General features: G+C 46.3%; 3 protein-coding genes and 1 long non-coding RNA gene across 7 annotated transcripts in view; 3 read left to right on the top strand and 1 right to left on the bottom strand.

Moving 5' to 3' along the window:
- The first annotated feature begins 15,851 nt into the window (after positions 1 to 15,851).
- Positions 15,852 to 47,081, top strand: LOC105417991 (uncharacterized). Of its 2 annotated transcripts, none has more exons than XR_003886748.1 (12): positions 15,852 to 15,866; positions 16,418 to 16,526; positions 17,262 to 17,366; positions 18,373 to 18,472; positions 22,972 to 23,067; positions 24,483 to 24,573; positions 25,519 to 25,649; positions 25,756 to 25,863; positions 32,432 to 32,493; positions 42,444 to 42,499; positions 43,056 to 43,115; positions 46,952 to 47,081. It is a non-coding gene; the product is annotated as an uncharacterized lncRNA (long non-coding RNA). The 2 variants fall into 2 exon arrangements; XR_003886747.1 differs by having other exon boundaries at positions 15,854 to 15,949.
- An 11,069-nt stretch (positions 47,082 to 58,150) lies between these two features.
- On the top strand, positions 58,151 to 100,032 carry lmx1bb (LIM homeobox transcription factor 1, beta b). 3 transcript variants are annotated; one of them, XM_029830223.1, is made up of 10 exons: positions 58,151 to 58,424; positions 58,542 to 58,630; positions 58,731 to 58,853; positions 59,156 to 59,342; positions 93,529 to 93,761; positions 95,521 to 95,693; positions 96,110 to 96,187; positions 96,545 to 96,611; positions 98,043 to 98,204; positions 98,996 to 100,032. In XM_029830223.1, the coding sequence occupies exons 3-10, from the start codon at positions 58,784 to 58,786 to the stop codon at positions 99,151 to 99,153; spliced, it is 1,128 nt and encodes a 375-aa protein (XP_029686083.1). In that variant the 5' UTR covers positions 58,151 to 58,424; positions 58,542 to 58,630; positions 58,731 to 58,783; the 3' UTR covers positions 99,154 to 100,032. The 3 variants fall into 3 exon arrangements, with proteins under 3 accessions (XP_029686083.1, XP_003974512.1, XP_029686082.1); XM_029830222.1 differs by having other exon boundaries at positions 58,152 to 58,424; positions 58,603 to 58,630; XM_003974463.3 differs by lacking the exon at positions 58,542 to 58,630.
- A 21,630-nt stretch (positions 100,033 to 121,662) lies between these two features.
- Positions 121,663 to 132,830, top strand: zbtb34 (zinc finger and BTB domain containing 34). Its single transcript, XM_011615201.2, has 2 exons — positions 121,663 to 121,952; positions 125,436 to 132,830. The coding sequence occupies exons 1-2, from the start codon at positions 121,935 to 121,937 to the stop codon at positions 126,996 to 126,998; spliced, it is 1,581 nt and encodes a 526-aa protein (XP_011613503.1). The 5' UTR covers positions 121,663 to 121,934; the 3' UTR covers positions 126,999 to 132,830.
- A 5,638-nt stretch (positions 132,831 to 138,468) lies between these two features.
- Positions 138,469 to 144,179, bottom strand: part of LOC101073704 (angiopoietin-related protein 2) — a 9,247-nt gene continuing 3,536 nt past the window's right edge. Inside the window, exons 2-5 of the mRNA XM_011615202.2 lie at positions 142,686 to 143,586; positions 140,352 to 140,545; positions 139,416 to 139,686; positions 138,469 to 139,195 (exon numbers count right to left, since the gene is read on the bottom strand). Of these exons, the coding sequence (XP_011613504.1) occupies positions 138,996 to 139,195; positions 139,416 to 139,686; positions 140,352 to 140,545; positions 142,686 to 143,562 (1,542 nt within the window). The 5' untranslated portion in view covers positions 143,563 to 143,586 and the 3' untranslated portion in view covers positions 138,469 to 138,995. The remainder of the gene's footprint in view (positions 139,196 to 139,415; positions 139,687 to 140,351; positions 140,546 to 142,685; positions 143,587 to 144,179) is intronic.

The following is a 144,179-nucleotide window of genomic DNA, read 5'->3' on the forward strand; positions in this document are numbered from 1 at the left end:
CAAAAAGTCGTTGGACTCACACTACTTCCAGAAGAGACTATGGTATCTTATGATGTCACGTCACTCTTCACGTGCATCCCCACCGCCAGCGCCATAGACACCATCCACAAGCACCTTCTATTGGACAAGAATCTTACAGAAAGAACAACCTTAACACCGGCCCAAATCTGCACCATGCTGGACCTGTGTTTGAACACCACCTATTTCCAGTACAGAGAAGGCTTCTACAGGCAGAAACATGGCTGTGCCATGGGCTCACCAGTATCCCCTATAGTTGCCAATCTATACATGGAGAAGGTGGAATCCCAGGCCCTGACATCCTTCACAGGAACTGCGCCAAGCCACTGGTTCAGATATGTGGATGACACCTGGGTCAAAATTCAAATACAAGAATTGGAAGCGTTCTCCGATCACCTCAACAAAACAGATGAGCATGTAAAATTCACCCGGGAAGAGGTAAAAGGAAACAGTCTGGCCTTTCTGGACTGCGCAGTCAAGATCACTGAGGACAGAAATCTCACCATCGAAGTCTACAGAAAACCTACACATACCGACCAGTACCTCCAGTTTGACTCTCACCACCCACTGGAACACAAGTTGGGAGTGATCAGAACTCTCCAACACCGGGCCAGGGAAATACCCACCACATCCCAAGGCAGAAAGAAGGAACAGAACCACATTAAGACAGCTCTCAAAACATGTGGCTACCCAGACTGGGCCTTCACCAAAACCTCAAGAAAGCAAGACCTCAGCAAAGGAGAGGAGGAGAGAAACAAACGCCGCAGCGTTTCCATCCCCTACCTGTCTGGAGTCTCGGAGAAGTTTAGGAGGATCCTCCAGAAACACGACATACCGGTTCATTTCAAACCCAGCAACACTCTCAGACAGAGGTTAGTACACCCAAAGGACAAGACACCAAGACCCAAACAAAGTAATGTTGTTTATGCTGTACAGTGCCAGGAGAAATGCAAGGAACTGTACATTGGGGAAACCAAACAACCTCTACACAGAAGAATGGCACAACACAGACGTGCCACCTCTTCGGGTCAGGATTCAGCAGTCCACTTACACTTAAAGGAGAGTGGGCACTCCTTCGAGGACAGCCAAGTACGGATACTGGCCAGAGAAGACCGCTGGTTCGAAAGGGGGGTCAAGGAAGCTATCCATGTTAAATTGGAGAAACCATCCTTAAACAGGGGTGGTGGCCTGAGGCACTTCCTATCACCCACATACAATGCAGTCCTCCACTCCTTCCAACAGCAAAACAAACATTCACACCATTCCAAGAGACCCAGTGACTCATCACCATGTGACCCAGCAGACAAAGGGGAGACATCTCAACAGAAACTAGGTCAACGACCCGACCAACGACCCTGCTAACGACTCTCAGGTGACCACCCAGATCAGTAGCATGCTAATGGTCCACAGGGGCTATATTCTCAAGCTCTCTCCCCAGCGATTTCAGAACTGAAGAAGCCTTCTGGATAGAAGGCGAAACGTCTTCAAGAGAAGAAACCCAGTCCAGTTGACAGAGAAAACTACCTTGGATACAATGACCTGGATGACTGAGAATTTACACAGACAAAGGGTCTAAATGTTTGTTTGTAGATCTGAGGAGTCACGGAGGATCTAATTAATTAATTAATTTGAAATTGTTCCTTCTCGGGTCTTAATGGTCGGTTGATCCATGTTTGGAGATTCATTTTACATACAGGTAAGAGCAGCAATAAAAGTGTTAGATGTTGGCAGGAGCCATGCTGACAGGTACAGTTTGTTGGTGTAATGACAATATCGTCTTTATTCCCCTGGGAATGTTGGCAGGCTTTTCCGTAGCCTTGCCAGCATCTCGAGACAGTGACTTGCTATTGATGCTATATAAATAATCCAGACTAAATTATTCCACAGCCACTTTCGCTCAACAGTCTGTGTCAGCGAGTGGCAATTAGATTTATTTATTTTTTTTTTCTGATAGAAGGAGGAATGCAGTCGGGGTAGCAGTTCCCCGTCGGGTTCCGGAAGACGGTGCGTTTGGATGGCCAGGTAGAGGCGGTGTGGGATGGGTGTTGTGTGTCGCGGTGCCTGGTTTATATCTGTCTCTGTTGCTGAGGAGACAAATGGTAAAAAAAAAAAGTGACCCAAATGGCCCAACATCACAGTCATGGTAGGAACATGTCCTAACAATGTGGAGCTGGGAGGGTTCTCCCAGATCATTACCAAAGATGAGGCTGCAATTAATTCCAGCCCTAAATGAACGTCTGCTGCTCGCAGCCTCTCTGCGGCGTTAGATTAATCCTGCAAAATAAAGAAAAGAATCCCACGATCACATTGCACTCATATAAAATGTTCATTTTTTGATCAACATTTCCTGTTGGCATCTCCAAAAGCCGGCTTTTTTTCCAGCCTTTATTGTATAAAATGGTGTGATCTTTCGACTGCCCTTTGTCTTGGAAGAAAAATTAATTCTCATTTGCATTACCACATCTAAATGTCAGCCACCGCTATTTTGTTAGACATTAGTAAAGCTGGCAGCGAGAGGTGCTGGATAATTGCACTCAGCCTAGCAGAGGGATTTACATAATTTCAGACAGCAATTAAAGAATCCTTGGGAATTTTCTCTCTGGCCCCTCTCTCTCTCCCCCTCTCTCTGTCACTCTACCTCTAGAGCGGCACAAAAGAAGCATTCGTTTACATTAAGCTCCGTGCTCCTTGCTGTTCATTTGCATGAAATTAAAGGTTTTCATGATCTTGAACAGCGGGGTAACATTTTAAATGCTGTTTTAAAGCCCTCACCTTGGAATAATGAAAACCTTCAATGTTTTTCTTCCTTGGGAGGAACTCTGACTTCACTGACTGCCCGCCAAACTTTTTTTTTTTTCTTTTCCGCTTTCACTTTGCAATGTAGGATGATAATTGTTGGAGTTAATAACTTTGGCTGAATAAATTGCAGCTGCTTCCTTTTTATAGCTAACAAAAGCCTTCTTAGCTTTGGTGGCACATCTGTTTACCCAGAGTGCTTTGGGAGCCCTTCTATCACTAAACAGAACAGTTTAGTTGCGTTCACACTCTAACGCCGTTGTGCACGCAGACATGGCCAAAGTGAAACTGCTCTGATTTTCTAAATAATCCTAAATAATAAATGATTCCTCTCTTATTTGAACCCATGGGATTCAACCCTCGGTCATATAGCATGTGCAGGTGCCCCAGTGAAAGTCCATGATAGTTGTTGTTTAGTAAGGGTTGGTTAATTTAGTAAGCTTTCCCATATGTGTTCAAAGAAACTTCTTGCGTGATACTGGAATCTGCTGGCTGGAGATGGAGTTTCAAGGAATTTGGCTGTCTAAAACTATCCCTGTCCTTCGAGACGTTTGGGTAAAACGTAGATACAAATAGATCCACATAGGCGGTGTTTCTGGGAATTTACTATGTTTTTTTTGCTTTTTTTGTACCACTCTGACACTACCAGAGCCAGAATTACCACTGCATTTCACATCACCCTCCATCTTCTCCTCATCTCTGGCTCTCTAACCTCCATCTTCCCAGCCCCTCCGCCACCTGTACATCCATCAGCGTGCTGTCATGGTGGCGGGACTTCAATGCTCCCTCCTGATGCGGCCATCAAGGCCCTCCATCTAACACAAGCCGACACATCATAATAACAGTAAGAGGCCTTTCCTGTCCGGTGTCATGCTTGGAGAGATTAGTTCCTCTCCACAAAACCAAGATAATTTGCTTTTGCTGAAACACATTTGTAGATCGTATTTTTCCAGGTTAACTAGTTGACGGGAGGAGATGAGACACTTGGTGCGCAGTGTTTGCTCCTATTCTGCTTTTATTGCTTTCACCTGTTTAAAGCACAAAGCAAAGAGCTTTTCTAGCAGGTAAATGGTGTGTGTGGATGCTTATATCTCTGGAAAAAGTTACAGAAAAGCCACAGGAGTAAAACTTAATGATTAAAAATTAAATGACATTTAAAAAAAAAAAAGAAATAAAATGGTCAATATGGTTAAAAATGAACATGGGAGAAACTTATTTTTGCCTTTTAAATTGCCTGATTTCAGTGTAAAATACTACGATACCCATGTGCTTATACATTAGAGTTGACCAGCGAGGGCATCTGTGTGTGTGTGTGTGTGTGTGTGTGTGTGTGTGTGTGTGTGTGTTAGTGTAGTAACCTGACTGGATGCCTTTGAGTTAATTTCTGTAGGTCTAATGTCTGTTTCATTCTTTATTAATCACAGAGGGATGCTCCCGATTCCCTGTGTGTATGAAGGGGCTGTGCTTCCTGTCTTCTCGCATTTGCTGCACGATCATATTTCATAAACACCGCATTTGAATTTTTATGTACAGAGTATGCAATATTCATGATAAACTGAATATGTAAATAGGTAACCTTTATTTATGAGCCCCTGCCGGCGTCGTACTCTTAAGTATTAGTGTGGATGATAAGACGTATGGACAGAGGTCTTCGTTATGAGGCATACGTGTGTAGCTGTGCAGTGATTGATAATTAACATCTTAATCTATACAGGTTGGACCCTACAGAGCTGTCCTGCTTTTCATTTTGCAAAATAAATGATCCTATGCTTTATTGAGGATGGCAAAATTCTACTTTTAATCCTGAAATGCCCCGAATGCTGCTTACTCGCTGAGGAGCATCAGCAAATGCATTTGAATGAATCCCCTTAGAAATGGTCCCAAATCAAACCCGTCCTGCGCCTAAATACCCACGTTTAATCCTAATTCTGCATTCCATTACGTCTCCAGCCTGTAAGTGCCTCGGAATTACATGTTCCATCCTGAAAGAGTCCTCTCTGCCATTGTTTAGAGAGCGGTGAGCATGCCGGGGATGCTCCAAATACGATTTTACATCCACTTATGGAAATCCATTGTTCTTTGAACAGTTCCACATATAAACTAATGTATGCCTCTCACAGAGGTCTGAGACCTCAATTACATCAAAGGCAGTTTGTCTGCAGCGGCGCTGCCTGCTGAAGGGCTCAAACTCCTGTGTCAATGCTACCCCCTTGTGACCACACTGAGGCAGAAGCGTCTCCTTCACTGCTGACACAAACCATCCGCAACACAGACCCCAAGTTTACGCGCCTGAAATCAAAAATCACGCACTCTTTGGCGTTCACGGTGCAGGGCAGTTGTCGGAACTCAAAAATAGGCAAGAATAAAGATTAAAGGAAAGTCGGAGACGTTCAGTTCACACAGTGGGACTGAGATGTGTCATCCTGGTGCAGGTGCAGCTTCCCTCATCCCTTTCATTAAAACCAAAGGTGTCTAGAAAGTTGCGATGCTGACGCGTAGACAGATGTGCATGTCAGACGCATGAGAAGGAATATTTTGGAGGGCACACTTCCTGCTATCCTGGCAGCCGCGGCATCGTCGTCTTTCATTGTAAGAACTTGAAAAGAAATAATTAGGCACAAAAATATATAATCCTGAAAGGAAGGGGGTGGGGGGGGAGCTCCATGACTGACTTGTCATGTGGGAAGGAGAAAAAAGAAAGAGGATTCTGTGAATTGCAGTTTGCCACAGGCCACTACTTTTATTTGCTCTATCTTCAAAGAAAACTCTGTGTTGGAGAAGTTGGAGCTCTTTTCTTCTTTGCGGGGAATGACGATAATCACATTTTGTTTGTGAAAATAGATGTTTCATGGTCAGCCAAGCAACAGTTGACCTCTTCAGACAGTGGAAAAGCGCCAGGGTGGTTGGACTGAAGGCAGGAGGACGGCACTTTGCTGTTTTACCTCCTGCTGTGGTGTTGCTGGATTATCCAAAGGAAGGGAGAGATTCTCAGCACTGATTTAGGCAGCATGTTTGAGCCTCACAAGTTTTAGATGCTGAGAAAATCATGGGAATGACAGAAGGGGCAGAAAATGCAACGTGGCTCCTGAAAAAAACCTTCCAGACTTGATCGTTTTGCACCATAGCTGAAATATTTGCAGTTTCACACACAGATCAGCCGGATGAGTTGTCTCACAGTCTTGGGAGGCCTTATTTGGGTGGGGGGGGGGGGTGCACACTCTGCAGACAGCTCATAGAGCCCCTCAGGTTAGGCCATGTCCATCACAGGTGAGTGATTGCAGGAGTCCCTCTCTGCCCTCTCAATGACGCCACACATTGACTTTCCTTCACGCAGATCTTTGAGCCAGACTTTGCAAGGCTTCGACTTTTGTCCTTCTACATTTTGTCTTCCACTAAAATGAGCTTCCTGTGTGTGACTTATGACCTTCTCTGACCCCGGGTCCATGCACGTAAGCATGTGTTATCATGCCGCAGAACTGTTATGGATGTCGCATTATCGCTTCCGACTAATCGGGAAGCCGGTTGGCACACAAACGTGACCGAAATTCATATTTCGCTTTATTTGTCTGCAACTGTCCAATAAAACAAATCCTTTGCATTTCCATCTCTGGGCTTTAGTCCCGGTGGGAGTTGCTGGCTGAGAAATGTTGTGCTTTCAAACTTCAGGGAGCAGCTATGTGAGCAATGTTCAAGGGAGGGGGGAGTGCGGAAAAAGCGGTGGGTTGTTCTACAAAGCAGGTTTGGAGCTTCTTAAAGCCTCTGAAGGCAGAACGTGGTCACAATCATCAAGTTCATCTCAGGAGAATCTCAAACACTCAATCTCTTTGTTTCATTTCCCCCCCACCTTCTTTCCCTTCCCTGTCTGCGGCATCATCATTTTGCTTTTTCAGGTTGGTCCATCTTTTAATGCTCAAATGAGCCATCGCGGGAAGAAGCACTTTGAAATACCCAAATGAGCCTCAGTTATGTCATTCTTACTCGTGGAAATGAAATGTGCAGCGCTGTAATGAAACAAGTCGATAGTAAAAGCAGAGCGCAATATTTTATGATGTGCTTATGAAGGGAAGGAGGTATGTCTCCGTGGCCTTCGGCGCCCTGTGAATTCTGTCTTCATGTCCTCCACACATGCTTTAAAGGTGTTTGTGGCATCCCCTCTACGACCGCACTCAGAAATGAATCATCCAATAAAATCAGCTACTCAAGGACTGGGTGGCTTTTACAAAATTGTGCAGTAGTGGAAAAGGGTTAAGGTCGTTTCATAAAGCCTCCATAAACCGTGAGCTTTCCCAATTACTGGCTGCCAGACAACAGAAAAAGAGACTAGAAATGGAGCTGCAAAAGGACGGAGGGAATTTCACTGTTAACCGCCGTAGTAAAATGCGCTTGATGTATATGTATAGTCTTGTTAAGAATGTCATTACAATGTCACCACATCTCCCTTAAGTACATCAGCTCGTATTGAGAATATTCAGTTAACTGGGTCACACTATAATTGATTTAAAGTCCATTTAACATTATTGCTGCACAGAAGATGAACAACATCAGGGAACACAAAGCAAAAATAGATCACAGCTCACCAGAAATCGTTTAAAATGACCAAAATCTTGCTGCCAGGAACTTTGTGTTCAGTTATGTCCTTTAAAAAGCTGCTATTTTTACCTCTAATCCGCTCATCACTCGGGTATTTAACAGTGTCTGTGCTATTTGATGTTAGTAACAAAGGTATACGTAACAAAGGTGACATTAGTAACAAAGGTATACGTAACAAAGGTGACGTTAGTAACAAAGGTGACGTTAGTAACAAAGATATACGTAACAAAGGTGACATTAGTAACAAAGGTATACGTAACAAAAGTGACGTTAGTAACAAAGGTATACGTAACAAAGGTGACGTTAGTAACAAAGGTGACGTTAGTAACAAAGATATACGTAACAAAGGTGACATTAGTAACAAAGGTATATGTAACAAAGGTGACGTTAGTAACAAAGGTGACGTTAGTAACAAAGATATACGTAACAAAGGTGACATTAGTAACAAAGGTATATGTAACAAAGGTGACGTTAGTAACAAAGGTGACGTTAGTAACAAAGATATACGTAACAAAGGTGACGTTCGTAACAAAGGTGACATTAGTAACAAAGATATACGTAACAAATGTATAGAGTAATAGGTCATTGAAGTATTGTGAGCCAGCAGATATTACATCTGTGGTTTGTTTGGCAGCTGCTCCCTGGGTGTCAAGAATATCGGTTTCTCCCGCTTTCTGTAATTAACAGCGATCAAGAGGAATTATAAATGGCGGTTAACGAGGCTGGACTCCTCAATGACCCTGATAGATGGTCAATTATAGTGATCAGGTCATGGCGTTTATTGGATTTAAAGTGTCAGCGATGGCCCCTTTTAGCCCACTGTGGCTAATTATCACATTTATGCATGATTTAAGGTGACAGTGTCGAACCAGAAAGACTCGACTCAAATTTAATCATTTTCTTATCTATGTATTTATGCAACCAGTAGATGACCATGAGCGGAATATTGCAATGAGTCTGCGATTAGTATGATATGAGAGGAGAGCGCTACAGTACAGCTGCTGTGCGGGGAAGAGCTCAGACCCTGACACGATGCACGACTAATGCCCAATCTGATCGCAACATCTCTGGTTTTTCTCTCGCGTTGAAGGGTGTAAATCTCTGCAGCGTAGCGTTGAAAACGTCAGATATTCTGTCGTGGCCTCCACGCGAGTTACAGTTTTCAGAATGCTGAAAGTAGAGCATCTTCATGGTCAGCATGCTAGTGCGAGCAGTGGGGAGCAGACGCGTATCACAGCTGTCAATACGGTTCTTTCTTCTTTCCCATCATCCCTCATTCTCTACCCGCTCCCCAGAAAAAGGCATCTCGACGCTCCTGCTCAGGTATCCAGACAGCTTTTCTGAATTCAAACGCCTGAATATGATCAACTGGAAAGCCGCTGCTCAGCTCCTCTAGTAAGGGTGGGAATCCATCAGTGCCTCGTGTATTTATGTTTCCCAACATGCCAGAAAAGGTCAGAGTAGGAGGATTATACCACACAGCCTGAGAAGAACTCCATAAAATCCCAGCATTGAAAACAGTATCATCCATATTTTAAACAGTTGGTACCAAACAGAGGGAGTCTTACACTGGGGTGCCAATTATTCCACTTCTCAGGGTCTTTTTGTGGTAAACAACAGTGGCTCAGGTGTATCTGTGGAATAAAATCCCTATTTCAAAAAAAGAACAGTACAGCAAATACCATTTAAATATGATGTATTTTAATCAAAGCAATGTTGCAATGCTGATGGATCAAATGCAGATTTAAGAGCACATAGTTCTCAGGAAGCAAGCGTGTTTCATAGTCTGGCTCTGGTTTGTTTTCCCTCTGTGGACTTATTAAAGTCAGCGCAGCGCCGTCTGAGCTCTGTAATTCTGATGTATTATTAATCATGCCTTCACACACACACACACACACACCCCAAAAAAAGTTCCCTTTTTGATTTTGTTTCCAGCCAAGTCCGGGATGACAGGATTTTTTTTTTCACCTGTATATAGAATTCAGAGTAAACACAACAGGGCCATTGTTTTCTATTGGATTGTACTTGGCACAACTTTTTAGGTGTGTGTGTGTGTGTGTGTGTGTGTGTGTGTGCGTGCGTGTGTGTGTGTGTGTGTGTGTGTGTGCGTGTGTGTGCGTGCATGTGTGTGTGTGTGTTATTTATGTATTTGAATGTATTGAAGTTCTGCTAGCTAAAAGCTCAACATTTGAAAATACAATGTGTTTGAATAAAAGTGTCCCTATTTTTCTTCAAATCAAATCCAAATTAATATTAATTTAAATGTAATTTGGCTTGTTTCTACTTAGACATTCTATTTGATAGTTTATTCGTCCCCAGAGGAGGGGAATTATTGTTTTTACTCATGTGAATATCGAGGTGGGAAAACTGCTCGGGACAAATGCTCGGTGCACCTTGGGGGTTTGCCGCCTTGCTCAAGTGCACCGTGGCAGTGGTTAAAGAAGCTTCCAGGCACCTCACAGCAGGTTTTCCCAGCCCATTACCATACAGATCGTGCTACTGCGGCCCCCAGATGGGCCCGTATGGGGTTTGGATCTGTGACCTTGATTAGTTACTTTGGTTTGTTTGGTTGTTGCCGTGGGAGATTGTCAAATCTACCCCATGATTGTGGCTGGGCGTGCTGAGGTTGGTGCATGTATATGTGATATATACAGCATGTTATCAGTGTGGCAGTCCCACCCTGACATCGCTGCAGGTGCTCATGGCGTCTTTTTCCCTTGCTCGGGGAGGATGATGATCCCAGCCTCGTCCACTGACAGACTGCAGCATGATTCACTTGGACGGTGACTGACTGCACGTCCAATTTGTTTCAACTCCGGATCAGCAGCTTATTATCTGAAATGCATGAGATGTCTGTGCGTGAGAGGCGTGATCAGCTGGGGCGTGCGCCGGGGTTGCCGGGAAAGTAATCAATAAGGGATTGTCTCTTGCAGTTTAGGTCCAGCCATTCTGACAGAGCTGAAAATTAAACAGGCAGATATTAATAATAATGGAAATCAAAGGCTGATGGGTGACGGGGGGGGGGGGGGGGGATGGGTGAAGTTCCAAATATGTATCATGTATGTGGATGTATCGTGGCTGCTGATGTGGGATGTTGGAGATAAACACAAAACACTGCACTGAAGTAGCAGTTACGTTCCGTGGGCTTATAACGAAATAAACGTGTGAAGGATTAATTAAATTGAATAATTCTGTTGCAGCTATTAATGACATCAAGAAAAGGTACCAGCAGAACTGGATATTTGGCAGATTTTACAGTCTTTCTGTCTGAATCCGTTTTTATTTTTCCAGACAATAAACTGTGTGGTTCCTTATGTGAGATGAGATAATGTCGCCAATCAAATTCTTTAATGGGTGAAAAGTGCACCTGTGTCAGAAACAAACATCTTTACAGTTGGTTTTCCTGCATAAAGGTGATCAGTAAAGGCGTGGATGTCCAGCTCCAGGTGCGAGGGACTTTGTGAGGGCTGGGTTGTAAAGTTAAACTTCCAGCCAGGTAGCTGCAGCAGACAGCTGAAGAAAGACTTCCTGCCTTGTCAATTAGCCCCAACAATCCATTTCTATTGTTTGAGCAAGGAACATAGCAGTCAGGGCGGGGGTGAGCCCAAGCAAAGGAGTTAACAAACTGCATAACGGGCCATTACAGATGCAGTGTCATTGATTATTCATACCCTTATAAAATGGCTGGCTCCCCGGTGGACCGGGCTTGCTTGGCTGGCTCTGATAAAATGTTCCCTCTAAATCACCCCAGCAGGGCAAACAACACATTCAACTCCATGAGAGAGCTGAGTGACAAAGTCCTGTGAGTATAATAGATGTGAAGCTCACTGTATCAAGACCAAGAAATAGAGATGTTATGATAGCTAAAGCCTATCGCCGCGTCTTATTAAACTAATAACTCTTTTGTTGCCTTTTTCCCCCCCTCGCTCTTTCGCATACATGTGTGATTTGATTAGTTTTAGATGCTCCTGCTTGGGAGAGAAATTAGACAGTAGATCACTTCCCTCCTGGAGATTTCTCCACTGTGGATATTTTGCATTAGTTAGCAGGGGAGCAGATGGCTGCGGGAAGCTGCTCTCCTGCTCAGCACTTTCGATTTTTTTTTTTTTATTTATTTATTTTTTTCCAACTTTCATATCGTAGGTGTCTGTGTTGGAGCAGGACCTTCTCCAACTGGTCACCTCACCCAGGGAATAGTCCCTCTCAGATATTAATGGTTGTCCTTGCCAAGGCAACCACCTCAGCATAAAGTCTGGGATGGAGCAGCAACCTTTCCAAGCATTACTTCTTAATGACACGACATTGTAGCGCCTTTGGAAACCCCCTGAATAACACACATCACAGCCATTTCACGTTTGGCTGTCCTGTTTTTTAATCGTCACATTTTCCATGAATGGGACACAAGCAAACTAAATGCCAGATGTCCAGAACAAGTGGGGAGGGGGGGGGGGGGATGCAAAGCAAGTCGAGATAGTGACAAACGGCTGCCAAGTGAATTGCAAAGAGGTAAAGTAAGTCCATATTGGACACACTTCCCAGAGCACAGAAAGTATGAAAGAGAGGAAAACATCTTGAATCATCTATCTTGTTTAAATGCCTAAACCATGACAAAGTGGATGGAGAAATTATGATAAATGATACCAGGTATTTAGTCAATATCTGCGATTCTCTTTCTTCACTCGACCGTGGATTTTTTTTTTTACACGGTTTAGCTGGAAAGACACACTCATTTAAAGCCCCGTGAAGGCCAGATAGTGATCAAATTGAAGTGGGCATGGTACGTTTTTATATCAATACTTCCATCCGGGAGATAGATTGTCAAGGTGCCTTTTTGTGAATTGAGATCTTATTTACATAAAGAGAGACGTGTAGCTGGATGTCGGATTCTGCGAACGCATGCGACACAAATGTGCGTCAGTGGCAGAACTGTCTGACCACATTGTGAGCGCGATTTTTAAAGTTTTGTGTGGTTGCAAAGAAATTAAAAGAAAATTGGAATTTTACCTTCTGTTCCTTCTGTTCTGTATCCTTTTCTCTGCATTTGTTAGATTTATGTTCATTAAAATGGGAAATGGTCTTTAGGAATGAGCTTTTCCTGACTGAGGACACAAAAATTTGCATCCTACATCAAAATGTACAGATCAGCCAAGACTGAGCAGCAGTTAGCAGCTAATTCAAAGGTGTTATTTCACAACTCCATTATGGAATACTGATGCTACTTTATAGCTGCAAAACAACTTTCTGTCCAAAGTCACACTTGACAATATGAGTGTTATTGTGCATTTGTGTAGTTGAGAGTGAAAAGGGGCACAGTGCCGCCTCCTCATCATGCTCCTTTAGTTAGTCGTTAACCGGAATCCACCTACCCGAGTCTGAAGGTCTTAGTGTTGGGCTGAGGCTCCTCACAGACAGGCCACAGAGGACTCTGCCTCCTCCAGATGAACACTTCATTCCAACGACTTCTCATTTTATTTACTGATATGTACAGTATGTATGTGCGTGTGTGTGTGTCTATACAAGACGGGTTTTCAGTGCAAATGTTTGGGAAAACTAAGAAAAAGAAAATAATTGTGTGCTGCCTCTAACAGACACGAACGGGAAGATTCTTGAATGCATTGCCGGAGAGTGATTTTCATAGGAGATAAAGCAGATGTAATGATGTTCCAGCGTTGCCGGAGCGATCCGGGCTCAGGTTTTAATGTAGTGATTACAAAGAGTCCTGGCAGGGATCCTGAAAATGAGCACATCAACATTCTGCATTCTCCTTAGTAAAAGGACGTCAAGACTTTAATACATCACCGCGTGCCCTATAAATTATATTAATCAAGGGAGGGGTCGTGTATATCTACGCATTTGGTACAATTATTGAAATTAACCAGGAAAAAAGCTGATTATGAGCCCATCACAATGCAGCTGTACATCTCGTCCTGTGAACCTACGGGGTTCCGCGCCCACGGCCCAGTTAAGGTGAACGCTGTTAAGCTGTTGGACGTTTTCAACGGCGAACAGAGTGAGAAGCACCTCTGGATACTGAGAACCTGACAGGAAGATGAGTGAGAAGGGTTACGCAACAGGACGCGGCATCGCAGCCCCGGAGGAGAACGCCTCGTAATGTGAGATGTCTTGTTACCTGCACACACCTCACCCACCTGCTCAGAGACCATAAAGTATCTGCCGCACCGGAGAAACATCTAATTACAGGACTGAAGAATGACTGAGGAGCGAAGTAATGGACTGAATGGTGATGCTGTGAAACACCTCGTTACAAAGTGCTTCCTCGCCGCCATCCGTCACAATGCAGGAGGGAAATATCGCAGCAACAGGTCGCGGAAAGCGCAGCCAGCGGACCTCTCGTCTCCTCCAGCCTGTCTATAAGAAGGACCAAGTCGGAAGGGCAAAATGGAAGGATGGTGCAAAATACAAGGGGATCGCGGTGTCCAAAAAAACGTTTGCGGGGTCGATATTAAACACCGTTGTCGAGGTTACTATTTATCTTATGCCAGCCAAGTTGGCATGCACATCTGGCGCCGGGTACTTAGTGCAATTATTTATGATTTCCTCCAAGATTTAAAAGCTCTTCGCCCGGCCTTGTAATGCAGTAACTGATTGCACTGCTAATGTAATTAAGGAGAGATTATGATGTCCACGTGGCACACCAGATGGTGGCATTCACAGCGATGGGGGAAGGCACAACTGGCACACCACTGCACAAGGGCAGCGAGGCGCAGTCAGTCGGAGCAGTCCAGACTCCCCACCAGACGGAGTAGACGCGTACACGCACATGTTTGCGTGGTGTGTCGGAGGATCGTTTTGCGGAAGCCATATGATCTATGAAAAACACCCCCGCGCAAGCTACAGGACGGTCTCAAGATGTGCAACACCGGCTCTCCCGACCATGCTAGCTGCTGATTGCCGACAGATTTGTCACAAATGTTTAACTGTTCTTAAACTTGTTATCTGTGTCGCTCCAGTGAGGAGGCTTTACTTCCCTTCGCCAGAGCTACTCAGAAAAATCCATCATTTTACTTCTATCGAGCGACACATCTTGAATTATTAAATTGAGTTTTTTCACGTGAGAACCATCTGGCGGTGGCGGAGCGTCATCAAGTGCAGCCTTTCGACAGATCCAAGGTCCAGGTGCTGAACTGTAATGCTAGCTCACAGTTAGCTGAGTTAGGCCATCCTTTGTGTAGGTTCCACGTTGTCATCGGAAACCTGTAGGGAAAAGCAGTCACGTCTGTAGACGGCATGGCTAAATAGCATAGGGCCAATGCAGCCATTTATGGGGTTGGAAAGAAAAGGACATTCTCTTAAAATATGCTTATTTCCTAAAAACAAGGAGAGGTAAATATAGCGCAGGCCGACAAAATGCATGTTTGACTTCGGCACATCTGCAGGGAAAACAGTCGGCAAGTCAGCTCGGCGACGGCGTCTTACTCCAAGACATTTTTAACGAATTGCCGTTCGACCAAACTGCCCTTTAATTGGGAAGCAAAGAAAAGAAAAAAAGAGGGGATATTGTAGAGCTTTTGCTCCTACGGAGCACTGAGGGTCGACTTCTTAAAGCCTATTATTATGAGCTATTCAGGAGCCACGAGGTTTTTATGTGTGGAGAGAAAAGAAAAGGGAACGGGAGGGGGGATAAGGGTCACATAAGAAATGAGACCTGCTGGTTTCTACACAGCTCATAATGGGTTCACAGGAGTGACGCTAACGTCGGGGCACAGTAGATTTCCCAGGTTGAGATAGAGATATTATTACTCTCAGGGTGGCAGCGCAGAAATCTCCATCTTCAGTCCCCAGACTAGTGTCAGCAAATTACAAAACACACAGAATGACCTTTAGACACGGAGGGAAAAACGCATCTGTTTTTTTATCACTTGCTTCCAAAGACATTCACTGAGGTATAATTTTGGTCCTGGGGGCTCTTCCGTCATCCGCTGATTACCCCTTCACAACTGCAAAATAGTGAAAACGTCCCGGAATGTGGGTGATATTGTGCCCACGATGTGATGATCCGGCATTTATGGGGTCGCCTGGAACTGAGAGGTGCCGTAAAGCGTAAATGAAACCAAGCCTGAGCAAAGAAATCCCAGTTTTAATGAAGCTTTTCAAATGCCAGCTGCACAAGGATGCGTCCTACGTTGGCCTCTCCCCCACAGAATTCTGCCACAGCCATCATTCATCTTCCCCCTCGGTCCTCAGCATGCAGCACGCCGCGCATTGCAACACTGTAATAGCTGATGACTTTCACAGTTAGCATGTGTTGCTGATATCTCCAGACTGCTGATGAGTGTTTCATCACCTATTCCATAATTAGACCATTACTATAGCAGGTGTACCTCTTCTCAGTCAGAGCCTGCGATGTGATATTTTTTAGTCGTTTTTTCTCCCTCCTGCTGACACCTGAGATTTTATCCTTGTTGTCAACGCTTTGATGTGGAGGCACGCGAACGTGTGAGGTGGGTGGCGGCGGCGGCGGTGATAAGCCGTGTTGCAACTCTCTCGATGATTAGAACTTCAAATCCTCGTCCACCGTGCACACGTAAATAACTTGGAGACAGTTTATTTCTATAGTTATCATGCATTTACCAGCCACAGCCTCTAAATTTGCCAGTGTTTTGCTATGTAGATCCGAATGTGGTAGAAAATTGCTGCACACGGTCGTCGGTTCTGGTTCTGACTGCCGACACCAAATAAGGACAAAGAGATTATTGTAGTTGTTGTGGATTGGTGCATTTTTCTGAATTTCTCTGAGTACAAAGTTGGGAAAAACGATAAAAATGGTGTTTCCAGGCTCAATTGTAAGCAATAATCAGTGATAACGAGGCTGGAAGCTGTAATTACAGCCCAAAGCTGCATCCACTAAAGTGAACTAATCTTTAAATTTCAGATGTTTTTCAATAGTTTTTAGTTTAGTTATAGTTAAATAGTTTAGGTTTTTTTTAGCACACGGCTGCAACATCACAAACGTGTAAATGTCATCTCACTGTATTTAACAAATATATGTCAGTCGTTTCAGGTCAAAGTGTCGCTATTAAAATCCAAACGGAGGTTTCAGAATTCCAAGAAGAAAACTCAACATGAACTCCTGAAGTGTTGGAAGTTTTGTCACTTGAAAGGTTTTTTTTTTTTTTTTTTTAAATGTTCTCAATATATTCATAAAGGGTAAAATGGAAATGGAAATGTAATCACATGCAGGTCTATAAAGACGTGTCACAGTGTGCGGCTCCAATGAAGACGCCACGTTGGCATATGGCACCATGTCACAAAAAAAGCAACAAGTCTTTGATCCGAATAAATTAGGATAATGGTCTCAAAATGCACTCATTTTTGATTGGTTTGATGAGGGTTGAAATAATTAACTGGGGTGGTGGGGGGAGCATATGTTACCCCTCGCTGTTCTGCACCGTTTACAAAGAGGCTTTTAGGATTTGTGTGCTGGGAGACGTAGATTCTAATGTTACCACCGAGATCATCCGTTTCTCTTTATCTGACCTTCATCTGATTATACAGCAGTAATGACATGTGATGATTGGAGAGAGAGGCAACTGTCAGAGGGCGTGACCCTCAGATACATCCGTGTAATGATCGTCGCTCAGTGAAGCACAGCGGTAATTTAGTTACCGCGGCTAAATTGGATCTCAAAGGTTATTGCAAAGAAATACACCCACAAGTAGGTGGGGGCATTGTTGGTCGCGTTGGGAAACTTTTCCTGGTGTTGAATGCATCGTCAGGGCACAATAATAATCTTAATAATGAAAACAATAAAGATATATTATTAAATTACAGCAAACACAAGTTTCATTTAGAAATTCGATTCCCAAATAATGGCTGAGTTAATCATTCATTTTCAGTGAGGCGTCCGCCGCAACGTGCTTACTTCCTGTTAACGCGAAAGGTCAAAGTCCACAGCGGTGGAGGCGACTGGAGGAGCGGACCAGAGCAGCTGTTTCAACCAGGTAAACCAAAGCCAACGGTGACCACGGTGGAGCTACCGCCCACAGCATGATACATATTATGGTGGAGTGTGGTGAAGTGCTCTGGCTGCCATCACGTTTGCTCGCAGCTCTTTGGGAAACGTTTCAGCCGTGCCTGAACTGCCTGGACGGACGGAGGATCTTCTGAGGACGGAGCGTTCTGCAGGGTCTACTGAGATATACTGGAAACACTACTGTGCACTCTTAAATTAACGTTGGTTGATGAGGCGATTTATGAATAAAACTGGCTCTATTTGAAGTACTAAAGTACTACCACAGTACTCCAGGACTGCAGTAATGTAGTAGAGGAGCTATGGAAATATTCTAGAGCAGTGCAACTTTACTTTCTTGGGCTGTACTAGAACAAATCGAAATCCTTCATTCTATTAGCTAATTTGCCTCCAGTTTCATTTGAATAAGTACGGCTAGCTAACATTTGTTAAAGAGGGAGAGCTCTTTCTAGACTAAATCCTCTAATTTGATCAGCTTAATTGCAATAGATTTGGTAAACATCAAGATTGAACGCTGCAACTTTGTCCGTCAGTACAATAATGCTTTAAACTTAATCTAATAAATTTGCGAAAGGGAACCAGTGCAAAGCCACTTACCCTGTAAAAGGTTTGCATGGCCATTAGGGGAAAATTCCCTCAGACAGGAATTGATTGGGACTTCCTTGAAAATATGTGATCGCTCCTTCTCATTTGTGCATTGGTGCAGTCATTGAGTGGCCTCGGAACACTGTTTGCTCATTGGTGGGACTCGTCGTTCCATCAGCGGCTTCTTCAACATCCATTCCTCCTCAGCACGTCTGAACTCATCTGGGCCAACAGAACCTCTGTCCCCTGGTTGTAACAACTGCAGCTGTAACATCTCCAGCCTCAAATGTCCCCTTTTCTCATAACCCTGAGCTGTTCTCATATCCATGATCCATAATGAAGCAAATGCGGGTTTGTAATGAAAACTGCGGCTCCACTTTTTCTCTCTGCAGCTTCAGAATGTCAGAAGAGAGCAGCCGGCTGCCCGCTGAGCCCATTTCTGCAGTTGGAGTGCTTGCTTCCATCAGCCAGGGCCCCGACGGATACTACGTGGTGAGTAAGACCGCACAAACGCCCGACGAAGCCTCCCGTAATGAGGGAACGTTTGATGACACGCTTGTTTTTGGAATGAAGCATTGTTAAATGGTGTTATGGCAGATCATCTCTGCCAAAACGGTTCGTAAAATCCATTAAATCTCTTTGTGTTTGCGCTCAGATCATTTAATTAAATGTACAGTGATGAAAAATTTGACATACTAAACCAATAAAGAGTTAATCTCCGCACTGATGAGTCACATTTAGGTTTATTTTGGTCTGTTTACGCTGCTGTCAGGTTAATTGAGCCATTCTATTTACTACATTAACTCCTTGCTTTTATAATATCTGCTCAGCTATAATTTGGTGTAATATCTTCAACTTGGGTATTTTTGCCAATGGAACTCCATAACTACTCATGTAGCAGCGCCTTTAATGGTATTTTAAAAGGTGCAGAGATGGAAAAGGCACTTTTTCGCAGAATTGTACAAGATCATTAATTTACTGGTAAAAACCATGAAATATTCTTTGCTAATTAAGAGTCTGGTCCACAAACCTTGACATTGTGCTCCGTAATGAATGACAGAAGCGATTGAATAACCAGATTTTGAGCCAGGACTGAGGCAGCTTTTTGGTCGGAGGTGTTGGATAACTTATTCATAAAGTTTACTTTGATGATGAGGATGATTTCCTTCCTGACTTTGTTATTGGTTAGCACCACTTCTGCCTGAGGCCAGGTTTTAATGATGCCGGCTTTGGATCTTCCCCAACACTGGGATATTAGCTTCCACCATCCTTCTCTGCATTGTCTCTCATATATTCACTGGTGAACATAAAGGCTGGTTTGTATGACTGGTTCAGTCGTGAGCGCTCAGGAGAGGGTTAAACACAGACGTCGGCATGTGAGTTGAATTCAGAACAATAGCAGCTGCGGGGCAGAAATCTCTTCCTCTCTCCTCTCTTCCTCTTCAACTGTCATCCTTTTTCTACACCCCCAAACCCTCGCTGCTCCCTCAGATTCCGTGTCTTCCTGCTCCACCCTACAAACCCAGATGACGGTGAGTTGGCATCAGAATGGAGCCACTGGTGGGGAAGCAGCACACGTGCTGGTGATAAACCCTGTCAGACTTCTGCCTCTGATGCTGCACTGGGCCGCTGCATTTCTCTCTGTTCACCATGCAAAGCCCCTTTTCCTGGCTCCCAACTTAACGTGAAGCTTTCCCATTTTGAAGATTATGGTTTTAATGGAATATATCATAGCAGTATTATATTAATTTTCTCTTGTGGCCACTTCAGTAATAACAAATGTTAAAAAAATAAATCAAAATCTGACTTATTTTTGGAGCTTTTTGAGAAGATCAAGAGGTTTCTGCCTTCAATTGATGGTTTCAGACCCGCACAGCAAGAATACCAACATTAGCCATTAGCCTAGCATTTTCTCAAAAATGTCTTTACTGTCCACATATATGTGTGGGTCCAATTTTTGGCGTATATACTGCCCAGTAATGCAATGTCATTATTTTCCATCTCTAATTAAAAACATGTTTCTGGAAGATACTGAAGGAATAAACCCAACAGTGAAATTAAATCAAGTTATTCTGACTTTATTTGAAGGGCATTGTCACGGAAGGCATCTTTTGTCGGTGCGGTTGCTGTTTTCTTTACAGATTTGACGGATAGCCGTGTTCTGAGTCAGTGTTTTAATGCGGGGCTGCTGAGGGAAAATCTCAGGGTATTACAGCCTTATTGATCCCCCCCCCCCCCCTCCCCTTTCGTACATTTAGAATAGCTCTTTAAAAGCGCCTGCTAATGCTCCCGATAGTTGATACACAGCAGATCAAAGTGCTGATTAACTCTTTTGCTCTCGTGCCTCTGAACTTGAGCAGGTTGTGCGCAGACCTGGATCAAACACGGTTCCACTGGGATCAGGAGCTTTGCTGAAGCACCAGTAGCTCTCCGACATCAAAGACTTGGAGAACGTTCACACCCTCTGCAGGAGGGATCTGACTCAGTATCTCACGTGTTACGCTCAATGCGGAGTCGGCTCATCGACGGAAGAATAACCGACTGCACCCCAAATAATCAGGAGGATGAGTAGAGTTCTTTAAATCTCCTGACCAGAACCAGAAAAAATGAACAGAAAAGTCCCATTTTAAATCAGAATGAGCGCAATCAGGGCGAGAGACACCTGGACTTCTCAAAAGCTCCAGAATTCTTCTTCCTTTCCCCCCTTCCTGATTCCTCGTCCTTTAAAGGAAGGTTCACATCTTGGTTTGATCCCTGCCTTTAATTCAAGCACGTGAGACTCTGACCTGGGAGAACAGCAGCCTGCATGGACGTGCACTGACGCTGGAGAGCCCCAGCCTGGCCCTGGCATGAATGCGGAGCCATGTGGGAAGTTTCACCTTCTCAGCTGAACTCTGACAAGTTCGACACGTTGTCAGCAGTGTCCCTCCAGGATCTGTCTGCAAAAGTGCACGTAGGCTGAGTGTGTTGCGTGGAGATTGTCACCGCCGGGCTGCAGGAAGCTCTTCTGTTCCCACGTTTGTGGTGGGTTGTAAAACAGAGAGAAAACAGGTGGACTGTGGTCAAAAAGAGGATTCAATCCAGAAAGACTTTAAACAATTCAAGAATCTGCTGCTTCTACACTCAAAGAGCTTTTTTTTGCCACCCTAACAGTGTTGAACTGCAGCTTTTGTAATATTTCGCAGTCGTTTATTCTCTTTTTTTGGTCTTATTTGAAGGTTCTGTTTTTTCCTGCCGCGCCTCTCATATCTTGCTCCACCTGGTTTTGCTCCCCGGAGGTTTTTGATTGTATGTTTTTACATCTTTTTACTCACAGCTGTGCCTCTCCCTGCTTCACAGTGAGTTGTCTGTCTCCAGAGATGCTTCATAGGCTTCCATACACCCTTTCCCAAAAGACCTGTTTCACAGGTGGGCTTTTAGATCAGCGTAAGCTCCAGATTTTCAGAAGTGGCAGTCGAATCTGTCACGGAGCCGTATATCAAATGATGCGCCCGTAGATGAACATCAGAGCTGTGATGTCTCTTATCAGACATGTGGCATTCTGGGAGCCGCACAGCGGCAGATTTGAAAACGCCGAGACAGGATACGGCAACTTTCCCTCCGCCGTCTGTGCCGAGGCGGCAGAGTGTTGCACATACAGAGTGTGTTGCGTCCTCTCTGCCGGCAGCTGTGGCAGGATGATGCTCGAGGTGCCTCCTGTGAGGGCCGTGCCCTCGTTACTCCTCAGCTTGACTTTGGGTTTCACAAAGCAAGCCCTTTGTTTACTCTGACAGGATGCGCTGGCTACTGACCTGGAAAAAGTGCCCAAGACGGCCTGTCTTGTACAGAAGAGGGAGGCTGGTGATGTATAGGCTCGTTCTGGGACCTCTCATGGAACTGCTGCTGGAGACACCTCGCAATCCCTCTCTCCACACTTCCTTTTCCCCCCCTCCCTCATCCCACCATCCATCTCTCTGCCCCCGGCCCAGGCTGCGCTCTCATCCCGTACAGTCGGCGGTGCTTTTGTCACGGATGGCCCCCGTGCCGCCCCCCCCACCCCCCACCCAGTCGCCGAGGTCATTCATCATTATTGTCACGGGGGTAATGCGTGTGGGTGGGAGCAGAGATCTATGACTTCTTCATTTAAATGAACCTCATTAGATTGACTCTTCTTTGTAAAGGATCCTTTTAGAAAATAAGTCTGGCAGTTATTTAGGCGATTCTCACGTGATAGCCAATGGAACATGACGGTTCAGTCAAGCATATTTGCTGCGAGGATGGGGAAGTGTGCGCGAGGGAGGCTGCTGGTTATATGTCTTTGTCTGTCTGTCTGCATACTTACATTTACATAACAATGCGGCGTTGGACCTTGAGTTTGACTCGTCATGCCCTCCTGTCTTCACTCTGATGCAATCTATAATTTTACTGGCTGCTATCATCGTTTAAAATACACACAAATCTTTGTTTTTTTTTACCCAATATTTAAGAACATATAGGCCATATTGTACACTTGAAGATTTTTTTTAAATTAAACACTCAATTCAGCAAAACAATTCGAAATAAGCTAAGATCCAAATGATCAGTTTGCACTATAAATGATGGAAATGATCATCATTTCAGCCTGGCTCATTAAATAACACATATGCACTGTTCTCACACTATAATACAGCAGAACTTTCAGAGATAAGATTCCGCGTTTAACCCAAATATAATCCCTGCTTCTCCGTAAGAGCGTAGCGGAGCTTTTTTATTAACAGACCCTTGTCAGTGCATCTTTAATCAGCCCGGTCCCATGAGATGTTATATTTAGCCACCTTTTTTTGGAGGCACAGACTTTACCCACACAGAGCACTAATGAGATGGAGGCTGGTGTTGGCAAGCGTTAATTAAGGCTAGTGTGCAGGGGAAGAGGCGAAAGAACACACTCATGGCATACATACATTAACTTATCCAGGCTTCTGTGTATTTTTTTTTCTTTCTGTCTCCTATTTTTGTTTTTTTTGTTCATGTAGGTTGCAAAAACAACAGATGGCAACGACGCTGACCTGTGGAAGGACGGCATATTCAAATCCAAGGTCACACGCTACCTCTGCTTCAAGAGAGAAAATGTAAGCGGGAATGTAAACTCCCGGCACGTCCCTGTTCTCCTCCGCTTCTTCTCTGCTATTTGCAGCTCGCTTTTCTACTGCTGGCAAATGGTTGCGCTTCTCACTTTGATCAGTCAACCTCCCATTAAAGAAGCAGAAATCGGCGCTGAGGGTTGAACTCTTTGCGCACTTATTCCGGATGAATAACAGGGTTTATTTTTTTCATGCTGTACATCCTCGAGAGGACGTATTTTATGTTTATTCATGAAATAACAGCGAGCTTTGCCTTGACTATTCTAATTTATTCAATCAACAGAGGCCACGTGGTTTCTGAAAGTCACGCGGCCGTTATTTTTGAACAGGAAAACACAACTTTCCATGTGGAGAATTCCTTCCAAAGAAGGAGCTGTTTTTTCCCATAATGCCGTAAGAGTCTTGCTTCCCTTCTGTGACGAACCCGATGACATGAACAACCTCCAACAACTGTTTTTGGGGGGTTTTTCTGAATTTTTTTTCACCCCAGATTGAAGCTGCAATCATTATTTAAAGAACGCATCCTAAAAACCCATCAGCAGCTTCCGCCGGACCGAATTCAGTCGGCTCCTCGGCGAAATAGCACGCAAATCGCCTCCGTCCAGCTCCTGTATGTTCCCTCAAAATGCACGTCCGCGTTGTTCTAAAGAGTTCTGACACAAATAAAACATGACAGAGCCATCAACAAAGGCTATTTTGTCTGCCAGTCACTGGCGCCTGTACTGTAATTGTCTATGACAAAAACAGATTCTGTAAAATTAGCCCTTGAATTACGTGCAAGGAAGTAAATAGTTTGTGATTTATCATAGTCCAGGTTGGAAGAAGGGTTTGTCAGGGCCTGATTGAAGAAATCTCTCCAGTAAAAGGGGGGGAAAGGCAGTAAAAAGGGATTCCATGTATATTAATAACATTCATCCATATTCCCCTTTAAGTCAGAATAAAAACCATGAATAAAAAATGCCGGTAACAGTAATGACTGTCGGGCAACGGTCGCAGCATCAAGTCACGGCTGGCTCGCCCCTCTCTCCACCGCCACTGTGTGTTATTGCAATTTATTACAGGGCAAAATAAAAGTGTAATGGAAGGCAGGGAAGAGCGCGGCGTGTCTCTAACCAGAGCGGCGTCCACAGATTAGATCGGCCGGTCTGTCTCCCATCACGCCACAGCTCAAGACAACGATAATAACTTTAGACGCGTCTCTCTCATTGCTGCAAAAAAGAAAAAAAAAAACACAACAAGAAGCTATTAGGGCGTAATTACTTCAGCTACTTTGTCAACCGTTCTTTTGGGAGACTTCATGAGCTTTTAGTAAATCATTGACCGCTATTATCTCTACATTATTTCCCTTTCTGGCTCTGTCCTTTTGCAAAAGATACATTTGCATTTGTGCTTTTGTCCTTTAGGGCCCCGATGTTGTTGTGGACATGAGGATGATTGACGCTAAGGACGCATTACCACAAGGATTCACACCTGTGGAAAAGACCGAGGACACCGGTCAGGAAACTGGCTCTCCTCCTTTTTCTTTGGGTTTTTTTTGGTTGGTGTTTGTGGGTTTTTTTTTGTTTTTTTTTTAAATTCCGCGTCCGGCTCAGGCCGAGGTCCTCCGAGGCAGCTTTGCTGGAGATAAAGAATGTTTTATGGGTGCAGGTTAACTTAATTTATGGCAGGCAGTGAGAATAAAATAAGCATTTTGCCCCGGAGGTGGAGGGAAGAGAATCATGAGTCATTGTTTATCTCAACTGGAGCTGTGCTTTTCTTTATGAGGGGCTTATTTATTTATGTATTTATTTGGGGAGAGGACGAGTGGATGGGGGTTATCTAATATTAATGAAATGCATTCCCCAATGCTTTAGTGCTTTTTGAGTGCGACGTATCCCCCCACACTCTCCGCTCCTCGAAAATGTAATAATATTTTGGTGTGGAGAGAGAGGACAGCTTGTTTATTATTTTTATTATCATTGCATTTACACTGCACTTTCTGCAGGGGAAATAAATGAGCGAAGCTCGGATGCAATATAGGAAAACATGGGAATGCCTCCTTTTGCCGGCATGAGGAAAGGAGATTATGTTTTGTTTGGCTACGCTGTAATTTAATGCTTTATTGCTTCATGTGAATCCATGTTTAATGTATACAAGTGACATTATGCATGAGGACGTGCATGTAGAATATCCAGCTGAAATCCCAGTCGTGCACTAAAGCTGATGGAGGATTCACTTGTTCTGTCATGTCGCAGCCTAAAATGATAAAAATGATAATAACGTGTGGATTTTGTTGCTCCTCTCTGTCCACTCGTTTCCTGTAATCCGGGAAGCGATATGAGCTCATCTCTTATTTTGAGGCTGATCAGGACCAAACAGCATTTAGTTTTAACAGTATTTAAACAGTAGCGCTGCGCCGTCTCTCCTCAGAGACTGACTCACCTGTACCTGACTCCTCAGGTGAAACCGCCATGAGGAAGAGGAAACTCTGCGTGAAAACCAGCCCTCGTGCAGCCTGCGAAGACTGCCGTTTATGACATCCAGATCACGGCAAAGTCCAAGTACCAGCTTATAGACTACAAATGCTTATGGTAAAGAATAAAGTGCCATTTTAATACAGTCTGACTACCATTAAATATTATGAACTGAGCTTTTTAAAGCCCGACACTTTCGTGCCTGCTCTTTATATCTGTACAGTGAGATGAATAACATGGTGATCTGGTACCGAACGGGGGATGTTCCTCAGCCATCGTCCCAAGAAACCTCCATTAAAGTTCAGTGTGACGGACAGGCCCCCCCCGTAAGGTAACGTGGGATGAGGTTTGCGGGGCAGTGAAAAAGTGATAAATCCCCGGGAAAGAATATTCCAAATTCACATATTTGCTGTTGTGTTGAAACGAATGAAGGATTAACAGTGACTAAGCCAAGGGCAGGTTCAAGTTGTTCTGATTCACCGATGTCACAGATGAAAATATGTCCTTTTCAAGCTCTGTTCATAAAGAATTCATGGATTATAACATGGAAAAGACATGTTTAAACATAGAAAATGAGGTAAATCATTCACAAAATACAACCCCCAGTCTAAGGGACTGCTCAAGCCAAGGCACCAGGATTGTTGTTGTTAGCCTGGTGTGCTACAGGCTAACTGTGCAGATTAAATCCCTGTTGTGACGTCCTACTACTTCCATGATAATCAAGGTCCTGTTTAACCAGGATGAATGGAAAATCCCATCTGGATTCATTATCAAAGCCCTCAGTCAGGTGTGTTTCCTTTGCTAGTATTTCTACAGGCGGATCTTTGGTTCTTTATTGTACGTTGGCTTGCATTTCCTTCTTTTATTCTTCCCGATCACCACTCATCATTTATTCATTTATTTATTTTACAGCTGACTGCAACCGTTAGCTATGTTAGCGAGCTCGAACACACTGTTGTTGACGCGTACTGTTGGACCTTGTTGCATTCTGCATGCTGGCACATCTGATTTTAAAGGAAAATGGCAGGAAGAGCATGTATGACATGAGCGCACGAGGGCTCTTTATTGGGAGGTGAAAACAACAGGAGCCATGGGGTCAGGAATGGGCTGCTGGATCTATTCTGGTTGCCATGCTAGCTTCACTCACATTTTCCACTATTATGCTCAGTTAATGCACTAGTTATTACTACAGGTACAATCAATGATTGATGTCACCAGCTAAAAATTCCCTGAACTCCTCTCTGCTTTCATCCAAATCTCCTGCTCGGAGCTGTTGTTCCGTTCTCGTGCCGGCTGTACCGCGGCGAGACACGAGCAATTGATCACTCCCACTCAATCTGCCATAAAGGTTGTGGCTGGACAACCAGGTAGCGAGGGTGAACCGGGGGAGGCGGGCTAACTAGACAGGATCCCTGAACAAGAACGGGAGTTCAACGAGGGCTAAGCTCGTGCTGCTGGCAGCGTCTCCTGGGAGGGAGGCGCAGGTTGCCGCTCTGACTGGTGCCGGTGGTGGTGCTGGTGGTGACAGGACTGTTGCGGCGTGCAGACAAAGAGGAGGAGATGCAGCCCAGAGAGCGAGCGACAGCTGCAGAGGAAGGGGGGGTTAGAAGGGAGAGTTCCAAGATCTCCGCCATGCTGGAGTGGTTGTGTGTTGTCCTCACGTGCTTCCCCTGCCTCGGGCCTTACAGTCGATGGAGAAAGCCTTTGTACCGTGTCCAGATCAAACAGCTCAATTATTTATCACAATGAAGTATGGGGGGATTTCCAAAGCAAATTGTAAATAAACAAGCGGGGCTGTTTCTGTGTGGCGCTGATGTGGAGAGGGAGACTTGGCACAGGGCCGCCGATGGCTTTGCCAGCTTGAATCGCCATGTTCTGCCATCCTCTGCTGGGCTGAGTAATAGCCACTTAAAAGCCACAGCTGGCCAAAGCTAAAGATGCCAGCAGGCGGATTCAAAACTGAGCTTTTTCCTCACACGGCCGCTCGGGTCGGGAATACTAAAACGGGCGGCCACGGCCAGAGTTCCAACCGGAGTTTTGTGAATCGTCCATATTTCGGTGAATGGTCAGGAAGCTTTGATGTTGCGGAGGGATGCCGGCCGCCCCGGCTCGAGCCTCCTCCTTCCCACCTCCCGCCCGCTCCTTCTCCCGTCTTTTGAAGCCCCACTTTCAAGTCGGTGAGGCTCAGAGGTTGGAATAAATTGCACCTCGGAGCGACTCCCACTCCCCTCCTGATGCCTGCTGAGATCACAGCCTGCTGTTTTTGTATTAACATTAAAATTCATTCCACAGTCAGAGTCTTCTTTTCAGAGTATTTCCATCCATAACGCGCTGACACGTAAGGACGCCACTCTGGGCAATTTAGACAGCAGCAGCTCTTTGAGTATTTCTCTGGCATCCCTTCAGTGTAGCTACATGCACTTTAGACAAGCATACATCCAGCTATAAATATTTCTTTAAAGTCACACATTAGACAGTTTGATGCATTGATTTATAAACAGCTCTTCAGCCCTCGCTGATTACTTAAGTAAGCACGGTGTAACTGTGTCATATCGCCCCCGTACACTTTATTCATCCTGAGCAGGAGACAATGTTCTCCTCTGTGCCTCCTTTGCTCTATCTATAACAGCCTCATGGCCTTTGGAGAATAGCGCCTCTTAAATTTAAGTGCTCTGTACGTTCACTGGAAGGGATGCTTTAAATACACTCGCTAATGTGTAAATTTTTAATGGCCTGTATCATTTTTAAAGCTGCGGTCCTGCCTCGCGTATGTTCGAGCTGCCTCGGGCGTCCAGGGCTTGTTAGAGTTGTGCAAACACAAACTGCCAAGGATTTTTGATTTTTTCCCGCCTGTTTGGAGACATTATTGGAGACATGTTCCCTTTAAAGGTGTGTTGACTGGGCTCAGGCGGCAACAGGCGAGATTGGGGTGCGATTGCCGTCCTACGCTGCTGTAGATGGTTGTTTAAGCTAAAGAAGTGTCGCATGTGTCCACGGTTACTTCAGCAATGTCAGCCTGCCGTTATCAAAGATAAGCAAAGTGCAATTTGGGGTTTTTTCTCTTCTCAACCGCTGACAGTTTCTTCATCACTGGTGTTCTTTCGTGGTTGGGGGCTCTTCTGAACTGAAACGCTGGAGCTCTTTACCAACCAACTTTCCCCAGCTTTTGAAATTCCTCTTCTTCAGTCTCTCCCTCTGTATCTGTGCGTTTAAGCTTTTTTGAGCTTGTCACGGATGTTGTTTCTTCATCACGGCTGTGGTCGAAGCGGCTCCGCTTGTTTTCCCACCATATCAGCTCCTCTCTGACTTTTGAATGTCTGTGCAGGCTTTTCCTCCCTCCTCCTGGCCTGAGCTGTCATTTGTTCTCCTGATAAAACTGTCATTGCAGAGGCTCATATCTGACCTCTGCCGTGACTGCTAGCACAAATTAGCCTTGTGTAAATATTCCATTTTTTGACGTTTCCCTTTGAATAATGGGCCTTTGTACACACGGGCACTTCAAATCAAATCAAATCACACGGTGATAAAAAAAAAAATGTCACAGCCAGGTATTTGTTTTTCCTCTCATTACATCCTGTAGTTTGCTCTTCCTTTGAAGCGCAGAGAGTCATCAGTGTCTGAACTGGCGAGCATATCAATACGTTTCGGATTGCTCTGTCTTCACCCCCGTGACGCTCCAGGCGGCTGTCATCCCTCGCTGGTTAACCAGTTCTTCCCATCGCACCTGACTGCTGAGGAAAACAGTCACCGGGACTGTCGACGTCTCACCTGACACGTCCCCCATCTGAAGAACAATCAACCTGCAAGCTCAATCCCACTCATTACTTTATCGTGTACACAAAGGTTGCCAAAGGAAGTGGGAGATCAAGCAACGGGTGCCAGGAATGATCAAACCCCCGGGTAAGATCTGATGTCACTCAGGCCGCTCAATGATTCGCCCGCCACGTTGGGAAAGAGTGATCCTCTTTTCGGTAGCTGACACCTAGCTTAACGGCAGATAGTGACGTGCGAAGAAGCTCCCACAAAGCAGCGCTGTTGTCACCCGGAGGAAGGTGTGCAGAGGTTGTCACGGGACAGGCTGGATCCGTGTCAAAGCAAGAGGAGCGTGCTGTGCCGCTCCGGCTCCCCCTGACATCACAGTACGGCTGCTCCCGCTGCTCCGTTCTCATTCAGATTCACGGAGGCATTAAACCCAAAACAAAAAACGCCCGCGTTGGAATTCTACGTGTTCCTCATGAAAACCATCGACGACGTGGGATCGTCACACATCTCTACCAGAACACACAAGAACTGGATTCCCATTCCCAATTGAAAATTTGCACATTTAATCTATTTTGAAGCTTTCCCCTGTCTTCTGTCCGTTATTTTCTTAAAACTGTGCGTATGGTTGGAGGTTAAACTCCGGCTTGATCTTCTCTTTCGACGCTGTTTTGTATCCTGCTGTCCGTTATGGAAGAGTACGATCTGCCATCTCCCCCCAAAAAGCCTGGAGTTTTCCCACTTTCTCATGGAAACGGGCTATTTTTCCCCAAACCTTGGAATAGGTCAGATACAGATTAGCATTAATCCTCACAGCAGGTCCCCAGACTAACGATGCTAAGTAGTCGTTTACTGTCTGATGCTGGATTCTCAGTCTCTAATTGGACCCGCTGCAGAAACGAGGCAGAAATCTGCCGCGGCGAAGTTTGTGTTCTGAGTTCAATCGTAAAACTACACGCGAAAAAGATGTCCGACACTTGAAGGAAAACTTAGTGAACTTGTTCTTTGGGAATCCTCAACGTCGTGCTTTGTTTTTCGTCACTAATAGAATTGAGCAGATTTCGGGGGAACACAACACTCTTGATGTATGTTGTAATTGCCTGTGTCGTTCAGGCCATGTTCCCAGTTTTGCTGTAATTTGATGAGGAACTGCAGCATAATTGAATATTCAAATTAGGAATACGTGTCAATATGGCTCCCCTTGGCTGAAATGAGGATTAATTGTTGTCAAAACTCCAGTGGCCGACGTAATACGAGCCCCGACACTGCGTTGATTAGCAAACACACTTGCCATGTTTTTGTTTCAAGAATTAGCTTTCTAATTGATTTGCCATATGTTAGCCTCTCCGGTGCACCTCAAATTGTATTTAGAAATCAGCGATTTGGAATGAGGCAGTTTTGATTTTCAGGCAGATGGGAACAGCAGAGGTCCGCCTTTGGGAAAAATAGTTCTTTGAGACAAGGAAACTACAGTCGCTCCAAATTAATAACGCGGCTAACGGAACAAAGTCCGACCTTTTTGGAAGATAGTCGCTGCCGACCAACCTTTTGTCCCTTTTGGGACAGTATAGAATCTAAAACTCATTATTGGTTTCCTTGAAACTGAACTGTAAAGACTTGATGTTCAGCGGAATTGAAGGAATAAAAGCAACATTAACCTTTTACCACTATTAGTTCCTTCCAGACTCCGTGGAATTCTTGTGTAACGATGTCTCTGTCAGCTGAACGGTGGATCGCTGCCGTAAACAGGCGCTGATCAAAATGTTGGGAAGAATATAGATCATGTGACCACAGCTGCTTCCTCCAGTCAGAACTTCCTGTGATGGCTTTTGTCTTCCTCAGTGGCTTTTCTAAGCTGTGCTCGAGGTTGAAGTTTGAAAGTTGTCTACGCTCCTCACTCGTGGCGTCAACCCTTGAGAGGTAAAAGAACTCCTCGCTGCGTATGGCAACCCTTCCTGCAAGATTGATGCCAACCTTTTAAAAATTCACCGTTGGCCTGGATTTAACACGGCCAAATGCGGATGTAAATGAGAGGAAGAAAAATCGGCCCTTTCGTCGCAAATAAATCTGAGTTGTAGCCCCCAGCTCATAAATACCGCAGCCTATCAGAAGCCTTGTTTTATTGCTGATGATGGAAATTATTGCATTTAATTTCACTCCCAACTTCCCGCCCGATTCCTCTGAAATCCGTCTTGCTTTAGAATTCCGCCTGCATTCGCGGGCTTTAACAGCAGCCTCATGCATTGTGTGTACACTAATCAAAGTGATTCCTCTTTAATGATAGCGCCGACTACTTTGCATTATCATTATAAGATCATTTATTTTATAATGCCATCTCAGAGCTCATTTTACCTCCCGAGCATGTCATGTTATGCAGCTCTGCTGAATTCCTGGCCGCTGCTTGGCTGTGGATTTATCGATCCATAGGGGTGAGTCACAGGGTGTGATTCATGATAGCTTGATTGATGAGGATTTCAATCTTATATGGTTTGTTAACTTCAACTGCCCACAAACTGCATTTGCTGCTGTTTTCTTTAATACAAGGCCATGAAATTGGAGAGGAAAAAAGCAGACTTCCCTTGAATAATGGAAATCTCTCAGTTCCTCTAGAATTAACAAGATCCAGCTCCAAAGCCCGGTTAAAGGTCTGCCGAGGCCCCTGGGCAGCTGAGGCACGGTTTAACGTTTACCACATTTTTCATCTTCACATTCAGCCTGTAGTTTCATGGTTCAGGGTTTCACAGACAGATAAAAAGGCTTCATGTAAAGAAAGGTGGAGTGTTGGAGAGTTTCCACGCTTCCAGACGGAATCAGCTCTTCTGATCTACCCTCCCAGCATTAAGCTTGTCTTTACTCTTTTCTTTTTTTATTTTAAACACACAAAGCATGCAGTTATATTGAGAGTGTGATCCAAACCAGATGTGATGATAAGAGATTTACACTTACATGTGGCAATTATCAAGACGTCTTTTCAGGATTTTTTTTTTTTTTTTTACATCTAAAAAAATCTGCAAAATCTGCGTGTGTATGCGTGTGTGTGTGTGTGTGTGTGTGTGTGTGTGTGTGTGTGTGTGTGTGTGTGTGTGTGTGTGTGTGTGCGTGTGAAAACAGTGCTAACGTGTTTTTTTGTTTTTTGACAGGAGGAGGAACTCCAGCAGGCCGGACTTACAGCACCAAGGAAGTGGAAACTACACAATGACGGGTAGATCTTTGATTTCTTATTCATGCCAATCAGGTGTAATTAACATGGGCTATTCCAAATCTGTACGTTATCGAGCAAATTTGATATTTGCAGTTGGTAAAAACTGTTGCGGAGTGGAAGGATGAAATAAAATACCCTTCAAAATGTGCCGCTTTAGTCGACTTATTTTGGATTAGCTAGCTTAGCTTCTGTTATTACTCAATGTAATAACGTGTTATTAGTGTTCTGCAATGCTCCTTTGTCAACATCTGCCTTGTAGAAACCAAACTAATCTCCTTGTTCAAGGGAAATGCAGAAAATTCAGGCATCTTTCAGGGAAAAGGATTCAGCCGCTGAGCTTTACGTGGAAACGGGACCTTTAGACGTAGTGCCCGTGCTCCGGAACTCAAACAGAGTCCAGTTGTAGCATCAACAGAGCCTCAAGGTTAGCGGCGTCACGTGATCCACCCGAGGAGCTGAGCGAGGCATGCAGCTTCATATCCAGCTGGAGAGAGACACCATGTGGTGAGGATTCCCGCTGCCGTGCAAGCAGATGCAGGCACACCCTGGACAAAGCCATCATCCGCTCTGAATGTTACCGCAGCAGATGGTGAAGAACAAACTGAACCAGCTCAAAGAAGGAGCACTTTAAAAAAAAAAATCTGGGCGTCAAAAGGCAGGAAAACACGTGAGGATATGACAGCTTTAGGGAAAAGCAGCCAGGACGACTGTGCAGAGTGCGGCCCTGATGGAGCAGATATTAGCACACAGCTGAGGGCTTCATGGCACTGGGCATATGACTCCTCCACTGGGACTGAGTCTGAGTGACAGTGAAGAACATGCACATACTGTACAGCACGCTGCCAGCACTCATCCTTTACCTGCAGGAAACGCTCCTCCTCAGCTGCACGCCCTCGCCGTCCCTCCAAAACCCGCAGATTATTACAGAAAAGCGGATAAAAAGCCGGGAGGGTCGATTTCTCCATCCCAGGCAACCTCCCGTCAACAGTAATGTGACCAAGTGTGAGGTCATAGCCAGCAGCCTATTTGTGTTAATTGTTAGGAGTGGTAACTCGTGTGTGCGTGTGTGTGTGTGGGTGTGTGTGTAGACTGACAGCTGGCCAGGGTTCGAGTTGCTCTAAAACCGTGTGCGCCCTGTCAGGGTTGTACTGGCGCCTTCTTTAGGATTGATGAATTGCCTGTTTTCTTGATTAAACCCTCCGTCACAAAACAAAAAGCCCAACACACACACACACACACACACACACACACACACAGAAAGCACCAAAAGAGGAATGAGTGGAGAGGTAACGTGTCTATCTGCAGTCCCGTCATGTACTGATGTGATGTGCAGGCACTTTGACATTTATTACCAGAATATTAAAAACTAATCCACGTCTATTTTGCAGCTGACACATCAGGCTCATTGGAAGAGTTATCAAGTTTCCATCTCAGTTCCTTTCTTTCTTTTTTCTTTTTTTTACCTTTTCTGCTTTGATCCACGCCAGATTCCTTCCCCAATTAGGGCCGTTGTTTGCGTGTTGTGTCAGAGAAGCAGGGAATTTTTTAGCTAGCTAGCTAATTCAATTTACATTGATGAAATGGTTCCGCGAGTTCTAAGCTTCATGAAAGGCGAATGCAAAAGTGCCGGAGAGACCTGTAAAGCTGCATCACCTTCAGTCCTGATGTGACAGAGAAACCTATAGTGTTCATAAAAAGGTAAAAAAACAAACAATGCATTTGCATATCTACAGCATGAATCAAAAGCTAAAATCTGACATTGGCCCTGATCTAACATAATATGGAGAGCAATTATTTCCCTACCCATTAAAGCGCCTTCAATTAACGGACGGCAGACAGTTCATCCTTCAGAGATGAGGGGCAGAAAAAGAAGGCTCGAAAATGAACTTGGGTTTGCAAAATATCTTGGCAGGATGACAGTGATTTTTGATTTTCAGGAAACAATATAAGAATTCTCATTAAACTAGGTGCATCTGCTTTTAATTTGCTCCAAATAATTGGAAAATGCAGCAGAGCCTTCCAATTAAAGCTCCACTTTATGCTGTTTAATAATACCCTCATAATATTAGAGCTTATGAAATGACAGGTGAGTTGGTGTATGAATAAAACATAGAGCCTTGTAATAAGAGACAGGGCAAAAAAAGAGAGGGAGAGAGAGAAAAACGACAGTTGTTGGGGGCTTTTAAAGGCTTGACATCATTTGCATATATTAATCTCCTCTTTTCAGCCTTATCAAGTATTCCAGTGTATTTGAAGTTAAAATAGTGGTGACAGGCAGGGGTATGCTTCGTTTTTCCAAGGATTTATTACTTGTATAATTCTGGATCTTTAATAAGCCAATATGACTGATCCGCCGAGTTCTGTGGAATTTGGTTAATTGTTCCAGATGGTGCTCGCTGATTATGCAAAATTACATTCTTTCCCCTCTTTTGTCTCCCCCCCCCGCCCCAACTTACACCACTTCTTGATTGACTAACACGGGGGGAAAAAAAGATTATTTTTGGTGCGGCGCTTTCATTAAAAGGGTTCTCATCAGGTTTCAAACAAAAGTTCTGTCTTATCTCTGGGTGTAGTTGGGGGGGCGAGGCTGCTGGGAGGGAGGAGATCTGCCCACTTTTATCTCCCACTGTGATGGATCTCGACTGCCGCCGCACCAGTGGGGTTATATTTTAGAATAGCACAATTCTTTAGGCTGAGGGATTAAAAAACACAACCTCTGAATAGTGACACAAAGTTATTATTAGTGTCTCTTCCTCTCTTTTCTCTTCCTCTCCCAGAGATTGATGGAATTAGCAGCAGGGCTGGTCCTCCAGCAGCAGCACGGCTCCCTTTCTGTCCACGAATCGCCAATATTCTGTTTTGCATCAGCTAAACGGAGCTGAATGAATCATTTATGGAGGCGTTGTGGGGAAGCGTGGAGCAGATTTACTGCCGAGCTTTTGCTTCGGATGGAGCGGGATTTCTATGAAAAAGATCCCGATGTGTGAAGCCGTGCCAGGGCTCGCGTCGAGACATGAAAGGAACGCTAAAAACCCACATTTTGCCTCTTAATTCCCCTGGTCAGCACAGAGGCAGCGAGAGGGGTTCAGCTGGTCATATTTACACATGCAGTGCGTCGAAATCCTTAATAATTTAAAGGCTCCTAAATTACAGAATTTAAAATGGATTTAATTTAGTTTGTATTTAAGTGGAGCAGTTTGAGCATTTTTAAACAGTTTTTCGGTTGAAGATGCGAAAGGGGCTTTTAAAACGATGTACAAACGCCAGCAGATGCAAGTGGTCGGAGCAAACACGAGCGCGTCGCACACGTGCGACTGCTGGAGCGGATGTGGGCTCACAGCAACACAGAAAAAAAGTTGGAAAACCAGTTCGGCGGCAAAAAAAACTTCCCATCTGAGAGGAAGGGAATAGCAGTGTGTGGGTCAGCACTGAGACATTTGTTGCATTAATTGTTCATATAAATAATTAAACAGCGGTGATTAAAAGACGCGAGGCATTTTAACAATAAACTTCCTAATCCTCGTAGGAAATGTAGATTTAATGAGTGGAGAGGGCGATGCCTAAGAGAACAGCAGGCGTGGATGAACCAGATATAGCAAAAATGCTAATTTCCATCTGTGGTCCTACACCTACCAGACTGTCGTGACACGTGGCGTAAAAGACATTTTATTTCCACTAAGTTAAACCCTGTAAGTCAAATGTTGAAGGGCTTTTTGGGCAGAACTGTCTGTCATATAGACTTACGGTAAATAACAATAAAATGGGATCACACGCATATATAATACACACCCGCGTTAGCTGAGCTTTAGCTTCTGGCAGAATCTTTGATCCCACAGTCGCTCTTTCCGTAACATTTTAAAACTGTGACTAAATCCAGCAGCACGGCGTCAATTAGCATCCGCTGTGAGTTCTCTGAAAGCAGAGCAGATTTGAGAAGCCCGCCCTGCCGACCTTTGGCGTGCTGATGAATTACACCTCTTATTATTCTCTTATTTTCAGCATTTGATTGACCAATGCTGCCATTAAACTCTTCCTACATTCCTGCAGCTCAATCCCAAACTACTCATAATGGACCTGGAATTTGTGTGACTGTTCTCAAGGGCCTCCAGCGTTTCTGGACCTCTATTACAATCAAATAAGAGACTTGAAATGTCTTTGCATTCGGAGGCCAGACTGGACTCTGGAGCCTCATCCTTCATTGCTTTCTATCCATCCCTGAGAAGGAAGCCATGCTCCATTAGTTTCAGTGTCCAAACGTGGACGGCCTCAATGGATGGTCCTGTCACGGCTCCCTCATTTGCCCCATGTACAGCGGGGTTTGTTATCGCACATCTAATTAGGATTTGATCAAAAATATATATATATATTTCACGGATTTCCAGTCATTAAATATAGTTTAAGGAGATTTATGGTCAAATATGCCTTAAAGATCTTTTAATGGCTCTGCTGACTTGTTAAGTTTGTAATTAATGGTCTTCTAATACATACTGGGGTGTGATTTAAAGAGCACAATGAGATTCATGGGAGGAAGTCGCTTTGGAAACGGGCAGTTGGGGCTCCCAGAAGCTGCATTAAATAGTTCTGTTTGCTGCAAAGTCAGATGTGAAAAAGCAAATCACACCAAACGGAGTCTATCAGTCGCTGCAGCCCAAAACCCGTCGCTCTCTTGTCCTCTAGTCTAGCGTGTGTGGAGAGGGCCGGGCCGCGGGCTTCAGGTACAGGGCAGAATCCAGAAAATGCGATACTAATAAGCGAATGTATCAAAGTGTAAAGTGCATTGTTCCAATAACAGTCGCCTCTTTTATCGGGAGAATAATGGCGTCCTTATTAGCATAATTAATGACAAATGGCAGCGGCGGTGGATTGGTTGTAGGGGATGATAAATTGTTGGACGTCCAGGTTAGCGGCTGCCAAGGAGGCCTCTTTGGCTGTCATCCCTCCTGCTTCCACTCTGGCACAGTTCATTACTCATCATGTGAGATGCCACTTTACATTGCCTGATACTGTGAGCAAGGAGGACTTAATAATACCACCCAGAGCCACAGAGGCCCCGGTGCTTTACCCACAGTCCAGAGGGCAAGTTGCTCATCGAGGATCAGGGCAACACGGGAGGCGACTCTTGATCAAAACAGATTGCTCATCAGTCACTAGTTAAGGTAGAACCTGGGCTTATGACCCAGGCGCCGGTGTTAGTCCATGCTTCTTGTTAGGATTTCTGGGGCTTGTCACATCTCTTGCATCATTACGGGTTAGTTTGCCCACAGAACCGCTAATTAAGAGGGGATTTGTGTAATTGTGCCTTCTGCTGCATCCCATCCGGCACATGCAATTTGCTGTCCGCCCGCTGCCAGATCTTGCACTTGCCCAGAGAGGCGTAGCCCATTTATACACACATTCTGCAGCACGTTTACCAGCAGCCACAGCTGGGGATCAACACCACTGCCATGGCAATGTCTTCAAAGACACCGCGCTGCTGATTAAAGTCTGATTGTCCATTTAATTTTGACGAGCATCCGCGACAGCTAGCCAGGTCCCGTAGTGCGTCTCCGGCTCTCTGGGCTCTAGCTTAAATTTGGAGCATCGCATCTGTATTGGAAATGAAAGGACAAAACGAAAATAACGCTGACGCGGAGCAGTATTTGTGACCAGCTGACCATAGGTGTTGCTGGCTCTTCCTACGTTCCTGGAGGACCGGTGGACCGGTGCCCAACTGGGATCGCTTCCTGGCTCCAGTCGCACCAGCAGATTTCAAAGGCCGCTTTACACACATGAAAAAGCAAGTGGGTCAATCTGCATAAGCTGCCATTTTGCATCCCCGTGGCAACAGTGATAACAACTTACATTAATGTTGTGTTTGCACCTGAACGTTCAAAATGGCACCGGGGTCCTCCTCCGGTTGATTTGCTTCTGGGTTGCGTAGCAGCATATGCTTTTATTTAATCGTCTCCGAGACAATAGAAATAAATATGAACTCAAGATGGTGTAAAATCGGACAGTTTTAAACTATAACTATATTATTAGGAGCAGTAGTGATAACATTATTAACATTACCACCATTTTATCAGTATTTATTTATTGGCCGTTAATAACAATAATAGTAATAAAGGAACTTTATTTTCCTTCTCTGTGGACTCTTGAAAATCAGGGAACAGATAACAGGAAAGGAATTGCTTTCCTAGAGCCGTAGTCATTAAAGGAATCTGAAAATAGCAACTCGCTATCATCTGTTCTCATGGCACGGGTCAGACGCTCTGACACCTCCAAAATTCCTCCTGTCAGGGTAGGGGGCCATTTGTATTTTCTCTCATTAGGCAATTTGACTAATGACCTGCTGTGGCTGTGGAGCTACGGAGGGACCCAGAGCGTCGCACCACTCTTGCAGAAGCCTGAACACACACTCTCTACTGGAATGGCACAGATGGCATGCCTGGGTGACAAAATAAACTACAATATGTCTCTGAAACTCTCCCAGGCCTGGGCACTATTGCTCATGTCAGAGCGGGGCGAGTGGGGCTAAGGGCTGTGAATGGGGGGGGGGGTGCTCATCCTCTGTACCCACCATTATCTGCCCGGGTGACACTGATTACATTATAACACATACAGAGTCTGCATTAAGAATCTGCGGAAAAGAAGGGCGGAGCGGCGTCGAACCCGAGGCGGCGGCTCCTTTTCATCCGGTGGGGAAGTCCCAGGTGGGAACGTTGGGTGAGGAGCATCATGATAGCAAACCTCAGGACACAAGATGACGGGAAAAAAAAGGGAGGTCACCAGGTCTACGTCCCCAGTAGCAGTGGAAAGTTATGGCAACGTGAGGTCAGGAGAGGTTTAATTATTTAATAATTACAAAAAATAAAAACAAAAATAATTGTTTTTCGACACCAATCCCTTGTGACCACTTCAAAGGATTAAACAAAGTTCTGCGGTGTCATGAAATATATGTAGCTTGCTACGATTGGGACATTTTGTTCATCCGTATCGGCTATTTACTGAGATTGTGTTGTTACAGTAGAAGTCTTTACGTTCAAAAACAGTCCCAATAAATTTCCCGCCGCCCTTATAGATCGTTGCCCTGACCGTGACTCGCTCGCTTAATTCAGGCGAGAAGCCGAGTGATCACGGCAGACAGAGATCAATGCAGCCCTGCTGAATTAGTGGAGTGTAAAATAAAAGTTCATCAACATTCCTGAAGTGTTACTCCTGAGTTGTGGTTCAGGTAATATAGGGTATGCTCCATCACCCACGCATATTCTTTCATCAGTCAGTGCTGGAGCACAACTGGCTGTGGCTCGTGCGTGTGTGTGTGTGCGTGTGTGTGTGTGTGTGTTAGATCTTAATGCAATGTATGGTACTGCTGTGGGTGACAGTGCATCCAACAATGGAAGAGTGAGGGATTAGTGTTCAGCCCGGCATACGAGGGAGCCCTTCCCGCCTGAAACAGCCATTCATCTGTGCCGAGGGGCTGAAGATGACAATGCAGCCATTGCTCATCGCACCTGACGGCGCCATTAATAAGGCGATGATCCACACGGGCCCTGTGCTGACTTCGTTCTTTACACCGCGATCATTCAAGCCACGGGGTCCTTCTTACTTAACGCCACCTTTGTGCTCATCATCCTCATCATCGTCTCAGCCAGTCGTACCCGCACTTCCTGCCAGATGTTTTCATACCGACTGCGCTCATATTCCAAATGCCAAAAAAAGTGCACAATTCCCTCCACTGCTGCACACTGGTGAGTTAATGGACTGTGGCCCGGCTACAACATGCTTCATAGTGGGATTCCTGGCCAGAAGATTGGATTTACATTACTTTTGCCCTTTGCACCTTTTGTATTTCTCCGCCATTTTTTTTTTTTACCGGCAAGTCATCTGGCGGCCCTTTCTATTTGTCTGCTTGTAAGATAGCTGTTCTAGTATAGATGGTGGAGGAATACAAAGTGAGACTGGTTTTAAATGTAATCCTTGAGCAATAAAAAAAACTCTCTGGCCTTCAGCTCCGTGCATCCATCCGTCTGTGCCACGCAGATCCATCAGCAGCCACAATCTTGCCTTTCCCATTTCTGGATATTGATTCAAATGTATTCTCCCGGCCTACACTGTGTCTGGCTGCTGGTGGCGCTCCCGGCCACGCGGCCGTGGACGTTTATCCACTTGTATTTTTATGAGCGTTGCAGCTACCTCCGTGTGCCGGCCTCTCCAGATAGAGGGCTGGAAAACTTCTGATTATATTCATAATATGCTCGCTTAGTCTGTAAACCACACCATATAAAATAAGTATGTGAATGTCCCACAGTTTATCCATAATATCCTCACACATGTATCTGATAGTGGAAAAGGTTTATCCTGCTCTCCTAGAAGAACTATGACAGGGAATATTACGACTGCAATTAGAAACATTTATTAGCATTCGTGTGCGTTGTGTTGGGTATTATTGAGTCCATCTTTAAAAATCTGCTAATTACTTTAGCAGCTTTTGCCATTATGTGATAATATCTTTATTTTTTAATGGTTCAGCTCAGTTTCATTTTTGTAAACAATATAGATATGGGATATTTTTAGCCTATAGGCAGCTTTTAGGTGTTGAAGGCTTCTTTACACTCAAGACTGCTGACGTTGACGCTGGTGTGAATAATTATACAGCAGGAGTTAAAAGAGCAATTTGAACTCGACAGCAGTATAACTATTACTCCCATTGTATTGCAAATAATTGTGAAACCACTGGATAGTTCATTATTCTATAGCAATGAAATGAGGGTTCCTAATTCCACCTCCACAGTGTATTTAAAAGTTCCTTTGTGCTGTTAGCCTGAGTGACTGTGGGTTCGACACCAGTTGGAAGCCAAAGCTTTGGATGTGTTGTGGCTGCTTTTGGAATCAAAAGTTTGGAGGGTTTTTAAGAAGCTGCTCCTTTTCCTGTAGCCAGCCAGTCAGGGGCTTTGTGTCCCCTGTCACCCTGTGTTAATTTGGCCCCTAATGTATTTTATAAACAAAGGGCTGCTCTCTGGGATGACAGTCGTGACACCTTGATTCCAGTGCCGGCTGCATGCAGCACGAGGTTGCAACGTTAATAATCAACATGCAGCCATCACACCATTTTAACCACAATCATTATGATAAAGGGCACACGCTTAATTACAGGCCTGCTTAATTATAGCTTTGTTGAAGCTCGTTTGTTTGGTCAAATGCTAATTATACCACCACGCTCTTGGCAAGTCCTCATTTCAATCCACTTTTTTTGCCAGCTTAACAGTGTGTCTTATTTTCATGCAAATTTAATATCTGGTGGATGTTTTGTCTTACGTCTTTCTGCCTTTCTGCGCTTAGCGTGAGCGTCGCCTTTGTTTCCGAGGTGAACATCTTTCCAACAAGACAGAATCAGGAATAATCAAGAGTAATTAAAGAGGGACGGGGTTGGAGCAGGGCTGGGCTGGAGGAGAGAGTGGAGAGGCTCAATACAACAGGGAATAAAGGGGCCTTTCATCTCCTCATCCATGGATGGAAGGAGGGGCGGCTGCGGGCTGTGGGGGCGACTGGCGATTCATCGTTTCCCTCTTTTATAAGCCACATTTGCTGTTGTCGTGCAAAAGATTAAGAATATTGCTTATAAAGAAAATGACTCTTGGACTGGACCCCCCCCACACACACACACACACACACCCCAGCAGGCAAAATGGTAGAAATGAGAGTGGACAGATGAGTTGTCCGTTCAAAGGAATTGAAGCTAGTGGCTGGAGGTGCAGGTCGGCGAGAACATGAGTGTGGATGCTCTCGGAAAATAGTCCCGCCAGAGGCAGAGGAGCTGCTGTTGCTGCTGCAGGGGTCTAAATATTCACGTTCCAAGCAGATAAACTCCCTTTCCCCCCCCCCCCAGCTGTTGGTTTATGAGCGTTATGAAATGAATGTTTTGTGTCACCGCCGCTCTGATTGACCTCTGATGTCACTTCCTTTCGCAGCCCTGGATGACGTTCCCTTCATTGTGTCTCAGAATTTATTCCGTGTCCAGGAACAGGTAAACATTGATTATTATCTTCTTCTTTTCTTAATTAAAAAAAAGACTTATTTGTTCTATAACCTGCTTATTCTGAACAATATCCCCAAATAAGCGAATCAATCCTTTTTAATTAATAGGCACTTTTGGATGAACTACCATTAATGTTTATTGCTAAACTTATTAAAGTGATTTATGTTAGTGGTAAGGGAAATATTAAGATTTCCAAATTGGCACAACTCTCGTGCGGCCTGTTGTGGATTATGAATCCCACTCTGATCCCGACATTCGTCCATTATTCAGAAAATCCAGTCATTAGTAACCTTTCCCTCCCATTCTTCCCGGCTGACTGATGAATTTGTGCAGTCAGCCAAAGCTGGCTCAGTGCAGACCAGGCGGTCGGCTGGCTGTGGTTGTCACCGTAGTCGTGTTTGTATTGACGCCACGAGAGCGGGAGGATTAAAGATTTTAAGCATGCCTGCTTAGCCGTGAGCCTAACCGCCATGTTTCTTCTGTATGTGTTCCCCTTCTCCCCCCCCTCCCACCCCAACCCTCCTCTTCACGCTCTTGATTTCAGATGCAGCAAGTCAATTTAATGGGCATTACGATCAAATCCCGGGCAGAGATTGAGAAGGAAGTGAGTAGAGTTTGTAACGCTCCGCTGCAGCAGACGCCAGTGGCCCAGAATGCAAAGCAAACGGTCTTGAGGTTGTAATTAAGTGTCTGAGACAGAGAGGCACTGGTGGCTCCACGAACCCCCCCCCCCCCCCCCCCCGCCTCATCCCATCCCCACCCCCCAATTGAATAAAAGCGTGGCAGCCGTGTGCTCTTAAAAGGTCCGTCTCCTGGTCCAAACCACTTAGCTTTTATGTCCAGATTCTTCAATAAAAACAAGTCGGGCTCACGTCTGAGTGTGCTGAGGACCATCGGGGAGCTCGTTCTGCTCTCCAGCTCCAGCGAGAACCTCATCGCTCCTTAAAGAACCTTTCTAAACTAAGGGCTCGTTTGGCAAAGAGAAAATCTGGCAACTGAAGTGGCCGTCTGCCCTCAAACGCCACTTTTTTTGGTTTAAGTTTAAAAACGATAAGTCGCAATGGACGCTTATTAGCCTCGTGACCTTTTGACCCCGGGAGCGGCCGAGAGGAATTTAAAACGCGGCGGGAAAAATCCGTTTAATCGGACGATGCTCGGCGATGTAGACTTCAGAGAAAGCGTAAGAAGATGCACCGAGCTGACTGTAATGCAACATGTAATCAAAAAATAACTCCAGGAAACCATCCTTTGTGTGTGTGTGTGTGAGTGTGTGGCTGTGGGTGTGTGCGTGCACTTTAAAGAGAGTGACAACCCCCCCCCTCTCTCTCATTAGCATGGTATCTCGGTATCAGAACTGCCAGGAAGTGACAGAGCACTGTGAGAGAACAGGTGCTGTTGGGTTTGAGATGTGTTACAGAGCAAACACTCCCTCATCAAACCGGGTGTCTGTTCTGCACTCTGCCTCTGTCTTCTGTCACACACCATCCAAATCACACACGGAGTCACCGTCTTGTCATATGGTCATCTGAATGAGGCTCATTGTCAGCGGTAATGGCCTGCGCGTGTGCGCCTGTGTGTGTTTTCCAGGCTGGCTGCTCCTCCTATATGCTCTTGTCTTGTTTCTTCCTCTCCTCTCCTCATTCCCTTCTCTTTTTTTTTTCTGAGAGCGTGATTAGCAGGACACATGGTGAGCTGAGCCGGGGAAGGGAAGGGAAAGGGGGCATGAGAAATCATTAATTACAGCCATGCTGGAGCTGATGAAGTAAATGTGAGATAGTGTAACACACAGGATTTAGTGAAGTGGACGACAGCACAAGATTAATGGCGGGGCCAGGCTGATGAGGATGAAGTCACAGCTTAGCTTGATAATTAGTTTCCAAGTGGAAACATCCCTCACCATTGTGTTATTTTTACTTCTCTCCCCTCTTATTATGGCTTCACAGCGATATGTGCAGAACAAGGGATGGAAATCCAGATGCTGACATTTCCCACTGACACACTGGACAGCAGGAAGAGTTTCCTGGAGAAAGTGATGGTTTTGTTTTCCCTTTTTTTTGGCAGGAACGAGGCGCTAAAAAAAAAAAAATACTGGTTATTTCAGTGAGCCGCACAAACGCAGCAGCCCAGTGTTGGATGGAAAAAGAAGAGCGTGATTTTTGAGCTGATTAGACCCCAGCCGGAGCCTCCAACTGACCAACTCAGGAGCTCCAAATAACGACAATGACGTTTCACTGGTCTGTTTTTATTCTCAGGACGTTGTCGGGTTCTCAGCAGCCGGTAAATGTTGATCCAAAAACCGACTTTTATTCCTTAAATCACCACGCAAACCTCAGGTCACACGAGAGAACATGGGGGCAAAACTTCAGCATCTCTGCACTGATCTGATAAGAGCTTCCTCCAGCAATGACTTCAGATGGCCACATTTGACTCTTGAAGCCATTTTTAAAAAAAATAATCCTTTTAACATAAGAGAATCGTCCTATACTTGCACGTGTAATTGAGGAAAACTGTGGTAATCAGAGCCGGTGTTGTGGCTGCGACTGTGTCCTAGCAGGCATCACTTAAACGGCGTCTCAGACGATGTTGGTTCCAGCAATTAGGCATTCTTTACATTTCCCAAATGACTCACAAAACTTGCAGATATTATAATTGCTTTTAGCCACGCATATCTAATTTGTGTCTCTTAAAGTGTTAATTACTAACCAATTTAAAGTGACATCTTTATGTAGTTTGCTCTGCTGAAAAATGTCCACGGCTGGCTAATGGTTTTCAGAAGGACTGCAGGAATAATGTGTGTACGTTTGTGTGTGCGTGTGTGTGTGTGACAGAATTTTCACATCATTTGTATGATAGCTTTTCACTTTTTGTTTGAAGTTCTGCGAGTGTGTATGTTTGAGCTCCTGTATGGACGGACAGTGTGCGTGTGTGTGTGTGTGTGTGTGTGTGTGTGTGTGTGTGTGTGTGTGTGTGAGAGAGAGAGAGAGAGAGAAAGAGCTCCAAATAGAGGTGGAATTAATGAAGACAACATGTCACATATTTTTGGCAGTGGAGCGGGAACAGGAAATGAAGCTGGGCTCGTTTAGGTGACTGCCGCCCATGTTCCAGTGTGTCACTGTCCTGTCAGCCTGTGTGTAAAAGTGGCAGACATTGATACATGCTCTCCCTGATAACACCCCATTCCCCCATCCATCATACGCACACACTCACACACATCCACGCAGGGTTGTTTAGTTAGTATGCCAGATGTTGAGCCTGATTTGTGTGTGTGTGTGTGTGTGTTGGCGTGTGATATGTGACAGGTTTTGGGTAACTTGCAGCATCTTCTCCTGTGGATCTGGACTGCAGGTAGTTTAATGGGGAGAGCACAGTTTGGGAAACTGTAGCATCTGCCGCAAACTTATTTCGCTGATCACACAGCGACATCAAGTGTTGCATCCCAGTACTGCAACTTCCGTTCCCGGAAATGAATAAATAAGCATGGTCTGATTTTGTGATTTCCAAATTACATAGCAATGTTCGGATTAATAGTTAATCAATGATAATTAATTATTTATTGTTTAATATTAAAATACAATCAAACAGAAACGTATTCTTTGGAACTGTCTTGATCGTTTGTCTTTTGATGCTTCCATAACATTTTGTGAATGGGAAAAATGAAGCGGTGTCCATGGTATCCGCAGCAAACTGCAGTGTAATAACATTGTAATGGCTACTCACATCCATCCGGTGGCTTTAACGCTGCCACTCAATGGTGTAAATTCCAAACTCACTGGAATGTCATTAAGCATTTAAATGTCTCTCTCTGCTCTGAAAATTCAGAGGACTTTAATGAGATGTGTGTGTGTGTGTGTGTGTGTGTGTGTGTGTGTGTGTGTGTGTGTGTGTGTGTGTGTGTGTGTGTGTGTGTGTGAATATAAAATTCCACTGCGTGTAATGTGCATGATCTGCCAGCAGGGGGAGTGTTTGTCAAATAACCCAGTAAAGGTCATGAACTGTATTTGTCTTCAAGCCAAAACTCAGCTTCTCATTGTTTTCATATTTCCTCTTTTTGCAAACAATTAATGCTATTTTTATGAGGCTACATCAGAAGAGAAAGATCCAAAACATTCATAGGAAATAGATGAGTAGAAACTGCTCTGCAGTCAGTCTGTTGGCCAGATGAAGCTCCTATTCAGCTCCAGAGGTCAGCAAAAGTGACACTTCATGATCCCAGGAGGTGAAAATCATCCCCTCCTGACACTGACACCATCTGTAGCATCATAGAAAGGCCTCGCTGAGCAAAACTATGTAAATTTGTCAATGTTCAATGTCGGATTTCAGTGTTTGTGAGAGGAAGATGGCGACTCTATAACATTTCAAATCGTTGTGATTGTTTGGTTTCTTCTCTCTATTTTTACTCAATGTAGGTTGTTAATTTTTTGTGTGTTTTTTCCTCCCCAGTTCCATTATAACTTCAGCACAGAGCGAAGCATCGCTGACTAATGGCTCCCCCCCCGAGGGAAACACGAGCGGCAGAACCTACATAATTCCACAAATGTCTCCAATGTGCACATTAAAGTTCAAAGCCTCATTTTTTTTTTTAAGTGTGTTGCGTCTCAAGTCACTCAGGTATGTGTCACACAGGCCTGTCTGCCTGTTGTCTGAGACGTGTCGAGTTAATTACTGTTCCCCCCTGTGCCTGAGATCAGGCCCATCAGGGCCGCGCTGACAGCCAGACGCACAACCTGTACAAAGTCGGGAGCTTCTGACGCTTGTTTACCATCACAGAGTTCATCATGAGCGGCGAGAGCGAGCAGAGCGCCGAGGCGTTGGAGCCCAGACACCCACACGTGTCAGTCGGCAGGTGTCGCGGGACAGAAGGGCACACACTGTAAAGACTAAGACTAATCAGTATTATTTACTGGAGTTGTTTCTATCTTAAATGTCCACAGTTTAGAGCGGAATATAAAACATTTTAAGGATTCTGATGCTTCAAAAATAACCAGGATCTCTCACATAACATTATTATATATGTAGATACATGTTGTACAAGTGTGGAGGGAGTTGGACTCACCTGTAAGTCATTTATTCACAATTACAGTGAGTGTGTGAGAGTGTGATTAACAAAAACAAGAAACATTAGACTCACATGACAGTGCAATTAGCCAAAGTCACGGAGCCTTTCAACCAAATTAGGAACAAACCCCACTTACGGGGAGGATGAGACACTTGAGGAAACCAGAAAAGCAGGAGGGACAGAAGACGGCAGAAGTGCAGACTCGGTTTGGCAGGTGTGGACATGCGAGGGCAGGAAATTACATCTTAAGATGAGCCTCTTTCCCTTTAAACCAGCAGAATTCTCCAACAGCTTTGCTCAAGAACGACTTTTGGGTGCTTGAAATCGTTCTGACTGGTGTTCTGCTCAGCATTTAATTGCATTTTCATGTGCAAAAACCACATTTTCTGCCATGCATCAAAAATACAGTAAACCTTTATTTATTAAAGGGCTTTTCCCTCTGACTACACCACACCCTGCTGCCTCTGTGCTGCCAGGACGAACTCTGCCCACATGTCTTATTTGTCTCTAATTAAATGGATTTTTATAGTTTTTCTCTAACTTTTAGCAGGTGGATTTATTACCGATGCTATAATTGATCGCTTCAGTAGTTTGCTGGTGCTAATTCTAGGTGATAGATGGAGCATGGGACAGGTGACATCCATCAATCAGGGCTTGGAGCCAACTGCTGGAGGGAGGAATCTCGTGCGGAGGGAAAAGCTTTCATGCTCCTGCATGAGAGCGACGCTCCGATCAGTGCTGCCCTGGAGCACAGCGACAGGCTGCAGCAGCGGCGCTCCTCCCTGCTGCACCCGGTCCCAACGTGCACGTTCGCACTGCGGATCCACACACGAAACCCGGGACTTCGTCCTGCACTGTTTCACCTTTGACTGGCGTGCGGAAAGAAGAATGTCTGCGTTATGTTATTTCTTTTGCTTCATCCTTCATGTAAGCGAGTTCCTCCCATTGAGATTAAGGATTGAAGCGGAACTGAGGAACAGTTTGGTCTTAGAAATATTTATTTGGCCTCTCTGTTACATCAGCATCAGTTTATTTGACAACTCTGGCATAATAAAAACTCATTTAGCAAAGTTTCCTGAGTGGAATTAAGTTTACTTTTCGGAATTTTGGATTTATATGTGTCACTTTGTCCTCAGGTGTGGTGCATTCAGTGTCTCATTCTTATTTCAGTGCATGATGCATTCACGTACACTGTCATTCTTATTTCAATGCATGCTGCATTCAGGTACACTGTCATTCTTATTTCAATGCATGATGCATTCAGGTACACTGTCATTCTTATTTCAATGCATGATGCATTCAGGTACACTGTCATTCTTATTTCAATGCATGATGCATTCAGGTACACTGTCATTCTTATTTCAATGCATGATGCATTCAGGTACACTGTCATTCTTATTTCAATGCATGATGCATTCAGGTACACTGTCATTCTTATTTCAATGCATGATGCATTCAGGTACACTGTCATTCTTGTTTCAATGCATGATGCATTCAGGTACACTGTCATTCTTATTTCAATGCATGATGCATTCAGGTACACTGTCATTCTTATTTCACCGTGTGATGCATTCAGGAACACTCTTATTCATATTTTTAAGAGTGCTCATAGAAGTTCCACTCTGTTGTGTTTTCAGTGAACCCGATGAGGGGAACTCGGTTGACCCGTTGGTGTCCTGACTTTGACCCTGGTTGGTTCCGTTTCCCACTGATCAGAGTCACGTTGGAGGAAAATGGGGGGGTATTGTTGTGATTGTTATACTTCAGGCCAACGCTGAAAATGATCACGTGTAGTTCCAGTACGGTTCTGATTGGCCCGGAAGAGTCAGACATGGACCCGAAGCTGTCGTTCCATCGCTGTATAAATGATGGCTTGGATGTTTTGGGATGAACCGATCCGCTGGCTTTATGGTAACGGAAGCAGCAAACTCAACCCTTCCAGATGGGCACAGAGCAATCAGAACCAGTCCACCATGGGCCCGGCCCAGCATCGCCCATCTAATGCTGCCCACCTGCTTTCACTTTTCCCAGCTCTTCGATTTCTGATACGGAAAACCGGGGTGATTCCAGACGGAACTTTTGGAAGTCACAAAGGACTTTTTTTCTAACCCTCTAAAGTTTTTAAAGCCTAAAGAAAGAATAAATTAGCATCTTCATCATCCAAAAGAGCTTTTTATTCCAAAATACTTCAAATAAACTTACCTTTAGTATGACCTTGATGGTTTTTACACTCAAAACTTACTAACTATACTTACATTCTTGTGCATACTGTATATTTTAAGCATTATTATAAGATTTAAATTAAAAAGTTAAAGATCACTTTTCATTTTGGCACTTTTTCCGAACACACGTGCGACATTTTAAGGTTTCTGTCCCACCTTCATTTGACCTTGAAGTTGCTACTAAGCATATATGACCTAGACTGCTATTTTAAAAGTACGGTAAAAAATACGGATTTAAAGGGCGAGGAAAAGAATCGGGGATCTGGAAGGAAGGAAATGACTCGGAGCCAACTCACGATGGCTGTGTTGCACGGTGGATTTAAGGTCGAAGTGAACTAAAGTGCACAAGCGGCACATCAAAGCCCCGCCCTCTGTAAGCCAGCCAGATGTCCCAGGGTCATTTTTAAACTCACACCCCAGCACATGACGTGGAGCAGCGTGGAAGCATGTAGACAGAGGTAGATGGGCTGCTTGGAAATTGGAAAAGGAAGCCAGTATTTATGAGGTGGTTTGAGGTGCTGCGTTAAGACAGGCTTAGCCCGCCACTCTCCCCCTGACAGCGCCGTTTCCCCCCCGAGCTGCAGCGACCAGAGACAGCCAGAGGTGAGGGAGTGAAGGCAGGAAGCCTGTCAGAGCAGCTCCAGACCAGGCCTGGACGCTCTGGCAGGTGGGGCTGCAAATCACACTGACAGGAGAAGGAAAGCCGCGTCTGACTCTTCGTCTGCATGACAACAACAAACCGCGAGCAGACGTCGCTGCCACCACGTCAGGGTGGTGGGAAAAGCCTCGTTCCTTTGTGGTTTTGGGAATCCTCCAACTGGTAAATTCTCAATTTGGACTGCTAAAGTTCCTTAATTCAAATGGAAATATGGGAGCTTAAACCCGGCGTTCCAGCACGTTACTGGGCCGCGGCGCCGCGTGCGCCCCGCCATTTGATGCATGACGTCAGCAGAAGGCGGACGGCTCCAGCGCGTGGTCTCCGTCACGCCGCCACCTCCGCAATCCCCAGGCAGCACTCCGGGGGGAGCCACTCATCAAATTTGTCCGTTCTTACCTCATTCAGAGATAAGATGAGTGATCTCCCATAGGAGGGGACCCCCCCACACACACACTCGGCCCCTCCCCCGTCGGCCTCGGCCATTCCATGTGAGTCAAATTACTGTAATTGAGCAGGACTGGAGGCGGGTGTGAGGTGATCTCTCTCTTCGGCCCCTCCCTAAGATGTTTCTGCCTATGCTGTCAAATGAGCAGCAAGCATCTCTTTTTTTTCCTTCCTCTGTAACACAGAAATCAATTAACTTCTTTCAAGTCAGATCAAAGCAACAATTCGCCGTCCAGGACTCTGCTGAAGGCTGCAGGACAATTAGGTATGGCGGGGGGACAGCGACCGGGCCAGATGGCTGCTGCCACTGTTCTCACACATGCCCGCCACTTCCAAACAAACAGGAAGAGATCGCGCACGAGTTTTGGGAAACACCCCCATTTTCTCGGAATCCTCGCTCCCATTGATCTCTAAGACAACGGTGGGGGAATTTAAAATGTTAGGAAAGGGCAGAAAAAAGGGGCTGCCCCCTCCAGGGGGGTAGTTGTGTTCATGTTGCAGCCATGGATGAGGCAGTAGTGACCACTTACCCTGGTCATAACCAGTAATCTGAGATAATCTGAGATTACAGTTATGATTATAATTGTGTTGATTTACCTGATTATGTGGATGGATAGACAGACGGACGGATGGATAATGGATAATGGATGGATGGATGGATGGATGGATGGATGGATGGATGGATGGATGGATGGATGGATGGATGGATGATGGACGGATGGACAGACGGACGGACGGATGGATGGACGATGGATGATGGATGGATGATGGATGGACAGACGGACGGATGGATGGATGGATGGATGGATGGATGGATGGATGGATGGATGGATGGATGGATGGATGGATGGATGGATGGATGGATGAATGAATGATGGATGGATGACGGATGGACGGATGGATAGATAGATGATGGATCAATGACGGACGGACGGACAGACGGACGAGTGATGGATGGATGGATGGATGGATGGATGGATGGATGGATGGATGGATGGTGGATGGATGGATGGGTGGATGGATGGATGGATGGATGGATGGATGGATGAATGGATGGATGGATGGATGGATGGATGGATGGATGGATGGATGGATGGATGATGGACGGATGGACAGACGGACGGATGGATGGATGGACGGATGGATGATGGATGGACGGACGGATGGATGGATGGATGGATGGATGGATGGATGGATGAATGATGGATGGATGACGGATGGACGGATGGATAGATAGATGATGGATCAATGACGGACGGACGCACAGACGGACGAGTGATGGATGGATGGATGGATGGATGGATGACGGACAGACGGACGGGTGATGGATGGATGGATGGATGGATGGTGGATGGATGGATGGATGGATGGATGGATGGATGGTGGATGGATGGATGGTGGATGGATGGATGGATGGATGGATGGATGGATGGATGGATGGATGGATGGATGGATGGTGGATGGATGGATGGATGGATGGATGGATGGATGGATGGATTTCACCTTGCAGATTGTCAGAGGTTTTTACACTTTATGGTCGGAATCTTGGAATTTTCATCCTCGCCACCAATAATCCTGATTCCTGATTCTGCTGCAACCGTTTTATCCAGAAGAGCTGTGGCGGAATGCTGGGGCAGAACGCTGGGGCGGAACGCCGTGGCGGCTTTACTCTCCGCTCAGAAGCGCCCAGGCTCACGCCGACAGCTCTGAGACCTTCACCCCAGACTGAAGGTCCAGATCACATCCGTAGAACCTGCTGGTTCTGTCTCCTCTTTATGTGCTTCCTCCGGGGGGTCGAGGTCCACGTGTCTAAACAAGCTGGTACCGGGTCCCAAGAGTGCGACACGGAGTGATTGTCCAGGCGGCAGCGTGCACAGCTTTGGTCCACAGACAGGTGCACTGACCCCGTCCACCCCTTTAGGTGCCACATGTATTTTATTGGACATTTAGGGCCGGCCAGCAGTTTTTAACAGCCACCTGGATGCAATAAATGGCCAGCTCCTGAGCTCCGGCTGCCCAGGCTCTCCCAGCAGCTCCCATGAGGCCGCTGGCTAGTTAAGATGTTTATTAAGCTGAAAGTGGTCCAGTGGGAAAACACCGTACTTCTGAGAGATTCAGGCCAGCGGTTTTCTTGTTAGTCAGCGTGCTCCCTGGAGGATTAGCTTTTCTTTTCTTTCAAACCTCAGAGGGAGGACAGAGACAGTTCATGGGGGGGGGGGGGGGGGGGTGTGGTGTTGCAAGGTTGACCAACTGGTAACTAGGTGCATGAACCCAGGAAGGGAAATATCTTGAGAGCATCTAGGTCAGCTCGCAGCTATTCCCACGGTTCCTAAAGCGTGTGTTTATCTGGGAAGCCTCCACCAGCGGCAGCCATCGGGATCGGAGCCCACTAACGCGATGAAGACATGCCGTGTTTGCCGTCGCGTCGCCTTTCACTCCGGGGCTTTTCCTTTTTTGGGGGGGGTTTGTTTTGAAGAGAAGGTCCGTGATGCTTTGACCCTCCTGAGCTCTGTTGGACCCCCAGTTCAAAGCTCGGCTCCCTGGCCTCGGGCGCTCCTGCCTTAATAAGCTAACCTGCAGCTCTCTCTGCCACTTCCAGGAGGAAAGTTTCGAAGGAGCTACAACCCCCCCCCCCCCCCCCCTTGATAAAAACCTATATATATATATATTGTTGATTCCAGCGTGCAGGGCCTGTGGTGAACTGGGCAGCACATGTGGCCAGCGAGGGGTTTTAGTGCTCTCTGCCTAATGTTCAGGACAGATTAGAAACGTTCCGCCGTGACAGATGCTGTCTGGATCTTCACTACCAGATCCACCCAGCTGCACAACATCTGCTGGATCTCTACGTTCTTCTCTGAAGTGCAGCCTGTTAATGACAATCACGCACGCGTCCATTCAGCGCGCTCCGGCTCGTCTTTATTGCTGCAGAGAAAAGGAATCACACATATACAGATGTGTGGTTATGTGGATGCGTTAGCTGCTTCGTCCGCCACGGTTCCTCGCCGAGATTGATTTTTTGGGGGGGTGGGGGGGTGGGTTTGGGGGTTGATGCGAGAAGCAGCCTTCGTGTTCAGTTTACCCAGCAGCCCCGGGGGTTTGTGCGGGTTTATGCGGGTGGAGGAGGCCGCCGTTGTTAATGACACACGTCCTAAAGTCGTTCGTGGTCACAGGAAGTTTTTTTTGCTGCTTATTTTTTAAAAATACATGTCTAAAAAAAGGCTTCGTGATGAACACACTCTGGTACATGACATCAAAATACCTGGAATTCACTCTAAATCTGTCTCAAGTGTAAAAATCAAAAAGAAAATTCAACTGGTTTGAGTGGAGAAGCTATTAACTGTGTCACTATTATTGGATATATTATGTTGGAATTGTTAGTCGGCTCAGAAATGATATTTTCACGATTTTCCTCTTTTTTCAAAATAAAAATAGGTTTAGGAAATAAAATGGCAAAAAAAAAACTTTATTAGGTCTTTTTAAACGATGAATCAAAGGGGAGCTGCTTCATTAGCAATAGCTGGTGATGATAAAGAAGATATTTAGATGCTATTTTTGAGTTTGGGCCCGCTGGGTGTGTGACTGCTGGAAACATTTGGGTAGATTTATTTTAAAATGACTGAGCAGTAAGCCGTTCCTCATGTGTCGCAGCAGCTCAGCCTCTCCTGCACGTTTGGCTCAAGTGTGACGCGCGGCAGGAGAAAAGGGCCGAGCCCCGTGCACGTTAGAGACCAGACCGATTTCAGTCTCCCTGCAGCTCATCGTGTGGCATCTGCTCACATTTGTGACCCGAGTTTGAACCACTTTTTTTTTAATAGTTCCTAATCCAGCGGAAAAAAGAACCATGCACTTTCATTTTGCTTTCTTTTATTGTGACATGATGCAATGAAGAAAAGATATGTTTCAGTTTACGAGGCTTTAAAATAACCCAAACTGGAAACAAATAGAGGAAAACACCCGCTTGAAATGTATTTAAAGTCATATAAACGTGAAGGATGAAATTTATACTTTTTTTTTCTCAATTCACCTTGTTTAAAACTTCAAAACCCACCATAATTCGAGATGTTTATGGAGAAAGCCACAAAAATAAATGAGATTCTAGAACATTCTTACGATATTTTTGAACATCAGCTCATGATCTCTAAAGACGCTTTGTGTTCTCAAGAACTTTAAACAATAAAACAGTAAAATGGTGAATCACAATAACTCAGAAACGCCGTCAAGGGATGACTAAAGCTAAAAAAAAACCTTGTTTCTATCATTTAAAAGATTGTAGTTAAAATAATATCGTAGTCAGTGCAGACTATGAATTAACAGCTCGTTTTTCAAAAACTTTTCTCTATTAAATAGAAAACAATACAATCTTTTTCACGAGATACGTAAACTTAAAATATTTTTCACTGTCTCCTGAAATACAGTATAATAAATAATATATATTTATTCTTTAAGTGTGGAGGGAAATTTATTAAAAAAACGAAATGAATAATTTCTGGAAAGCCCGGTTGCATGTCCCCATTCTGTCCAGCAGGGGGCAGTGTTGTTATTTCTATATATCGTGTGTGCGCGCTTGTGCACGGGTGTGTGCGCGCGCGCGTGGATACATTAAATGTTTTACAGTTTACAAATGTTACTCCGTTTCTGTCAGGAGCAAAATAAAGCGAAATAGTGTTAATGGGAACTGAAACAGGTCCCGACTGCGATGCAGCGGCAGCAGCTAACGGCGGATTTCTGCGGCCTTAATCTTTGCAAATATGCTGGGTGACGTTTTTCAATGATAAAAAGAATTGTTGTTCAGCATCACATCACACTCGGGCTGTAACTCCGCGTGTGATTTGTAGAATCACCATCATCCTTTATTCCAGGATTAAGGCGATTTTACTTCAATTAGACTCCATTTTTGTTCCACTTCAGCCAACTCGACAAACAGAAGTAAATAATTTCACTTTCATTTTATGTTAAAGTTCTGACGCACCAGAAATTTTCAGTGGGAAAAAAAATATCCAATAAATCAAAACAAACAAATCTGGTCGGTTCTTCTAATCCCCCGAGAGTTTGGATCATCCTGCAGTATTATTTTTGGATGTCTTTAGTGCGACATTGTTGAGGCGGATAAAAGATGAAATGTAGAGAAGGATGCAAATTTATCTCTTTATCTTCGCGTGAATTTGTGAATTGGCGCATCGAGGCCGCGTAAATTCGAGGTTTCAGGAGGTGTGTAAAAAAAATAAAATCAAACGGTTTTAAATTAAAAACTGCTCGAGGCCCCTCAAGGCCGGTGGGGCCCCGCATTTGTTATCACAGCAGCGAACAAAATCATAATCTGAATGGGGGGGAAAAGCCTCAGAATTCAGGAGTCGGCAGAAGCAAATGAAATAAGTTATTGCAAACCTTCAGGGCGTCTCTGCGTCCGTCCTCTGCGCTTCCTGGGCTCGTTCAGAGGGAAAAGAATCGGTCGGTCCAGAGCTTCCTTTCACCGTGGGCGCGCAGCGAAGGTCGCCGGCAGATCCCACCATTTCTGGGCTCACGGGAGAACCAGAACCAGAACTCAGTAACAGCAATCTGGCCATTGCGCGTACAGAACCACTAGTCTTTCAATTTCTTGCTTATTAAAAAGAGGAAGAGGACATAAAACGAGTTAATTAAACACACACACACACACACACTCACACACACACACATACGCATACACACACCACACACACAGGGGGTAACTCAAACCACTACTTGTATTTAAAGCAGAAGTGGAAACAATAAATATGCACAGTAAAATCCGCGCAAATCGGATTACTTTAAAAGTCTGAATTGAACAATTCCGATTAAATGTCAGGTCGAATATTCACAAGCGCCATTGCTCCACCAGGCACTAGTTATCCCGGAGCTCTTTCCATCCCGGTGCACGCAACAGTTCCCCCCGTTTAAGTGAACTTTGCGCCGGATCCGCTTCCTGCAGCACACCTGCTGCACGATGGAAGGTGCACGGGGGGTGGAGTGGGGGGTCATTAAACGCAGCAGCAGCCAAAAGTCGATTTATGGATTTATTGAATACATGTTTGATGATCTCATTTACCCATGTGAGCACTCGATATGTTTCTAAAACCTATTGATTAGGTCGTGACAGAGCTCAGTTTAGGGGTCAGATAATCCAATTTCGGCTGAGGCGCAAGAAAATGACCTCATGCTGATAGAAGTAAATAAAAGGGAAAAAGACATGGGTGGATGAGTGGCACATATGGATTCCTGGGCATATTAAGGTTCTGTCTCTGAGCGCGGAAAACATAATGAAAAATGTCTATTGTGATTTCTGCTCTGTTGTGATTGAAGTGAATCGAAAATCATCATTTCTTGCATGTTTGAGATAACTGGGGCTGTTCTCACGGTGACCAGCAGAGGGCGACACCAACAATCCGCTCTCTGTTCCATCAAACTGGGCTACAGGTCACCGCCGTGACGCGTCATAACGGGCCTCCAGACCCAAGGTAAACACTGCTCCAAGGACCGAGTCTTCCACCACCACCACCACCACCATCATCATCATCATCATCATCATCATCATCATCATCATCATCATCATCATCATCGTCATGTTCTTCTTATTGCTACTATTATTATTATCCTCACTATTATCATATTGTTAATATTGATTCTAGAGCGTTACAAGTAAAAATCCATCCATGTATTGAGGATGAACAGAGGTTTTACCTTTAAATTTAAGAAATTCCCTCACACGTTTGATTTTCCGTGATTATCGGCCTGAAGCTGCTATAAGTTTGGTGATTTTTACTCTAATGTGACATCAGTCATAAAGGGTGTATAAGCAGATGTAGTAATAATAATAATAATAAGGAATAAACGTGAGGAGTCAAAATAGCTGAGCTACTCCTCTGTCTTTATTAGTGAGGGAACGGAACAGTAATAACAATAATACTATTACTAATAATAATACTAATAATGGGAGATAGTGGTAAATTTTTGAAAAGCGATAATCGTTATTTTAATTATTATCATTATTGGTGATTGTTCGAGTGTTTTTTTCCCCACAGTTTTAATATTTTTATTTAGAACGTTGCTGTAAAAATCGCTGCTATTTTTTTTTTTTGGGGGGGGGGGGGGGGGGGGGGGGGCTCAGAAAAAAAAGAAGCTCTCATGAAATATGAAATAAATAATTAATCCCGGTTATTGTTGTTGTTGTTTGTGTGGCAGCTCTGGCTGGTTATTGGACTGGATTCTGCTCCAATAGTATCCCAATGGCGGTGAATGGGGGTGTAAAAAAGTGCAGCCATGCATGCGGTGGGAGGATCCACTCGCTCCAATCTTCAGACTTTTGCAGCGACTGGGACACAAGCAGCCAGCCGACTCACTGCCGGAACATCCACTTGAGCTACTTCCAGATATTCTCCCGTGTATTCCCTCTGCAGGATTAGTTGTCCGGCTCTCCTTTTCCCCCCCTCTCCCCACGAACCGAGCCCGCCGCCCGTGCAGAGAACTCTCCGGTCGGCTTGTGGACGCGAAGCTTCCTCTGAGTTCTGGTCCTAACAGGTGACTGCTGAGGCACTTTTCTTATTTGCTCATCGTCTCTGACACCACGGCGCTTCGTCTAGACTCTGTTTGCACTGTAACTCTCGCTCTCATCAACACTTTTTGCATGTGTTTCAGCTGAGTTCTTTATTTTCTCCCCCCCACACACACACACCCCCACCCCCTCTGCGTGCTGCAGCCGCGGGGCTACAGAGACTCCACAGCAGGTCTTGGCTTTTCGTTCGCATTAAAACTCACATTGAGCATGTCAGCGGGGTCTGCATTCTCCTGTCCAGACTGACTCTGCTCTTGTGGACGTTGCAACAGGTCCGGTTTCACAGGAGCGCCTCTCCGCGGGACAGCAGCCCCAGACGAGCATCATGCTGGACGGCATAAAACTCGAAGACCATCCTCTGCGCTCTGGACAGGCCACGCTGGGAGTCATGCTCGGTGAGATTCCCTCTCCTCTTCGGGAATAATCAGTGTTCTCCGGGGGTGGACATCACATGAGCCGAAGGTGTTTTTTCTGCCTGGGTGTCACCGCCGTGTCTGTCCTGGAAGCGCCAGTCAAAAAAGCTAAAAAAAAATCATATTGCCGCACAGATTACGCGTGGAACGGCTGGATGACTGCAGGCCTCAGAACGAAAATAAAATGTATCCACTCAGATACGGGCTTCACAAACGCGTGAATCCCCACGCACACCATTCACGAGCTTTTATCCACACGCTAAAGGCCTCATGTGCTCTTTCAGGCAGCGACTGTCACCATCCGTCCGTGTGTGAAGGATGCCAGCGCCCCATCTCCGACCGCTTCTTGATGCGGGTCAACGACTCGTCGTGGCACGAGGAGTGTTTGCAGTGCACGGTGTGTCAGCAGCCTCTCACCACCAGCTGCTACTTCCGAGAGAGGAAGCTCTACTGCAAACACGACTACCAACAGTAAGCGACGCTTCTCTCAGCCTCTTTTTTTGCGGCTCGGGTTGGATGATGCGCGCTGGCTCTTGTTGCTGTGGCCCGGCGGGCGGCTGCGTCCGGCCGGAGGAGGCACAGCCGGGCGGAGGTGGAGAATAATGTGTCATTTGTCTTTGTTATTGAACTAATCTCCCTCAAAAATCTGAAAGAAATGGAAGAGAGGAGGAATCTAAATCTATCTATCTATCTATCTATCTATCTATCTATCTATCTATCTATCTATCTATCTATCTATCTATCTATCTATCTATCTATCTATCCTTTTTCTTATTTATACATAATGAAACTCGGGCCGACAGGCGCCTTTTTAATGTTCCCGCCCGCCGTCATACATGTTTTTTCGGTCATATTTGATTTTCGGTCGTGTGTATTTCATCCTCCGCTACTTTAGACCCGTTTCGTTGAATTTTAGGCCTATTTTTTTTTTTTGTCTGATTTTGAATTTCTTTTGGATTATAAATAGGAGCTCGTCAGGTTTAAAATACTCTTTTTCGAAATATAAAACAAGTGCGTCGTTTTTGTATTTTCTGATCGATTAAAACGCTGTTTTATTGGACATTTTATTTTAATTTGCCCATTCGATGAGAAATCTGCGCTTTCGTTGTATTTCTTTTTTAGATTTCTTTTTGTAATTGAGGGTAAAAATCCCTGCATGCTAAAATCGCTACAGCGTCAGTTTATTCAAAAATTAAAAGAATTAATTTTTAAAAAAACTCACTAGTGCTGAGTGAGCCAAAACTTACAAACGTCCCACATACACACAAATAAAAATATTAATGCTCAATTGCACAATTAAAAATGTCGAAGTAAAAAAAAAAACTAGTTCTCTCACGGAACTCACATCCACTATTTATTAACAATACCGGCACCTACAAATTAATGTAAAATTTTAACGCCCATTATTATTATTATTATTATTATTACAATTGTTATAATTATGGATAATGTAACTCGTGCCTTGTGGGTATTTAAAAATAGGTTCTTCAAACGTGACAGTAATACAAATGTTATGTCAACAGCAGAGTTTTGTCCCGTATTCCAAACGAGTTTGTCCAGTCCAGATGTAGATTATGACATGATCTTGGAGTTAATGGAATTAGGGAATAATTCCATGAACTCGGATGAAGGGAGAAGGATGCTTTTGGCCGGGGAGGCCCCCGAGTTCCCCTCTCCTTCTGCTCGCCTGCATGGCAGCTTTTCATGCTTGTCACTGAATTTTCAGCTTTTTGTGCTGCGCCTTTTTCAACAATTCCACGTAGATTACGCCACATTATGACTCTCTGCTAGATCCCCCGAAAACAACAAAGAGTTACACGTATTGTCGTGTGTGCCTTTCACGCCGCGCTGTGTAGTCGGTGGGATAACAATGGGAAGAAATTCATCGCAGTAACTCGGGGATACCAGCCACCCCTGAGCCGTGACGCTCCCATCGGCCCACATCTTTTTGTGCTGGTTTTCTCTGCTCAACGTGTGCTGGTGTGTGAGAGCAGGAATATCGGAGCGGCTCTGATGATTTTTTTTTTTTTTACTTTTGGAGCAATGTTTGATGCATTTCATCGATCTTGTGTAGCTATTCAGATCATCGCAGCCAAAAGCAACAACCTGCTGGGCGACGTCTGGCTCTCTCACTCTGTTAATCATCGCACGTTTTAAGCTCTCACCCTCCTCCTCCTCCTCCTCCTCCTCCTCCTCCTCTTTTATTTTCCTTTTTCCTCTCCTCCCAGGTTAAAACTACCTGGAGGGCCCTTCCATCAAGCAACCGTCTCATTTTATTCTTGTTTATTCCATTTGCATGAGAGATACTTAAGGTTGTAATTGGCACCTTTTTGACTTTTATGACACCCATTTAAGATGCATTTGTCAGCCCACAAACTACTCTGGACTGTGAGGAGGGCTCTGCTTTACGGAGGATGGACGCCATTGCTAATTACATTGCAGCAACAACTGTTTCATGCCCTGTAATCAGCTCTCACTTGCTGTAATAAATCAAGAAATTGGCAAGTATTAATTCATTGATTTATTTTGGCACATTTAAGTACAGGTGAGGGAAACAATAGTCTACTCTCTTATTGAAACTGATGAAGACATTTTGCTCCATCCAGTGCACTTCTTTAGTAGCTAGAATTAAACTTAATGTCTGATCAATGTTGAGCAGTTTCTTTTTGCAGATTAAATGTGAAACAGGGGTTTGAAACCATTTTTTTCCCTTGCCGATTTAAAAAAAAAAACAGGAAGAGGGTTTCAATCGGGGGACAGAGAAATAAATAGAAATTGATTTATTCTGAGATTTTGAGGAATATTGCAGAGTGGGTTTGAGGAAAATCAAAGCAAACAGAGGTGTGATTTGGATGGCAGCCACAGTCGTAAAAGGAGGGACAAGCTCCAACGAGCGGCGTGTAAAAGGTGGAGGGAAATTACAGCACCTCCAGAGAGCGGCGCGGTGTTCCGAGGTCAATTATACATCATTAGAACGAGGGAGATCTTTTCCCTGGGGAGACCTCTCCCCTAACTGAGCAGAGGCTTTGAAGTGCAGCCACGTAATAAGGCCCATCACTGACCGGAGTGTTGGACAACACCCCCGTAATGGACTGCCTAGTTAGAAACTGCCACAGGCCCCGTCCACAAAAGTAACTCTATTCCTCAACACGCCGCCTCCTTTTGCGTCCTGCTGATGTAATAAAGCATTTTCACATGCTCTATAAACTTTTACTGTCTTGCAAAATATTTTTGAATAAATGCACAACCCCCCCCCCCCCCCCCCCCCTCCTTTTTTTGTAACACATTTTATGTTTGTCTTGCCGTAAGCAAAATGAAATTTAGGTCAAACGGGCAGCAACGAGGCGGGGGAAGCTACGTCTTAGCCTCTGGTGCACACTGGACGATCCCGCGGTGTGCTGAGAGCTGCTTTTTAAAAACAGTTTGGAGTGCCCTCCTGTGAAACTGTTGTTTTTTAATTAGCCGTGCTCGGGACGCGGCGGTGTGCAGCCGATAGATGCTGACGGCTGGCTTTCTCCGCGAGCTCCGAGAATGCGCGCGGGTTTTGCTCACTCCCACGTGGCCCGCTGCTCTGTCCACGCTCATGTGCGCGCCGCAAAAATAAAAACGATACGGGCGAAAGAAAAATAGGATGTGCTTTGTGTTGTCAACCCAGCTGGGTAGTTTTGCAGTTAATTAAAGAGCATCTTCAGCGCCGACCTGCGTGCACGCTCCTCTGTGGACTGTAGACTGCGTGCTCGCTTTTTACAATCCTCCCTTAAAAGGCTAAAAACGCATCTTTAGCCACCGCTCCTGGGTAAATAAAGGAGGACCTCAACAGAGAGACAAATCTAATGTTAAAAACACTAAGCCGGATAATATTGCTTCAGCTTGCTGAGATTTTTAGCGCTCGGCAACGCGCTTCCCTCCGTAAGGAAGTGTTGGGTTTTATGTCAACACAACTTGGCCTGTCCCCGAAGCTTACACGGATGCATCATCTGTCATCCGACGCTCTGCTAACTGCCTCCCCTCCCAACATACTCACCCCGCTTAAAAGGCCCGTTAGAGCTACACCTCAGAATTACCCTTATTCAATAAAATCAGCCCACTGCTCGGATGGTCGCCATTTACAATTTGCAGCCATTTGGACACGGCGTGCGAAGGATGCTGCAGAGGCTCAGCCATGCTCACCGACACATTAGGAGCCAGATGGGAGGAGTGGGAAGCGGAAAGAGGTCTGAGGAGCTTTGCACTGGGGGAGTCGTAGCACAGGGGAGGAGACGGAGCTGCACAGGGATCTGCCCCACGTGATCACATTACACTGGATGATAGCAGAGTGCTGCAGAGGAACTCAAGCATGCAATTTGTTGGTAGCCACAATTTAACCTCATCTGCTAAAGCTGGCTGTTAGGCAGCCAGTGGGACATGTCACTCAGTCGGTAATGCTAATCAGCGAAGGTGGATGGAAAGCACAACGGCGGTTTTTATTAATGGCTTCAAGTCTACAGGCCTACATGTTTATTTTCACAGCGTGACAGCCTCTCATAACAAAGCAGGATTGCTACCATAAACCATTAAATGCAATTTAAAGATTAGACTCTGGCTCCATTCTGTTGCAGCGCAGGAACAGCTGTCTTTGAAAGAATCGGGCAGCCCAGAAACAGCCGAGCAAATGCATTTAGGTCGATTTCGAAGATCTCGCAGATTTCAACCCGAAGCATTTCCAACGCTAGCGCCGGAGTTTTCAACCTTTCGGGGCAATTTGCGGCTACGCTTTCAAAGAGTCGAACGGGCATGAGGAATCGAGGCTCGGCCTCTGCTGCTGGCTCGGTCTCTCGCCGCTGGTCCCAACTGTGTATATGTGATCCCACTCTGGAATGTTTTTCCAACACATAGGCTTTTCGCAGATACGCTCGAGAGGACTGGCATCATAGTGGCAAGTGCTGCATTCAGACTGTTGTGTGCCCAAGGCTTACTGTCACACTCGCATCACACATTCTAGCCTTACACGGCAACGGGCAGAGCCTGCTGTTTGTCTGCGTGCAGCCGGGTTGTTTGAGGGGGAAGGCTGCGTGTGTACATGTGCGTGCATAGTGTGTGTGTGTGTGTGTGTGTGTGTACAGCAGCACTTGCTTCCTTTCCGCCTTTGTCTTTAAGCTCCTTCGACTGCCTCATGTTCACTCCGTGCCGGAGAGGCTACAGCTCAGCAGCACACCTCACGTTTCTGAATCGGCAGCACAGATTTTTCCAACAAATGCCGCGAAAGACATTTCTTTGTCTTTTGTGCTCGTCCCTTTAATCTTCATCAAATGAGATTAGTCCCCAAATACCGGTATTCCAGCCCAAAGTGACTGACAGTGATTTGCACTTTTATCATTAAGTGTGACACTAAGCTGGTCGAAGCTTTGTCTTGAATGGAGGGTCTGACGGAAATGGGGGCTGTTAATCCTTTTATTTGTGTCAGGCCCAGAAAAGAGGGAAGAATAGGGCCGGGGCCACAAAATGGCACGGACTTTAGTCCCCTCCAGGCCCGGCATCATCAGCCGTGTGAGCCTGCGAGTCGTATGTCACGTGGTCCACCCCGTGACGCGGATTTGCACATCTTCAGTATCTCAGAATTCGCTTCGAAACCAGCAGAGGCTGGCCGGCATCTCGGAGGCACATTTCTCCTGGAAAAGCTGGTCTCCGTGGATCAGACGAGGAGGCTCAATCTATGAGATTAATAAAGTTTGCCAGTTCTCTGGTCGAGGTCCAACACCAGGCCTTTGTCCGTGGCTCACATTAGGGTTGTGGGGCATCAGATCCTTTTGTGCGCGCACCCTTGTGGTAATCCTTCTCCAGTGGGAGTCCCCTGGGGCATTTTATTTACTCATTCAACTCTTTGGAAGTCTGTTAGACTGCCCTTCAGATGCAGTGAAACCAATGTGATTACTTTAACCAGCACTTCCAGATTCCTGCCCAGCATCTCTTCTCGCCCTGAGCTGGTAGGCAGGAGGGAAAGCCCCACAAAGCCCACCCTGCCCTCCCTCTTTGCTTTTTTCTTTAAATAACGAACAGATTCCATATTTTACATTGGTGGCATTTACAACGAAACAGCAAAGAGAGACAATTCTGATTTACTTTTTGAAGACAGAGGCGGTAATGAAGCTTTTGGAATATGTATGTGTGTGTGTGTGTGTGTGTGTGTGTGTGTGTGTGAGTGTGTGAGTGTGAGTGTTTTAAAGCTAAAACATTGCAATAATGCTTAAATAATAGCGAAAAATTATACAGATTACATTTTTGGAGCACCTCTGGGATTATATCAATATTTTCTTCATATTCATTATTATTAATTGCTTAATTCTGTGTTAGATTTTAACAGCTTCTGAAAAACATGCTATTTGAGCACTTCTGTAAAGCGCTGCATTTTTATTCAAATTCAAACCTTTGTCCCTTTATTATGAGACAGTTTGTCACAGGATGGTACTTCCTCTACAGCAGAAAAAAGAATCTGGAGAATCCAAAACTCAACTGTAACGTGTAATTAACTGAGAATGCAAATATGTCTGACTATCAGTGCATGTATTCGTACCAACCAGGAAGGAATGATGTCATCATTCAGCGCACACCCTCTGTGGTCAAAAACGGGATATTTACTCAGATTCTCCGTGCTGTAACATATCTGGTGACTGCAACCGTAAGATAAACATGTTAAAGTGGAACAGATGTGGTGCAACAGAAGTATTGAACCTGCTGTGCACACACACGTGGGATTCTTTTTTTTTTTTTCCTAACACGCTCACGTCTGAAAAATAGCTCCAGAAAAGGTAGCTAGTATGTGTCAGCTCACTTCCCCAGTAGATCATAATTCAGCACTATGCAAGTGTAAAATCTAACATCTATGTTTTACTGCAAACAATGAGATGGATTTGGTGATCCATCCATCAACATAAACCCAGAACTATGTATGTGGGTCCCACCCCCATGTTAAACCACTGCAGGCTGTCAGGCTCAGAATTTACTCTCCCTCCCTTTTCCCTGTGGTGCAGCTGGGGAATATGGTCAAAATCAGCTGCCAGGGCCTCCATCCACAGCTAGAGCTTCTTAAACTGGCTGTTTGGAAGCAGCTGATCAGTGATGGCTGCCTTGGCGAGGAAAAACAACCCCGCAGGAAAACAGTGCAGATTGAGTTTCTGTGTTTCTTACTCATTCCTGTCCTCTCTCGCCCACCCCTTCCCCCCTCAGCAGGGCCAGCATGATTTGTGCACGAGGTCCCGTGACCCATGGAAGCTTCAAAAAGCAGCGAGGGGAAATATTTGGACGTTCCTGATGGGAGAGTGGAGATGTGGGAGTGAGGCAGGCATGACGGGGGCTTGGTGAAAGTGCTGTAAGGCAATCTGCAGTGCCTCTGTGATGACAGGAGGGGGAGTGCGGAGAAGACAAGTGTCCATCCGGGACCTGACAGTGTCCCCCAGGATGGTTGCACCACAGCTGTGACTGTGCATGAAACTGCCGCCATTGATCCAACACTGAACATCTGACCCGTGTCTGGGAAATCACCTCTTTGATTGTTTTATTCCTTTTTAAACACCCCCCCTTCCCCCCAGGGGCCTTTAAATGACTTGATTGCTACTCCGAACCGGAGCCTCCTTCCGCATACTGTACGGGGACCTAATTTAGTCACGCCCCCACTCTGCATGTTCCTCCATTTTTGTCAGGTTCTGCCAGTTTCACGTCAATCTCTTTGATTAATGTCTGCTCTGACAACGTGAGTTCCTCGGTCACATGTTCAAACGGCGGCTTGACAACATTGAAGCTCTCGCAACCGGAATGTGGATGGGTTAGACAACGGCTTCTTGGTTCCATCATAGGAGAGAAACATTTTTTTTTACATTTACATTTTAAAAACATAAAGAATGACAAAACAGGACTAAGAAGTTAAAGGATGGTGAGGAGGCCTCCCGAAAGCAGAAGAGACTTCTTCTTATCAGGTACCCCACGGCACTGCTGATAGCCCTCAGCCCCCCACCCCCCAGCTATAAACCCCTCCTTCCTCCTCTCCATTTACCTTTTCTCCTCCTGCCTGCTGGATATTAATTTCTCTGAAAGCTGCCACGATATGTCTTCTTGGGGAATTCCACAACTCCAGCGAAATGATCTGGTGTCTATGAAATGGATGGATAAGGAGATAAAAGATAAAGATTTCTCACAGCGCTTTTTGTGCGAGCGTGAGTCGGCGGCTTCGGCTTTCCATTCTGTTGCCTCCGTAAGAAAAATGTGTCGCTGCAGGTGAAGGCTGCGTTTGTTTACTCCATGCATCTACATTTTCTCCACCGGTTGATAACGTTGCACAGTTTTTTTTCTTCCCTCGCTCTGTTTATGCGGAGAATCTGCCTCTGGGGGTCGGTCAGCGGAGAGCCCAACCGGGCAGAAATAGCCGTCATAAATTGAGGTTTGAAGCTCAGCGTTTAGAAAAATGTGCCGCAGAGTTCGGAGGCAGCCCCCGCTTCTTCTTTGTCCTTTACGGTGTCGCTGACGCCTCCCGAGAGGGGATGAGCCGGCTGAGCCCCCTCAGGGTGTCCGCCCGCCCGCCCCAGCCCTGCAGGCCCGGCCTCGCCGGTCCGGAGCTGTTCTCTGAAACCAGAGCTCGAACATGATGTTGTGATCCCAGCTGGAGAGACGGCTCTGGCTCTGAGCGGAGCCCTCTCGCAGCGTGCGGCCGGGGTCACCGTCGGCCCCCTCCACCTCCATCGCCCCTGCCGCCGCTCTTCAGCACAGCGCCGACTCAGCCCGGCGTTATTTATTGATCTGCAGACGTGGGCTCGTCCAAGGCGCTGGTCCCGCAACAAATTCCAGGGAATTTTCTTCGATGGATGTTTCAAATGTCTCGTGCTGTCAGGAAAAGTGCTCCGTCTGTAAAAATCCACCGTCATCTGTTATGTCTATGTTGGACGGTCTCGCTTTTACACTCCAGAAGTTCTGGTTTCAGGATAAGTGCCACGTTCGGGGTGTTTGTGGCGTGGAAAGACCTTCAGGTCTGTGCTTTCACAGCTTCTTAATACAGAATGTTTATCTCGTGGCGTCTTATTATTTGCAGCTTTGCTTTGCTCCTTTTTACATTCCTGCATGAAAGTACGTGTGTGTGCACGTAACGTGCCCACATGCGCTCGCGGCCAAGAATTGGACACACCGTTGGCAGGCTGCGCTCTCTGTGGATTCTGCTTACGGCCGTGTTCCTCTTAAAGCGGTGCGTGCCACCCAAACCACCGGCCCCCAACCCCACCATCACGCTACTGCCGGCGCTCCTTTTCCTGGGCCCCAGCGCCCGGCTGTGGCCTGTGGATGAGTGCTACATCCTGGCTGTCAGCGCTAGGGTTTGCTGGGGATTGGCTTGTGGTGGAAGTGCAGTATCAGGGGCTGTCTGTCAGCTCCTCGTTCCACTTCCTCCTGCCTCTCAGTGCTGGCTGGGCTGCAGTCAGTGGCACAAACACACTGTGACTGACTCCCTTTGGCCGGAAAATGAAAGGATCACCCTCAGAATAGGCATATTCATAGTGGTGCCAATGAAAAGGAGGTTGTCTCGAACCTTTAAGTGCTCTGGTGTTGTGTTTTTAAACAAACCGCAAAAGCTTTGACAGATGGTTTACTGTATCAGCCCGTATTTCATTTCAGGTACTTTTAACTGTCACTTTCAGACTTCCGAGGAGCGACTCCTCTCTCGCCGCTTCGCATACAGCCCGTTCTATTTACCGGCTAGATAAATATTCTCAAAGTGTCGCTAAAGATCTCTTCACGTTGGACTGTTGTATCATTGTGTATGTGCATCCAAGTGCGGTCTTGTGTTTGAAAGCCACGATCTGACACACACATGTGCAAACACACACACACATCTGTACTGCACATGGTAGCAGACAAGCCTACACATGTTGGTGGATTTGTGAGTCTAATCAGATTAATTGGTCCATCTCTGCCTGGAAACGTCACATGGAGACATGAAGGTCTCTGGTAGTTTTCAGCTGGATGCTGCTTACACTAACCAGAGCCCAGGCAGCAGGCACGAGCACTGCAGGGTCACAGCGTGCTCTCCGGCATCAGCATCTCTTTATGGCTTACATGTTTGAAAAATTATTACAGCCCTCGCTGCCTGACAGTGGAGGAATTTCTATCGGCTCCTCTGGAGAGTTCCAGCTCCTTTAAGCTGCAGTTAAATTTTACACAGAGATTTTTTTAAAACAACATAAACATAAAGTTGGTGTCGAAGAAGCGTCTTCAAAGATAGAGGCGGTATGGGCACCAAATATTACCGCCAACATAATTCTTATTAACGTTCTCCAAACTCAGGTTGTTTTTATTCCTTAATTACCAACAATCACGTGTGCATTTATTGTCAAACGGTGTCTTTCAGAATATTTTAGCGTAACTGCGAATATAACAAAGATTTCAGCGATCAAAGTAGCTGAATAAATGAGGATTTTGTTAGATTTTTTAACAAAAAGGAACCAATGCTACATTAGCTACCGTCGTTGGATACAAAATACTGAACGTAGGATAAAGGAAAAACAATCTAGGCGATACAGTTTTAGATCATATTCCAGTGTACCAATAAATGTTGTTTACTTTTGTGTTGGGATGCCGTAAGAGGCTCTCGGGAAAAACGCGGCTGCATTAGGTGACACGCGTCTCCTGGTAAATCACACACTGCTGACGCTTGAGAAAAGTGAAACCCTATTTTGCGTAGCCGCTTTTCTTTGTTGGACACATTCTGGCGCTAATAAGTGTTGACACACCCGGCACATCCACCCACTCGAGTACAGTCGAGTTGGAGCAGTCCTGGGAAGCCTGCAGTTCTGGAGCCAGAGACGAGTCTCACCCCGATGTCCCACAGAGATGACAGGAAGATAAGACAGAGAAGTGGCCTCTCGGCATAAAAACATCCCACCAGGAACTAACCTAACCTGGGGGAGAAGAGGAGGCCTTCAGGACGCCTGTTAACATCTACTCCGGCTGGAAGAAAGGAAACTCTTTTGCTAGTCTCTCACTAGCCGTCACAGTTCAGTGTTAAATGCATCACAACTTTGGCATCTAATCGCCATCAGTCACAAAAATACAGATGGGGGGGGCGGGGGTGGGGGGGAGACTTGGCAGCCAGTGAAGTCGCGTTAGAGCTTGGAAAAACCATTTATACTTTACAATATTCGAGAAAGTAGCCATCTCTCTTTGATAATGCGTCACCAGCCGAGCTTGGAGAAACAGGGCCGCTAATGCTGAAATGAGCAGCATTAAAAGAGATTTACAGCCCCGCCTCACAAAAAAAAAAGCCCTCTTTTGCTCGGAGGTTTATCTTTTACAGATATTTCATTGGAGCACAAAACTGCAGTCCCGATCATTGGACGTTCTTCAAACCCTCCTGGACACCAGAGCTCCATCATTCCTGGAGCAACGGCGTCGTCATTTCTGTACAGGTCATCTTTTTTCTCTCTGCGAACAGCATGTAACCTCTCCTGGATATTATGATCAGCTTGTTGTTTCTGTTAAAGAAATGTTGCTTAGCTAACTACAATACATCACCCGCTACATTCTCTCCCAAGGGTAAGTCAGCGCAACATTTATCATGTCATGAGTTTAGCTTTTGCCGTGTGGTTTCGGCCTAAAGACTGTTTTCCCTGATGGTTAAGTTCTTTTGAAGCCGTCTGCACAGTCCAGAATGAGGCCCTGCACAGTGTAAGATGTCATACTCCCACTGTGCTGACCAACATGCTCTGCAGGCCTTGATGTGCCCATAACATTTAATGGTAGTTTGGCAAAAGCTGATGGAAACTCTTACTTTGCATTTCATTCCCTTCTGTCTGGTTGCTCTCTTTTGACGTATGTATGAACTTGTGGCTGCGGGAGAGGAGCAGAAAGAACAAACATCCTTTGCTAATTATTTGAAGAATCAAGAATGGGATAAACTAAACCAGAGCACAACAGAGGACTTGTCCTCAGTAAATCTTTGCTTCCCCGCAGAGTAGATGTGACTGAGTGTGGCAGGAGAGCCTCGGTGTTCGGCAACCTGGGACCGGGGTTGACGAAGCACTCTGACGGGGGAGGAGAAGGAGGAGGAGGAAAGGGGTCGGTCATGCCACGGCATGCATGCATCTCAGTGTGAGATGAGGAAACACACAGGTTCAAGAAGAAACAGCCTGCTTCTGATTAGTGACTCTGATCTGTGGTGATAAACAATTCCTGTGGTCTCCTGCTCGCAGAGATATCTGGCAGTGTTTCAGCCCTCACGGCTGCAGGGTTGAGTGTTTCTACGTAGGCTCCGACGTGCAGGAGCTGCACGGTTTTTTTTCAAGGATAATCCAAATATTTACCGCCATACCAAAAATAGCATCATTTCCACGATTGGATTTTGGAGCTTAGGTTGAGGTGAAAAAAAGGGATGGTTCTCAGGGTCGGTTGTGGCATGGCAGTCGTGATTTGCAAACCAAAACAAGTGGGTTTGCGGTGATTTTATTCACAGCCGAGAGTTCATCCAGAGTAAGAAGATATTTGGCCACAAGTAGTTTTATGGGCTGTGTTCGTCCTCCTGGGCCTCGCTGGTAACAACTGCGATTGTCGGTTGCGTGCAGATGCCTCGCATCCAGCCTCATGGCGATAAAAACGTCGGGCTAAGCTAAGCGTTTACGGTGAGGATCCGTTAGCTTAGCTGGATCAAAGCTCTCCTGAAAGAACATTAGCAAAAGAAAAGGGGAAACCAACAAAACAGCTAGTTTGTCATACGATTGGATTTATGACATTTAGAAGGCCTGCCAGGAAGAGGTTTTTTTATTGCTTTGGAGACCCCCCACCCCCCAAAACAGGCTAGTTAAATAAGAACGGTGGCAGTACATGAGCATTGTAGAATTATTTTCTTCAGTCCTGCCGTCGTAATATTTTCTCTTTCTCGGGGAGGAAAGAAACAAGATGCTCGTTGAATGGACGGTGTGTTCCACTTCTTTCTCTTCCGAGCTGGCGAGGCTTATCCTCCGATCGTTCTCTCATGAAAGGGATGTTTAAGAATAAACTGCGGGAGCTGGAATGGACTCTTTGATGCCACATTAATGCCAACACACCGGCCTGCTAATGCACTTTAGAGCGTGTCTTCACCATGAGGGTGTGGATGGCTGGAGTGGGCGAGGAGCTGCACTATGTCTCCCATTACTCTCCTGTAGAGTCATTTTCCTGTGAATGTGAGAAATTTATTGCTGGGGAGATAAGCATGAAGATCAGCCCTTCCTCTCCAGCAAGACAGATGAGGTGTATGAAGATGGGTAGACGTGCACCTGACCTGAATATAAATGGCACCAGTCCTTCGATAGGTTGGAGGACGCCACTTCTTTACCCATATCAAATATGCACGCCGTCTCCGTGCGTCCGGTGGGTTAAACAAACTAGGATTAATCACCGGGTCGGTGTGGTTTAATCAGGATCGGCCACATTCATCTGGTTGCAGGAATGTAAACTTAACACTTAAATGTGCGCTTTATATTGTATTTATTTGGTTTGAAAAGAGATGATTTCTTTATTCCGTTACACTGTTACTACGCAGCTCTCCTTAATGTAATTGAAGTTACTATTTTTATTCCAGGTGTGTAGGGGAACATTCCTCCCTCCTGGTATTTTAATTAATAGCCGCGAGGCATGTAGCAGCCACGTCTCTTTGATGTTTCCTCCTTTACATTCAGGTGAACCTGGGCTCACAGCTCTTTATTTATGAGGCAATCCCTCACATGTAAAGATGATAAAGTTGACATTTTACAGGCAGACGACGCTTTCGCATCTCAAGGAGCCGGCTTTGTAAAACACCCCAACAAATAGAAGCTTTTAGATTTTTATGGCCAAGTGCCAGCAGGATCTTTTGGAGATAAAGCGGCTGCTTCTTTGGTTTGTAAATCCTGTCAGTAATTTTCATAAAGCTAGCTATATACAGTATAACATCTACCTGGGTCAGTTCTTCTCTTCTCTACCTGTTCTTCTCTTCTTTTTTTTAACGCCGAGCTTTCAGCTAGGAATCATTGCCAGGCAGCCAGCTAATATCCAAAAAGGTCACCCGCTGTTATGATTGAAGCGTGCACTGGTGCTTTGACCCAACGCACAAAGTGGAGTTATAGGTGGCCGGTCAGCTTGTCAGTCAGGGTGTGTGGGTTTTTTAATCATTTCATCTTTGCTGGGGGGCTCTCTTGAGACCCCCTCAACGTTTAGCAGTCTGCGGCTCAGGACCCCGGGGCTCCTGTAAGCCTGTATCTGTGCTGCCATTATTAGCTCTGCTCTCCAGAGCACAATGCTCATCTCTCCCCTGAGAAGAGGCGGGTGAGAAATGAAGCACGTTGGCTGCACGGGCGCGGCGGCGGAGAGGCCAATAGCCCAACATGAAACAGTAATTACTCCATTGATATTCCACACACAATAACACTGTCATCTCTCATTTGCATAACCTCGCTGGCTGCGCTGCAGCAGATGAATGTGCACGATCGCGTCAGGAGACGTGTTGGCGAAAAAGGGTTTTTCACGTCCTCTGGCTGCCGTGGCAAGTTTGCAGATGGAAGGAGGAAACAGTCGTGTTGAGTCTTCGGGGCTCTGAGGTTCACGTCTTTGCAGTCTGGGAGCGAATACAAGCGAACGGAGAGAGGTGGCAATGGTGCTTCCGGTTTGTATCTGTGTGTGTGTGTGTGTGTGGGATGGGGGGGGGGTGCGGAGATGTTGGCGGATGTCGGAGGGCCCTGTCTCACTCCTTGGTTAATGGCCATTGGTCATAGGCTGTCTCACCTTTATTTCTTCTGCTCCCTTGCTTTATCCTTCCAGGTCTCCCACTAGAGCAGCGCCCTCAGGCACCGCATCATTTATTGCTGTCAGGAGTCGTGGGGGGGGGGGGGGGGGGGGGTAGAGAGAGGGAGGAGGGGGATTGCAGAAGGAGCAGAGTGCTGCAGAGAGAAAGCAGTTGAGGCGATGGGGAGAGGCAGGCAAGCTAGACTGTCAAATCTCAACCGTTGAATATTTAATGGAGCCTGGAGTGTTTATTTAGTTAGCCTGTCGATTTTTACCGCTCTGTCAATAGCGGCTCCCGTGTAGCCTGCTGATGATCTTTAGTGTCTCTTCCCCCAGGAGAGGCTAGGCACTAAATGCAATTATGGATTTTCCTGCACCGCAATGTGTTTGATATTTTTACTGATCTAATTTGCAATCTGGTAGTTTATTGTTTGGCATTTTAGTGGCGCTCAAGTGGCGAGGCAAATTTGATTTCCCTTCATAATTCTTTATAACTTCATTAATGGTGTTAGCGTATTGGCACGGATCTTAAATAAAGCTTGAGAATCACTGATGGATGAATGCATTCCACCTTTTATTATGCCTGTGCCCCATTCTTTTCACTGATTCTGGTTCTAATTAAAAAATCATCCTGCTGGTGTACTGTCTTTGTGAAATATGAATTCATAAACGGACGCGAATGGCTCCCTTCACATCGGCATGCGTACGCAGATCAGTCGTGGGCAGAACCAGATTGTAACTATTTTCAGAGACAAATAAGCGTATTGGCAACAGAGCAAGAGAGGCAAGCGTGGCACAATAATGCAAGTGGTTGTTTGGAAAAGAGAAGGAGATGGAGAGAAAGAGAGAGAGAGAAGTTCCACCAGTTTTGTGCAGAGCCTTAGGATTTCTCACCCAGTGACGGATGTGTTACTTAGAGGGGTAGCATTAGCCGTAATGCTGTTAGCATGTAGCCATGTGAGTGATGTGCTAGTTAGATGCCCAGCAGTAGAGCTAATGGTGTTAGTGTGTTGAGCCTTCAGAGGGATGCAATCGGTTAGGCTGTGATGGATGAGTGTCACGCTGCGGAGGCCTGCAAGCCTCCTCATTCGCCGCGCTGTCAGTGGCTTAAGTGGACGCGCACAATTAGCACCGAAATCAGAGAGCGCTTAATCTGATGGTAGGCTCAATGTTCTGTAAGGAAAAAATGGCAGTGGTGAGTGAATGATGACTTAAATGAAAAAAATCAGTATTGGAGAGAAAACCACTGATAAACAACTCTTTCAGTTTCAGAAGGTGTACAATAAGTCGTGACGTGATGCTGAGATTCATTTTTGTTCGAGAGGGAAGCTTTATTTCAGCCTTAGACCCCACAGTTGCTGCTCAGGCACAAAATGACCACGCACGTGTCGCCAAGAGCCTAATCTCACGTCCATGCCAATAGTAAACCAACTTGCTAGACAGGGAGGCATAGTTAGACTCATTATTTTGGAATCTTTCTAGATTCTTAGAAAGTTCATTGTGATTTGCACAATAGTTGTTTTACTTCTTACGGTAACCACACAGTTGCCTCGCTTTGTCTTCTTCCGCTCTGTGTCCCGGGTCTACCCAGGGCCTCCACCCAGTGGAACATGCCTAGGACACTTCCCTGGGGAGGGGGTATCCGAAACAAATACCTGAGCCACCTCAGCTGACTACTCTTGAAACGAAGAAGCAGAGGCTCTCCTCTGAAGTGACTGAGCTTCTCATCTGTAAGGGAGCACCCAGCCACCATGAGGAGGAAGCTCATTTCTGTCTGCAATCTTGTCCTTTCGGTCATTACCCAAAGTTCATGATCTTGGGTAAGGGTAGGAGTGTAATTTCAGAGCTTTGCGTTGCGACCAAGCTCTTTACCATAACGGTCCCATGCATTGACTGCGGAACTGCAGAAGCTGCACCAATTCGTCTGTCAATCTCAGGCTCCATCTTTCCCTCACTCCCAGAGATCCAGAGATACCTGAACTCTTCCACCTGAGGCAGGACATCTCCACCAACTTGGAGAGGGCAAACCACCCTTTTCCAGTCAAGAACTATCGCCTTGGATTTTGAGGGGCTAATTCTCATCCCAGCTGCTTCACACTCGGCTGCAAACTGCCCCAGTACATGCTGGAGGTCCTGGTTTGATAAAGCCAAAATGACATCATCTACTAAAAGCAGAGATGAAATCCTGTGGTTCCCAAACTGGACTCCCACCGGCCCCTGGCTAAACCTAATAACTCTGTCCATAAAAACTGTGAACAGAACCAGTGACAAATGACAGCCTTGGAAAAGTCCAACACCACATTGTTTCTCCTGAATCTGGGGTCCAACTATTGGCCAAATTCTCCTCTTCAGTACCCTTGCATAGACCTTCCCAGGGAGACTGAGAAGTGTGATCCGCCTACAGTTGGAACACACTCCCCATTCCCCCTTTTTAAAAACAGGTACCATCAGCCCGGTCTGCCACTGTTCCTGACTGCCCCGCGATGTTGCAGAGGTGTGTCAACCAGAAGGTCCCCACCCACACTGTAAACATTGTTGGCGGAGCACTGCTTCCCCGTCCTAAGGTGCCGAATGGTTTGCCCAAATTTTTTCTAGGCTGACTGATAGTTATTCTCCATGGCTTCCCGAACTCCTCCAAGACTACAATTTTTGCCTCCAGGACAGCCCATGCTGCAGCCTTCTTGACCTGTAGGTACTATTTGGTAGTACCACAGGCCAAAATGGCCCAATAGAACTCCTTGTTCAGCCTGATACTTCCGGTGTCCACCACCAGGTTTGGAGTTTCAACCAATCAATCTTTATTTATACAGCATCTGTTAGAATCAAAATTGTTTCTAGGCGCTACAGAATCCCAGGGCCTGACCCCCAACAAGCAACATACAGTGGCAAGAAAAAACTCCCCTTTAACAGGAAGAAACCTTGAGCAGGACCGGGCTCATGTAGGGGGACCCTCCTGCTGATGGCCGGCTGGGTAGAGAGGAGAAGGGGGAGGACAGGTAGAGGAGAGGAGAGAATAGGTAGAGATCATAGAGATACATTAATAGTAAAAGCTGCTGGTATAAGAGTAGAGTGGGTCAGCAGGGTTGGAGGTCACCAGGCCAGCATACAGCTATAAAGGCGGCTAGATCTGTTGATGGATACGGGGGGCAGAGAAACTACACAAGAGATAACATTGTCACTGATCTACTCGGAGGGGAGAGGAGAGGAGAGGAGAGGAGAGGAGAGGAGAGGAGAGGAGAGGAGAGGCAGCCATGACCCAGTGGGGTGACAGAGGTAACAGACAACAGAGCCCTTGCATCCACAGCTCAAAGCTGCCGCGTCAGCAATGGTGGCAGAGAACCTTGTCCATTCCGTCTCGATGTCCCCAGTCTCCCTCAGGATTGGGGGAAACTTCCTGGCGGAGGGCTCAGCCAGATGTTCCCAAAAGATCCTCACAATGCCTTTGAATCTGCCAGGTCTTTCCCCCGACAGCAAATCTAATTTACCACCACACAGTGATTGGTTGACAGCTCAGCCTCTCTCTTTCCCTGAGTGTCCAAAAACACACGGCTGGGGGTCAGATGAGACTACAAGAAAGTCGATCATCGACCTTTGCCTCAGCGTGTCCTGGTGCCACATGCACTGATGGACACCCTTATGCATGAACAAGGTGTTTGTTACAGACAAACCCTGATGAACACAGAAGTCCAATAACAAAACACCACTCTGATTCTGATCGAGGAGGCCATTCCTTCAATCGCGCCCCTCAAGGTTTCGCTATTGCCCACATGGACTTTGAAGTCCCCCAGTAGAACTATGGGGTCTCCAGTCAGAGCACTAGTAAGTACCCCATTGAGGGCCCCGGCCACGACTGCCACCCTAACCACATTGTACCTGGTCCCCATAGATCTTCCTGTGGGTGGTCAGCCTACTGGAAGTTGGACTCTGTCGCAATTTTGACTGTGAGCTCCAACCCCAGGCCTGGAGTGGGGCCCCAGTAACGCCAATCCGTGTAACGTAAAAACACGGGTTGGCATCAATTCTTCTTGCACGCTGCTCCATCTTTTTGATCATTTCTGAAGGTTTTACCCATCTGTCACAGATGAAAACCACACATTTTCACATTTATTGAGATCTATGTATTACTGCAAAGCTATTAATGGGATTTTCGAAACTGTTAACATAAATTCTCTAATAGATTAAAGGTAGGAAACTATAACTTTAAGTTTATAACAACAAAACCATTAAATGTCTTCTTTTATAAGAGGAAAAAACAGGCAGGGGACAATTACAACAGTACTTTTCTACTTACAGTACTGCACATGGCACTAATGCACGATTGCCGGTCATAATTACTCAACTAAAGGATCCTAATTCTACAAGAAAACAGGGGATTCCGGAGATGTTGTAAATCTGTCTGCGAGCTTTCGGATGATCTTAATTCAAACTGTTGGGATTTCTGCTAATTTGTTGAAAAGATTTACTCCATAGCACAAAACATATTACTTCTGTTTGCAGTCATCCCCAAATTTACTGCTGATGTGTTTTAAATACAACGTTTTATTTAAATATCCTGACAGCAGAGATCCCCTCTATAATTAAGAACTGTCATCGACACAGCTTCAGCATTAACCTTATTTTGGGATCCCAAGCAGCCTCCAGAGAACAGGGGCCAAATCTCCAGGATCCTCCTCAGATGAAGGCTGTTTATACTTCAGCCGCTTGTGAAATTTATTGCCCTTATCAGTTACAATGAGAGGCAGAGGAGGAGTTGTCTTGGAGCAGGAAATGTCATTTCTCTGTAATAGTTTATGATTCATCCTTCCACCTTTGGCAAAGTAATGAGGGATGACAATTAGTGGGCCATGGGAGTGGGAATCAAAGGGCTGAGATTCAGCTTGGCAGAATCTGGCCTGTCTGAGTGAGCTCTCAGCAAACTGGATCCAGATGTCAGGGTCTGCGCTGCCATACAGGCTGCCGCTGCTGCCACACTACGGGCTCTTTCTGCCAGACAACCAACCAAACGCCGCAGCGACCCTGCTGGTGAGCAGCTTGAAAAGATGCACCATTCCAAATAAGATAATTCCAGTTTACAGGGCTTCACGGAGCCAAAGGCAGCAGTGTATTTCTTCTTAGCATGCTGGGATTTATCTACCTCTTGGTTTGTGTCTCGCATTGTCTTCTTCCTGCGGTTCTCGGCACAAGGATTGTCTGCAGAATAGCATGTGCCAACAACTGTAAATTTTTACTATCACTCTCAATATATCATGAACTCAGAATTTGAGCATTCTTTTGTGGTGAGTTTCAAAATCACATTGAGGTAAATCATTATGAGGACCTCAGACCTTCCTTTAAGCATATAAATGATGTATACAGACAGACAACACAAGCACTGAGGCCAAAGCTGCGCAGTCTTCCAGGGAGGGCAGTTAAAGAATAAGCCCATCCTCCCCAATTCTTAAAGGTTGGGGGTGGGGGGGTTGTGGTATCCACAGCAGCAATACTCATGGTTTTGCTGTCAATGGAAAGCAAGGTGAGGGTGAAGCTGAGGGTGTCTTGAGTGTCGTCTGTCAGTGCATCAGCTGAATCAATGCGCTGCTGCGGCAGAAAAAAAGACCAGTCGAGTGCTATTGATATGTTTAACAAATTAGCCGGGGTGACGGCAGGTGTGATTGTGCGCACAGCTCTGGGGTCAGCTCGTCATATGGTGGCTAACAGACACGATATTGCTGCATGTCTTGATCTCTCCATTCCCTCACAATGGCATTAGGGGCACCCCAGGGAAATAAAGAGTCCCACTCCCCTATCCCCAGTGCTCTTCAAATTAACTCCCCAGAAGGTTAAGCTCCGTGATTCATAATTATTCAAGCAACGACGCTCTCCACGTCCACTTCTCAACCGCTCTCTCACTGCCACTTCTTCTGAGTGGCACTTGGCTTTTTGTGGGAAAGTCCGGGAATTAGATTAGCCAAAGCTGACCTGCTAGCATACAGCCAGATGACGGGAGAAGGATTGGACTTGATCCGTGCCCGTCTAACTGTCTCCCTATTCAATCTAGCTGTCTGTCTCTCATATGGCACATTATTGCTTGCAAGCCTCCCTATGGATGAGACATTTCCAGCCACAGCTATTCTGCAATTGCATATATGGCTCTCAGAGGAGCGGCCAGTGTCAGGAGTACGTCTCACTTGCATGGACATGATTTGAATGATGGGAGGTACGATTGGCCTTCAGTTCTCCTGTTGTGAGCTTTTGGCAGTCTCAGTGCTGGTGGACTCATTAAATAAGTGCCAGTGTCAAATGAAACATGGTGGCTCTGGAGCAAAGATGGCGGCAGAGTCTTTTCACAGCGACTGAGGCAGAACATGACTGTGTGCTTCTCTCTTGGTGCGAAAAATACACAATAAAGGCAGCGGGATTTCTTTGTCATATCAAAGGCCACAAGCATCATATAAATCTGCTGAAGAATCCATGTAAATGTGGATTGAGCACGAAACATCTCCCCGTCCTTAATCCTGAAATCAAAAATACATATTCTACATGTTACCAGTAGTGCGTTACATCTTCACAACTTATGCATTTTAATCAAAGTCAGTTTTCGATTGTAGCTTCGATTACAGCTGACAGAGGTAGTAGCATTTATTGGGAGTCTTGTATAAAGTTGTTCAAGCTAGATGGGTGTAATATTATATTTACACTATCTTAATATATGGCGCCATCCCATCTCACCCCTGAGCATCAGGGAACTCTTCTTTGCCATTTTTATTCAGTTTATCTTCTAATTTTAACCCAACTTCGTACAGCCGTGGCCTGGGTAAGAGAAAGGTGTTGGGCCTGAACTGTCCCCTCCAGTACTTGGAGGAGGCGCTGTGTACCTCTGAAGTCAATTGGACTCCGCTAGAGACGTGTGTAAATGTAATGAGGGACCGCGAGGGGCGAGGGGCCCGGGCTCCTCTCTCCACAATCACATAATTAAAATCCGATAATTAATCTCCTGATTCCACCACTCACCCATGTCATGGGAGAAATATTTGTGTTTGCTGCATAAAGCTGACACGCTCCGTGCTTCCTGCGTGCTTCTGTTTGGGGAAATCGGCTGTGGAGCCGATTCCTTCGCTGCCTACAGAGGTTTAAGGACAAACCAACACTCCCTCTGGGCCCTATTAGGAGACAAAGAGTAACACACACTTCTCAAGCAGGTACCCTAGTAATGTGTCCCCAATTTAGATAATGACTGGGAGTGAGATAAACTGAAGTGTGTATTACAGGTAATTGGATCTGCAGACTGGTGGTTACCTAAGCATAGATGGTGAACTGATTCCTCAACATGAGGAGATGGGATGTCAGCGATAACGACTGTAAACATTTCCCAGCAATATTTTATCCACGACCGAACCTCTGAGCCAGCAGCCAATCAAAGTTCCGAGCGAGGACGGTTTCACATCACTTCTCCTCTGATTGCACTGCTCTCTCTGCCTCGGCCAGTTAGTCTGAAGATGACAAAACAACGCCCGAGGCTGGCAGAGTGATCAAGTAGAGGGAGATTTTCTTCTGCTCTTGCCAAGGTGGAGTCTAGAAAAGTTGGCCATAATGAGGCTTGTCAAACCTGCGAGGTGAGGCGCGGAGCAAAAGCAAGGGTGCCTTTGGGGGCCTGGTGGGCTGAATCTCCTTGGCTTTTAAAGAGATTACCTTGGCAGGGAAGGAGCAGGTCTACCCAGTGGGATCAGGGCAACATAGGCCAAGCAGGCTATTACCAGCACTGCAGAGTAGCATCACAAGCTCCATTAATAATCTGATGATGAATGGCTTTAATTGGGGCTTTATGGCTTTTGCATAACCCCTCGTTTGCTTTTCCTCGACTCCATTCGGCACGGGCTCCTTGTTGGGTTTTCAAAATTATTTCAGATCGATTTGGATTTTGATTGCTTAAAAGAATCACTTGGCTAAACTTGACGGCTAATGTAATGACGGCTTAACAAAACATCCCTCAAAATGTGCCAGTTCGTGGTCAAAAGAGTCTGTTTGAAGACTCCACACAGGGTCAAATTTCCCCCACTCTTAATTAGATGAGGGATGGGCTTAATTGAATCAAATTCATTATCCTCAGCTCTAGAAATCAAGAGGCTCAATTGGAAATAAGGTTAGGCTCCCCCTCATCCATCATGCCTTAACTAACCAATTTACAGGCCAGCCGTTTGCATGAGGCATTATTACCTTGTCATAAACACTTACCTTTAAAATTCTTGAATCAGGCCATTATATTCCAAGCTTTTATCGCATTAGTTTGTATTCTGTTGTCAGCCTCTTTTTACCCAAGGTAAAGTAGGCTCTAAATAATTATACAAGCCACAAAAGGCAGAAACACTGTATGGATTGCAATTTAAAGCTGGCTGATAATTCAGTGTAATTAAGGCGCAGTACAGTTCTGCAACGAAAAGCACAAGAATCCGCCGTGTTTAAGGGATCCTCTCTTCGAATCCTAAAAAGAATTCACCTTTGCAGAGTTATCACGATCGTGCAGCGCACGGGCCCTGTTGCGTAAAATTTACGACGGTCCACCGTCGGGCCGCGTGTCCGCTAAATGCTGCTTGGTGGCGGCGCCATATTCTGCAACACATGAGGCCTGTCTTCACATCAGTGTTGAAAAGTGAATTAGTGAGCTCCATTTTGAAGTCCGTGATAGCAACGGTCCGAGAGCAATGATTTGTTGGTGGTGTATATTACAGCCCACGGTCAGGGAGGGGGCTCAGCGTGTGTGTGTGTGTGTGTGTGAGAGAGAGAGAGGGACAGGACAGGGGCCTTATCATTCAGTGTTTACTCACAGTAAATTGAGTTGAAATAATAGTCTTTCTCTGAGGCCAAACAATGGAGCAGGCTGCAGGCCGAGGGCCCGGACTGGTGCGGAGCCAGACTGTGCCACTTCAAAATAAAGGGCTGAGCCTCAGGCCATGGGGAGGAGGGGTGGATGGGCTGTTCACCAGTCGCAGAGCAGACACCCCTCTGTCAGGCACCTGGGTGAGACAACAGGGACCGAGAGGAGCGTGGAGCTGGCGGGGAGGCGGGGAGGCGGGGCGGAGTGATGAGGCCTAGGGCTCTGTCATTTGGTTGTTGCTAGAGAGAAAGCTGGTGCCCCAAGAAGCGACAGGTCCCAGTGGGACGGAAGCCTTTTACTCCCCTGGGTGGGAAGAGGGACTGGTGGGACGTGTCAATCCATAACACCCGTACCACAGCCTCTGGTCATGTGGAAGCTCCAGGAGTCTGACCTAAAGAGGGTGTGTGTGTGTGTGTGTGTGTGTGTTGTGATAGAGAGAGAGAATCAAAATTTAAATATAGACAATAGAAGTATTATTGGAATTGCACTTTTAGAAAAATAAACCTGAGGTCCAGCAAATATTCTGAAAACAAAATTGTAAATTGAAATTCATTTTCATTGGCTCTCTCTTTTTTAAAGTCAACTGTCGGACAAATCGAAACATTTGGAGCAAGGATTTTTCTTGGATTTTCACGGATTAAAAAAAAAAAATCTGTGGAGAAAAACAGGTGGTTTAAATTCAAATACACACAGACTTATTTAATAAAGGCGTCTGACTATTTGACAGTAGTAGTAATTAGTTAATTACACAAAGCTTTAACTGAAGGTGATTCGAGCACTGATATCCATCAATATTTTTGACACCAGCAGCTGAAAGCAAGAGGTGTTGCATGCAGTGCTCAGGCCCCCCACCCTGGCAAAACATTTGTGTGTGTGTGTGTGTGTGTGTGTGTGTGTGTGTGTGTGTGTGTGTGTGTGTGTGTGTTTCAGCTGCAGCCCGGCTCTATCGCGTCCCCTTCATTTATCATTCTGCAACATAAAGTGCTGCCACAGCCTTATAGAAACAGCTGCTTTTTTCAGGCGGCCACAGAGAATCGGCTGCTTCCCCGGCACACAAAGACACCTAAAGAGAGTGTAAAATTGGAGGATGAATGCAAACCTTTTTCCCTTGTTGAGAGGGCTGACTATGGCTGCCGCTGCAGCTGGAGACAATGTCACAATGTCTGAAGACAAATCAGCCTCCGTATAGACCCCATCATGTGCTGAATTAATGGCGGGGCGGGGGCAAACGTGCATAACTGCAGCTGCCGCACCTCAACGTCCTCCTCGGGGTCCGTATCAGAGGGTTGACGCAGAAATCTTGAAAGACTCGTCCAAGACGTCCACATCTTGCTTCTGAAAATGTATTGAGTCGCGTTTAAAAGCGTGTCAGTGCTCGTTAGGGGTCGTAATGCAGTCACTGTGGGGTCAACATCGTAGCTCTGGGGCCTGTCAGGGATCTATAGGCGTGCCGCGCCATACTGTCATGTCCCCGCTGCATTTAAAGGAGGGAATTTAGCCGAACCTGTTCCCTGTCAGGTGCAGAGATAAGACTCTGCAGGCACATGACAGAGAAATGTTCCACACGCATGCAGAATATAGCTGACAGCGTGCTCGCCGAATGCACGCCTGAATAACTTTGACCTTCAAACAGGTCCAGTCAAAGTGCATTTAAGAAGTTAAAACACTTCAGTGTTGTTCTGGTATAAAACCTGTTTTAAACGTACAATTTGTGACGAGAAGAGAACTGATCAAAGACAAGAGTACAAAAAAACAAAGTACATCATTTCCTTGGTCCTGCTCCACCCTACAATAAGTTGTGTAGTAATAAAACTGCAAGGACAGGTTGCATTTCATGCTGATTTTTTTTTTATTCTAGCATTTATAAGTTAATATCAGATTTTTATATTAACTCCCTTAAAGCCAACATCAGTTGCAGTACATTTTACCGTTACTTAGCGAGATTTATTTGGACATCTGACTTTCATTGGTTCAGACTTTACCTTTTTATTGAAAGGTAGAGTAATTCTGAGCTTTTCATCCCTCCCTTTTATGCCTGTCTGTCTCAGACAAACACTCCTAAATCGAATCAATCGGGAGAAAATTTATCTTCAAAAATATAGGGCCGACCTTTTCTCCTGACCCGACGATGGCTGGAAATAGTAGGTGGTCTTAATAATGTAGCTGATGCTCTTTAGTGAAACAGCAGGTTTGTCGTTTGCTCTGCGGCGTGTGTGCGCCCCTCTGTCTGCTTCACACATTCCAATACTGCACCCCTCTCCGAGGCTCCTAACTACCAGTCAGTTGCCATGGTTACCTCCATACATCCATGCCAGCCACTCCGACACTCCGAGACATATTTGTTTGGCTAGTGTAGCTACGTGCCGGACAAAAAAAAAAAAAAAAAAGAATCTCAGCTTTTTAGCATAACACCTGCTAATCTCAGGATTTAGCCCTTTGAAGAGGATTGCTGATCAGAAATTCAAATAAATTATTTGAATGCTAATCTGGGTGTTAATCCCTGGACCTCGGGTCTTGGAGCATCCTGTCTTTCAATAGCATTGTTTATTTTTCATTTGCTTTGCTTCTTTCGTTTTCCCTCGCCCCCTGCTGTCCTGTCCTCTGCTTGGCTCCCCGGTCTTTTGCCTTCATAATTCCAAAGGTGAATTGGGTGGATTGGGTGGATTCGGTGCATTTAAGGATTATCATCGTTCCAGTTGATTGGAATTTAAATTTACGTCCGATGTTTCTCGAGTGAGGCGTCATGATACCATCATGGGAAACTCCTAATTTTGAATTGCCAGAGGTTGATTGCGATCAACTAAAATGGGAGGAGCTGGGGGGCTGATGTGGGTCTTCTTTAAATTACGTTTTAATTCAGAAAAATAAATTTGAAGGGGAAAAACAACTCTGGAGGATAATAAAGGAGCATCCAGACCTAAACATATACATCCTTAGAACAACAATTACTGCTCATTGACTTGTCTGAGTAAGTAGCCAAGCGGACGTTAGCCTGTAATTGTGAGCCGTCTATCCTCGGTTTCAATGGTATCAACGACTTTTGTCTTGATCACACGCATACAAATCCAGGCTCTTGTGAACGCTGACTAATTCCCGGTTGCCTCACATTCTCTTTCTTCCCCCAAACTAATTTTGAGCTTAGGCTGAATCTCGGTTAGGTAAACAGAGGCTCCCTCATACGACAGACCTTCATCACAATGATCTCCAGATCATCAGCCCAATAAAAACCAGAGCAAACACTTTACTTTGCACCAGTACACTAAAGATTGGAAGAATAGGGGAGGGGGGGCATACAGGGGCCTTTTTTTTCCCCGGATTGTCTCTCTTTCTCCTGCGCTACCTATTAATCCAGTATCTTTCAGCCTCGGTAAACTCCTCAAGATGGACATCACTTGGTTGAGGGTGGAAGGAGGTCAAGCTCCGCTGGCCTCTGCACAGAGCTGTGGAATTTTTCATTAGTGCACAGCTGGGTCACAAGTGGCTCCAAAGCCGTCTTAATATTGTGGAGGCCCACAGATTAGGAGCGCAGAAAAGAAGCCAAAGCGTGATGCTCTCCACCAGACCCTGTCTTTGCATATTTGCAGACTTGCGCTTTAGAACACCTCATATTACTGTTTGTTTTATTTCTTACAGCAAGAACCTCTGGGTCAATAGTAATTATAAAGCCCTCCAATCCAAATGTTGTTTTTTAACCATTCCCACTCTGAATCCGTAAAAGGAGTCCATTGATTTTTCTTCCGACAAAATAAAGCAAATCTGCGCCAAATAATCGCTATCTGGTTTTTCACCGGGAGGTTCTCTGCGTCCTCTACTCTTATTTGTCATTTTGCGTGTTCTAAAGTCTGAACAAACAAACAGATTTAGCATAAAGTGCATCTTTAGTTAGCAAAAACAATTGAACGGCCCCAAATTTCTTTTTCAGAGGTCCAAATTTAATTTCTGTATGATTGTATTGTTATGGTATGTATACATATACATCTCCACTGTTTATGTGGGCGGATCTATTGTCCGTTTGAAGGAAAATGCAGTGCAGAAGCTGCAGCAGGAACGACATTAGCGTGGAATATATCGACCCTCTAAGAGAAATGAGTGTCCGCTGGTGGGCGAGCCAGGTATTTAAACATAAAATGCACACAAAGAGTAAGACACGTGTCTTTTTCTGCATGTGTCTGTGTGCGTGTGTGTATCTAGATTTGTGGAAAATTCTAAGCAGCAGCAGATGATTATAAAAAACATTTCTACGGCAACGTGACTCCAAATGCGACGCGAGCATTTGAAGTTGACTCCTGAATTGACCTCTCTCATTAAAACACGCCAATAAAAAGTGTGTGCGTCTGCGGGCAGTTGCAGTCAGCCACCGCTCTGTGCCATGTGAGAGCCATTACGCTTATTGTAGCGATCACTCTCGCCGCTCTCCCAGCTCTTTCATGGCCGGCAATCACTTGTGGTGGCTCGTCGAGGCGGCCGAGCCTTTTTACCGGCTGGGCGTGCTCCAGATTACCCAGGAACAGGCAGACAACAGCCGACCCGATGATTTCACAGGTGTTGTAACTATGTCAGGTCTCGGCAGCGACCGCCTTTACAAACTATTTCACACCGGAATTTCGGGTTGTTTGCCCTGGCGTCCGTCCCACGTGGAAAACACAATAAAACGGGAATTCAAAAGGAAAATAAAATCAAATGCTGCACCGATCTTTCCCAGCATAATTTCCTTCCCCGATGCTGTTTCGGGGACTTTTGTTTGTTTGGGCTGTAGAAACTGAGCTTTAATGCGATGTTGCACTCATTTTACATAGTGGGGAACAGCAGCTGTCCAAACAGCATCATGTGTGCCTGCCTGCTTACTCTTGTATTTAGATGTGTACTTAGCCTCCTCCTCTGCCCAGTACACTGTCCTTTTCACTCCATGAGCTTTGTTCTACCTGTGTGGCTGGGGGGGATTATTTCCACGTTGTTTTCCTAGTGACTCATTAGGCGCAACACGTGAAGGAGAGGCATCGGGTCGCTCCGTGCTACAAAACTAGCCCCGGCGTCTTGCATGTGGAGCTGCATGTGTGTGAACACGTCGCCTTATCTGACAATAACTCTCATATGATGACACCAGCAGGGTGGGCTGATTTAGAAACCTTCAAAGATCTACGCAGCCTTTTTTTTCTCCTCTCATTGTAGAATTAGCACCTCCAAAAACAGTCGGCGTAGACACGGGAATGAGCTCATTTGAACAATGGCTTAAGGGTGAGGGGTTCTTTGTGCAGCTGTACAGTGCTGCATTACCTATAGACACGCCTGGGACGGCAGTCTGGCTCAAAACTGGACTGAGAAGCATTCCAGCACATAGGAGCTCATGTTGCCATAGAAATAAAGCCATCCGACTACAGGAAAACCCGTGTTAAAACAAAAGTAGAGATGTCGAGCTAAAAAAAAAGAATTTGGCAAAATAAAAGACAGCAGTAGGAACACTGCTGGAGCGACAAAAACAAAACCCAGGGTGCTAAATGCTATTTACTTTAGATATATAATATGTATACTGGCATGTATGAAAAAAAATTAATCAATAAGTGCTTTTGAAAATGTATTTTCCCCTGTAAAGTTTAAGTACTATAGATGTAACTATGCTGTATATATCTGCAGAATTCTAATCATCCTGACCTGTAAATACAAATAAATTGATATAATATTAAGAAATGCTAGAATTATTATCACTAATAATAACAACAACCACAACAACAATAATAATAATAACCCATATATTTATAAAATATTGGTCAATTAATGAAAAATGAAATCCTTTGCTTGCATGTGTGTGTGTGTGTGTGTTTGATTTGGGTGCAGATACATTCCAAACGCCACGGCCTGTAACGACCGCTACGTGTAAACGTCCTGATGTTCTCCTGACCGACGTGTTTGAGCGGGGGGGGGGGGGGTCGTTACCACGGCAGACTAACTGCGAGCCGTCTCTCTTTGTAGATCCGCTGTAGTCCTGCTCAGCAGCCTTTAATAAGCGTCCCCTGTGAGAGTTCGGGCAGGTGCACACGCATCCACTCACACAGCTCGTCTGCTATTATCTTTTGCTATGCCAAGTGCAATCACGTCCTCTCATTTCTCCCCCGTGAGCTCGCAGGCAGCCGGTGCTGCACCTCACTGCAGGAACAAGGAAAACCCCGTGGCCAGAGCGGTGTGATGAAGAAGGCACCTTTGGGCCATTAGTGGTGTACACATCTTCCGTTAATGTGTTTTACTTTTACCTGCTGGGAGTTTAATTAAAAAACAAAGAGCCTCAATTTAAAGGCCATTATTATGCTAATGCGGTAAGCACGGGATGGTGATTAAGCAGCTTTTAGAGCTGACTGGAGCTGGCCCCTGGGAGCAGAAGGATGGCACTTTTTATTTGGCTTCATTACTCTCCATGAATCTATGCTCCAAAGAGAAATGCTGATACTATGAAACAAGGTCAGCTCAAGAGGTCTTTTATGGAAGCAGCGTTACAAGGCCCATGATACTCATGTTCTGAAGGTTGTTGCCCCCCCCCCCACCTTCATAGGCGATGAATGGACCAGGATTCGCTGTAGATGCCGCTTTACACATGCAGGTGAATAAGCTTTTCACATCTGCACCTCTGCAAGCAATCAAAGCCTGGTATTGGCGAAAGTCAGGGAACTATTTTTAAACTGTGGTCAGCCTCTACTTTGCCGCATACCGAGGACAACGGGACCATCATAAAGTAATTTTCAAAACATCTGCGTATCAAATGCTTTCTTCTCCGGCTTCGCCAATTTGCACGTACAGAAGGAGGCGCGTCTCCTGAGGAGCGGTTGCGAGACCTCCGCCACCTCCGAGTCAGACACGGTGGGGATTTATCCAGACAGCCGACAGAAGACGGGAGCGGCTGAACATTTGGGTGCGTTTGAAAACTTGAGCACGAGATGAGAGGATCACTGCCGTTCAAACCTTTAATCCCTCAGATTCTGCTCCTCTTTTCTGCTAAGAAACATAAAAAACGCACAAGATTCACTCATTTGAATGCAATTAAAAATGGGACGTTTATTGATTTTTGGCTTGTTTGGAGGCTTTCAATGGAGGTAAGCCACCTGGAGGCTAACTCAACAAACCATAGTAGCTATATGAGCCCATTTGGCCGGTCGTTCCCGCCCTCGCCTGACCTGCCTCTGAGGCTTCATCTCTCACCTCTGTGGTGATTGGCGTGGTCACAGGTTTCCTGCTCCAACACGAGGGCCCATCTTCAAAGTAATAGCTTCCAGCTGCTGCCTGGATAATCCTCATCCCCTCTGTTTCTGAGAGAGATGTGGTGACATAATAGCCCAGAATGCTCCTCCCGAAATTGTTCTGGCAATTCTCTATACTGCCGTTCGACAATAAAAGGAAAGACATCTGCACGTGTTGCTAAATGTAGCATGATTATCCAGCGCCATGAGCAGCTCCAGTCTCCCCGACCCACCGCTTTCCCTCATTCTCCAGGGATTCTTTTATCCCACCCAGTCTGATGCTTATCACTGCGACAGAATCATTAAATGTAATGTCCGTAGAATGAAAATCACTGGCAACATGTGGTGAAAGCTTAAGACGCTGTCACACTTTAAGTTGCCTTTTCAAAGGGAGGCTGAGAAGAAAAAGGAGGGTTTGAGAGACTTTTTGGACTCTTTATGCAGACAAATGTCTTTAAATGTCCAAATTCAAATTCAAAATGGTCATAGCATTGAATCTAATTTCTTTTCTTAAACCAGGGTATAAAAAAAATAAATAACTGCAAACAAAATCATGGACAAAATTATTCACACAAATTCCCACATTCATATTTAGCTCGTTGAATAAAATCACTGGTTAAAAGTTTTATTAATTGCTACTTGGGTGACAAAAAAGATTAAAAACAAAACCCCTTGGAAACCCATCAGAAAGCTTTTTTAGTTGGGATTTCATCTAAGTTTTACGTTAGCCACAAACACGGCCGGCGGGGCTACGAGCCTCAGCGGTGCGATAATCTGCCATGACGGTGGGGTGAAAACCATTGATAACGTGAGAAAGAACAGACAAGGGATTACAGGTATGTGGACACAGGATTAAAAAGGGGGACGTGATGATTCCTCTGGGACAGCAATGTGCTGAGACGGGACCTTTTCTTCATTTATGAGTCCGGTTCTGGGGAGGCCTGGGTAAATATTGACAGTTCTCTGTGCTCGAGATGCAGCCATTGATCCACACGGGAGGGTCTGGCGGCTTGATCTGCGCGTTCAGGTGCGGGGGGGGAGGGGAGGAAAAGGCAAAAGCCTCGACGTGGGTCATTATCCTGGTGGTCTTTTTTAAATTAGCTTAACACTGCTGACTGGGCCGCCTCTGCGACACCGAGGGTCATGTTACGCACGCAGCCACGAAGGGTCCAGAGAGCAGATCTGAAGCGGGCCTTGAGCATGACGGGGCACCGAGATCAAGCAGAGGCAGAAGGCCGTAAATGATGCGCTCGGTCGCACCTACAGCGCTCTGAGATCTTTGATATCCCGGCAGGGTCGAGGGGAGAGCCGCGGCAGCTCCCGTCCCTGTGTTTTTCGATATATAATGTCATCATTTACATCTTCTCCTCTGGCTCCTTGGAGCACCTCGGCCCGCTGGCCTGCTCCTCAAACCACTAATCAGGTAATGTTGGGGAGGTTGAATGGCGTGCCTCCCCCCCGGTCAACCTTCACTGCTCACACAGTGGTGTTGTTTTAAAGAGCATTCTTCAGCAGCTGAACTTGGAAAGGTATTAAAGTGGGATTAGGCTCCTCCACAATCCACTGCTTGTGTCATTCAGGGAGTTTGTGTTCTCCTCTCCCCACTGCCGCCTCCCCACTCCTCCTCCTCTGTTTGATTGTGGCTAGCCACAGGAGTGGGACTGACTGTGCCTTTCAAAGGAGAGGGGTAGGGTTAAATCCCTAGTCCACTGCTCCCTGCTAATTCTCCTTGTTCCTTAGAGAAGGATTTACTTCTGCTGCCAGCTTCTCAAAGCCCTCTCTGCCCATCCGAAAAGTCGCTGTTGCCTTCCTGTGGAGGTGTGGTTGCCATAGAAGGAGCGTCATGCGTGGCTATTCCATCTGAACCCCACTGAGAATGGGGACCGGGGTCTGAAAACAGGCAGAAAGTCCGGATTAGACGCAGGGACAAAGCAAGACAGGAAGATTCCAGAAGGGACAAATAGGAATTACAGCAGCAAAAATAATGCAAAGTGACAGAGAGGGGAAATAGAAAAATAATGGCTTACAAGATTAGACCCAGTGAGGAGAAAGAAGAAAGGAACTGGGGCTGAATTAGAATGTTTTCATCTAGATGGGAAGATTTGCAAAAGCAGCCGTAGGTGAATGCCGAGGTCTTATCAAAAAGTGCGCTAACAAGTCATTTCCTCAATGTTCCCTGCTTCTTTTTCTTAGCCTAAGCCAGCGATCATTAGCTAAACATGACGGAATCATTGGCCTTTCAGCCCTCATCGCAGCACGTAGCGCGCTAAGCTCGCTAAAATCTATATGTTATAAAAAAAACCTCTCTCAATATTCATGTTGTCCGTACGCGACTGTGTCGGATCTTTTACTTCCTCTGGTTTGTTGCTTGTTTAGACGCCAGATCCAGGTTGGCAGTTAAGCTAAACTAGAACCCTGCTTGTTTGAGATACGTGCCAACATTTCTTTTTCAAAGGATTATCCTCAAGGTTTTCCATAGTCGAATAATAATCTTCTTAACTTATTGTAATAAATGAAAGATTAAAGGATTCCGTCGACCCTGCGAAGGCCGGTTTCTGATAGCTCTATTTTTTTTTTTTTGCTGCTGCTGCCACCTTATACCCAAAAAATGGGTTGATTATGGATGCAATTAACATATTTGATAGGATCTCCTGAAGATAGCATAAAAGTCTGCTTCCACGATGCACGCAGCTGCACACACACACACACACACACACACACACACAAACACACACACACACAGTTCCACGTGTGAATACACTCAGCATATCAGCGCTCCATCAGCACCTATAACAACATTACCATAACAAAAGCACCCTTTGGTCTCCCCGCGCTCATATTTACACATTATATTCATCACTATCGCTCATCCCTTTTCGGAGCTGGCGGATGATGTCACTTGTTCATCCCGCTGCCTCTCTATCCAGCACAATGAAATAGATGTTCGCCACAAACAGATAGGCGGCTGCCAGCTGTCTTCCACACCGGGGCAAACAAAGAGGCTACTAATAAATCCAGCTTTACGGCTGGACAAGATCATCCGCACCCGCCGCCTCCTTGTATCATCTAACGTGGCTTCTTTTGGAAGCAACGGAGAGCAAATGAAATGGCTCTCAGTCGCCAATAAAACAATGCAAACATCTTCCTGAAACGATGAAAGGGAAGATGGAGGCGTTGTCGAGGAAATGGTCGCGGAGGCAGCGCTTCGCCACAAAGCTGCGATATTTGACGGGGAGATGAAATATGAGCGGAGCAGGAGCTGCCCGGCGGTCGGAGATGCTCTGCGATAGCTTATCTGATGCATACGGAGCGGCGTGCTCAGGGAAGATATGTATGAAATGTCAGTAGAGGCTCGATGAGGGGGGGGGGGGGACCCGGGAACCGATCGCTTTCATAGCTTTGTGAGGAGGTTTGGGTGCCCATGACTGAGCTCATTTGGAATGACGGGGGTGGGGTGGGGTGGGGGTGTAGCCACCCCAGAAGGTTTGACAGATGAGCTGCTGCTGGAAGAGTCATTTCCTTGTGCTGCCCGCAGGATCAGCAGGTCACATGGGCTCTTAATCAGACGTCCGAGTCAACGGTGAAACAAAATAAAAGCTCGCGTGTTCAACATCAGGTCGACACAAAGGGGGGGTGGGAGGGGGGCTGCATTTATTGCAGCTAGCATAGGTACAGATAGAACAAGTGTTGTACCAACGATCAAAGATGAGTTTAGCTGATTGGGACACAGTGTTAAATAATCCTATTTTTAATCCCGTTGGGTTTAAAGGTTTTCCATAAGGTAAAGGCCACAATATCCCGGCTCTGACAGAAGCAAATCGCTGTCTCTCCGCAGGTTGTTCGCCACCAAGTGCAGCGGCTGCATGGAGAAGATCGCGCCCACGGAGTTTGTGATGCGCGCCCTGGAGTGCGTGTACCACCTGAACTGCTTCTGCTGCTGCGTGTGCGACCGGCAGCTGAGGAAGGGCGACGAGTTTGTGCTGAAGGAAGGCCAGCTGCTGTGCAAGTTCGACTACGAGAGGGAGAAGGACCTGCTGAGCTCGGTCAGCCCGGACGACTCGGACTCGGGTGAGACCTCTGAAACCATTCCGCGGCTGGGTGAGAGCAACACCCAGGTGTGACCATCAAGTGACACCCACGTATCGGGTGCTCTGTTCAGATTAAGAACCTCTTTCAGGCGACCTGGCAGCAGAGGAAAGAGGGAACATTTTACACCACTTAGCAAGTCCTTTAGCATTGAGCATTTAGCATTGAGCAGCACACCAGCTCTCCATCACACGGAGAACCAAACGGCCTTTCCCCCCCCCAGTGCGGTTTCCACTCTCCCGTCCTGGGTTGGAAGGCTGTCGGTGGTCGTAGGTTCGCAGCCATGATGGAGGAAGACCTCGCCGTGATTTGTAGCAGACGATGTGCCGGTGAAAGAAGAGAGAGGCAGATCGTATAGATGAATACTGTAGATAATGCGGCCACGGTTTTATGGGCAGATTAAATCCTTAAGAATCAGGGGAGCGTCTGTAAAAATGTTGCTCGTCCACGCCGTGAAAATAACAACTAAACTGTCCAGTTTGAATCGCCGGTGTCCCGTTTCAAGTGAGGGTTGTAGATTGATACAGTAGGAAGTGGAAACAGGACGCCGGTGATGGTCGTGCATGCGTGCTTCAGCCTGGTGCTGGAAAGAATTAAATCACTGTATCATGCTGACTGACAGAGCCACCCCCCCCCCCCCATCCTCGCCCCCCCATCCTGGGCTCTTATCAGCTCTAGTGTTCCTTGTGTAGCCTCCACACACAATAAGGCTCCTCGCCAAGCCTCACTGTTCGCCACCATCTGGCTCACATTTAAACACGCACAAAAGCCGGAATTTGTCAAATACATCTGTGCTTGTGTCAACTTTTGTCAACTTGTGGGAATATTTGCTCTGCGCGCGTCTTCCCCCGGACGTGTCCCGGTGTAACGGCTCGGCGTGTCTTTTGTGTCTCCACGGTTTCGCGATGGGGAGGAAATGTTGACATGTAGAGTCTAACTTCAACACGTGGTGGGTGATTTGTTTTCTCTCTCCTGCTTGGAGAAAAGTCGGCGTAGAGGTCAGACAATGGTGCACGGAGACAGAGCGCACCGCAGAAATGTATATTTCATACGTACATTCCCCATATGGTCCTTTATTGGCCGAATGAGCAGGTCCTACCTTCTTTAAACTGATTTCTCCACTTATATTTCAGTGCCAAGAGTGTAATATCCTGCTGTTAACGCTGAAAACTCCATTTGGGAGTTGTGGTTTGAGCTGGACTTTGTTGCTGCGTCTCAGAAGATGCATGTCCCACGTGCACTCGGCTCTATTCCATCTCGCGCTTGATGGAGTGTCGTTATCAGAGATTGATTTAGTGTAAATCGGACAAAGCTGAGGGCCATAAATTACCGGCGAGCGGAGCCCAGCGCGGTGACAAACGCTCATCCTTCAATGTTCTCTTGCACGGAGCGCCGCCAGCCTGATTGTGCACGTGACCTCTCCTTTAGTTGGGAATCTTTAGCGGTATCAAAAACAGGTGTCTTCTCGTGATTGTGCACCAGGAAAGCGCTGCTGACTGGAAGGACGTTCTTTTTCTCTAAAACTGGAAGATCTGAGATGCTAAAATACGGTTGGATGTAAAAACTGGGCAGCTGTCGCTCGCGCAAGGTTGTTGGGTCCATCCCAGGCTGCTGGCTCCACCTCTGGTGTCTGAAGGGTGATGCAGAACTAGCCATCAACCACCCTGACCACCTTTTGGAGATAACGTACATAAAGGTCTCCAAGAGACGTCCGGTGACGTCATCTGGCTTCTGTCCGCAGAGAAAAGCGATGACGAAGAGCTGGACATCAAGCAGGAGAAAGGCATCAGCCAGGGGAAGGGGGACGACAGCAAGGACTCCAGGAGGCCCAAACGGCCGAGAACCATCCTCACCACGCAGCAGAGGCGGGCCTTCAAGGCCTCCTTTGAGGTGTCATCAAAGCCCTGCAGAAAGGTAAGAGGACTCCAATAAAGCCGAGCTGTGGGAGCTTTTGGTGCCGAGACGCCGACCACTGTTCCGACGTTAGTTTCACAAATAAAATTCTCAAATTAAAAAGCCCCCCCCACCCCCCACCCCCCCACCCCCAGCTCTCAGAGCTCAGCTTTGAAGTGGGGAGCAGCACTCTGGTCTGTGTTAACCGAGGCAGGCTGGTGTGAGGCGGTACCAAACGTCATGCTCAGATAGGAGTCCTGCTCCCGCGCCAACGCTTTGAAGATCCAATAATCAGCAGGTCCGAACGACCACTGCATTCATTCAACCTTTCCTTCCAAAAAAAATCAAAGAGCGGACAAGGCGGCTGGAAAAATCCTCGGACGTGGGCTCGCTGGGACGGCGAGGTGCTGAAAACGTGTTTGTCTTGGTGCTTTCAGGTGAGGGAGACCCTGGCCGCAGAGACGGGGCTCAGCGTTCGGGTGGTGCAGGTGTGGTTTCAGAACCAGCGAGCTAAGGTGAGAGCCGCTAGTGCTAGCATGTGCGCGCAACAGCCTTCCTCTATCACAAAGACACCCAGCCCATAAATCAGCGTCAAACTTATCGCTGCATTCCTTCAACAAATGCTTAAAAGGGGGGAGAAAATCCCGAGGAGTTGCAAATCTAGCTCGCTCTCGCATTAAATGTCTCCACTCTCCTCTTTTCTGATCGTTATCTGCTGGGAAGCTTTGATTCTTGACAATGAAGCGCGCCCAGACGGAGGTTCTCGGCAGTTCACTCCAGGGTGAACGGCGAGGAGCATCCTTTTTAAATTAAAGAGCGCTTGTTAGCTTTTTGGGAGGGGGTTTCTCACCAGTCCGACTCCTTCTTTGCAGATGAAAAAGTTGGCCAGGAGACAGCAGCAACAGCAAGAGCAACAGAATTCCCAGCGGCTCGGCCAAGGTAGGACACCCAACACACAACAGAAGGCCGAGGAACCTAGGAGGTTCCACACCAGACGTTCTCGAACTCGTGCGTCTAATTTCTGTTTCTGGCTAAAATCATTTAAAGATCCCCTCCAGAGCTCTATTAAGGGGGTGTTTAGAAGTGTGGTTCCATATGTTGACACAATATGGTGCGGAAAGGGCTGCGGAGACGCGGAGACGCCACCTTTCAGCGTCTGAGGTTGACAGGAACCTCAGGGAGGGACGATTGTGTTTGACCCCAAACACGCGGCGTTTCTTCGCCGTGACTCACGCGAGCGTTCTGTGCTTCCCTGCGGTGAGACGCCGTAGATCTGTCTGACACTCGGGCTTCGTGCGAGCGATGGCGGAATGTGTCCCAAGGAAAATTCCCAATCGCTTGGTAAACACGAGTCATTTACACATTAAAACATGTAAACAGTCGGCTGAATGTGCGACACACATTCTGCTGCGTGTTTGGCAGCAGAATGGTTCCCTTTTTCGCAAACAATTCTTTGGTATTCCCACTTTTCTGAAGATACAAACAGGACAGATTTCTTTCCAGGGAAGACAAAAGCGCCATTTTAGCCGATGAAACAGGAAAACAACCGTAAAGCGACAGATGTCTGACCTGGAGGAAGGAGAGAAAGCTTTGGGGCATCACTACGGGGGGGCAGAAAAAGGGGTGTTGACGTCATTCGGCCAGGACGGGAGTTTGTGAAGGGGATTGTGGGAGAAGCCACAAGAAGGGCGACTTGAAGTTTCCATGGAAAACCTCATGTTGTTTTTCCACAGCCTGGGAGCGTTTGGGCTTCTCATCTTTAATCCACCTGCTTCTGCTTTAGGAGTCGAACCCAACAGGTCCGCCTCATCACAGCTGAGCTGGTTCCTCTGGTTCCTTCCATCTTGGAACCACGCTGAAGGGAATTAGAATGGAAAAACGTTGCTTTTTTCCCAGCTTTCTAGTGATTTAATGCCCTAAACTTCTGCCGATGGTTCTTTTAATCACGGCAGGTCGCGTCAGAACGAAAACATACCGATTTGTTGCTCGTTTATGTCATGTGACTGCAGTTTAGCCTCGTTTATTGTTAGCTTGGAGAACTTCCAGCCCAGAGATCCTAAGTATGCGGCTCACCGGGACGCCATTAGCGATGCACCCCAACAATCCTGAAGCTGTGGTTTTTGCTAGCACCTCTATCTGGAATTGCTCGGCCAGTAGCAGCGACACACGTTTCACGTGTTCAGCTGTGTTTCACATCATCCGACGCCACAAAGGAAGCATTCAAACGGGTTTTTTTCGACACGTCGAGGATTGACGCCCGACGTTTCGGGAGTAGCGTGCGGCGCGGCGGGCTCTGGGGAGCGTCCGTACGGTGGAAAAGCTCCAAGTTCTGTTCTGTATCGGGTTTTCTGACACTCTTGTCCCTCGCAGAGGTGATGTCCAATCGGATGGAAGGGATGATGAACTCCTTCACGCCACTGGCTCCCCCGCAGCAGCAGCTGGTCGCAATGGATCAGAACGGCTACAGCACGGACCCCTTCCAGCAGGGGCTCACCCCCCCACAGATGCCCGGGGACCACATGAACCCATATGGTGAGCATCCGGCGGCGAACTGCAGCCGTTCCCAAATCAAGGCGCAGGCGGCGGCGCGGGGACACCCGCACCAGATAGCTGCTCTGTTTAATGTCATTTAACCCCTGTGCCTCCACATGTCCCTTCACTCCGGGGCTCTTTTCCCCACCGCCACGTTAAGCTCCTGAATCCCAACACCGAAACAATACGTCCACGCGATAGAGAGAGCGGAAACGCAAAACAAGGAGAGCGGAGGAGGGAGGAAAAATGGGAATGCCGCGTTTCCGAGCGATGTCCTCAACAAGCCCCAGAGGGACCGTTTCCCAAAGTTCATAACTTCTTCATAATTTGCCTCCATTTAGTTCCGCTCGGCAGCGCGAGCCCAAATCCCCCATCTCATCACTCGCCTTCGGTTTGGGGGAGAGGAGCAATATTGGCAAGGCATTAAAAGATATGTCTCCAATCACTGTCCCCATTTTGTGCAACACTATCATTAAGATCCGGAGTGTAATAAAGTTAACGATTCCCTCCTGAGGAATAACGCGTCCGGCTCTTATGAAAGAGTCGCTATTAAGCAGATCTTTTAGGAGGATGCCCCTTGTTTACATGCTCCCCAGCACGGCGCAATGGTCCCAGCGAGGGCAGCAAAAAGTGAGCTCTGATGAGAACCAACAACCCGGCGCTCCCGGTTGTGATGACAGGCGGCGGCGGTGCCTCAAAGCGACTGTTAGGAATTCTAATTTCCCAGCGCTGCTGTGAATCCGGAGCGGGAGACGGATGCTGACGGTTGTCTCTGTGCCTCCCCTCTCCAGGTAACGACTCCATCCTCCACGACATAGACAGCGACACGTCTCTAACCAGCCTCAGCGACTGCTTCATGGCGTCCTCGGAGGTCAGCTCCCTGCAGGCCCGCGTGGGAAACCCCATCGACCGCCTCTACTCCATGCAGAACTCTTATTTTGCCTCCTGAGAGACCGAGCACCGGAATAAACTGCCCGTCTGAACCTGAAGGAAGTTCCTGGCTCTACTTTACTCACTAAGATCGTTAAAAACCACTTGTTTTAGGACGCGGACGATTCCGGGGGAGGGGGGGGGTGGATTCAAAGCTGTTAGAGGTGACAGGAGGATCACTCCTCTCTTTGCTCTCTTAACGAAGACGAGCGCGTATTAAAGCCACTGATTAACGCCCTCAAGCCAAAAACAGTGAGTTTCTACAGTGCATGATCAATTGTAAACTGAAACCTTTTGTAAGACCCCCCCCCCTCCCCCCTTCCCCCCCGGTTCCCTGTTTACCGTTAGCCTTTTGATCACTTTCGATAGGGTTAGATATCGTGTTTATAGTGAATAGGGGCAGCATGTCTGCAAGAGTGACTGTACATTATGTGTATGTATGGTGAGAACGTGTAGAGGAGCAAACACATGTAGGAACAGTGAAGTGTAAATACCCCCCACCCCAGGCAAATTGGATGTGCATGTTCAAATGGAAAGCGTTCTATTTATTTAACTATAACAGGCTCTTGAAGGCGCATAGTCAAACTGAAAAGCTTTATTTAAAAGGAGAGAATTTGTTTTTTTTGTGTTGAGCATTTAGTGAGTATCACCACTCATCTGTATGCCTTTTTAATATGAAGATTAACCTCTGTTTTTTATTTTTTTTTGTTCCTCCAGCCAAGCTGTAAATGAGCAATGTTGCTATTTATTTGGTACCGACCATAGAACCTTCTGTTGTCATTGTCATATGTGCATTCGCGAAAATGTTGAAGTTGCTAATTGACCAAAGTTGACTGGTTTGATGAATAAACAATGTCTTTCACCTAATAACATTAAATAAATGTCCTTCAGTGATCATCACCGTGGCAACCGTCCACTGTTTTGTGAACACGGCGCTAGCAGCTTTGCTTTAGCATCAGTTGCTCCTTAAAAGTCTTTAGCTTGCTAGTTTTGCTAAAGCAAGAGCTGGAGACCAGATTTATGTGTGAATATAGTTTTGTTTTGCTCTTATATTGATGAATATGTGCCCCCCCCAACAGGCCCAGGTTTTATGTTGCTACTGTAGCTACATTAATGTAAGTGCCACTTTAACGAACCCGCCGTGATGTGATCACAGGCTAATACGCTAGATTAGCTCTTTTCAAACATGGAAAACCAGAGCGTAAGCTTAAAAAAACAGGACACTGTTCCACATTACTGAAATTACAGGGTTAGCATTTTAGCATTTTAGCATTGGTTCTCAAATCCATGGAAAACTGCAAATTAAATCCGAAAATGCTGATTTGTCGAATAGAATAGAATAGAATTACTGTCACTGTTCCAAAGAAACGATGGGAAACAGTTTGGCAACTCCGGTATTGCGGCAACAAGCAGTCCGGTGGTGAGCCAGCAACACGCTCAGTTGCCCTCACAACCCTCTGGAGATCCTGCCGCTGCAGCCCTAGCTGAGGATGCTACTTCCCCAGGAAGTAGAGTCTTTGTTGGACTTTCTTCACCTGGTGGGAGATGTGCCTGGTCCAGGAACATTGTGTAACTGCTACACAAGCGTGCCTGTTTGCTGACGTTTGGCATTCATCAAAAGAAGAGCGACTTAGCGCTAACGTTGCTAACCTTTCTGTTCACTGCATTCAAACTAGGCTTATTTTCCTTCCCTTTAATCCAATGTCTAACCTGATTGTCCCTGTGGGACACGCATGCAAAGGTCACCGTTGCCCACGTCGGCTAGCTCCTTCACGCTAGCAGCGATACCGTAACGTTGCTCCATTTCAAAACTGCAACACGATCCTGCGCTGTTGCGAAGTCAACGTGCAGAGGGAGAGGTGAGGCTGAGCCAAAGTTCATATGACATACCGATACAGCTGCACTCAACCAGAGAACAAACTCCACCTATATCCTCAGGGTTCATCGGGCAGCTTCTTGGAAGTACCATCTGGGTTCCTCTTCATCTTTTTGACAGTTCTGCAATGTGGCCAGGCAGTCCGCCACCCACTGTCAATGTGCAATCATGCAATTAAACACTCCGGGTGTTTATAAGCTTGCTTTGCTAGTAATAACATATCCAGCTCACCAATAGCCGCGATCGGCTTTGATAAACGCGACTAGCTTTAGCACAGTCTGCTATCGGTGTTTCAATCTGTCAGCCAGGTGTTGACGAGGTTATGCTGCCATTTATCTTCGGTTGTCACACCGGTAGGCGTGCAGCCCCAGAAGCATCATAGCAACGCCATTGTCTGGAAGCTAAATGGGGTGTGCAAAAAAAAAATTACCCAGACTAGACAGACATGAAAAGAAGTTCAAAGTGTTTGGTCCCTCTTGCTATTGTCTGCTTTTAGCTTTCTGGCAGCCTGTAGCGTTTCGCTAAGCTAGTCTGCATTTCTGTCTCTCCTAATGTGAAGATACACAAGGCTCAAACAGGTTCCTATCAGGTTTCTAGGATATATGTGGATCACAGGATGGAAAACTGGGTAAATAAAGGTGACAATAGCTCACATTTGCAGTAAATATGGATGACGCTGCTACGCAAACACAATTGTTTGCACAATTGGTTTGAAGCTCTTTTCAGAGCAGGTGAACACATACGGAGGTGGAGAGAGGACACGAGGCCTGGCCACTGACATGTCAGAGGATGTGTCGGAGTTAAATATAAACGCTGCCGTGTGATGTGTTCAAACACAAATAATGTATCACTGGAGAGCGTGACAGCACCTCAGGCCTGAGATCCAGTAGCCTGGATAAACTCATAAAAATAAAAACCTGATTCTAATTGGCGCTTTATGAAGTATTTTTATAACTTTAAACACTTCCACCATCAAATGAAGCCCAATGAACTGGGCGAGGACATTTAAAAATATATATTTTTACTGCAGTGGATATGAAAAAGGTCATAACCGTTCACAGTTTTACTGTTTTAAATGAAACGTTACCTGTTAAATTTACTATTTTTAAGGATTCCAGCCACTTTAGCTAAAACGTGTACCGCAACGTAGCATTTGGTGAGTGTTGATATCTGCAGTTATTCATAAGTGAAATCTCTTATTGGTTCTTTTTCACAGGTTTTCGTTTGTTAGCAGGAGCAGGCTAACAATAGATAGCGCTAATGCAGGCAAATTAGCACTAGAGTCTAAAAAATCTGCACAAAACCTGCAAAACTGGTGTCCGAGCTGAGATTCCTCCCTCTTTTCTGGCTCTAGGTGAAGCGGAGCGAATCAGCTGCTGGATGAAGCGTCAGAAGTCATTTCAACGTTTTACACATTTACAAAAATATCTCCGTTTCAGCGGCGCTCCACCCAGGAACTGGGCCAAAATTCAGCTATTTACAGGCAGCAGCCAGACTTAAATAACCTGACCAGGACGTATTTTATTGACCGTTTCTCGCCCCCAGACTTTTTATTTCCTTCCCTCAAATCACCCACAATCCCCCTTCAGTCTCAGCATTAGCCTCCTTTAGCATTAGCCTGCACTTGTGCTAGTTCCTGATCCATCAGCATCGTGTAAATCAGCCCAGTAAGAAATTTGGCAGTTGCAATTAGCGTGAACTTGATCTGAAAATAGCCAAATTGAAACCTGATTTCTCTCCCTCTCTTTCTCTCTCTCTCTCACACATACACACATGCACACACACACACACACGCACATACAGAAAATGATACTTTTGACAATATTTTCCCTAGATAACCCAAATCCTCGTTCACTTGGACGCTTTTTGATTGGCCCACAAGGAAACGTGGAGCATGGCTCGCTAATTACGCTATTAGCGACGTTTTAGCTAGCGTGGCCTGAGACAATAGTCCTGTCGTGGTGGCGAGGGCATGGCTCTCTTAAGTCCCGTTGTTACTGTGAGTCAAACGATTGTTTTGAACTGATATTTCAAACCACCATTTCTCGCCGCCGCTGTCATTTTAGGGGTGGGGGGGAGCTTAGCTTAATGAACTGCTGCATTGCGCGGCCGACGGCGCGCAGACGCCTGTGGGCAGAGTCTAGATTTCTCCTGGTGAGTTCACAAGAGTTCACGGCGAGTGCTCTGTGGGAGCGGGGCCGGATTTTTGGGTGTTTTCCTTGGGCATTCTCCACGGCATGCGGTTAATTGCTAAGGGAGACGTTTTAACCAACATCTCACACGTCCTCCTCAAGCCTCCAGGGCTCGTGCGTAATCAAATGACAGCCTGAGCGCTGCGGTTTGGAAGGAGGAGAGGGGTCAGAGCCAGGCAGCCGTGCATGTCCCCGCAGCTTTGGTGTGTCAGTCAGCAGCACCAAACGCCGCCGCCGCCGCACTGCGTAGCATTGTTTGTCGCGCTGATCCAGAACAGGAGGAAACCATTTCACTCGGGTCCGGCGGTGATGCAGTGCAGGATAGGCGCCGCTAATGAGGGAGAAACACAAGAAAGGTTCGGGTGCGATCCGTAATTTTCCCTCTCCGGCGTGGGAGGACGCCCGGGTGTGGACAGTGTGGGGACATTCGAGCATCTGGACACAACTATTGTTTGACCTCCTGCCTCTGCTCCTGTGCTGAGAAGGAGATGGCGTCGGCTTCACCTCTGGGCGCCCAGGGGTGCAGATAGAGCCCCAGATAGGAGCCCGTAATCCCCGGCGCTATTGGAGCCCATCTGTTTTGATTTTCATTTTTCCGCGTTATTAGTGCTTATTGGTACACGGTCCAGGAATGCAGCCGCGGCGTTTGAAGTCCAGGAGGAAGGTGATGCCAGAGGCGTTAGCCGAGGGAGCGATGACCTTAAGGTCTAAGACAAGCCAGCACTTCTAACCTCCGGGACCCCTCCATCTCCACCCAGCCCCCGCTTGTTGCTAGATTCCAAGTCCTGCACGCTTGGAACGCCCTGAAGTTTGGACTTTAAGACTCGGCCCTGCGGTTTCTGCTGACACAAGCACAATTCTGGACAGTCCTGAATCTCCTCCTGCTTGTTAGCAGATTGTAGCTGCTAATTTAAGGGTAAAAAAGTAGGAATGAGCTAGTTTCGTTGCCCATTGCAAGACACAACCTCATATTTTAGTTAGCATGATAAGAACACACCCCTTCTGCATCAATAACGTGCACTATGAACCAACCTCCTCTGTGTGTAGCGTTGCTCACCGCCGATGTTGAGATTAAAAGGTAGAAAAGCTAAAGGAAGTGGGCGCCAAGCGGTAGAACGTGTCGGAACACGGTTAGCATTTGGCTAAGTTGAATATTAAAACTAATATCGCGGGGGGAGAAAGCGAGCTAGCGTGCACAAAGAGGACGCATCCAGAGTGATACATGGAGCAGTCGTCGCTTCATATCTCATATTAGCGCGGCGAGATTAGATTTTACAATGTACTTGAAAAAACAAATTAGCATTAAGCCAGCACTCTAATTGCGGGTAAATTGAATTTGGGTGTTGGAATCGGTGCTGGCTGGGAGCCCGAGCTGGAGATTACGCCATCACTCCTCGAACCGTTTCACGCGCTCGGCTGCCGGTTCCACCCCCAACGTCGCGCTAGCTAGGAATCCGCCTCGGCTCTGGTTTGCGAGGGCGGGATTGAAGACTCGTGGGGGCAGGCGACCTCACGAAGCAGCAAAAGGTCAAATGGAGGGCAGGACGCGGCTCAGGTGAGCCGTCGGAGCTCCGTTTTGCACGCGTTCCTAAACAAATAAAGAGCAATATTGCTAGCTTTATCTGAAGTCTTGTTAAAGTTTGAGTCCACTCCTCTTCGGGGAGGACACGGGCGCCTCTGGCTCGCGTTGAGTCCCACTTTGGACAGATTTGCTGCGTCTTCCTGGACACGAGACACAAGGGGAGCCCTGAGCTGGGCGCGAAGCCTCAGACGCTTTTGACAGAAGTCACCTGTGTGCCCGCGCGCCCTGAGCCTGGACAGTAAATCTGAAAGTCAACAGCCGGCGAGGGCGGAGCCAAACCGCGATTGGCCCGTTTCCTGTCATCCACGCCCCATTTATGAGAAAGTTTGGCCCCCGTCCTTGAGTTCTGAAAGGAGTCAGTTATGTCGCTTTTTTCTTGTTTTAATTAGCTCCGGTTTTGTGATTCTCCGCCGTCTTTATAAGTCTTTGTAAATCAGCGCCGCTCGGGCTATTGAGCCGAGCTCATCTAACGACCGCTGGGCCGCCTTTGACCTCCCGCGTGACCCCGGCGGGACGTAAAAAAGCATCCGACCGGGGTGGGTCGCGACCCCTTTCATTCCGGTGAAACGCAGCACGATTATCAGTTCATCGTGGCATTTCCATCCCATAATGTTCCATATGAAGATCATTTGTCAGCTGCGACTTTCGGCGCCATCGTCCTCGGGAGACGTTTCTCCCCTTTCCTCCTCTAATCCAGCTTTGATTCATGGCGCATTGATTAGCCTCCCGCTACTCCCGTTAGCGCCATCATCTTTTGTTCCCGGTGTTTCCCGGCGGGATCATTATGGGGTCTAAACCGGCTCCACCCACCAGCGGCCTCGCCGGCTTCTCCAAAAGGTTAGTAAATTTCACCGTATGGATTTTTTTCGCCGTCTCCCCCAAATGTCAGGGTTTAATTATTAACCGCGGCGCCATTCTGGAGGGAGATTTGCACTTTTACAATATTGTCGTGCCCGGCGAGGTTAAGTGTTGGACGCAGGACCATTGTTGTTCCTCCGTGTTTAATGAAGATGGATTTAGAGATGAAACGTTGGCTGTAATAAAGACGGCGCGACCTTTAGCGCCGCGACACCGGCAGAAATACACTTTCAAACGGGCATATTTCAAGACGTGAGGGAAGGCGAACAGGTTGTCGCCCACTCATGCTGTTATAACGAGGTTTGGAGGCGTACTGATGTGTTATTACCGATTTTCAGTTGTTCTGCCGCTCGTTGTCGCTCCGTCTCGACGGCAACGGTGAGCGTTAGCGCGTTTCTCATGGCGCTTATTGCTAATGAGGGTCACATGACCCCCCCATTCAACACATACCTCATATGTAACATTAAAGTTACAGGGAATGTGTATTTATTTGTATTCTTTCCTCTATTGAGTTCATCTTATTTTTAATTTAAGACCTAAAGGATTTCGGTTCAAACCCCCCCTCGTAGTCAATAACCCCGTTCCAGTATTTCGCTGGTAATTGTTCAGGGAGATTGTTTCCTTTCATACGTCGCTCGATCAAGATTATGAGTTCTAACTCAGGATTATAAGCAGGCGTCGGCGGCAGAGGTCGCGACCTCCCTGTGAGGACATTATGAGGAAATATTGATCAGGCTGCAGTCAGTCGCTCAGTAACGGGGGCCACCAGAGCACGGAGCTCCACCGTGGGGCCTGAGCTCTACCGTGGGGCCTGAGCTCCACGCTGGTCCCCCTGAATGGGCTCCTGAATGCGTCACCTGGCTGGCCCCCAGGTCGGTGCCTCCTCACACCTTCTCGTTCCCCCCCCCCCCCTCTGCTGACATCCAGACGCCAGCAATGAGCCGCGTCCTTGGAGCAGAAGAAGGAAAACTCTGCCGCGGAGTCCAAAGTCACGATGTCACTCAGGTCTCACGTCGGTAGCTACCGCTGTCATTTTCCTGTTTCCTGGTTCCACTTCGGATAGAAACTCAGTCCAAAACCACAAGCATTCGGCGAAGCTTAGCTTAGCAAAATACACGATTAGCTTAGGAACCAGAACTGTCAGGTTGTGTTTAGGCAACACGAAACCTTGGTTGCGTTTGGGCGCCACAAACACTTTATTACATTTCCAGTACAAACAACGTTGTGGTTGAGATGAAACGTACGTTTTTTTTGTGCTGCCGTTCAACAAAGCTGCGAAACAACTCTGCATCAAACTAGCCTTACTACTTTAGCATCAGCGTTAGCCTTGCTAATCCGCTCCTAATCCAAATACCAGATTTAATTGTAGTTTTAACACCAACGATACCAGAAAACCCGTCTGTAAAGTCGGAGTTGCTTCGTGCGTGTCCTCTCACGCGCAGTGACAAACTAGTTTCATTATTTATGGCGTTTCCAAAGCTGGGGCAGCGTCGTCAGCGCTGCAGCAGAGGTGTCAACGCTCAGATTGACAGAACGGCTTGATTTTCTTCTTCAGGTGTTCCAGGAGCGGAGGCAGCAAGCCCTGACAGAGAGCCGCCGCGGTGGAAACCTTCCCACAAACCTTCGCCTGTGGCTCGGCCTTTGAAGGCTCATGCCTCTTCTTGACGTCTCTTGTCAGCTCGCCTTCGGGAACGCCGGATTCCATCCTGCTGGTCCACAGTTTGGGTTCAGACTGTCTGGGCCGACGCAGGAGACGTAAACCACCTCAGAGGGAGACAGTCATTAATCCTCAAAGCCCAGATTTAATCATCCACCAAAGGAAAGCAGCTCACGTTCTCATATTTGAGTCACTCCAGGAATTGGAAGAGAGCAACATTAATTGTCCGTGCAGGTTGTAACACAATTAAAGCGTAAATATGCGGCACGTCAGCGTGCTGCTGTGCTGCTGTGCTGCTGTGCTGCTGCGCTGAGGCAGCTGCCAGCCATGTTTAGTGCTGCTCCCCGACATCCGGCAGCAAATGGCGTCCTGGTGATGAGACGCGTTATCTGCGTGGGGGGGGGAGGTTTCCCAGCAAACACAACAGCCCACCTGAGCGGGACGGGGTCGGGAAGTCCGAAAGCGGCGCGAAAGCAGGTGTGAAGAACTCCGTTTTTGCTCCGTGACCCGAAGCGGGAGCTGACAAAGCCATCCCAGCCTCCCGACGTTCCTCGTGAGGCATTCCGCTCTTCCTTTCATCCGTCTTCTTCCCACTCTGACTGATCGAGCTGACTTTTCCAGTTTGCCACCCGGCAATATAGAGACGTGCGCAAATTGTCCGTCAAGAAGTGTCTATTCAATAACGCGGTCCCTCCGCAGGACCTGTGGGCCATTACGGGGCCATTACCAGTGAAATCCTCGTCTGGACAAGTGGAGGAAAACGAATGTGCTGGTGTGATGAAAGATCCTCAGAGTCTGAGAGGATCAATGGCAAATTAGTAGCTGCGACTTTAACTCGCCTTCGTTGTGGCACATTGAGTTTTTAAGCTTTTGGGGGAGTTTAGCTGCGGAAGAGCCGCGGCGGTGATGCATGGGACTTATTTTAAAGCATAAACGGCGAGTAAAAATGACAATAGATGCGCCCGAACTGCAGGAGAAACTCCGAAAAAAACACTGTTAGCGATTTAAAGAGATTTGTGGAGACACAATTTATGGCGTTGTGACAGGAGACGACGTGCGTTCGAATGTGTCTAAACTGATTGTGCTTCTGTTGTGCTGATTTTGTGAGTTGATATAAGGGAAGAGGAGCAAAGTGGGAGATATGTGAGGGAAAAGAAAAGCCTAAATGGGCTTTCTTCTTCCGGGGTCTGCTGCGACGACGCGTTTGTGAAGCGGCGGCTACGTCTTAGCTGCTAATTAGCGTCTCGTTACCGTGTCCTGACACACTTTTATCCAGATGATGAATGAGACTCACGCAACAGGCTGACACGGCAACACTGAGGGGAGCTGACAGCTGCTGACAGCTGGAATCAGCTGCAAGTGACTCAAAACCTGATACGTTGGATGACAAAACCACTGGTGTTAGCCTCTTTTCACCGGGTTTTCATCCGAAAAATTAGCCATTTATCGGATTGTTGTCTGACGTTGCTCTGAAGCTGAACTCTACACGTCTGTCTCCATTTTTTCTGGGTTTTTTACTCGCTCTGCTAGCCGGGCGCGCTTTGAAGAGCTTAATGACCGCGATATAAACAGCGTGTTAGCATTTGCTGCTCTGTGGCATGAAGTTTTCGCTTGAAGGGGCATCGGTGGGCGGTTGTGGGGAGGACGGGAAGGTTGAGTCTTGGATTAATTAAGTTAAAGAACTCCCAGTTTGGCGAACTTTGCGTGCGCGGGGTGATGTTTTCTCCAGAGCTTCTTTTTCCACAGGGATACGTTTGCACTCATCTTTGATAGTTAACCCTACGTGACCCCTCCCGATGGCCTGCCCCCCTCCCACCTCACTGCTCCTGCTTCTCATTAGAGAGGCAGGAACAGGCACCGCCCAAGACACACACTCCACCAAATGTGTGTGTGTGAGTGTGTGTACAGTATATATTTGCACACACTCTGTTGGCTTGACACTATAAATTCTATGAAACAGCAGATATACTGAGAGCATCACTGTTAATATTAAGTATTTTTTCTGAGAGTATAAATCAAGATAAATGTAAAAATGTCTGAAAGACAATTGGAGGCTCGCATGAACGATGATTTGGGTGATTTTTTTTTTAATTATTTGTCTGCAAATGTTGGAGAGAAGAGTTTGTTTCTCTCAGTTCAGCATGAAATCAGGATTCTCTTGTGGAAAAGTGGATTAAAAAACCTGCTAATGTGGGCTTTTTTTTATTACTCGGCTTTCTAAGATGCTCAGAAAAAAGAAAAATCCGATAAAATTGCTGCAAAAAGGTGGATTTTTTAACAGTCACTTGTCAAAACCTTCCATCATTTCCAGTCAACGCTTAATTCAACTATAAAAAGACGAGACAGCACATAAATGTCGTCATATCGACACGCGTTTTCTTTGCACGTTCGCAACCAGACGATTGTCTCACGATTTGAAAGGTCTCAGACCCTCAGTTTTGAGGGGGGGGGGGGGTGCAGCTGAGTCATTACTCGGTACCGTTGCGTTCTGTATCCGTCTGACCTCCTCGGGCCAGCACAAAGGCCTGAATTCAAAGTGGGGAGGGGGGGACCCAGGGGCCACGCTGGCAGCCGGCCTAGCTGAGCAGCACCAGCCAGCCACCACCTGCATACTGCTGCTTGGATATTATACCCCCTTCCCCCCCAACCCCACCCCCTCCCCTCTCCTCTCTGACTCTCCACTCCTCGTATCTGCATCTGATCTGGCCATCACACCGCCTGGACTCGATGCGACGGCGACTCTGTGGCCTCAGCTGCAAATGCTGCTTTCATTCTGTCACCGGGGTGATCTTCACATCCCGCACCAGCACATCCCCCCCCCCCCCCCCCCTTCGTGACTTTTTCTTTTTCTTGCACCTTTAAAAATTAAATGTACATTAGACAGAAATGGAAGCTTGGATTTTGACACTGATGGATCATTTTTGCCCTTTAGCCTTTGTGATGACACCCACATTGGTTGTTTTGTTTAAAATGATTTTAAATGAAAGAAAAGAAAATGACACTGTTGTTTTCAAAGCAACAATTATGTATTTAACCTTTAATCTTGAAATGATTTTGCTAAATGTGAGGAGCCTTCAGAGGAAGCAGTCCCTACTCAGCATTTTGAGATTAAAAAACGACATTTATTAGCTTGCTGGTGTTTAAAAATACACAGAATCTAAATATTGCTGTTTATGCGCGGCCTCTCTCTCGGTTCAATACTGCCCCCTAGAAAATATGTGAGGTACTGCAGCCCAGCTCGGAAGGCGGCAGCCCCTAGATATTCCTTTAGTCTGCCTCCTACCATGGAAACGAAGCATTAACACTTTTATTTGGGGCATTTTCTGCTCAAGATGGCGCCCACACAGTTTGAAATCAAGACCCGACGTGCTCGGTTCCACTCGCCGACTCTGGATGACATCGTAATAAGTTAACAAAGCCTCTCTTCATCTCCCCTGTTTTCCCTGCTCTGCTACTGTCGTTTAAATTTTCAACTTTATTGCGGCCGGTGTTTGCCATTCATTTCCCGTCACGCTCGGATGTCGCGGCCTGCGTGACCCCCCCCCCCCCCCCCATCCACCCCCCCACCTCACCCTTGAGCAAGAACAATATGAAAACACGCAGCCGGGATGACCACGGAGGCAGACGCGGACCAGGGATGCAAAGACCAGACAGAGAGGACAAAAAAGAGGATGGTTGGAATTCTCCTTCCAGCTGTAGACCTTGTCGGATCTCTATCCTGACATTCCTGAGCTGTCTGGAGGAGCCCCCGGGGGGGCAGGCGCAAGCGCGCCGCCGCATTGTGGGAGTCTGTCCTGTTTCTGTAAGCCCAGGCGGGGGGTCAACGCGAGCTGTGGACTGTGTGATAACGCCGCATTTTTGACCCCCCCGTGTTCCCGCCGTCTCTGACTCACACAGAGGCCGCGGCGGCCTCGTCGGGCCCGTCCCGGGAGTCAGGATCTTCAGATTCCAGCCCCCATTCAAAAGCTTGTTGAGGGGGACAGTCTCTGATGTCCAGCATGGACGAATGGCGTGAGTTCAGCAAAGGTTAAAGGTCGAGTGCACTTCCCCGCTGCGACTGTGACTCTGAACATGCCCGAGCGGCGCAGAGCTCTCGGCGTGCGCGCATGCTAACCTTTATACAGTCGTTATTCATGCTACTGGTATTAGCGGCTGATCTGACCGTCTGGTGCTTCGTCTGAAAGAGACTATTTTTTAAAATAATACTTCATTTTAATTTCACTCTATATGTTTAATGCATACAGAGACGAGAACAGAGCACGAGCTCATTAAATGTGACACTTCAGATGAATTCCGCTTTTATTGTTGGATGGACGACAGGAATAAAAGAGCGCGGACAGAATTCCTGATCCTTAACGCGTTCATTTCCGTAGATTCCGCAGTGATGCCTCTAAGCAGCATGCTTTAACCACGCCCACTTTGGCGGTTAGAACATACGCACGGTTGTGACACGAGGCCGCCTGATGCCGCAACCAACCCAGGCACCTTTGACTGGAACCAGCTACAAAACAAAGACGGCGTCCCGTCTCCACGACAACGCGTTCGGCCCTCTGAGTAACCGAATAACGCAAAGGAGAATTTAAAGCGGGCGCAGGAGCATTTCCTCGCAGGAGGAAACTTCGGCCATGAGCCAAATCCCGTTCAGTGCTGCTTCAGCAGAAAATATCAAAGAACTGGAAGGGACGCTCCGAACCGTGGCCATTATTCCCGGTCTCTGTGCTGCGCGCTCCCAGGAATACCCAGCAGGACTGGAATGGGTTGTGACAGTGCGGCGCGTGACAGGAACCGAAGTGGAGGAGAAAGAAAAACTTCACGTCACCCTCGATTTGTGCGAGGCCGCTGCGGGAAGTTTAACGTGTCAGGCGGGGTCGGCGGCGGGCTGCGGCGCTGCGTGCGAGGCCCGATCAGGCCTCCGGGGGGAAGGGGGGGGGGGGTTTGGAGGCGATCCATTATCAGTAATGGGTCGGGGTCACACAATGGGGGCACTTTGTAAGCTCTGTCGGGGATGCGCTGTGGTAGGCAAAGGGATCCCTTTGATCTCTGTGCGTATGCTCAGCGGAGTGTGCCATGTCTGAAACGTGATCCCCTCCCTGACATTTGGATCCCTCCCATAAATGTCTCGGGATCCACACCAACAGAGGAATAGTGGAAAAATGAAAAGTTGTTCTCCAAATTAGAGCAGAAGGAACACTCATATGGTGTCGTCGGGTCCTGCTATTGTGTCAGGGAAGAACAGGCTGTTAACCTTGTGCATGCGTGCGTGCGTGCGTACGTGCGCGCATCACCGTGTCTCAGATAGGAGCCTGGACAGCCCAGTGTTTGTAGTGTTCTGTAGTGCTGAGGGCCCCTGGTGGGTGGACTCACTTTAAAGGGCCCACTGAACTGTGAGGACTTGAGACATGAGCCCGTGCTGCCCAACAGGTCCCAGGACAAGGGTTGAGAGGGACCGGCCGGGGGCCGGGCTCCCCCAGAACTCTGCTCCGTTCCCGTTTGAAAGACCGGGGAGGAAAACTCCATCCTGTGGTTAACCGTTGGGGCTCCTTTAGTGGAGCTCAAAAAAGATATATTTCAGGTGACACCAAATCCCGGGGGAGCCGCGGCGTCGTTTAATTCCGCAGCGCTGCTACGCCGCTCACAGGCAGCAGCAGAAGTGCTGACTCGGCTACAGGACTCGGCTACGTGTCAGGAGCTGTTGATTCTTCCCCAAAGAGCCCAGCTGATGTAAATACCAGCAATGAGCCACACATATAGAACCAGACCTTCACATGTGCCTCAGCATGAGCGTTAGCAGGAAGGTTAGCCACAGGTTAGCACATCTGTTGGGTTTATGCTTTTGGTTTAAATGCTATTTACATGCACACACACACAAAGACTGTCAATATTTATGTCTGATGCATACATCAGTACGTCTTCAAAAGCTGTCAGACGCTGGCAGGAAGCTCAAGACCTGTTAGCATGTTAGAACCGCTGGTGTTTGATCAACAAAAGAACTTTGGTCCATTATATACATTACTAACACTACATACATGCAAGTCTGTGCAGGTGGAACATGAACTGACTCGTCCTTCATTTTTAGAGTGAATTAAACAGTGTAACCGTGCGGAAATATATTGAAAAAGACAGAATCGGCCGAAGGAAGCCTTGATTCCTCGTGCAGCAGTTGTCCATCCCACTGCACCGTCTTCGGTTTGCCCTCGTGACTTTCTAAACTTTTGACTCCAGCTGGACCGGACTGTATGTTGGATTTATTTTTAGCCGAGCAGATAGTTCGAGGAAGGCCGTATAGATTGCGCCCTCCCAGGAGAAAAAACAGGAGTGGGGAGAAACCCAGCCGAGCGTCAATATCAGGTTATGGTGTTTGCTGTTCCAACATGATTCTCTTTTCTCATGTTGTTTCTTCTTTTCTTTAGGGGTAGACAGAGCCGGGGGGGTTGGGGGAGGGGGGGTCTTCCCCGTTGTGATCTTTGGTAAAGATCCAGAATAGAAAAAAATAATTCTCTCCTTTCGTTTAAAATGCCTTCTGGGACGTCCCATCATGGTCGTCCTTCTCAATTGTCTCTCATTTAGGATATTTTGGTTCTTTCGTGTATTTTAAGGTCTGGACGGACGCGTTGACACGCGATTCAACCGGAGCAGAAGTCAGGAGATTCCAGGTTTTCCTGGAATTAGTGGTTTCCTCCTGCCGTTCATCTGACTAAAACTTGGTTCCACGTCCACTTTGGATTTCTTGGTAACGCCGGTCTGCTCATGGTGGAAATACAAGGTTCCATCCGTGCTGCCTTTTGGAACCACAAGAGGCGGTAGGACAGGAGATACGCGACCGGGACGTGCGCACATTTAAGCTAACCTAAGCTACAAATTAATCAGCCCCCGCCGGACAAAAGGGTTTCAGAAAAGCCCGACTTTGTCTGATGGAGCGCGGCAAAGCCACACCCATCGCCGGGGTCAAATACCAAGAGTGTCTCCGGGGATAAAAAGGCATCTTCCCTTTTTTTCGCCTCAGCGGTGAAGTTTTGCAGAACTTTTGTGCGCTCCGAGTGTGGAGGGACGCCGCTTAGAGGACTATTTAAATATTTAAGCAGCGGCGTTCGCGAGCCGTCCCCCGGGTGCAGTTATTGGGGGAGATAATGCAACCTCAGCTCTCCGGGGGACAGATGAATGCCAGGTATGGTGGGTAGCGGAGAGGATCGGGGGGGTTTTGGGTTACAGTGTGAATTAAAGCCGACACTAAGAAGCACAACGCACAATGACCCGCAGAAAAGAGCACACAAAAGAGTCTATTTTGAAGCAGCACAAAGGACAGGTTAGTGGAGATACCTGAGCCCAGGGTGGACAGATCAGCACGTCTGAGGACGGGGGAGGCCGGGACCACCGCAGCCAGGCCCAGCAGGGATAGAGACACGCGGAGCGCATTCCCGCACAGCCATAACACACACACACACACACACTCGTGTGTCCACACACACAAATGTCCTGAGGTTTGTTGTCATTTGGGACCTAACCACAGTGAGCACCTGCGTTCACCTGAATGGGACATTTAAGCGCTCAGGTCGGACCAGAAGTAGCTTTTCCATCTCGGATCGGGAGTTTTTGCAACGACATTCCCGTCTCAGGCTTCCCAGCTCTCATAGCAACCAGCCCCGACTGCTGCCTCGGCCCGAGTGTTGCACATTCCACAGGAAGCTGCCCGGTCGCTCTTCATCCGCCGTTGCCGTGCGCTGTTGCTCAACAGCCGCACTCAAGGGACGGACGCTCGACCTGTCCGGGGACGTGTCCTCCCGCCCCTCCCCCGCTGGCATTGGTTCCAGCCCGGAACCCTGACGACAAACTGGAAAATGGATGGATCTGAAAAATAGACTCAATATGAGAGAGAGAGAAAGGGAATAACGTAAAAATAATGTATGTTTTAGTATCAGTTCTGAATGGTTACTGATCCACAGGGTGAAGCTGATGATCAATGATGATGATGATGATGATGTTTTCATCAGTGCATCGGAGTGTTTTAATATTAAATGTAAAGCAGGCACAGACGGAGCAGCCCAGCAGGAAACCAGCAGCTTATAGGTCTCCGGTCTGGGCTGATTAACGTGGATAACGCTGACCCACGGAACGCCGAGGATTCCTGCCTAATTCAATTACTGTCAGACCTCCAAATATTGTCTTGAACTCAGAGCCTCCGTCGGTGGCTGCTGTTGTTTTACCTGAAGCCGATTTATTGGGTTAAAAACATGTCAAATAAAGGTGTCATTTAAGGTGTAAACCATTGTTTACAGTGATTTATCATGAATGAGAGAGGGAATTCAGAGGCAAAGGAAATTTCTTTATACAATAACAACAACAACAACAACAATAAGATGAAGAATACAATGTTTATATAAGTATTGACTTCAGTCATCAGTCATTTGTGGATAAACATACATAAACAGTTCATCATTCATCCATCCATTCATCCTTCCATCCATCATCCATCCATCCATCCATCCATCCACCATCCATCATCCATCATCCATCTATCCATCCATCCATCCATCCATCCATCCATCCATCCATCCATCCATCCATCCACCATCCATCCATCCATCCACCATCCATCCATCATCCATCCATCCATCCATCCATCATCCATCCATCCACCATCCATCCATCATCCATCCATCCATCCATCCATCATCCATCCATCCATCATCCATCCATCCATCCATCCATCCATCCATCCATCATCCATTCATCCATCCATCCATCCATCATCCATCCATCCATCCATCCATCCACCATCCATCCATCATCCATCCATCCATCCATCCATCCATCCATCCATCCACCATCCATCCATCCATCCATCCATCCACCATCCATCCATCCATGCATCCATGCATCCATGCATCCATGCATCCATCATCCATCCATCCATCCACCATCCATCCATCCATCCATCCATCCATGCATCCATGCATCCATGCATCCATGCATCCATGCATCCATCATCCATCCATCCATTCATCATCCACCCATCCACCCCTCCATCCATCCATCTATCTATATTAAGTTCCTCTTTCTCAGCATCATGTGGGGTGCTGAACCCAATATGGACCAAGGCAAAAGGCAGGAATCCACCCTGGACACACACACACACACACACGCACCAATTAAATGCATGTTTTGGACGCTGTGGTACCAGTGAAGACTCACTACTATTGTGTGAGCGTCTAGCAGGGCCTGAGCCTGAGGTAACTGGGCTCATCCCTGCAGCGCCACCCTCAAATTTAACAACCACTAAATACAGACACCCTAGTTTAGAACAGCGGAGTGAAGGGAGCTCACGGTTGGCTGACATCTCCAGGCTGAAGCTAAAGCTCTCACTTCTTTCATTGCTTTGGAATGAGCAGCAGGAAGATGGCTGCCAGCTTCCTCCTCCTCCCTCCTTCCACATGTTATCTCCTTTACATCGCAGGAAACCATAACACAGTGAGATACCTGGTCATCAATACGGGTCCCCAGCGGATAAACAGCTTTGCTCTCAATTGCCGGCATCGAGCAACAGTTCCCTCATTTAAAATGTATTTGACATGGACAGTGGAGTCACACCAACATGAGCGTTCTATTAAATATGCATATCTCTGGTGTCCCTGTCTTATTCCAGAGTGGACGGTAGAAGATTTATAGCACCGCCGCTTCACTGCTTCCTTGAGAGAAGCTGCCACAGGCTGTGTGCCAAGCTGCTTTAAAATTTAAAGAGGTGATGAAGACACTATCCAGAGGAGGCAAAAACACATCACTTCTGCCACAATAAGACTTCTCTCGTCCTTCTTTCGGGGCTCAGTTGATTGGTTTTACCCTGAAAACTCTCCTGCCAGCAGCGGCAACCAGTTGACAACCGGCCGTCCGTACTTATTGCTGTTGGGAAGAGAAACATTTCAGCCGTTGGGATCAAATGAAGGAAGTCTTTGCTTTTATTGGAGAGTGCAGATTAGCAGTGAGAGGCCGCCTCAACTACAGTACAATTATGGTCCATTTGTAGCAGAGGTGGACCTCAGAAATGGTACAAACAGACTCTCTATGGACTGGATGGTCTCTGATCTTGGAGTTCCCTTCCCCTTCAGGTTGTGGACCACCTGTATTTTTCCATGTTTCCGGTAAGAATGCAGGAAATAGAAGCTCTCACATTCTTACAGCAGCTGTTTGATGCCTCCGCAACTGTGTGTGAACTCTGCAGAGTCCCAAATATGCTTGATATTGACCTTGAATTATTTGTAGACCACAAACGGAGCTGAAAACGCGGAGGGGGGAGCCTGGGAGATGAGTTGTGTCCAGCGGGCACGCAGCATCGGGCTCTCAGCTGACCCACCACTTTCAGCAGCACCTTCCTTTGCTTCAGGCTTCAGCCTTCAAAATCTCTCTCTGCAGGATGGATTGGGTTCCTCTCTTCTCCCCTCCTGGGACCGACCCAGCCTCAGAAACAGGGGGCTTTCATGGGAGATCACAAGTCCTTATATACAAAATGGCAATCTTCTTCTTCCATAATTCCCTGTTACTGCATTACCAGATCTTATCGTGAGGCCAGTATCTCATTCCTGAGGTTTTAGACCTTAATGAAAGATGCTTTGCCTCCGGCCACTGGGGGCTAAACCAACAAGTCTTGGATTCCCGTTGGTCTTTGTAGGGGAATACCAAAGGCTGCGGTCAGAGAAGCCAAAACACAGAAAAACAAGTTTACAAGTATCCAAACAGCACCCACCATTTATTCCTTCTTATTCCCTCTAATGGAAGTGGCTGGAATTACAGCACTTATGCTAACGCTAACGCACCTGGTTGATATCACAATATAGACTTTTAGTTTCATCATAGTTGTAATAACTATTTATTTATTTATTTATTTATTTATTTATTTATTTATTTATTTATTTATTTATTTATTAACTCTTATTTCGGTATTTTTTTCGGAGGTCAGAGTCCAGCGTTGCGTAAAACCGTGGCTAGATGACATCATTCGCTCCCTGCCCAGGTAACTACTGCCGTATATCGGTTGATTTGAGTGACCTTAGAGTCCTCGAACATCTGTAATTTCAGCCACTTCATGAGATCATATTGAATATCGCTTCTGGAGGAGGAAGCGAGAAAGAAATAAAGAAGATTTGCTCGTCCGTCAAGCCCTAACCCTCCCAATCTCCTTCGGCTCGTGAAAGAGGGAAAGCGAAAGGGCCGCGCGGGTCGGCTTTCTGTAAATCTTCTGATGAAATGTTGACAAAACAGCCAATTTTCCGTAATTTTCCTGCGGCCGTCTTTCAGCGCCTTACTCACTCAGAACTCCTTCATTCCAAACAGGAGCACATTGTGACCCCTGACATGCGTCTCATGCACGGCTTCTCCGGGCGGGCGGAGAGACAGTAACAGTTGTGCCTTTTAGGTCAGGTGGACGCCGTTTAAGAGGACGGCCTCATAAAGGAGGCCTTTGTCTCCCCAACAGCCTCTCCTGGGCCCCAGTAAAAGGATAAGAAATGTGGTTAATAGCTCAGGAGTGGCCTAATCATCAGCTGCCATTACTGCTCCAATATGAGCAGAGATGACAGACTTATCAATAACAAAGGGCCAGCTGAAGCCTCCGCCGCGCTGTCATCTTGATCTTTGCTCCACTAATCAGAGCTTTCATTTGAGCTAAGCACCGGGCAGAACACCTCTCATTCTCTTCATGCCGTGCCAGAGATCACTCATCTTTACAAGCCACTCTGTGTTCCCTCAACCCCAGACCACCATTTCCACAAATTGGTTTAATTTCTCAGGCAAATATATGACACAGCTGAGGGCCCATTATCCTCACAATGCGGCTGATTATTGGAGTTACGGTGAGGACTCCGTAAAACCATGAATTGAAGTTTAACCTAGCGTTTAGAACAATCTCTGTGTACTAGAATCGAGCATATACCATTTGAGCTGATGCTAAGACGGCAGCTAAACTCAACAGCTAGCTTGCGATGCTGCATTGGATACAAATGTTGGAATATTAAAATACGGGTCGCTTCGCCCGAGTTAAGCAGTTGGGTCAGATGAGATCGAAGCCCGTTTTAGCCCGTTGGCCTCGGGTCTGTTGGAAAACCTTTAGCACAAATGCTACGTCCTGTTGTCACTATTCCTCTTGTTCATTCTTCCACAGAAACCTGAGAGCAGCTTCTGCACCTGGATGGGCTGAGCCTTTCATTTACAGTCAGCCCAGGATCAGGCACTGACGGGCCCAGACACCTGTTACTGGGAAATATCTCCTCCATCAGAGCGCTACAGGACTATTCCTGGACGGGGGCACTGGGCCGCCTTTGTCCTCCGCCAGCCGAGGCATTCGAGGACTCTTGGCACACGTAGAAAACAATGTGTTATTCATGTTAATTAACTAAAAAAATCTGGCTACGTACGACCAGGTTAAAAACAGTCACCTAAGAATAAGCATTTATCCCTCCCCCCCACGAAGGTTGATCCCCCTTTGTGGAGAACTGCTCCTTATTTCTTCAGACTGAAACATAATATACACTCTTCAACTATATGATCTGCTCCCTGTTCCAATATGTACAGTCCCGGTCAGGCTGGGGCTGCTTGGGGGGAGTTTGCAATGTCATCTGGGATTAAAACGGAGCAGCACATCAGAGCCCCCAGGCCACACCACCTGGAGCCCTGGATAGCATCCCTGGAGCTGCATTACTCAGGGGCAGCCCCCATTAGCCCAGCACCAAATCATTCCTGGTCAACTGAGTGACGCCGGCTAACAAAGGCCCGTTTCAGGGAAGATTACAAGCCCAACAGGGAAGTCTTTGAATGGGAATTTGTTTGAAATGTTATCAAAACCAGGATCATTCCTGGGGATCAACAAAACTATCTCTAATCACCGCGCCCTCGGCTCGCACGGCGATCTGCTAAAACAGAGAGGGAGAAGGGTGCAGAGGAGAGGAGTGATTTGTTCCACGGGCACACGTGCGGTGGCAGAGCGGTTCCTCTCGGTGGTGATCGCCCACCTGCACACGGAGGAGGTCAGATGTTCACCTGCCCAACTGTCACTCACAAGCTGCAGGATGGCTGCTAATGCTCAGCTAAAGTCTGCAGCTTCTCCCTGCGCGTTCTACCCTCCGAGGAATGATGATTGTCCCAGTGATCATGATGGTGGAGCTGGAATTCAGCTGGCTCTGCCCCCCACTGCCTTTAACCCCCCAACACGTCTGCAAGTGTTGCCTTCCATTGATCCTCACACAACATGTTTTACATAACAGCTTGGTATTTAATTTTAAACGCGGCACATTAAAAATCATGCAATTCTAATTATTATTATTATCATTATTATTAACATTATTGTTATTATTATTAAACATTATTATTATCATTATTACCATCATGATCATTATCATTAACATTATTATTAACATTATTGTTATCATTATTACCATTATGATCATTATCATTAACATTATTATTATTATTATTATTAACATTATTACCATCATGATCATTATTATTATTATTATTATTATTATTATTATTATTATTAACATTGTTGTTATCATTATTACCATCATGATCATCATTATTAACATTATTGTTATTACTATTAGCATTAGTAGTGCTGTTGTTATTGGAGCTTATTTTAAATTTGTGACTTTTCTTACATGTAGTTTTTATATTATATTTAAAGTATATGACATGTCTGAAAATATGACTATTTACCTAATGATTTGTAAACATGCACGTTCTTCTTATGTGTATTATTAGTATGTAGAACCAAAGTATGTAACAAAACATTTATAACGTTTATATTTATTTTTATTCATTTAAAAAGACCCTTTTTTCCCGTCACCCCATAATTGCAGGTGAAATTTAAAAAATAAATAAATGAAAAAACAACAACACCATATATGTTGATTGAAGGAGCAAATAAAAAGTTATTTCTTTGATGCTTTGAAGCCGCGACTCTCGGACCTTCGGCGGTGCTGCATGCCTGTGGCGCCCCCTGTCGGCCGAGCTCTGAAGGCGTCGAAGAGTTTTACCTTTTAAAACCACATTTTTCCCCACCAAAGTCAAACATTCGTGTTTCGGGGGACGCTGAAAACACCAGGAGGGGGTCGGAAATGCAGAAAATGACGTGCGCCATGTGCAAAAAGTGCTGTCCGACATTTGAGTTTTACATTACAGGTCCAAACTATATGGACAGGTTCGGTTAGATCTGACTATTTTTCTTTTTCTTTTAAAAAAAATAAGGGGGATGGAATGTAGAATTTAGTGTTGCATATACACGAAATCATTTAATAATTCTCTCAAACTTCCAGTGCAGAAAATTGGAAGCAGACGAGGCTCATTTGTATCAAAGTCACAAGATAAGAGTCGTATCATCCAGTTGCGGTTCGAAACTCCCGTTTTCCAGCTTCTGGACTCATCACCACGCATCCAGGTCCCGCAGATATTGCACCATCCCGAGATATAGACGAGCGTGAGACAGGGAGGGGCTGCTGCAAAACAGGCTGTTAGATTGAATGCAAAGAGCCAAAAGAACACTTCCTGTTGATGCAAAAATTGCAGCAGCAACTGTCTGACACATCTGGACCGGAGAGGGGGGGAGGCCTGGCTGTGGAGTTAGCGAACTACGGAGGGGAATGGACAACGTTTCATGTTAATCTGGAAGACGGTACGTTTGGAGGCGGGAGGGGGGGGCACCTTTGGTTTGGTCACCGCAAAGTGTTACCGTACTCGGGCGTGTTTGCGTTTATGTTGCAGGTAATGCCGCGGCCGTTTGAGAACGCATGCTAGTTAGCATTAGCCGCTAGTTAGCATGGCTGTGCCGCTACGGCGCTAGCGCTAAGTGTTAGCATAAGCGAGTTGGACGAGTAGCATTTCGTGTGACAGCTGACAGCTCCGACCTGTTTTCGACGGTGGAATAGGACTAATAAATGGTTACATAGCGCCACCTTAGTGTTACGGGAAACAAACTTGATAATGGGGCGAAAATCATCCACCTTATTAGACAGAGCTAAGTGTAAGAAAGTCAGCGTTGCCCATAGAAGTGATCGACTCGAAGCTAACTCGCAGTAGTCGGTGCTTGACTGGGTGGTTCGGCCCACGTCGTCGATGTAATGTATTAAAACAATAACCTCTTAGCAAATTACTTTCAAAATGAGAAGTACCGGAGAAGGTAAACAAGGGGATGTGGCGAGCAAAACTCTTGGAAGGAAGCTGCGTTAACACGATCCTTTAGCTCTGCGTGTGTTATTCGTAACTCTCCACTAGCAGTGTGGTATGCGTGGAAAATTCGAAATATTCGTGCTCGCTGTGGTAGCCGTGAGCATGCTGGACCGACAGTAAATGAGACATTAATGTTGTCAATGTCGAAGCTGGCAGCCGCGAACGAGCCAAGGCAGCCAGGGCCGAGTTGACCGTGGAGCCCAGCCCGGGACGCGCCTCGCCTGCCCCGGCTTTGATAGCAGGTTTTCCGCCGCCCCTTCTCTTATCTCGGCGGTGCATCTGCAACGGTAGCCGGATCCAAACACCTGAAATGTGCAACATATTATTGACAAAGTGGAGCAGCAAAGTGGATCAAGTTGCAGGAGGGCGAGAAACTGCATGTTGGGTTTGGGACGTTCCTCCTGAGGACCCCTGGTGAACCACATGCACCTATGTGTCCTGTTCAGAAGCGGATTTCAAGGTTTCTCATAATAAAATGAAGCCGTTGTGGCTTCACCCTCCGTCCTGTTGCCTTATTTCTCTTTTTGTGGCTTAGCAGTAAAATTAATTTGGTTTAAACCACTTCCCCAAAACAGTGATGGTGGAAACACCTCAGCGTGTCCTCCGCTCTGCTAATCAGGAAGACGGTGTCCTACATATGTCCCTCCATATGTTACACTTTTTACGTCTACGTTTAAGTTTCCATTTTAATAAGTTACAAAGTGGAGGCCGCTGTGAGGTATAAGTGCTTGTGTGATGTCCCATTTTGCCAGCGGGGGTGAACCAACCTCCCATTCAGGTTTTTCCTGTATGTCCTGTTTAAACTTGGATCGTTGCTAATAATGTGACTCTTTCATTGCACACGGCAAAGGAATCCCTTGAGCGCGTTAGCTGGAGCCCCTTTACGCCGCAGTGAACTGTTGCCCCATGTCGGCTTGCATCCGACTGTCTGGCTCATTACTGCCCCCTACTGTCCTGGTGGTGCTCTGTGCACGTGCCTGTATATGCTGTCATCTGTGTAGCGAACAGGTTTGCTATTAATGTGGAAACCTGTGTAACTGCAGCCTTAGTTTAGTCTTTTGAACTGTATATAATTCGAGTTATTAATAAATATGCTGTAAATTTCGCATTATAAGGCGCTACTCCCCCCGTCCACCTGGGGGCGCTCGAGCAGAGCAAAGGCGCGACAGATGGGCTGAAGAGCTGAGGAAGACGCTAGTTTAATCGTGTCTTTCCCCTTATTGCACGTCCTCGTATTTGGAACGTGTACGAAGAATTGCTGACGACGCAGCTTTTAAGTGGAAGGCTAACGATCGACGAAAGCTAACGATCGACAGCTCGTCATTTTTTTAGCCGGACCACAAAGATCTCGTGTTTGGAAGCGGCCACCTGCGGCTGATCGCCAGGTGCGCTCTAGCATGAGGCTGCTCTCTTTTCTGCTCCATGACCCCTTGAACCCTCTGTGGGGGTCACAGCAAGGATGCTGGAGCATTTGGGGATGCGCTAACTTGCTCAAGGGTACCTGAACAGTGCGAATTTTGTCCGAGAACCCGTTCCCTACAGACCCCGGCCCCCGGCCTCCTGGTCTCTTTTGGTTGTTTCTTAGGGAAAGGCCCGAGGGACCCCTGGGGCAACTCCTTCAGGGGAGGGTTGGAGATGGGGGGGTGCAGTAGTTAGCACCGTCACCTCCATGCAACTGCACTGCCTCTTCTCCTCCTGTCTGCGTGGGTTCTCCCCCCCATGGTACTCTTTTTTCCTCCTACCAACCAGGAAAAATCCGCACAGTCATGAGATTGGAAAGTCTGAATTTCCCCTAGGTGTGTGTGTGTGTGTGTGTGTACCAATATACAGAGAAAATGAGAACACGCAGGGCTTTGCAGTGGCAATTATGTCGCACTTGCGAAAGGAACATTGAATGCACGTGCATAGCGCTGGTGCTACACCATTTCTCATCAAAACCGCTAGCGTAGCATCACTAAGTCAGCTTAGAGTTTTTAACCCAAAGTTTACGTTTTCAGAATTAATATCTGATACAACCATCCTAGTCTTCTGAATGAGTCGCCTCAGCTTTGTTTATGGTTGTCCAGTAAACAGGAAATTAGCCCAATGCTAACACTCGCGTCTCCTGACCAGTAGAAAGAGCTGTCAGTGTTGCTAAGCTACGCCACCGAGGCAACCTGGGCGTGCAACAAAGGCAGAGATATGCTGTGAAATCATAGGTTGTTTATTATTTATCAGGAAAAGGGGCGGGAGGAGAAATGAAAACGTTAGCTATGCTATATGTAGAGGAAAGAAGTTCTCCATAACAGCCTGAGCTGCGGCTGCTTTGTTTAAACATAGAGTCATGTGACATCATGGGGGTTCTGGGTGTTGCTAGATGACCGGATCAGAACATCAGAACACACGTACACTCACCGCTGGGTGCACAGGAAGCCGCCCAGTTAGCCTTGGCTACCATTTTGCTTCTGGCTATATTGCAATTTATTCTTTATTTTATATGTATATAATATGTGAAATGCTTGTTTCGTAGGTTGCTTCATGATTACGGCTCCTTGGCCTTGATCTATGATCAGACATCAAACGCTACATGTACTTGGGTTATTTTTCTAACGGTAACACACAGCTGTCACGTAGCCGCCTCGATCAGGGAGTAACCCCAGGCCAGCTAGCAGCAGGTAGCTGGCACACTTGGGTTAAATTTATTTGCCTGCTATCTGTATCGGCCATATTACTGCTGATAAATGTAAAATTAAAATACTGTATATATAAAAACCCCATTTAACCATGTTGTGGGTGTTGAGGTTGCGCTGTTTGTCCACCAGGGGGCGCTATAGCTTCGACTCATTACACGGCACACTCTTGTTTAGGGAACTGGAAGGGAAAATGATGTTATTTCTAAATGTACACACCAGCCGATATATTTTTTTACATTATTTTTTTTCCTCTCCAGGCCACCGGCAAACTGGAGAAGCATATTCAAGAGATGGATGACGGCAGCTACATCGAGTTTGATGTGCCGGAGTTCAGGAACACCGTTCTGACGCAGCTGAATGAGCTCCGGCTGCAGGGCAAGCTGTGTGACATCATTGTTCACATCCAGGGGCAACCCTTTCGAGCCCACAAGGCTGTCCTGGCAGCTAGTTCCCCGTACTTCCGCGACCACTCAGCCCTCAGCACCATGAGCGGCCTTTCCATCTCGGTCATCAAAAGCCCCGCGGTGTTCGAACAGCTTCTCGCGTTCTGCTACACGGGTCACATGTCCCTGCAACTTAAGGACATCATCAGTTTCCTCACCGCTGCCAGCTTTCTCCAGATGCAGGCCATCATTGACAAATGCACCCAGATCCTAGAGAGCATCCACTCCAAGATCAGTGTCCCAGTTAGCATCGGTAGCCCAGGGAACGAGGAGCTGCAGAGCAGCCACAACGGGGTGGACGACAGCAACCTCTTTGTGAACCCTACCCAGATCTCCCCCCCTTACTACTCCCGACAGAACCAAGCAGGACAAGAGGTGCGCATGGAGCTGGCAGGGAAGGGCCTCTCCCGGGGCCGACCGCACCAGGAAGAGGGGCAGTCGGACCGGGCCAGCAGCGACAGCGTGTCGGAGCACGACGCTCCCGCTGAGGGAGAGACCGAACAGGTGGAGCTGATCGGGAAAGACGGGCAAGTGACGGACGTTCACGTCAAGGTCGAGAAGGTCGACAGGCCCACCTACTCGGATAGCTCTTCAGCGGGCGACGATGGCTACCACACAGAGCTGGTGGATGGAGAACAGGTGCTGGCTGTCAGCGTGGGTTCTTACGGGCCCATCATTCAGTCGGCTACCTATTCCTACTCAGGGCTGTCCTCCCCGTGCTTTGTCAACCTGAGCAGTTCCAGTCCGTCCCGCTCCATCCTCAGTGGCTACAGAGGTGGACGAGCCCGGGCCAAGCGCCCGCTGGCCATCCCGTCGGGAATGCTGAGTCATTTCAAGCTGGGCTCAGAAGACGGCGACTTGCCTGCGGCCCCCGCGGGACTGGAAAACGACGTGCGCGAGCGCAGCCTGCACAGCCAGTGGTACCCCCACAACGAGAGACTCATTTGCGTCTACTGTGGGAAGAGCTTCAACCAGAAGGGCAGCCTGGATCGCCACATGCGCCTGCACATGGGCATCACCCCTTTTGTTTGCAAGTTCTGTGGCAAGAAGTACACCAGGAAAGACCAGCTAGAGTACCACATCCGTGGCCACACGGACAACAAGCCCTTCCACTGTCAGATCTGTGGCAAGTGCTTCCCGTTCCAGGGCACCCTCAACCAGCACCTGAGGAAGAAGCACATGGGGGCGTCCGAGATCGGCAATCATATAGATTCTCCAGAGCGGCTGGAGAGAGGATCCAGTCAGAAGGACCTTGGGGATCCCCCCGAAGGCCTGGCCTTTGAGGCACAATATGCAGAAGAGGCACCAGCTAACGATGTGGAGGAGAGTTCAAAATGCAGTCCAGAGGAAGCTCAAGCGTCCAGATGTGATTTTTAGCCCCGGCTTCAGGTTAAGGAAGCTTTAAAATGTTCTCCTATCTTTCTGAATCAACTCCCTCCACTATGGATGTTTCTTCTTTTAAGGGGTTTCTGTCATATTTGGGCAAGTTAGACGAAGGAGGAGGGGGGGGGGGAGAAAGAAAAAAAGGGTGCTTTATAGAAATTTGATTCTTTCAAGCAAAGGGAGCCACATTATATATTTGAGGCGGTCGCAACAATCAAGACCCTCGAATTGATTTTATCTTTTCCTGTTTTTTACAAACATATTTACAAAGTTATATAGGCATGTTGCAATAATTGATAATGTGAAAGCTCTGGTAAAATGCTCGTCATATCACCTTTTTACCTGACCTGATTTTGCACACTCGGCCACAAGAGGCCACTTACACACAATGATTGATTTTATTTTTTTATTTTTATTTTTTCCTGCCGGTGCAAAGCTTGGTGTGACATCAGTACCTCACGATTCAACTACAAACAAGGACAGTATTTTAACTCAGTAAAACTCACCGGGTTCTACCTCATAGCCAAGAACCTACCAGGCATGTTCACCTCATTTAACCGTTACACATTTTGTGCACACCTCTGTTTTTGCCAAACCCTGTAAACTTTACAGCGTAAACTTTACAGTGTAAAGGATCTTTTTCGCAACACGAAGCCTTGATACTAAATGAAACGATTCCTTGCCGACTGCATGGATTTGGAACAAATTGTCCAATTTTTTTAATGGTCAGCCAGGTTAAACTAATGCTTAAGAAGGTGCTATGCTAGGAGTGCATTACATTTGTTAGCTTTCTTGTATGTTTTTGCCAATAGTGACAGTAGAGAGAGAATGGCCCCTCCATACTTTACGAGTTTTGCTGGTTTCACCAAACTCTTTCTATATCTCATCACTACTGGAGCTCTCACTTGAGGCCAAGTCCTACTGTCGTCCATGTAATGGGTGAAGTAATGTCCACATTCATTTAAGTTGTTTGTTTTTTTTGTTCCTCTTTACTCTCATTACTGACTTACAGAAACTGAAAAGTTTATTTTGTTCTTATTTGATTAATTTTTGTGTCCTGGGGTAGGCTTGTAAGCTCACTTTTATGTGTCTAATAGAGACAGGATGGCTAATGGTCTGCAAGGAACCGTAGGGACAGCTCTGGATCTGTTCACTGAACCTAGTTTCAATAATATGCAAATGAAAAAGATCAAAGGAATCTCAGCCATTTTATCACACTGCTTCTTCCACATTCTTTGATTATGCTTTTAGGTGTGTTTCCTCTTTGTTTTCGGCATTGGTCCGACCTACTTTTTGAAGCGTAGATAGAGGGATGGATTAAGGAGGAGAGGGCGAGCGGTGATCCAAAGTATCGACGCACTTTGCAGAGTCGGTCAGTGTGGCAGAGATCTTGTCCAGCTGCTGTTTTAGCTGGTTTACTGGGATTACTGCTGCTGTGCATTACGTTTGGGACCTTTGTATTTTATGGTTGGGATCGGGATCAGGATTAGGATGGGGATGTTGTTAGTTTGTGGGTGTGGAGGCTGAAATGAAAAAGAAAGCTACTAATGTTCCAGCATATTTAAGAAAAGATGGATATTTCCAAATGTAGGCAGCAAATAGTCGTCTCCATAAATAGCATTAAAGATCTGTTTTTAAGGTTAAACTGCCCCTCAAGACTTCAGGAGGTGGATATATACAAAGATATATATTTTTGTTGTTTTCGCTGACCTACCATTTAGTTTCCCATCCATCCAACTACCCCCCCCCCCCCCCCCCTAGTCTATGCTAATTTTCTAATGATTTTCTACTTTTCAAACCTTAGTAGGGACTTTTTGCAAATATCGGTTATAGCTAGTTTTTCTTTTTCTCTTTGTGCAAGAATAGATCAAGTCAAATTTCCCATCACTTCCATAATACTTTGAATGTACTTTCTGTCATCTATAGAACGACTGGTTCAGCACCTCGCTCGATCAGACAGACAGTTAATACACCTATATGAAACTACACCACCTTATATTAGTGTGACTGATAGATACACACCACAAACGTTTTTTCGTGCCAAGAGTTCTCACCAAAGACAGATTTTTTTTTTCTCTTTTTTTTTTTCCTTTTTACGGTGATTATCGACTGTGTTACTTACCTGAATGCTCTTTAAGAGGAACAGGAGGCTAATTTTAACCTAAGATGAGTTTATTTCTATTTGCAATTGGTGTACATTTCAAAGCCTTGATCAATCAGTCACGTGAAATTGGAATTTGCCGAAATGTAAAACATGCTACATGAAGCCATACGAGAGAGGACAATGTCAAATGTGTGCAATAGGGATTGTAGTGGTTTGAACCCAGTTTGACAAAAAAAAAAAAAAAATCACACAAAAAGTGGCATTTTAAACACAGTGCCTTGCCACATTTTCAATTCTGGCACTTACATTCCTGTGCCTCCTTCATTTTTGAATGAACTACGAGAGACGATCAGAGAGATTAAAGAAAAGACGGATGATTCTGTAAGGAAGGAATTCATGGTAAGCAACTGTTTTTGGGTTTAGCCACAATCAGCCAACGCGGAGCTTCTCGGTCCACGCTGTCGTTTTGCGACCGTGCTGAAATGTCTGCCGCTAATGCGACCACGAAGGACAATCCTAGCAATCTCCCACCATTTCTAGTGTTTCGGTGATGGAAGGAGATGCAGGAAAAAAGCCGTCTTCTCTCCTTTAAGCGTCTATTAGTGACGCAACAGATTCTTTAATTAAAACTAGATTTGGAGAGAAAAACAAACCCAATTATGCTGTAGCTTAATTGCACGTCGCTGAACCACAAATTGTATAAAATTGCCTTTTTTTAAAGCTAGTTTTTTTTTTTCTAGATTTTTGATGATTGCGCACTTAAAGTTTTTGTTTCATAGTGAATACAAATTCCATCCAAAAACCTAAAGAAATTACACTTTAAGTCTCCCCAGTCACTTTGTGGGGGGGGTCTTTCAAACCTGTGGGACAGTTAGCCAACATATTCTGTTGTTTTTCTCTGTTCTTCCACGGTTGCTGCTAAGGTTTTGAGATATTAGCAACAGAGGGATCTTACACCAGTGGTGTTTTAGGAGAGGCCTCATCCATCAAACCACCACTTGAACCTCTCAATGAGCTGGGTTATATGGCCCCAAAATAATAGCCATTTTCCAGGCCAGTGGCCATAAATGCGGTCTACGACTTTATCAAAAACTGTCTACTCAGTACAGTACAGGTGGGGCCAAGATGATTGTAAAATCAGGCAAAATCCTTGATTTCTTCATGGGAAAATTGGTGCATGGAGCTGAAACAAAAAGCAGGCAACGATGACACAGCTAAAATCCTGGGCCCCTTGGCTGTTAATGGTCAGAGGACAGCGTCCTCAACGAGTGGCTCTGTGAAGGTCGTACGTGTCTCTAGGGGCCATTTTGGTCTCTTATGCAATTTCAAATTGTCCCATCTGGTCCCGTTCGCATGGCTTCCAAGCGTGTGTGTTCACTTTGACCACCCACAGATTCGCAGTATGATTGAGAGCCCTGGGCTCTGCGCGGACCTCTCCAGGACCTTGGTTTCGGTGTTCTTGAACAACTGTCGGTGTGTCACTGTCTTGTTGGAAGACCCAGCATTGACCTGAACTGCCTGAGAGCAGATGTCTTCAAATGATCCCTTTAGACGGCCACATCATTTTCATTTGTCATGTTGCCATGGGGCCAGACGAGGCTCCCTGTGCCTGATACTGCCAAACAGCCCCTCACCATGATGCTCCCACCACCATGTTGAGCTGTGGGAACTGCGTTCTCCGGCTTTGGGGTGACTGTGCCCAACAGTTCCAGTCCAGCCTCATAAGAAAGCAGGGCAGGCTTCCAAAACCCACCATGGCCTTCCAAAGGCTCCTTGATTAAAGGGCTTCTTCTGGCCCTGGAAGCCCACCATGATGAAGAGCCCCTCAACCGTCTTCCCCGGGACATCAACTCCCAAAGAGTCCAGATCAGCAACAGTCATCTTGGCAGAATTCCAGGGTGTCCTACTTAAGATTTACAATCCAAATAGTTTCATTAAATTTGATAATAAGGCCAGCCTGAATAGATTCCATGAGTACCACAGGCTACTAATCAGCAGTGGTGAGCCTTTGCTTCCATCAGGATTCGTCAGTGATGGAAGCATTTGGCAGAATTGTGGGCAAATATTCCAAAAATCCAAATAGTTTTGGCCTCCGCTGTTGAACTGTATCTTGTATAGAGGCGAGGCGGATGATCCCATATTGTCCTTATCTATCGTATCAACACTTGAAGCATTATTGGAGTGACGTCACGTAGTTTATGCTACGTAGAAGGGAAATCCTCTGTAAAGCTAATATCTCCAGACCTCTGCGACCCCCAACGAAGCTCCTGAATAAGAAGCACGCAGGGGTGAGGAGAGCTGCTCCGCTGCAGCTTCCTCCTCTCCACGCTGCTAAAAGCGAGACGATTCCAGTTTTGCAGCCAATCCAAATACGCGTTGAACTGTTTCGATGCTTTAAAACGACCCCACCCAGAGAAACCCGGGCTCTCGGTTCCACCCCTCAACCTGGAACAGGAGACCATCGTTGGGCCCCCAGTCATCAAACACGTTTACAGGGAAGGCTGCCAGACTACTTTTGTTTTTTTGTTTGTTTATTTTCCACATATATAATAATAAACTCACTTCAGGTAGTTTACAAACACTGATACAGGCTTAATAACAAACTTGAGTCTTCCATAGATTTTCTGTCAGTTTCTGTCCACTGTGTATTGTTACAAGAAGCAATAACCTTTTTAAAAGTGGCTTATCGGCTTCATCAGACCTAGCCATACATCGGCCTGTTACATAGACAACCAAGTGAATGTCAGGACGTGGGCGTAGGACTGGAACAATTTGATGTGGTTTTAAATATATATATATATATATATATATATATATATGCTTTCTAAAAACGTTCAACAGGTGACTTGAAAGAAAACAAACTGACGAAAAGGAAAGCGGCATCGCTTCTTGTCACTCGAAAAAGTGGTAGTCGGGAAACTGCTGGGCACGATTGTGGTTCAGTCTTAAGACTGGTGGCACTGTCAGTCGCACCTCCAGCTGTGATACAGGGCGAAAGGGATTATGGGCTGTATCGCCACTGTTTGGGAGCGCGCAGCCTGTCATCATGTCGCGAAGGCCCCTCGAGCTCTGGGACTGTAGCCGCGGCGACTCGGGAATCGGAGGGGAACTCGTCAGTCCCGCTAGTGTCTTTCTTCTCCTCGCACGATTCCCTAAGCTCCACGCCACAGCCTCTGCGGCTCACACATTTGATGACAGGGCAAAAACCGTAGAACTCAGGGTTACACGATTAAAATGGTCTCAATGGACGTACACACTATGTCCGTAGTTTAATAGTGCACTTCTCTTCAGGTGGGAAAACAAGTCCTCAGTCAGTGGTTCCCAATCTGCCTCAAGGTTTCAATGAGCCCATGTTTTCCACAGAGCCGACAGCTCAAGGAGCCTCAGAGACTAAAAGCCCCGGCATGAGCATACAGGTGCCCTGACTCCTGTTTTATCCACTCTACACACAACCTCACAACCCAACTGTGAACCTCAGAACTCTACTGTTTTTGTACAACTATGAAGTAAATGAAGCTAGCTACAGCTGACGTATCTATTGCCATTTATGAATTTATTTTAGCATGAAATAAAATATATTTATTCAAATTATATATTTTACTCATAATCATTCTGCGCTGCTTGATTTGGTTCTTAAGCTTGTAAATAGCTTTTTTTATGATATAAAAAAGTGTCCATAGAATAATGCATTTGTAAAATAAAGATGCTGATTTGGCTCTTAAATTGACTTTGTTGTGTCTGTGACAAAAACTGTCTTCTTCTTCTTTATGTTTGTGTTCAGTATGTCGATTTTGCCCACAGCAGAAAGAGAATCTCCACAGTGTAAATGTTGCAGCTAAAGATAAAATTAGAATTATGCGTCCTGAGTTAAAGGTGAGTGGTGTGCAGGCAGGCCCGATCCTGCAGAGGGCGCTACAGAATAAACGGAAAAGGCCCCTTTCACCTCGATAACCTTAACGTTTAAAGCTGTTGGAAGCTAAATACACAATGTTTGAGCCAATTTGACTTGAGATAAATGGAGATGTTCACCTCTGGATGTTTTCTCTTGTCTTTTCTGCTGGGCAGTTGTGAAAAAAGGATTCAACAAAGCCTCCCGCTGTGGCACCTGCAGTCATTCTTGCATTTGCTTTTCCGAAACAAATAAGAGACCTTTTAATACTGCGAGGTTAAGATCTCCTGAGAATGTGTAGTGACAGAGTCCGCTGAAGCAGACCACACAAGTGTGTGAAAACACTCTGGGAAATATTTAAAGTGATAATTTAGGCATGTTAACCTATGACCTGAGGAGAGCACCCGCGCCTGCAGGACATGGCGGCTCCAGGGGCCCACAGAGCTGCCCCAGCGAGAACAAAAAAGCCTAAACTCACCAAGGATTCGGATGAGCACACATGCACACGACTGAGCATCTGTGAGGGTGGCGGTTATATAAAAGAGTAAATAGCAAAGATCGGTTTGGTTTAAACTGGAAATGTCGAAGATTAAAGCAAACACATGTTGTGGAAGTCGTCTTTGGGACAGTTTACAAGTTTTAATCGCTCTGACCTGAAAGCAGCGGCGTAAACACAGATGAACTCGACATCATTTAAAATGGAATTTAGCCTTAACTTCTAACAGTAGGCTCATCTGTTGCTGCCCTACAGGTGGTTTAGCTTTTCACTGGCCTGTTTCCCCTGTTGTTGAGATGCAGGTTAGCTCTGTTTTGGTTTGTTCTTTTTTTCCCATTTCTTATGCAACAACACCAGAATCAGCAGTGTTTCAGTGTTGATGGTCACAGTAATATACCTTGTTAGACTCTTTCTCTCCCTCACTGGGATGTAAATCATTGCCTATGCAAGTTTATATATGTATAATAATGCGTATATAAACCAATGGGAGCGCCCTGATCACCAATTACTTTCTCCATCGTTGTAGCTCTTTCTTTCACTCTCACTATCGTTTAAGGGTCCTTCCACACCGACCCCGGAGCCACCAGTCCATGTTCGCCACGGGCATCTGCATTTGGGGTCTCGTGCATTGTGGTCGGTCTCTTTTCGGCTGCTCTGAGGAGATGAAGCCTCCAACTTTGTTCCAATGATACTGATACTTCAGCTGATACTTCAGGATCCGTCTTACTGCGGCTGGATTCTTTGTGACCACATCCTAATTCTCATTTGCCTTTGGGAGCTCGGTATACTTGCAGCTGACGTCTGCTTTGTTCTTCTCCAGGAATTCAAGGTCTCACTCCCATTTACTGACATTCTGATGTCATTGCCGGAAGTCCTGGCGATGAGGATCAATCAGGTAGCGTCTCTCGACACAGGAATATGGTGTCATTTATGTACTGGAGGTGGCGTATGTGCTGATTTAAGAGAGTTCTGGCAGGACAAAGCCATTCATCAAACAATCTCCACATCATCTTTGCCTGCTTGAACGGTTGAGTCAAGTCCTACTTGAGTTGCGCTGAGCGTGTTTTGCTGAGTTGGCACGACATATTAACAAAAACCAGAAGAAAGGGGAGCATCTGTTGACTTCTTAGAAACCGCTCCTTTTCCCATTAGACGCATTTTTTCTCTGTTGTTCATATCTTCCTCATTCAAAGTGAGACTGGAGCTCCAGAACGTCCAGTAGAGTCAAGAACATGACCTGTTGCAGCGACCTATTAGCAAGTAGCTTTAAAAAGCTAATGAAACGAGATGAATTGTGACTGACTCATGCCACAGAGAGGGAGCGAAGCGCATCGATTACAGGTTTTGACCTGTGATCTTCATGTACGACGAAGAAGGCAAACAAATGTTTTGGGAAAAGCTATGAAATCTGGCAACACAGACACACCTCACAAGCTAAAGTTTCCAGTGTGTGAGGGAAAATTCCGCCTCATCCATCCCTGAAATGTTTCCTGCAAGTTCCCTGTAGTCCGAAGTTTTTGGTAAAACTTGAAAAGCAAAACCATGAGAACATTGGAACACCCCCACGCCAGGGATCTGCTGGACGCTGGAGAAACAACTAAATTCAAGAGTTCCGCTCTTAAATTAAACGATTCAGAGCTGCGTCGTCGCACTGAAAGCCTTTTTATTTTTAAAATAGTTCTTAATGACTCAATCTCCCACAAAAGCCCCACATGGATCACCATCATTTCACAGCAGCAGTTTGGAGAGAAGTGAATGAATCATGTGGAAAAAGACGCCGGTGTGTGTTTTTTTTTATTGGAGGAATTTCTGGGATCTCACTGTTAAATGTTCCACCGTGTTCACTGTTGTGGTTTTGCTGAGCGAGCGCTCGTCAGGGCTCCAATAACATGTGGTGAGTTGTGACAGGAAGACAGAGGGATCATTGCTTAGAAATGAAGCGGAGAGAAGGAGGGGGGGGGTGATTTTATATGCAGACGCATCATGATTTTGGGGCGATTTAGTTTGATTGCGCGTGAGTGTTGCACATCGATTTGAGGTTCAAGGCAGAGACAAATGTCAAATGTCGCTTTGAAAGCTCTGAACAGGGACTTGAACACCATTGTACACACCCGCTCTGCTTAAGCTAATCCGCAAAATCGTGTTCGGTTACTTAAAATCTCCCACCGTCGTTGAGGGCTGCCTTTTGAAGCGCCCCAACGTAACGGTGGGCGACGCCATTCAGCCTCCCACCATCCTGTTCCGCTTCCAGAGTCGGTTAAAGGTGGTGGGATGAAGCGGACCCCTGCGAGCAACCCCCCCACTTCCAAAGAGAGGAGAGGTCAAGGAGAGGTTAAAGTAGTCCTTCCGGGAATGTTGATACTGTCAATGCCTTGAATGGAAATTTACACAGTGGGTAAATCGTGGATGAAGGTGTTACGGGGGACATAAGCCTAGTTTTTACACAGGTTCACCCCCACGAAGTAACAAATCTTTGTTAATAATCTCTGGTTTAATCTAGGAAATAACCACATGGTCCACGTAGTCTGGATGAAGACGAGCGCGCAGTCTGGTTGCAATAAACGCTGCCACGTTGTAGTATTCGCCAAGCACAGACGCAGCGTCAGTGTTGCTCCCTGTCGCTCGGCCAGTTGAGATTCAGACGGTTCGACTCTCGTGCCTTCACAGCTGCTCGTGAGGAGATCGCAGGCTGAGTGGGACGAATGCGACACGTGACCGGCCGAGACAGAGAGGGCTTTTATTGACTTCCCGAGGAACAGCCTGAAACAAGAAAACAAATCCCACAACTGTTGAGCAGTTATCTTCATTCTCTCATTACAGGCTGGGTTTTGACTTCAGGTGCAGCCTTATTGTGCAGGTTTCCCACTTTAACCAGTACGGTGCGGAAGCGGTTTGATGGCAGGAGATGGTCAGAGCCTGGATGAGCTCGCTCAGGTTGAGGTTGAGGTTGAGGTTCATGCGTCATTGTGTCTATCTGGATTCATTCATTCGTGTGTTTGCGGCGCGGTGGCTCCCTCATACGCACGTCGTTCATCTGCTGTCTGGTACAGTAGTCTGCAAAAATTTTCCAGACTCTCATTTCCCAAGCCCAAACTGTCAGGTTTGAAGAATTACCCAAAAGAAATAGCCAAACGCCTTAGTCATGGTCCTGTTTGCTTATGTGGGTCAGAAGAGTCTGTTTCATAACCAGGGAAAACTTCCTGCCAGCACATTTAACAGGAAGTCTGAATCACTGTAGCAGGTGGTCCTGTTTCTTCGGGGATGCTTACTTTTTGCATCGGAACCCATGAAAACGTTGTTCGAAATTCCCCGTGGGGACTTTGTAGCGCGGTGGGATCAGGTTTACTAAGAATGTGCAGCGAGTCTGGCTGGTGGGAGCCCAGGGTGGTTTAAGAAGGGTCCCTTTAGATACACGAGGACATGGATTTTCACAGATGTGAAAGAACAATACACACCAGTTTGGAGGTTCAGGAAATGTGGTTCTGCGCTCTGCTGAGTGAGCACTTGGTTTTCCATGTTGGTTGAGGAGTGGGGCTTTTACAGGCCACCCTTACTGCAGGTTTTCCATCGTGGCAAGTCCTCAGACACGCACAGCTTCCAGAGAGTCTGTCGTCTCTGTTTATGGAGACGAAACGCCGTCCCCTCTTTTACCACTATTAGGCTGATTGACAGAGCAGATTTCAAGCGGTTTCGAGAGGTAATGTGCTGTTGCCAAGGCAACTGCCTATCTAGGAAAACAGAAGGATTTGGTAGCGAGTATTTCATTGCAGTGTGTTTCCGTCTGCCAAGAGCGAGCCCCGGTGATGAATGACTTTCTTTGTTCCATCCCTTTTTTTGTCACGCTGAAAAATGTTTTCTGCTTTGGAATATTTTCCAGCGTGTGCTGTAAAACAAGTGTTCGGAGGAATAATCATGCGACTGCACTTTACAGGAAAACAAATGCCTCTAGCATCTTTTAATGGGAGAAAATCGAAATACCTGCGTTAGGTTTTGTTTTCAAATCCGCTCCAGGCTTCACAAATCCGATGCAGCCTTACTTAGTCATAAGACATGACACTAATGGATTTGGTCATTTCTTTTCTCTCCATTTTCCAGCAGCCACTGGAAATCTTTTTGACACTTTGTAAAGTAAAGGTGGTTTTTGCTGTCGTTAGAGAGGGACTGCTGTTTCCATTATTTTTATTAGCCTGTCACAATTCACCTGTCAGTTGCTGCCGTGCTGCCTCCAAATGCACAGACTTCACGCCTTTATGCAGCCAGCTGCTGTACGACAGAGTCATTCACTGCGGCACATTATGGGCTTCAAATGTACATTTGGATACTGGCTTTTCCTCCCTTTTTCACTGTCCTAACTCGATTAAAATATTTTGTTTTCAATAAACTTCTCACCGTGTCCTGTTCACAATCCTGCTTATAACACTTCTGCAGTTATGTAGAAAAAACAAAAAAGTTTAAAAAAAAAAGTCTGCATGATTCATCCTTTAGGTTGGGGGAACTACACGAGGAACAATTGTTCTAATAAGAATAATCATAATAATAATTCTAGTTGTATTTGATGCAGCTGTTTTTCGTTATTTCATCGCCGGTTCCACTTCATTTTTAAAAGGCTCGGGTTTTTCTGAATTGCTGATCCGTGTGGGGAGAACATGCACACTCCACACAGAAGGACCCCAGAAGGAAGTGGATTGAAACCCAGAACCTTCTCGCTGAGAGGCAACAGCGCCAACCAGTGCAGCAGCCTGCCGCCTGAGTTGTCGGTCGTCTTATTTCATACAGTCATAAAAGTCAAATTGAAGCCAAGCTTGATGTTTTATTGATAAATCTGTCTTGAGGTATGGACCTTTTCCATTCTAAACCAGTTCTCAGCACTGGCTGATACCACAGGCCCAGATGTCTGTGGTTGGCGTGACTGCTGCTTTAGTCTGTAATAAGGTTGGTTTATTCTGAAAACAACAAATAAAAGTAAAAAAAAAAACACGAGCTGTACATATTTTATTGCATCATAATACTGGCATAGCAGGTAATCATACATTATATTACAAACATCTTTTCTGTACAAACACAAAGCTTTGGATCTATTGACATTATACAGTAAATACAGTGCTTGATTCATACAAGCAGATTTGTGGATACCTGTACACGTGTTAGCAGACAATCTAGGATGTCAGATATTATACACCAGTTTGGGTTGGAGAGTATATTTTTATAACTGGCCATTGACAAAAATAAGTCAATAAATGTTGCTTTTTCTATAGATAATGTTGTTATGGGCATATTGTAAAATGAATGGAATAAAGTCACTGGATATGTTTCCTGTGTCAGCCTGATGTGCTCATTTTAAGTCAAGAAGGGAAAATTGGGACGTATGAATAACACGGCAGCGCATATCAGACCCCCGTTGATCCGTCTCTGTTGTCTGCTGTCTAATACTTTGGTTCTTGAGAATGGTTTAGGTGTTTTGGTTTAGTCGAAGCTACAGTACGGTAAGTGTCCCCTGGAGGCCTAGTGGAAGGTGTTTGGGTTTGGACGGATCATCATGACCACTTTTTTGAGAGAATAGGCCCCTCCCCTGAACTCAGCCCAGTAGACTCCATCTTGGTACCGGCTCCGATAGTGTCCGCCTCTATACCAAACCCCGTTCAGATTTGAATGGGCACAGGAGTTGTACCACCAGCCTCCCTTCTGGTAGTGGGCACAGTTCCCTGCAAATCATTGAGAAACAATAGCCGTTAGCTTGTGTGTAGGTAAACGCTTTGGTGGTGGTATTTTTTTACTCCATTTCATGTACTTTAGTGTTTATGTCAATTAACAGTTAATGACAGCACAGCCCGACATTACTAATAACTTAGACAGTCTCAATGGCTCTATTACATATTCGATGTTAAGGAATGTTTAGGAATGGCTAATTCACGTCTATTTTACCTGTGTAGACATCATGGTCCCTGTCCAGCGTCGTGAATTGTTTGCCATTGTGCCACGTAAGGGAGTCGCCGGCGTTGCCGTGGTAACGCCCCACCCTCAGCTTGTAGAAGTCAGCCTCTGGCTCCAGTCGGAAGCTAGCGTACTCTGCAAACACCTTTCTGCCGGACCAGTCCTCCAACGTGATGAGCAGCTTGTAGTTGCCCTGGTTGGTCAGCCAGTAGATGTTCTCCAGCCCCAGCCAGTACTCACCATCTATGTTGCCAAAACCTTGCTGTGTAGACAGAAGCAAAAATAAGAAAATGTGCTTTGGAAAACTTTGAACATTTATTTTGGATAGCTGCAGCACCATTTTGGGTCACAGCAGAGGTTCTATAGGATCATTGTGAGTGGTCAATGTGTGGTTTATGTTGTCTGTTGGATAAATGGAGTCTGTAGCTCACAGCAGGTGGCCAGAGGTCCACTGTTATTTTATTATTGAAACCACAGCGGGATACGCTGCGCGTAGGATAAATTTGCCTTGCTGGATCCTGTCAGATAGTTTTACTCTGGTTCTGGTCAGAGTGTAAGTTGGTTTGTGGATCCCCTTTGCTTGTTCCTGCTTTAAATCATTCAGATCCTACTGATGAGTGAACAATCCACTTTTCAGTCCCTTGTGGTTTAAGGTTGCACTCAGGAACTTCCTGATTAGTAATACAGACAGCAGAGTGCCAATGTGCCGGTTACGTCCAGTTTCCCCACACTTCTTAAGAATGAAGTCCAGTTTATTGATGTGGGTGGAATTATTGAATCATAAGGCTGTGGTGGTGTCCTAAGATTTTCAAGGCTAAACAATTAGCTTTTCATCGCCGCTTCACATCTGGTTAGTGTCAAACCAGCCAACATAAACCACCCACTCCAAACTAAGAGGCCCTTAATGTGGTGAGAGGTTTGTCACACCTTATATGTTTCCCAGTTCCTGAAAAAGTTAACAGAGCCGTCCACCCTCCTCTGAATCACAGTCCAGCCACCTGGGTCGTGTCTCTGGTCACACCACACTTGCATAAGCCGATTGGCGTTCTCTGGCTTCACCAGATACATGCCGCTGGCAGTGTGGCCGTCCTCCAGAGCCTGCAGACAATCCTTAAATGGGCCTGAAGAAAGAAACAAAAAGAGGGCACAAATTGCAAATGGTGCTAAAATAACTGATCGAAAGTAAAGCAATAAATCGAGAAAAGCCAGGATAACAAAGGTCTGCGGGGAAAGGGAATCCCATTAAACACCGAAGGATGTCATTTTAACTCCAGGGTTGACTTTGGCTGCTGTTCTCAGAGGGGAAACGGCTGCAGACTGTGCAGCCAAACAACACACTGGTAGGAGGGTAAAGGGAATCCTGAGTGCTGACTGATGAAACGGTAGCACAACCCGAGGATCGGTGATGAGTTACAGCGCCAGGCTAGGAGTGCGATCACTGGCACAGCTATCGGAAGCTGACCCGTCCTTCATTTGAATTCTGATTAATTTAGCCATTAGTCACAAAACCCTCACTTTGAACTACAAACTAACCGACAAATCTCTTCCCCTTTATTCCAAATTGGGACAGAACCTGAATTCAATTTCCTCTGTGCCTCTTTCCGCTCAGGCAAATGCAACATCTTAAACCGTGTGTGCCGCTCCTCTGCTCGAGCAGGTCACTTCAGGAGGACGGACATTTTATCCAGAATTGGATTTTGGCTTCGCTGAAACAATGTGAAAAGCCAAAAATAAAGAGGCCAAGTAATAAATCAATTCTAAGTCTGTGCAGAACAGAAATTCTCAATGGAGGAATCCATTAGAAGGCTTTAAATCATTTAGAGTGGCATTCCAAAAAGTAATTGATCCTGTTATTCCACATTTTATATCTGCTGAACTTTCCACGATACAAAACGTTGCGCAGTAGCTGCCCCTACGCCAAGTTATGGAGATTGTTCTGGGGATGTTCCTGCAGCAGTAGAACTTTCACGGCGACATTTGGATCCATTTGATGATGCGACTCATCTGGATGCGTTTACATGTCCAATCACAACTCTAAATGTTAAAAAAAAGGTGATAAAAAAAACCTATTAAAGTGACTAATGGTTGCCTTCCTTCATTTTGCTGTGAAAGTTTGTGAAATTTCACGCATGCAGAGTTTTCCATCTGGCACAGATTATCAAGTGTTTAAATAAAAAGGAGACAAATGAAACGAGAACACGGGGTCATGCAAACACCAAGACGTGAGGGGAAGAGTTTTAGGAGCAAAGACTCAAAGAGCTTCAGTTTTAATACACCTGCCATTTTTTTTTCTTTTGTTCATGAACTCACTCTGGCTCCTATCTGTCCCTCAGCCATTCAGCTATGCTGCACAACCCCTCCGTTGAGCAGATACAGCCTGGAAAGCTGTCCTGCCCTACTACTCTCTGTTCTGCCTCTCACTTTGGTGGAACATATGATGGATTCTTGCCTTGGTTACAACTGGAACAAATGACATCACCAACTCTCAGTATCTCATTCCTTCCCCCTCCCCTTTCTGAAGCACCACATTTCTCTTTCTCTCTCTCTCTCTGCCTCCATTCCTGGATTGTGTGTGCCTCTCTGTTCATGTTAAGGGTTTATATAAGGTTTTTGGGGTGTTATTCGCACGATCATGGGCAGGAAATTACTTGCCTCCCTCCAAAGGTTCAGCATGAAGGACCCTTCACATGCAGCACATTGAGAGTAACCGACACTATTGCAAAATTCCAAGGGAAAACCATCCTCTTATTCATGTTCTGAGGGTTTTCTTTTTCACCACAAGTAAGTGAAGGCAATAAAATGGGGAGACTATTCACAAAATATCTCACATCAGGTTTCTCTTTTGATAGGGTGTTGATGTGCCACATGGGCATGGCTCCAGTTTTCCATTGAGGCGCATGTATTTACCCCGCTCATATGCTGTGAGTGCTTGTTTGGGCTGCTAAATGCCAATTACCATAGATGATATGCATCTCAAAAGCCTGCAAACAAGAGTGGCTTTGTTCTCAACAAGAGACCTTTGCTTGAGGAAAGTGTGGACTGGGGAGCAGAGTTTAAACCCGCTATCAATACGAGAATGGGTGTTATTGTTTTATAATTAATGAGCCAGAAGGTTTAGAGCATTAACCATCCATCATTCTTTTTTTTTTTAAAAAAAAGGTAAGAAATTGTGTTTATTTTGTTGCCAATTATGTTTCACACCTGCCTAGATTGGAATGTTGTCAAAAGGTAATTTTGGACTTTTTTTTTTTTTAAACTTACCAGAGGGCTTGTCTGTGGTGGAGGGGCTGTGCGTACCGGTTGGCATCGTTGGGATAACATGTGGTGATTTTTGATCACTCTGGATCTCGTTGCTTATTGGGTTGTTGATTCGTGGAAGGAGAGGCTGCTGGTAAGGCTTGCTGAGAGGTGGTGATGGTGGGGGAGGCTGCGACCTTGGCTGGGCAGCAGGTATGTGGCGAGGAGGTGGGCGGCTTTGGCACTGCTCCTCCAACATGGCAATAAGAGTCGACTGATTTGTGGCCAGAGAAGCCAGATGCTGGTACTTGTGCTCTAGGTCTTTGTATCTACTGGTGAGCTGCTGCATCTGGGAAGTCTGGTTCAAGATTCTGTTCTCCATCTGAGCCAGTTCAAGGGCATTGTCCCTTTTCCTGATGATCTCATGGAGTAGCTGCATGTACAGCTGGGTAACTCTGGAGTTCATGTTTCGACTTTCCTTTCTTAGAAGCTTGACCTCATTGACGATACCTCCGTCCACCTCCACAAGTTGCTGCAGTGTCTCGATCTGCCTCTTCTGTTTCTGTAGCTCCACATTTAGCAGCTCCAACTCCTGCTTGTTGACTCGATTCTCCAGCATTGCCTCGGGCTCCTTGGAGTTTACACAGATGGCTCCAGTCACTTTTTGTTGCGGCACGATGAAAGTGTAGGAACACTTGTCCTGCTGGTTATCAACCGGGGCACGTTTGCTTCTTCTAGGATAGAAAAACTCTTTCTCTAGAACATCCTCACTGCTTTCAAAATCTTGGGATCTATCTCTGCTGTGCCTGTTTTCTGAAATGCTCCCCTCAGTCTGTTGGACACCACAGACCAGTCCATAAACAAGAATGAACCCCAGCAGGACCATTGTATCAAGCTCCATGACTTTTGTCCAACACACCAAAACCTGAGGATAGAGAAGAAAATAGAGAATACGTTTGTATTGTGTTTAAAAACCTCGTCATGACCGTGACATGATTGCAGTTAACAGTACGAACATGCCTGTATCAGTCCAGATCTGTCTTTTTCAATTAAATCTGAATGCCGCTGGGATTGGGCCGTGTGCTTATTGTGACTAGGCATCAATAGAGCCCTTCACAGCTACACTAATGCAGACCAGAAGAAAGGTCGCCCATCGGGGTACCTTGGTCCGATCCTTCATTACCGGTCAGAAGCAATACGCTTAGAAATCCTGTATATACAGCCTGAGAAGGGTTTGAGGTTATTGCAGTTTACAAAAATAGGCCAAACATGACCTGCACTAAAGTACCCCGCTTGTCCCACTGGGTGACCCAGAGACTGTTTTGACTTGGCATCACGGAGCATTCATTTATAATATATAAACCAACAGGCTCATGGTTGCTACCGGTGTCACTAATGATGCTGATCTATTTCCTCATGCTTGAGGTGAAAATCATCATCTACATCAGGCGTGGAGCCTTTGAGAGCTGCTAATCGCCCCCAAAAGAAAATATTTCTTTTGTTTAATGATGTGTTGAT

Source organism: Takifugu rubripes, chromosome 21 (genome assembly GCF_901000725.2).
Source record: "Takifugu rubripes chromosome 21, fTakRub1.2, whole genome shotgun sequence".
In the NCBI taxonomy this organism is placed as follows: Eukaryota; Metazoa; Chordata; class Actinopteri; order Tetraodontiformes; family Tetraodontidae; genus Takifugu; species Takifugu rubripes.

Bases quoted from the DNA above. Each gene is read 5' to 3' on its own strand.
- lmx1bb (XM_029830223.1), top strand. From the start codon at position 58,784: ATGCTGGACGGCATAAAACTCGAAGACCATCCTCTGCGCTCTGGACAG. The intron at 58,854-59,155 runs GTGAGATTCCCT...GTGCTCTTTCAG, and splicing joins CACGCTGGGAGTCATGCTCG to GCAGCGACTGTCACCATCCG. The intron at 95,694-96,109 runs GTAAGAGGACTC...TGGTGCTTTCAG, and splicing joins CATCAAAGCCCTGCAGAAAG to GTGAGGGAGACCCTGGCCGC.